General features: G+C 45.4%; 3 protein-coding genes across 5 annotated transcripts; 1 reads left to right on the forward strand and 2 right to left on the reverse strand.

Annotated features, from left to right (window-relative positions):
* Positions 1–6088: 6088 nt before the first annotated feature.
* Positions 6089–48676, reverse strand: LOC119455419 (uncharacterized). 3 transcript variants are annotated; one of them, XM_049668759.1, is made up of 9 exons: positions 48266–48676; positions 47084–47117; positions 39314–39405; positions 38203–38334; positions 28960–29076; positions 26977–27064; positions 24910–25120; positions 17874–20665; positions 6089–12028 (listed from the first exon to the last, which is right to left on the reverse strand). In XM_049668759.1, the coding sequence occupies exons 1-8, from the start codon at positions 48529–48531 to the stop codon at positions 17886–17888; spliced, it is 3720 nt and encodes a 1239-aa protein (XP_049524716.1). In that variant the 5' UTR covers positions 48532–48676; the 3' UTR covers positions 6089–12028; positions 17874–17885. The 3 variants fall into 3 exon arrangements, with proteins under 3 accessions (XP_049524716.1, XP_049524715.1, XP_037572754.1); XM_049668758.1 differs by having other exon boundaries at positions 6089–12031; XM_037716826.2 differs by having other exon boundaries at positions 6089–20665.
* Positions 48677–49023: 347 nt separating this feature from the next.
* On the forward strand, positions 49024–51353 carry LOC119455421 (testis-expressed protein 9). Its single transcript, XM_037716829.2, has 4 exons — positions 49024–49313; positions 49776–49854; positions 49999–50115; positions 50626–51353. The coding sequence occupies exons 2-4, from the start codon at positions 49777–49779 to the stop codon at positions 50713–50715; spliced, it is 285 nt and encodes a 94-aa protein (XP_037572757.1). The 5' UTR covers positions 49024–49313; position 49776; the 3' UTR covers positions 50716–51353.
* A 926-nt stretch (positions 51354–52279) lies between these two features.
* On the reverse strand, positions 52280–102486 carry LOC119455420 (dTDP-glucose 4,6-dehydratase). The gene is made up of 13 exons (XM_037716828.2): positions 102294–102486; positions 101395–101456; positions 99379–99435; positions 91330–91384; positions 82904–82995; positions 80815–80928; positions 75230–75383; positions 74812–74864; positions 71407–71533; positions 67065–67150; positions 56422–56535; positions 54368–54469; positions 52280–52723 (listed from the first exon to the last, which is right to left on the reverse strand). Exons 1-13 carry the CDS (start codon positions 102469–102471, stop codon positions 52670–52672), a joined length of 1248 nt encoding a protein of 415 aa, XP_037572756.2. The 5' UTR covers positions 102472–102486; the 3' UTR covers positions 52280–52669.
* Positions 102487–121990: the final 19504 nt, after the last annotated feature.

A 121990-nucleotide genomic window follows, 5' to 3' on the forward strand; every position in this document is an offset into this window, starting at 1 on the left:
AATTTCAACGCTCAATCCAAACAATATTTTGCCGTAAAATTGGGTTAAACTGAAGTTTTGGCGTAAAGGTAACAGAATAAAAATAACTAAGAATAAAAGCTTCACCTTATAACTACAACACTAATCAAACTATTACTGCGAAATCACCGAGAGCGACAAAGCGTTTTAAAAGAATACTTGGATCAGTCTAAAACTAACTTACTGTTTCCCTTCAGTGTCCCATTATGAGCAACTCCGTATTTCTATAGTTTGCGCACACACCTCACTCCCTACAGACTATCTCCCGAAATATGTTTGGAGTTCTATACCTCCCAATGGGCCTGACACGAACAATTAGTGACGATGGCAAGTCTGCGCATGACTCCAATTCTTATCGCGCGGCACATACCAACGTCAGTGATGGAACTGTAACAATCCTTGCACCAGTGGTGACGCCCTTTTCTGGCACAGAATATGCACCACAATTCTTCAGCGCAACTTTCGCCGCATCTATGCTTGAGAAAATAGCAGTATCTAAGACACAGTAGCGCACACAGGATCACGTGCCCAGGATCTCGGCCGGGGAGGGGGGGGGGGGGGGGTGAATTTTTTTGTGTGTGAGGGGGAGCAAGCATTTGCATAATATGCAATTTCCTTGCTTTAGCCAGAGGAATCCAACAGCAAATAAAATGCCTAATAATTATAATAATAATGACACTAAAGAGGATGACGACGCGCCTTATATATCTAACACTCCTCCGTGTACCCGCGCTCTCGCTCGGGGCGGTGCCGCCGCCTACGAGCAGAAAAGAGAAGTACTGCATTATGACACTAACGCGCACCGACAGTGAACGCTTCGGTGGTCTCAGCACTACGACGCCTCGATGCCAGCATTCGAAGGGACGCTGGCATCAAGAAGCACTACCAACGCCACCTAGGTGGCGTTGGTAGTGGCGTTCACCGTACTCAGCACAGCGTAGCGTGGCCTCCGCAATTAGCTCTGAAAATGTTTCTGAAGTTGATCGCGGAGGCTGCAATTACGACGCGCTGTACGCGCTGATTTGACTCGGTGACGATTCAGTTACGTGCTTTGTCTTGCGCGTTGTATTAGTGTGTCAGTTACGTGCTTCGTCTTTCGCGTTGTGCTAGCGTGTGCAGCGTAGTGCAGCTTCCATATGCACGACGGTTGCTCATGGTCATCGACGTTGGTAGTCGTGATGGAGGAGACGTGCCACTATTTCTTCGTCGTTTTACTCAAAAGTCCATTGAAAGAGCTAGATAGGGCCAAGAAGCCGGTCTGCAGAGCAGTGCATGTCGTCATCCGTTGAAGCTCTTGCCTAAACGGTCGTGGCAGCAGTGAGTGGCGACAGTGTCTGAGGAGGTCACTTATGATTGATGGAGTGGGAGAACTCGGGAATGTCAGTAATAGCGTGGATAGAGCACCAAAATAATATTGTGTATGTTACAAGCTGTCACTCGCGCGTTGTCAGCGCGAAGGCGGCGACGTGAAATGACAGCAGGGTTTGGTCGTTCCGTACGTAAGCAGACATAGTGAAGGGAGCACAGACTGTGGTCTCTCTTTTTTTCTGTCTCAGAACATCTCTATCTACCTTGTACAGCTAGCTACCTGTGCCTGTAACGGATCCGGTCGTATCGATCTATTCCCTGCCTTTTTTCCACCAATACTCAAACGTGTCTTGCTTATCTCGACTGCTGACCGGCTGATGCTTCCGCCCACTTTAAATCCAAGCGCTTCTGGAGGTGCACGTTATGTACGGGTCTCACTGGGTGATTCCCTTCGCATTCCACTATAGGAATTTTGCTGCAGCATACACGTCTCATCTTGTTGCGAATGTCTGCTCCGGTATGTTTTTACAGCGAAGCTGTTAACCTTTAGCCTCCGTATGCATCCACCGCATGCGTTCCCAGAAGGGCTACCCCACTGATCTCCACAGATCAGTGGGCTACCCTATCTGGGCGGCTTGCGTCCGTATCACGGCGCGTGGACATGAATGTGACGATACAATTGGACAGGATTGTGCACGTGGTCTGCGCATCTGTGGTTATAACGTCACTCGCATTCGTGGGGAGAGGGGGAAAGTGTGTGGCGACGACGCCTGTGCTTCTGTGGTTATAACGTCACGCGTCGCGCTTAGGTGGTACTAGAATTCTATTCTAGCGTACTAGAATTCTATTCTAGTACACTGTAGCGCGGCTGCAGCAGCGGTTGCGGCAGATGCATGGGAAGTGCGGTGACCGCGGTGGCGCTTGTGTCGGCGTAGTGTGGTGACGCATGAAAAAAAAAAAAATGTATGACTTCATAATGTATGCAGCCTAAACAGCTTCGCTGGTAATCCGTCCCCATATGAATGTTGCGGCTCCACGAATTTTTTGTCCTTAGGCAACCAGCTCGAGCCTCAATTTAATGCACTCCCCTTCGTGTTATCCATAAAGATTTTCCCTTCTAATTTCGTTATTCTCATTCTTGCAAATCTCCATGGTCTTTTTGTTGCCATTCTTTCCATCCAATTCACTTCTCTGTTTCTCTTTTTTATCATATTGTTACGTAGAAATATGCAGACGAGAAGCTATATACAAGTACATTTACAAACAAATACGCCGCACTTGGTCACGAGGCAACAGCCCGCGCTAGCCTCTAATCGTCGTGGTCGTCTTCACACTGCTCGCCTCTTCGTCATCGTAAATATTGATCCGTAGCACTATTAAAGGCGCCGTCCCGGAGCGACTAAAGGCCGGACTCGGAAGCAGTGTAGTAGGCCTTGAGCCGACTGACGTGCACGACATTACTGGATGCCAGAGTGGAGGGAGAGGTCGAACTGACAGGAGCAATTTCGTACGTCAATGGCGTCACCTGGCGCAGCACGTGGTAGGAGCTTCTCTGAAAGTCCGACGTGACGACAGGGCGACCCAGGAGCACGAGCGCACCAGGCGAAAACTGTACGTCACGGTGGTGGGCGTTGTATAGGCGCTGCTGAGTGGTTTGCGAGGCCGTCAGTCGAGTACGGACAAGCTGGCATGCATGGTCGGCGAGGGCGATAGCGTCGCGCGCATACTTGCTTGATGAAGTCGCAGCAGGAGGAAGTGCAGTATCAAGGTGCAAGGCAGGTTCGCGACCGTACAGTAGATAAAATGGAGAAAATCCGGCGGTGTCGTGCCGGGAAGAATTATCCGCAAATGTGACGTCCCAGTCGTGGTGGTCCTTGGAAACGTACATGGACAGCACATCTGTGAGGGTATACGGTTTAACCGCTCCGTCAATCCATTGGTTTGAGGATGGTATGAGGTGGTCAGCTTGTGTTGAGTGGAGCAGGAACGCACAATGTCGGCGATAACTTCGACCACGGTCAGTAAGCAGCTGTCTCTGGGCGCCATGAAGCAAGATATTGTCACGCAAGAGAAAGTCTGCGACGTCAGTGGCGGAACTGGTCGGGAGAGCCCGCGTGATAGCGTATCGGGTGGCGTGATCAGTCGCAACTACTACCCATTTGTTCCCAGAGGCTGAAGTGGGAAAGGGGCCGAGGAGGTACAGTATACAAGTATATTCACATACAAATACGCCGCACTTGGCCAAGAGGCAACAGCCCGCGATAGCCTCTAATCGTTGTCGTCGTCTTCACACTGCTTGCCTCTTTGTCATCGTAAATACTGGATGGATACTGGTCCGTAGCAATATATTTACACTTTCAATTACCCTGTTTGCTAACTTTCGTGACCTCTTCATTCATCACGTGTCTACGCTTTTCAGGTACAGATACTTGTGCACTTTAGCCGCCCATTTATTTTGATCCATGTTTATCAGTCTTTCTTCAAAACTAATTTTGATCTGCACTTCTCAGCCTTCAAATGAGGCCCTACCCATGCCACCCTGCACTGCCTCAATTGTGGTTTTTCCGTGGGCTCCCAAAGCCAACCGGCCTACCGATCTTTCGTTAACTTCCAACCCCGACAAGATATCCGTTTTATTGCGATAGCAATTATACAGACACTCCAGGCATATTTTTGCCGTCGTCGTGATGTTCCGTATAAAATCCAAAAACGATAACACGTCGCCGCGCGCCGTATGCTGTACGAGCATATGTGCGAGTGAAAGCGCGCGACGGGAGCCGACAATAACGGCTCAATCTGGCGCGCGCAAGGGATGTAAGCTGACAGGAAACGTGCCGTTCTCCGTCGCGCGAAAGGCCGCGGGTGAAGGGAGGGGGGCGGCGTTGTTTTCCGGCAGCAACTGCGCATTTCGCGACCGCGCGCAAGGGGAACCGATGATCGCGGCTCAATCTGGCGCTTGCAGGGACGAAAGCGGGGAGGAGAAGCGGCGTTGTACTCCCGCACCAACTGCGTACTTTGCGCAGTGCGCAGTCGCGTGCACGGTATCTTGATAGCGATCTGCAGACGGCTCATACCTTTGTGCCTGCTGTGCTCTCGCCGCTCAGTTTACGTTGAAGCGATAGACAGCACGAAGGTCACCTCGGTCGCTGCTACCGCACTTCCTCACGCCAGCATTTTGGCAGCGAGTGACCGCGGTCATCGAATGTGAAGTGTCCATGCTTGCCTGTGCGCGCTGACACCATGCTTGTTAATTTAGTTAGTAAGCGAATGTTTCCAAGTTTGTACGGCCGATAAAACTACTATCCTTACTTCGTACAGCTGTCTACTAATTTGCTATCACAATCGATGCTTCGCCATTCGGGCGAAACTTGCGACAAATTTTTTTAAGCACAGAATGCATATTCGAACGTTAGCGCTGGCATCATTACTCATTTCCAGATTCCACGCACCACCTCTTATTTATTGTAGCCCCAAAGTGCTCCATGTTTCATAATTGCTGCATTCCGCTTCCCCTTTATTTTCAGATTACCTTGGTGGGTGCTTGAGTAAGTCTTTCCTTCGTTTATGCATACGCCGAAGTATTTTGCTTGACAGCAGGTATGACTTGCTGTTGAACTGACACCACGTAATTACTCGTCTCTTAATTACAAATCATAATTCCCTATTTCCCTGTGCTAGTTAATGCCTAAATTCCTCGCTGGGTTGCCACACATATTCGCGAGTGTCTGTAAAACAACACACCGCAGATACTTTGGGCGATGCTATGGCCTCCGAAATAGGGCGGCACGCTGATACGATCTCGGAGGCCGTGTCGATACCGGATGATGACGGGCTAGATGGTTCGGATTCATGATTAAAGTGTGCAGCACGACTGGACGAAGCCAGAGAAAGACGATGACGCACACAAGCGCCGTGTGTGCCAATAACTTCGTTCATATGAATTGCATTATTTTTTCCATACAAAGACTCGTGAGGTGATGCGCGTCTTAAACCTTAATTAGTTGATTTAAAGTTGACCGTGATTATAATTACCTTCACGTGTTTCCTCTACTTCAACCCTTTCCTCCTGGTTCTCCTTCTCAAAATTTCCATTTTGAAGGCACCGTATGCACCCTCCTAGGCATGGGCATAATGCTCGCTCCATACTAGACTCTCGCTAATGCGACCACGGTTAATTCGCCTTTCTAACGAATTTGAACGCACTGGAAAGTCACTGCTAGAAACCATACATTTCTATGGAAGAAAAAATCATTTAGTTCGAACACAAAAGCATGTCGCTTCGGTTAATTCGACCCCAACTTGGGCCCCTCATGTCTGCAGCGGTTACTAAGCCCTTGAAAATACACACTAAAGTGATGATGATGACTTGCGGTGTGCCCTGGGCTATGTTTCTTTCAAGGATCTTGTCAACGCTGGCGATAGTGTTCAGAACTCTGTGGGCCACTGACAGACGACGACACATAGTTATTGTGATCTGTATTGAAGTAGCCTGTTGACAACATAACACTTCATGGTATAAAATAAATTTGAATCTGTTCAGTTTGCCACCATTATTTCAAGCTTTTGGATAATTCGACCGAAGAGTCGAATTAACAGGAGCTGACTGTGTTGTGAATACCCAAATGAGTCAACCGAAAGACGACCACTGGAGATTACATTCACTTCACACCTGGACACTGCACTGAACGTCAATGCAAGAGAATCCAAGTATTCTCATGATACCATGCTGAACTTTCAAGAACTCGCACACCGACCCACATAAGCTGAATTAAAAGTGGTTTATTCAGGAACATGAGCCAACTGATTTCAAATTTTATCTTAAAAGTATGTGGCATGTAATCAAGTAAAACTGTGTCTTCACTGTGGCAAATACAACTTTCCAAACAAAGTATGATTACATCCTATTTAGTGTGGACACGTTAAATGTTACCAATCGATCTTGCAAAATAAACAAGATGGGCACTGCCTCCACTTTAAGCATCAGTGCTGCTGGCACCTTTGAATCGGTGATAGTGAAACACACGAAGACGTGAATGCCTCCTTTGAAAACAACAACAGCAACAGAAAGCAGGCAACATTCTGCAAAAGGGCGTTGCTCGTCAAGAGTTGAACACTGGAACAGCACATACAGCTTCACAACATGGATTTCTCTACCAGTGTCACAAATATTTTTTTTTTCTCAACTGTACAGGTTTTCTCGCTGGGTGGCTCAATTTAGCCTAAACGAGACTTCCAGGGATTCACATATATAAACAGCTGAGGATGGTACAGCTGTCGATTTCGCCACCCCCTTCATTTTCTCTTTTTATTTCACAAGAAACTGCGTATCATCTTGCCAACGATAGTATACACAAATCACTCACTGTGCAAAAAGCGTGTAAGAATAAAAAAAAAAAGTGCGAACAATATCAACATTTTTATGTGCATTGCTGCTCGTTAACACTGCAATAGTGGCAATGTCGACGAGAAACAACACTTTGCGGTACTTGAAGAAAAAACAAAACAATGAAACATCGTTAATACCACACTATTAAAAGCTGTACTACAATTGCAAAAAAGAAAAACGAAAAGAAGTTTTTTCTTACATACATATCAGCCTAGCATTTACATATACAAAATTATTGCAGGCACTATATAAAAACGTTGTGCAAACGCCCCTTGTCCAGCACAATCCATTGACTGCTGACTTGAACCGGTTCGACGACTGCTAACTAAAATGCCATGCGACAATCATCTCCACAGAAAAAAGTAAAAAGAAAAATGTACAAGGGCTGGGAACACCAAACAGATGAAAGAAGAAAATAAAAAGCAGAGAGAGACTTCGTAAAGCAGGTGTAGCAAGGAGTAAAAGACGCCAAATTGACGACAAGAACCACACATGCCAGCTTAAATGCCGTAACTCTTTTCTTGCCTCGTCTCCTTAAAAATCATACAATGGTCATCATAGAACTCTCGCACCTCATCCCTTCAGCACCACGCGACACCAAATGTAGAGGAAATGTTTCCAACCATATGGCAGCCAGCCAAATCAATCAATGCACTTCAAGTTGTCAGACCACAGGAAAAGTTTCTTGGAGCCGGGATAGTGTAACGTTTCTATAAATGTTATTCCTTTTCATGTTTGGTCAGCGGTCGGGGCGGTCATGAAGGGAGGAAAGGATCAGAAGTGAGCATTGCGCAGCACAATTGAAATTAAGAGAGTCAACCCAACATGTGATCATGTCGTGGTAAGCTTTAGTGCCTTCCTATCGTCCCGTTATATCCACGCTCAGTGCACGCTCTGCCAATAGGTACGAAAGCTATGTGTGGCTGCCGCAATCGCATGTTACAACTAAGATGCTAAATGTATACATTGCAATAAACGACTGAAGTTCGACAAGCATATAGAGATAAAACGTGCACAGAACGGCAGGCGAAGGACCCGAATGTGTGCGCCGAGAACCAAGACACCTGTGCCAAGTTCGCTAAGCAGGGTCACGTGTTGGGCTGATTTTTTGAGAGAGAAAAGGCAAAGGGGATGATCTCTTCATGAAAAGTTGGCTAGCGAATGCTGGCTGCGTGATGAAATGTTCCTTTGTGGTTGATTTTCTTCGCACCGCAGGAGCAGTGCTTTGCCCACATTATGACCAGATAGGCCCGTTGTGAACGGTGGATAATAATAATAATAAAAAAAAAGATCTAGCAAAAGGAGCCTGTGACAATATAAGAATTCAGCACAAGCTCCACCTATAAAACTGCACTGCACCCGCTCTGTGTGTCACCGCGCTCCAAGAAATAGTTCCCAAGGAAAGCCGACATTGAAATGAAACAAGTTGCCATGGAAACTAACAAATGTAATTGGCCGGTGCAGCTATACCAATTCTCCAAGTTGGACAGTGGTGCATCTACCACTGCATCCTCAAGTTGTCACACTATTCTTCCAGCAAGATTTGCGAGTGCTGCCATATTTAGCAGATTTTGCGCTATACTATCTAGTGGATTTCAGGCTTGGTTGGGGGCAAAATTTACTTTCAGTGGATTCTTTTTTAGTAGACACTGACTGGAATTTTCCTTGTGGTTTCGCAACACATTTAACTAATTCTGTGTTTTCACAGGAATCCACTCGCAACACTGATCTATGCAGCGCCCATTCGTTGACAGCGTAGACGTTACAACATGTCTGTTCATATAACTTCCTGTGCACTTTGTGGTGACACAAAACTGACGTGGTACCTTAAGAATTCATCCTTCTCAGATGTACCTTTCGCCACATTACCATCAGTAACCGACAGGTGCGCTACCAAAATGTCTGCTTATTATTGTCCTTACTTCTTGGAAGTCTCCTTAGTGGATCTTAAGCAAATTTGCAAGACGTATAGCAGTTCTCGGAAAGTTGTTTTAGCAGAATCCCCCTCCCCCCCCAAAAATGGCAACACTGCATTTTACCCAAGAAACCTGTCAGCCTGAAGAAGACTGAATTGCCAACCGGACGCTCACACAAACACGACAAACTGACGGAACCTGCTACAACAGCAACTACAAAATCATGCGAGATTGCTCCTAGGCCACATTTTTTTAGAATCAAGAAAATGTGCATGCTCATGTGCAGGTATGGCTAGCTGTGGGCAAATGTTCTGGCCGCCATGTCCAAAGTGCTCTGAAAGCTAGTTTTTACAACCTCTTTAGGACAGTGCAAGTAGTGAAATTGCAATTTTCTGCAAGTGTGTGGGGTCCACAAGTTCACTTGAATTGTTCGATATGGTAAACACCCTTTCTCTGACGTTTTTTCACAGCTTGTAGTGTTAACAAAGCCAGATCCCCCCTGACCCACTTTTTTTTCTCTTCCCCACAGTTTGTACTATCCTAATACTTTTGAGAACTGCTAGCATAAACATTAAAATTCAGCCAAACGTGTAGCACAGCTGCAGGTTTGGGACTGTGCTCTTTTCAATGACAATATTCAACAAAACCAGAGAACTTTGCCACACGGACAGAGGCGCGGGTACATTTGAACTGATCATTAAGGTGCGTGAAAGAACGCGAGGACACAGGCAGAAACTTCTCCTGTTCGCTTGTTTTAACCCATGTTGGCTGCTGAAGTTTAACAACCCAAATTGACACAGGTCCTTGAGAGAAGCTTGGGTGCAGAATTCTCGACTAATATTAAACACACAAGGTTCTTAAAGACCAACTGCAACAAAGTTTTTTGCCTCATAAAAGGCCTAAATTCAGATAGTGTAGATAAAGAACAGCCTCAAAGTGACATTTTACATTTGAAAAATGATGAGTGGATGCACCCGCGAAATGCTCACAAAATCACACAAGTTGGTGTTCTTGATTTTGGGGGGGGGGGTGAAGGAAGGCTGCCATTACCAGCTTGTCTGAAGTCACGCACGACTCAGATCACACGACTCTTCGGCATGAACTCACAGATTAGGCGCTGCCTGCGGCTGCCCACTGAAAAATCTCCAAGGCAACACGCTGAAACTTGCATCATAGCCATTAACTACCAGGTGCATGCGTCGTCTGCTTAGGCACAATTAAAAGGCTGCTTATAAGGTAACTTGGAAATTACTAGCTCTATATCTTTGCCTAGATTGCTTTTAATAGCTTATGTATGTACTACTCGTTTATTACCAATTTAGCCAGTGAAATTACATTGCAGTTGGCCTTTGAACATGTACAACATGTACTCAAAGCATGGTGCATGAGCATTGTTGCCTTCCACCACAAGCAGAACGTGGCCGCCAAGGCTGGCAATCAAACCTGTGACTTCAGCGCATAATGCCATAGCGAATGAACCACCGCAGCCATTTTCTCTGCCTGTGTCATAATCTTCATTCACACGCTCATTAATCGATCATCAGTGCAATACAAATGAACTAGCCAAGCATCGTATGATCAGGTACACCTGTAAAATGCTACCGATTGAGACCAATAAACTTTAGCACATTTGCTAAACAGGCCACCCAACGCGTGTGCAAGGCGTGTGAAACAAAACAATGTCTTGTGCACATGCCTTGTAGGCTTAGTTGAAAGCACCAGTTTTGTTGTACGGTTAGGTACAGATGCAACACACTCGGGAAGCAGATGACCAAGGCACATCGATTCCTTGCGGTACAATAGCTGAATGGGACTTGATCAAGTGATCTTTATATTGCTCTTTTTTCCATGTTTCTTTTTTACCTGCACTATCATAATATTCTTGTTAAGAGTATTTATGTATGATGACTGTCACATAATTACGAGCTCATTCGTTCTCAAATTTTGGACAGAGGTGGCATTTAATGGACTACTTAATGCAATGTCTAAATGCCACCCACATTTGCCTGTTTCGTTTGGGATAAATTACAAGTATGAGCCATTCACAATGTGGAACTAAAAATTCTGGGGTTTTACGTGCCAAAACTACAATATGATCATAACGATGAGCAACACTAGAACAAGGTGAGAGCAGGAGCCAACGTTTCAACAAGTGGAACAAGTGGACTTGTCTTCTTCAAGGTTTCCATCTCCCACATTCCCCGTGTTTTCCCAATATGATCATAAGGCACACCGCAGCAGGGCACTCCAGAATTATTTTGACCACCAGGGGACCTTTAACGTGCATTCTAAACATCAGTACATGAGAATTTTTGCATTTTGCTCCCATCAAAATGCAGCCCCTGCGGCTAGGATAGAACCCGCGCCCACAATGTGGGATTGAAGATGTAATCATCTTAGTGAAGAGAAAAAAAAAAAAAGAAAAAAAAAATCGCTGGTGCCCTTTGTCACTGTTATGGCAAACAAAACACAGCATAAGTATCTCCGAACAGTGACATACGGCACTAAGCCATGAAAATCTGCCCCTTTTCTTCCAACATTGCTGCAGATGCGTAATTCTGGCTTCTTGAGCGCGAAACAGGCAATCACTGCACCTGAACATAACACTAGACAAAATTCACCATTAATGAGCAAAATTTGAGTACTAATAAAAAAAAAAAAACATCTATACCTGTTTCCCTAACTTATGAAACATATAATGCAAGCATATTTTCTTTGTTAATAAATGAAAAGTTGGAGAGTTTTGTGGTGTCTACTTATATTGTGACTTTGCATCTTTTCTTGTTCTGTCTATTGTTTTTCTTTTTCTCATTGCTGCTTTGAAATAATAGAGCGCTAGCAATTTGCCCAAATTAACATTTTCGTCCACTACTTTGCCTTGGTCCCGAGTGCTTCGCACCTGTACCTTATGAGCAACTAATTAGCCAGCCAGGTAGTGCTGCGTCACCCCATGACGAAGTGGCGTTCACTCCATATAACACAAAGCACTAATAAAGTTTGACACAAATTATACAGTCAGTATTTCAGCAAATGGATAAACTCGGGTCGGAAAACTCGACTTCCCTATTACCATGTTAAGTGTAGTGCATAATAAAATAACTTGTGCTTTCCATAGAGAGAAGCATGTGCATAAGTTTACCTCATTGTCTGATGCCTCCCAAAATACAGCCTCGTCTTATATTATGAAGCTCATCAACGGCACTGGCAGAGACACATTGCCCCCCGCTTCTGCACACTCGCACACTTTTCCAAACTACAAAAGTGGTTAACATTTCTAATGGCATGAAAATAACCTTTTTGTCTAGTTTTTTGGCCAAACACTGCATGCCAACTTTGTCATCTAGAAGGTATGAAAGTCTGCTCATAATAAAGCTTGCACTACGTTCCAAGGTAATTTCAACTACTGAAAAAAAAAAAAAAAGAACCCTTAAAAGATGCAGAAGATATCCTTTCTCCACCTCCCCAGAGAAATTTACAGAAGTGCCAACTGTATCACCACAACATTACACTTGTGCCAAGGGAACAAGATTTATATGGATAGAATTACTTTTGACACTGAATTCTAGGGGTGTGTGAATAGTGGTTTTTGAGACCGAATCGAATACGAATCAAATAGTACCAGAAGCTAATCAAATCAAATCGAATATCGAATAGATTTTGAATAATGAAGAGCCATCATCACAATTAATTTAAACGATGTTCTCATCCCAGTATTCTTAAGGTTAGCAAGTTTCTGTCATTACGCATTACATTATGAAGCGTTGCTAATGAAAAGCACAAATGGAACATTAGAAGCAAACAAGTAGTTCCTTCGCATGCACAGGGCTCTTCAAGTAGTGCGGACGATCGCTGTACATCCTGCATAGTATGGCTACCTAATTGTTGCAGCCCACTCTACTACGCAAGTTCTCATGTTTTATATCTATACTATGTCCACGGGGTGATAATTTACCATACTTTTGCTCCAATTTTGGTTTTATGTAGGCGCAGTTGCGTTCTGAAATATTCAAAAAAGTATTCGAAAAAAATATTTCCATTTACGAATAGTGACTATTCGATTTGAAGACTGAATCGAATCGGATACTATTTGATTCGTTATTCAAAAGTTTCAAATATTCGCACGCCTATACTAAATTCAGAGTTTAGCTGCAAGCTGTGCACCTGAAGTTGCTTTTCGCCCTCTAAAAACATCCATTTAAGGTGCCAAATTATTCTATCAAAAATTTAGTTTTGGCACATTTCTTGCATTCTTGGCATCGTCAAGAGCATACAGCACCGTAACAGATTAACCCAACTGAACTTTTTCGGTAAACTTCGGCGCATCCACAAATGTTGACTCCCATGCCATAATTCTAGCAAAATACTCGAGGTATGTTGTAGCGAGAAACGCTGTAGTGGGGGGGCTATGGATTAATTGCAATCACCTGGGACTCTTTAACATGCACCTAAATATAAGTACACAGGCAGACCTTCTGCATTTCGCCCCATCAGAATGCACTCGCTGCAGCCAAGAGATGAACGTGCCTGCAATCTTGTGCTTGGTGACTAAATGGGCCAAGTGAAAACAACATAAAGGCTAAAATCGTCCGATAAAATTGACTTGTTAGCATTTCCCAAAATCCTATGACTGAATGACTAACTCTAATGTATTCCAACATGTCCCTGGGACTATGAAAAACCTGGTTCACTTGCAGTGAACTACTGTGGTGATGATCATGCACAAAATGTAGCTGACAGATGCATCTAAAACTTTTATATACTACCATAACTTTTCTGTCAAATCTTTCACCCACTTTAGTGGGAATTGAACAAAAGGCTCGCACCTAATGAAACCTCACATATGACGGTTCTTCTGACTTGGACAAGGTTCTTGGATGCGAAAGCCAGCCAGTAAAACCTGACTATTATTCTCTAGGCAAAAGTCAGCACAATACCCCACAAATCTTGTTCCACTGGCACAAGTGATCCACAAACACTTTTCATGGCTACTAATATTTCTTCTTACGCTCGTTTTCAGTACCCCACTTACAGGTTATCACTAGGGAAGGTGTAAGTAAACCTCATCAATTCAAACTACCGATTGTTTTGGGTGACATGGAGCACATCCTAATGCCATAAGAACCATTTCCGCTAATGCGTAAAACATTCTGCTACGACATCCCATGCACGTGCTAAGCACGTAGCAGGGGATTTCACTTCTGCTCCTCGCATTGTCAAAACCAACGCACCACTCGTCCCATCGTGACCAACCTTCTACAGACTACTAGAGAGTTTTTTACACCTCTGAAACGACACGCCAAACATCAACTTGGTCACTCATGCTAGTGAACAAAGAGAACACTTTACAATAAGGTGAGGGAGCTCTGAACAGAAACAAACGTCAAAGGTGGGATTACTATAGTACCAGGGTCAAAAGTACAAACACTAACATATCAGATTCGTAAAAGAGAAGATATAAAAAGAAAGAGGTCAAAAGCTACGCTCTTTTAAAATCTGTGCGCCCTCAAAAAATGAAGATACACACGTACAATATATATATATTACAAACAGGTGACGTTTTCTGCCTACTCAACAGGAGCCTTCTGCAAACACTTCCGTCTGCTTTGCCTTCCGCCACAATATAACACAACTGCGATAAAACAACAGTGCTTCGCAAGTGCGAAAGAGAGAAAAAAAAATCAGAGTAATTAAAACAACAGGGAAACGATTGAGCTGAGAGACCCGCAGGTTAGAGCACCTGCCACTGGCAGCCACAAGTTTTGTTTTCGTCGTAAGTGACCGTAAAACCGAAAATTCGTTTCCTCGATCATTCTCACTGCGACTCAATTACCGAGGTGGCAGGCGCCGATGAAGCTTCGTTTCATTCATTGCTATTCCGTGTTGTAAAGGGACACTAAAGGCCAGTTTTAAGTGAAGCTCAAAATTAAAGCCAAAGTCGCGAAATCACTAATCTGTTGCTGATCTCTCACAGGTTGGCGACAGATGAGGCCCCAAGGTGCCAGAAGAGCGTTTTTTATACAGACAGTTGAACTTTCATAAGCAGGAAACTGGCATCGACATAGAACAGGAGTGGAAATGATCGCCTCAAAAATCAAATTGCTGCGTTTAACGTCTCAAAGTAACGCTAGGACTGTGAAGGACATCCTAGTACGAGATTCCAGATTAATTTTGACTAACTGGGTTCTTTAACGTGCACCTGAACTTAAGCACACCAGCATTTTTTTATTCCACCCACAACGGAGCGGGGCTTTGGCGGTGATGCCGTCGTCGGTGATGAGCTATGAACAGCCAGCAATGCGTGGCTAGATGCCGAGGTGGGTAGAGTCAGTGAAGCATGCAGGAACATACGTTTGATATAACCGGGAGTATAGAAGTACGTTTGTATATAATGAAGCATTTGAAAAAGCTTAGGTAGACTTTGGGCAGTGTCAAAACAGACCCTAATAGGACTACTGAAGGGTGTCAGAACTCCCTTATACAGTTGTATGAATTGCTCGGACTGGCATTTACAGTTAAACCTGCTTATAAGGAACCTCCTTATAATGAATTCCTGGATATAACGAAGTTTTTCTATTCTCCGCCGTTACTCCTAAAAGCACATGTATTTGAGACCTCTACGTAATGAAGTGGCAGCGGGAGACCCTCTCGAAATAAGGAATTTTCCCCACCGACAACCTAGAGATTTCGCCCCAAATTTTGTCATTTTTGCGCGAGCAGCAACCAGAAGCACCTTCTCCGCTGCGACGGAATGCGAAGCGGCGGCGTAGCGCTTGGCGCGCTCGAATTCACGGCGACTGTGAGGCGGGCCTGCATCCCTCGACCCGGCGATCTTGCCGCCGTGGGCGTGATCTTTCCCCCTCCCTTCATTTAAACCTGATCCCGCCGCTTGCTGCAGCTGGCCTAGCCTGCCAAGCCGGCACTCTCCTTTTCTGGTTGATGTTGCCGGAAAAAAAAAAGTTTTTTTTTTTCAGCGCGCTGGCAGCGCCACTCTCTGGTTACTACGCAAGTCTCTGCGCTACACTTTATTAACCTGACACTATACGACACTATGACGCCATCATGTCGCTTGCTCTTCGTTTCCGACGCCTCGCGCTTGTGCGAAATGACACGCGTCCACGCATCCAGTACCTGGTGTGAAATTCCAAGGACGAGTGCTTGGAAAACGAAAAACGAGTGCGCGTTACAATCGAGGGCGCGTTAGAATCGAATAAATACGGTAAGCGTTTCTTTTCCGAATTTTCATGCCGAACCTGCATATAACGAAATCCTCTTTATAACGAAGTTTTTCGGGAATTTGCAAATTCGTTATATCCAGGTTTAACTGTATATGCGAAAGTGTTTTAACGCGATAGCGTTAAGGGCCCCGTGTAGCAGAAAATCCGGCGTCAGCTTCAGCGTTAAGCATTGGCGTCTGGCGGAAATAATCCTGCCGAACCTCTTCATCCCGAACCACCCCGACCACACGGGCCCTCCACGTGGCGCAAGGCGTTAGTGAACAAAAATTAAATTTCTCAAAGTAAGATCCGTCACAAAAATCATAAAGTACGACTTAACCACAACCTGCAGGCGTGATAGCGTCGGATTGTAATTTGAATATACGAGAAAAAAGCCTGATAAGTAGCCAGGAATCATTGAATGCTATTGCGTTTCACTCTTAAAGGCGAAGCTTAAGCGCCCTCCAATTCTGATGGTGTTTCGCTGTACTTTGGTTCTAGGCAACATTGAGGGGAATGTTGAAAACCGAGCCTTTCTAAATTTTGGACACGCTGCGCACCTCGAGGCAACAGTAAAAATTAATAAAAGAATAAAGAAAGGTCATAGGGCCTTCACATTTTGATATAAGACGGCTTAAATTGCTCCCGTAAAAATGTCTTCCCAGCAATGCATTTGTGTTTAAGTGAAGCCAACTTTAAGGGGATCAGTGTAACTTGGTCTTTGTAAGTTGGCTTTCCCACGTTGTGTGTTGCAGTGAAGCCCACTCAAAGAAAAATGTGATGCGAATGGAGCCCGATAACGCTATCGCGTTCCAATCTTAAAGGCGAAGCTTAAGCGTCTTTTTACGGGACTGCGGAGCCTCCTTATCTGCGAGCTCCCAACTAGGAGTAGGCAGTAGTGGCATTACCTCCAAGACTGCTGGTGCAGCTACCTAATGGACTTTATATTAGTTGCAAATGATTTAAATAGCAGAAGAGGTCTGTGGCCCTTTCTTTCTTGATCTTTCCTGCAACTAAGTCACTTCTTGGCGTGAAACGAATGTTGTAAGGTTTCTAGAGAGCTAATCTAACCCTTTAGCTTGATTCTGCCTTCACTGTCCCTTTAACCATCAGGCCACAGTTAGGACCCCATGGACACCTGCCACAGCTCGGTCCACAAGCTACGAAGGTCGCAGCCATAGAGTTTCTTGGTTACCTCAGAGGGAAAAGTGGCACTGCAGTGATGCTGTGTCCATGAGAATGAATGGAAGCGCGGCCTTCGAATTAACGTCTTTTGCAGAAAGCCAAGACACCTTGAAGATGCGTCTGAGCAGCATATGTGGCCCCTGTTACAATAATTTGTTCAGTCTTTACTAAAGCCACATAAAGATGCTATTTTTGTGCTACCATTAATACAACTGTCACTAAAGCATGGGCACTCACACCTACATTTACAGTTATATTCAATGTGAGCACTACCACTGGCAAATTAATTAATTTTAAGGAAAGACGAGAAGGCAGCACTCAATGTGTGCCAGTTTCAATAACACATGCTTCTATCTTCCTTTTTTTAATTGTATCTGAGAAAACATTATTGCACCATGTAGAAGAGAGAAGCAAGAATTCAAGCAGGCTTTGTTAGAGCAGCCAAGTTCAAGACAAGCCATACCTTTCCTATGCCGGCATTCCCTTGGTTTCACAGTGCCCTTTCAGAAACTCGCATAGACAGCGATGCCAGATTTCCCTCTAGGTAGTGTTTAAATAAGCTCTGTGGAAATCCACCAGGTTGAGCCAAGTTTCGTAAACAATTGCCATCCACATGACAGTAGAAGGCTGCAAAGGGGCCTTCTTGAAAAGCATGATTAACATTTGAATAAAAGTTCATCCTGGCCTAGCTAGTATCGTATTGAGAAACTCTATGGTCACGGCCAACAAAAAGGTCACACCCCTGTCAACCTCTGGTGCACAAGAATACTTAGCAAAAAAGATGAGCAGTGGCTGCCAGCAGCATCAACCACCCTGTGGGAAGCTCAGTTCTTAAAAAGAAGGTACCTCACTGCCCACTCAGGTCATCTCATCATCCTCGTTCTCAGCAGTGAAGTCCAACTCCTTAGCAAACTTCGAGAACTCATCACAGTCCTTGAGGTCTTCTAGGGTAGACTGCAGCTCGGCATCAAAGTCATCATTGTCCTCAAACTTCATGGCTGGCTCGTTCTCCAGGGTGCTGTTCCAATCCGATGCTAAGAAGACGTCGTCCTGCTGGGCCAATGTCTCGGTGCCGGTGTAGGTCAACGGGTCGGCAGCTGCGGCTGACTGCTGGGGAAAGTTGAAGCACTGACTCATGCTGGGCGTAGCCGGATAGGACTTGGAGAAGCTGTCGACCGCGCCGCTCGAACCGTGAGGCTCCATCTCCTCCTGGAGTAGCAACATCTGGTGCACGGGCACCGAGCGGCTGCGATTGGCCGAAGGTGCACCACTGGCCAGCGTGGCGTTCTTGAAGTACTCCTGTATCTCGTGTGCCAGGGGGTCACTGCTGGTCATGCTCAGTCTCTGGGGCAGGACGGGTCCCGAGGCATGGCGCTGCCGTGCAGATGATGAGGTCGGCGGCCAAATTAGAGGGGCGGTGGTGATGCTTTCCTTGAGGCTGACCATCCAGCTGGGGCTCGATGGCGGTTGGCCCATGCCAGAGTCGGTGTCACTGGGCACCAGGCTGCTGCAGTCATTGAGCGAGGGAGCTGGAGGCGGGCACGACACCAGTGGCGACAGAGGGGCCGACTGAGGAGAAGGCGGTGGCACGCTTGATGCAGAGTTGTGGCGCGAACGCAGCAACGTGGGCGTCTCGCCGACAGCCGGAAATGAGAAGCCCGAGGTCTGCGTGGCACTCTCTCCCACCATGGGGGAGAGTGGAGCACTGCGTGGCGACACGAGCTGGGAGGATGGGCCGCCTGGGCCCGAGCTGTGGCGAGCACGCCCAGGGAGCACCGTGTTGTAGCCGTTGGTGAACGTGACTGCCTTGCCAGGGTTGTAGCTGGTGTTGTGACGCACGCGACCGGCCGTCACCGGGGTGCTCTGTGGCGAAACGAAAGGAGAGCCAGACACTGACGAAACACCAGAGTCCACTGCCTGGAAGGGCGTCTGTCGAGGTGTGCCACTGTAGCCGCTCTGGCCGGAACTGTGCCGCGACCTCGTCCATGGAACAGGCGTGCCTCTCGGTGAAACAAATGGGCTGCTTGTGGCGCTTGGTGGCTGTGAGGATGTACCCACCGCCACCGATACCATGTCTGTGCTAGTGGCCATCACGGGAGAAGAGAGGGAAGGCAGGAGGCTGTCGGGGTGGGGAGTCGTCTGAGGCGAGATGGGTGTGAAGAAGCGCCCCCGGCTGCTGGGGCTGCAAGGAACAGGCGCAATGGACACATGGCCGGCCCCGATCAGAACTTGGTCCAACGACGCCTGGATGCTCGGATCACACACATGGTGTCCCGCGTCTGCAACAGGGTCTTTCAATTTCACGAGTCCGTCAAGTGAAATGGCACTAAGGTCGTCCTGTTGCTGCAGTCCGGCGCTTTTGGAGAGTAAGTTTGTCCAGGCACTTGTTTTCCAGTGAACTGTCGACGAGGATGCACTGTTTTGAGGCACAGTGACCTGCTTGAGCGTTGTTCCATTCTTCAGGTTATCGAACTGTCCCAAGAGAAGCGTGGGGTCTATACTACACTCTAAGCCTGCGCTCTGCTTACCAGTGTTTAGCAGTTTAGTGACGTCTTTCCGCTGGTACGAGCTAGGGAGGTTCCTCTCCAGCAGCATTCGCAACTGAGAAAGCTGGGCAGTTTTGTGCTCTGCGCAATGAGCCTTGGTCACCTCGCTCATTGTCTGTGCCGTAACTTCGTTAGTCACTGTCCCTTGTGAGAGTTCATCCTTGGAGGCAAACCTCTCCAGAACCGAGGTGTCATACGAGGTGTTGCCATAATACTCGTTCAGTGCCTCTTTCTCCAGGTGGCCCACGCACATTTCCTCCTTGATGGATCCTTGGTTAGGCAACAGAAGGTCCAGGCTGGCTGATTCCAACTTGGGCGTCCTAGTGCCATCATCGGTGTGCCGTCTCTTGCAGAGCAGAGCCTCTCCGTCCTCCGAGTGCCTCTTCATGGTTCCTGCCGACACCTCGGTGCTGGCTTTGGCATCCCAGTCTGAGCTGCTGTTCACTCGATCCCTGGGCACCTGGAGCACTGTCTGCGAGGCTATGCTGCTGAGCTTGTTGCCGCATGACGTTCCGGCGGCCTCAGCGACCGGGTCCGCACAGACGACAACAGGCGACTGCGACGAGGGAACCACCTCAGCCGTGGGCGTAGTGAGGCCGCCTTCTCGGCTGAAATGCACGACCACCGCCGTACTCCGGCACGTGGTTGGCTTAGGCTGGATCTTCTTGTACTTGCAACCCGGGGCCGTGGCGACCATGGCGCTGGTGCCCGTAGTGTCCTGAGAGCCAAGCTGCAGGCTCTGCACGGTGGGGACAAATATGATGTTGTTCCCCGGCGTGGCAGAGGTTTGCAACTTGAGTTCTGCGGGCTCTTCCTTCAGCCTCCGTGCCACGTCTCCGTCGGAGGAGACCAGGGACGGTGAGGCCTGGTCCCGTTTGCCCTGTGGTGTGGCGGCCAGCACTCGTCTCTGCTGGGAGGAACGGCCTTCGGTCGGCGTGCTGCACTGTGAAGACTGGGCTGAGTGGGAGCGCTGCTCGGTGAGCTTACGCTTCTGGTCGCCCAGCCTCTTCTTCTCTTGGAGCTTGCGCTGCAACTGCTGCTGCGCCTCTCGCCGTTTGCCGGGGGCTCGAGGCGTGCTGCTGGCTTGGCTTCCTGCAAGTCGAAAAGCAGCTATAACACCGTCACACTGCTCGCTCCTCCACGACTTGGAAGACACAAACTGGCTTTACCAACTCTTATGCCCTCTAATGTCAAAGTACAAAGTATAAATCAAATGCTCGTAATGCAAATGCACATTTTGGTGGACAAGAGGAGTCTAGTAAGGGCAAACCACGATGAAAAAAAAAAAGAAAAAGAGGGGTAGGGGTACAGCAGCACATTTAAATATAAAATTTTATTTTTCAGTATCTAGACATGCTCAAGTATTAGTTTTCTGGTGTTTGGCTTTACCTTAGTGAGTAACAGGGTGTCACAGCTATAATGTGTCAGGTTTAAAAAACGAATTTTAAAAAGAGAAAGAAAGAAAAAAAATAAGACAGCAATGCCTTCTATGCGAATGAAGGCAACTGTAGGTTGCTAGGCTAGCAGAAACCTGAATAAACATCCAATATTCTTTGTATTGTTCATAATTATTTTTTAAATAATGATTTACAAACTTTTTATTTAATCCCTTTATAACAGGTAAGCCAACACTATGTTTTAGAACCCATTTCAAAACAAATTTCTGTGCTATCTCTTGCGTGACTCTTTTTCCCCATATACAAAAAAAATCGGGGTAGCTTGCACTAGTGGTGCAAGGCTAAAGACACAGCGTAGCTGAAAGGTTTCTAGCTGGTCCTGGCTATACGAAGTGATGCTAAGTTATGCAAAGTGTATAAGCATTTCCTCGTGGTCCATCGCATCGGGGAACGCCTCGCGAAGCACTTGCAGTCCGAGCACTCGTAGGGGAAGTGGGGCGAAAGCTATGCACAGTGTACGGATGGCACACAGCAGACGACATGCTGGGATGACGTCACGGCGCATGCGCAGTAGAGCGCAGCTGGTGCGAGCTCGGCTGTCACGGACACCACGAGCATACGGCTCTAATGTGAGGAAACGGAGAAGTGCGGAATTTGCCACGTAAGGCCAACGAGAACACAATCATGCATGTGGCAGCTATCTCGAAGAAATTTGACTGGTCATATTTATGAACGAAATGGTCCATTACATGGCAGAGTTAATTCGTCCACCGCATGGCTGAGAGCAGTGCTACTGTGCCGTAGAAGCGGGATGTCAGGTTTATATTTTGCAGGCTTTCCTTTGTTCGTGGAAAAAAGAGCCACGCAGAGAGCGCATACCATAAACTAGTGAAATTGATGTTTTTGAATGCGTTCTATGAGGCATAGTACAGTGTAGACAGCATATAACGTAAGTCACCGGACTCGCGAATATAAGCGGTACCACACTATAATCAGTACCACACTATATAATCGGTACCACACTATAAGCGGTACCACACTATAAGCGGTACCGCACTATAACCAAAAAAAGTATTTTATTGCGATAATGGACACTACAGGTGCATTTCTGCTGTCGCTGTCACCGTGCTCTAGGTTCCGTATTTGCTTACTAAATAAGTTAACCAGCACGGTGTCACGCGCGCACAAGCAAACATGAGCACATCTCGCTTGTTGACCGCGGAGACGAACTATCAAAACGCTCGAGTAACGAAGCGTGGCGAGTGAATTGACCTTTGTGCTATCATGCCTCTCGCTTCAACGCGACCTACAAGCAGCAATAACACGGCACGAGGCGGACTTTCCCCGTCGCAGATTGCTTTCAAGATAGGACCAAGGCGATTGTATCGCCGAAGTGGATCGTCGCCTATTACGTCCTGCTTCGGTCCACTGAAACCGTGCCGCATTGATTTGCTGGCGAAAATCCTCTCCTTCTGTTTGCGCCAGTCCCGAACACCTGACACATGATCACTTTCCTTTTAAATGCGACATCATGATGAACTCGGTACTTCATGCCGATAGAGCAGACGCAGAGAACGTGAAGACAGACGGTACACTATTGCCTAAGCACGTGTACTGCAGCACATGGAGGGAGCTACGGTAGCTAGGCTCAAGAGTAGCTATAGCTTGACGCGCATGCGAGGCGGCCATATTGAAATGCCGACGGCTATATGGTAACGCAGATTTAAGGTCGTACTCGATTTTAACGCGTACACAAGTTTTGGACCTGTTTTATCGGAAAAAAGTGCGCGTTAGATTCGAGTAAATATGGTATTTGTGGCTTGAGGGGAGCGTTTGCCATCTAGGTTGACTGCCAAATTTCCAGGCAGCTTCACTGTAACCGATATTTCGTGTCCCGCAACTGCACTATAAGCGATACGCGTATACATAGAGTACTATGGGAAAATTAACGGGAGTCTGAAAAGACTGGGAGTCTGAAAAGACCGTATTGTATATCCGGTCCTGCACTATAAGTGGTTACATTATAAGTGGTCTATATTGTACTGACATATCTAAAATTAGAAACAGGTATTGACACATAGTAATATCAGCCCTGTGGAAAATGGAGTGCTGATAAGTGTTATCTAGAATATTAGTGCATTTCACCACAGATATTAAGGACGAATTTCTCGAAACTCGTGCTAAGCATGTGATTTCTGCTAAATGAATGTCTTGTCTTCAATTCTGCAATTAGGACATGTGCTCAAAAGTGATTGCTTACAAATCTCAACAGCAAATGTTTTAAAATTAGCTGACATCCCTCGGCAATTTGTCTTGCAAGTAATATCCGCCCTTTTAAGTAATCCAGCTGATTTGACAGAATTACACTATCTAGCATAGGAGCCTTTAACAAGTCTGTTTCCGTTAAAATACATAACCTGGCATATGTGGCCTGCCTATCACCAATAAACCTAGATGCATGCCAGTGCAATTTTGTTTCCTTCCATTGTTGTTTTCTTATACGCTGTCTGCATTTTACCGCAATAACTGTCAAGTGCCGCCACCTCCACTGTTTTTCAGTACTCTTAACTAGGAGCGATGGAGAAGACTGGTCACCATGATTTCATGTCCACTCCAAGAAAAAGGCCTCCCCTTACAATCTCTAGTGACCTCTCTGTCAGGTGATTCCACAGTGTGTCCACAAACTTCCTAACCTCATCAGATCACCCAATCCCCAACTGCGTCATGTCTGCATTTACCTTCCTTTGACACCCAGTCTGCTAATCTTATGGATCACTGCTTATCGTTTGTTTCAATAAAATGTCTACACAGTAGGAAAAAAAAAACTAGAGAAAAGTATGTTCCAAAGTCACTAAAAAATGTCGCAGTTTTGCCCAAAAGGCACTGATAGAGATAGCAAAGTATTTGACTATTAAACAAAGTAAGGTTTGTAGTTTTGGGGGCACTGTAAATTGCAGTAAACATCCATGTACTAACTGACGTGTGGTGTAACGCGCTTAAAGACACATAAACATAGCTAACTGGATGACTGAGAGCACTTGCAGTCATAAGGCTGCCATAATAAGGAGCGCTGGGAGTGGTAAGCGTGCACGCTCGTCCCAAAGCGAATGTTCCGCGCTGTCCGTCGCTTCAACAATTGAACCATGCTGCATATTCAAAACTCGGCAAATCACGCCACGCAATGAAGCCGCCAGCTTTCTCAGCTCGCACCACCCGCGCACACAATCTCCAATACAAGGTCCCGCGAGCAGCGTATGTGCGCTCAGCCATGCACGCTCATTCATGTGTGTGGAAAGATGGTGCGCATCAAAACAGACTAGTTCGCCGTTGGCCTGGCATCCGCGGAAGATCACGTGACCACAGCTTGTTGTGCGGCCTGAGCCAAGGTCGCTGGCCGAGGGGGCCGTACAATGTCGCCAATGAAAGTCATTGCCGCCAGTCTAAACTTGAAGGCAACGTCTATGCACTTTCTCTTTGGGCTGTGGTTGACAACCGCGAGTACGTTCAGCTTTTCCTCAGGGATTCCTGAAGGCACAAGTGCTTCGTTTTAAAGGTGTTTGGCTGTACTACTTGGTACAGGCATTCCAAATTTGGCTAGAATGACGAAAAAATTGTGAAAGTGTCGACACTACACCCCCACTACTGTTGTGGGGTTGTTGCAATGCTTGTTTTAAACAGCATCATCTGATCCACATAGCAGCTTTTGAAGAGGAGGAGGAGGAAGATGAGAGGAGTATGCATGAAACAGAGAATTAAACTGAAGATGAGCTGATGCGCTATCTTTTCTGAAGGCTCTGTCGGCCTCCCACGACAGAGCTTGCCCCTTCTAAAGAAGCCTCTTGTCTTTTTGAGAGGGGTTTGGCACAAATAGAAGATGAGACAGGGCTGAGGTGACACACGCACGCCTGCCCGCGCACACACACACACGCACAGGCATACCTTTGTCAGTGGAGAGGGCCTTGGCCGAGAGCACGGTGACGGCGGCCACCGAGCGGGCGTCCACAAACGTGCTGTCCACCAGGTGCCGTGCGAGGTGGCGCACGGTGGGGAACTTGTGCGAGAGCACCTTCTCGGCCCACTCCCGTACCAGCAGCCATGAGGCCTGGCTCAGCTCTTCCCGCTCCTCCTCCGATCCGTCCTGTGGAAACTCCTGTGCAGAGGATGCAAGGGCCCACTCATCAGTGTGACGGTAGCTCACGTCAAAAGCACACCATGGGATTGAACTAAAGCATTGCCTACTAATACTAATAGAGGATACTATTTTTTTATTTATGCATTTATTTATTTATTTATACATGCTGTTGCAGCCGTTGGGGAAATATTACATATCAGTTGCAGACAAAGATCAGTTAACGTCAGTAAATGAACATCTCCAGGCCAAGCATTGTACAACATTCCTTAGCACTAAAACACACACACACACACACACACACACACACGCACGCACGCACGCACGCACGCACGCGCGCACACACACACACACACACACACACACACACACACACACACACACACACACACACGCGCGGGGTGATCATTTTTAAGTTCTGTGAATTTTTACGAATCGCCTGTGGCAGATAGCATAATTTGTGTCCTTGAGCTGGATTATTCGAAGAGGCGGACAATTACTAGCACAAGAAATTGAAACAAACGTTCAACTGATTAGCAAAAATTCCCTAATCAACTTCTCAATTAAATACTCTACGGCATACATTGCCAAAGATGTGTGCAATACACTTCGAATGGAACTACGCCATGCGCGCTGTGAAACGAGAAGGTGAAAATGCTTATTGCAATAGGGTTGGCAGCGAGAGCTGTGAATGCGGTATGTGATGACCCACGAGGAAGTTTGACAATACCGAAATAGGAAACTAAATGCACACTGGCATTTACACGTGACATAGGCGGGCGAGTGCTGCAGGGAAGCTGCTACGGTGGCTACAGGGAAGCTGCTGCGGTGAGTGGCTACTGTTCCCGACCGCACCTGCCTTGTGCCTTTTCTTGTTTACATGGGATCTGGTGGCCGGAAAACATATCGTACAATCGTAGTTTGGCAACGTACTGAACGCTAGAAAAAAAAAAATTAAATTATGGGGTTTTAGGTGCCAAAACCATGATCCGATTATGAGGCACGCCGTAGTGGGGGACTGCGGAAATTTGGACCACCTGAGGTTCTTTAACGTGCACCTAAATCTAAGTACACGGGTATTTTTTCATTTCGCTCCCATAGAAATGCGGCCGCCGTGGCCAGGATTCGATCCCGCAACCTCGTGTTCAGCAGCCCAACACCATAGCCACTGAGCGACCACGGCGGGTACTGAACGCTAGTGCCAAAAGATTGTCTTTTCAGGGAATGTATCAAACGGTAAAAAAGGAGCGTAACTGTATTGGGTGATATCCTTCTGTTCACGACTGCGAACGTTGGAGTCGGGAAACCGTTATTAACAGAATCGCATCAACAAGGTTGTTCTACTGTAAATGGTTCGAAGTCAACGCTTCTGCACGTTGTACACGTGCCTTTATTGTCCTGTGCATTCAAAGTGGATCACTGACCTCTTTTAGAGCAATGCACCAAATAGCAATTTGATTATGAACATGATTGTGTTCTTTCAAATAACAATGTTTGATATCAATTAAAATTTTAATTAAATGCAAGCAAATAACATAAAGGTGATCCAACAGAAGTGGCAAAATTCAAGTATTATTAATGCACAGACAGTAGCATAATTTTATTGCCAGAAGAGCTGAACTTTCCACCGACAGGTGGCACATAAGTTGTTTTAGTAGTCCATAAAATGGCACATAGCGCTGCCTGCTGGCGACAAATATTGTTACTCCGGCAATACATTGTGCTTAAAAAATATAGAAAATATTATCTCATGTCTTTCTGAGCATTTCTGTGAAAACTACATTGTGCTACTGTCTATACATTCTAGATGATCGAAGCTTTACTTCTGTTATTCTTATATCACCCTGTACTTTAAATAAGATGTTAACATTACTTGCCTTGGTCAGCGAGTCTTCACTTGCTGACAGGTCTGGCAGTGTAGGCGATTTCATTTCACACTTTTTACGAAGCCCACTGTAACAGTACCTGCAAAGACAGAAAATGTTGAGATATTGAATACAAATTGTTCATATAAGCCTATTCGTGTTCTTCTTCTTCTTTCTGGGGTTTTACGTGCCAAAACCAGTTCTAATTATGAGGTACGCCATAGTGGAGGGCTCCGGATTAATTTTGACCACCTGATGCCTATCAGTGTTTCAATTGAAGCAGATTTTCCACCAGATTTAGTTACCTTTGGTATTGTTTTTATTTATTGAGCATTTTGAGACGTACAGTACAGATAATATACAGCAGTCTCAGGGAATGCGACTAATGGCAAAAGTTTGCCTGACTAGACCGCAATACCCTTAAACAGATGCGGAACTCCCTTAGGGGGGATGCAACGCACAACAACGAGGTATAATATAGTTAAAAGAAGAAACAAGTATACAAGTGCTAATAAAGCTTCACATACAAGTGATTTCAAGTGTTACACCAATTACAAGCATAATTTTTTTTTGAAATGTACCATAAACAATCGTAACACACACTCATATGTAGGGCATACGTAAAACATCCAACCAAACACACCATTAGTACTCTTTTAAAGGCACAAGCGGACCAATCAGAGGCTAATTCAAGAAGTATTAAATAATTTGTTTAATAAAGAAGAAATTTGGAAGGCTAACGTCTGAGTACTGTAGTTTGTACGTGCACGTGGGGTTACAATTAATTTTGGCTAAGACAATAATTAGTCTCTATGAGATAGTAAGTGCTGTCGAAGTGTTGGCAGTTCATCAGTCTAAGTTGAAAAGCTTCAACAGCAAACCTGTACTTGAATAGAACTTTTATGGGAAGTATGTTAAGTTTGACTAAGTATGGTGTAGTGTGTTCAAGGAATGGCAAATTACAAGTGGACCATATGGCTCTTTACTGGAGCCTTACCAGTAGTTCCAGATTAGTTTTTAAGAGGTCCCCCCTACAGGAAAACAACATAAGCGAGAGTGAATTAGAGTATAAGGTAGCTGCTTTTTTATGCATGTTGCAGTAAAATTACGGATCATGTCCATTACCTCATTTAATTTTCGAAAACCTTTGCGAATGGCTTTTATATGAACGAACCAGGTTAAGCTTTCATGAAACCAAATTCCTCAAAATTTTGTTGACGTTGTAATGTTAGAGGATCTTTCGAGGACTAGAAGAGCTTAATAACTCCACACAGCCGAGCGAACCCAGTAAGCTTTCCTGAGGAGACCCTTGTACAGAGCTTGCTAAAGCAGCATCACTTAGACAGCAAAGTCCCTTTAAGCTCGAAGTCATGATGTAAGGTTGCAGGCCTATTTTCATAATGCAACATGTGTAGTGACGGAGCATGATAGCCATCAGTGCCGCCACTCACTTACGAGCCAAGTGGCTAAGAAGCGAGCAAACAAGTTCGAGTTTCAATGCCATCAAAAATCACAGCAAAGAGCTCAAATAAGTTTTGCAGGAACCTGCAAGGTGAGATACTACGTTTCAGATAAGAAGCTGCAACTTGCCTAACTGCAGTGGATTACTATGGAAAGAAAACGATGACGGCAGGCGACAATTACAAGTGAAGACACAGACCCACACAGTTGTGTTTGTTTGCGTGTCTTCACGTGCAGCTGTGTCACAGTTCGTGCCGAATACCTGCAGTCATGGATTACAGATACTAACTAGCCCAAACCAGTACCACATATAGTTGAAAAGAGAACGGTGCAGTTAAAGCTAAATTTGTCTTCATTTGTGGACTAAACTTGGGACTGTCGCCTGATGTGCGACTTTCTGAGCGTGTCTGGCACCGACACGGGAAACGCTAACAACATAGAGGAAAAAAGCGAAGAAGCGTCACAGTGACACACTAGTGGCAATGCTATGAGAATTTCCACATGGTTAATAAAATATGCAGTTAAAATACTTGCCGAGAGTTGCCCCTTGTGCCGAGCCTGCGTGGTCTCACCGACGGAAACACGTGTTTCATCACCTTGCCAAAGTCAGCAGCGCAGAGTGGCTCAATCTTGTTCTTCTCAAAGAAACTCCTGCACGACAAAATCAGATATGGTAAAAGCAGGTGAATTGGAATTCCACAGAGATGTCCTGACAGTTAAAATTAAAACTCCAAATGCACAAAAGTCAAAAGAGAAACAGCTGTCCACCGTTGATGAATGACAGCACATGTTCACGAAACAGCCATAGTGAAGCAGCAGCACGAAGGTGAAACAGCAGCTTTATCTTTACATGGTTTCTTTGGCACGATAAGTTGTCAAATAACTCACTGGTGCCCCATACACCAGATGTCATCCGTTACTTCTCAGAAAGCGTAGTCAGCTTATTCTCGCACATGATGGCAGGCGGAATAACCTTAAACCATCTTCAAATCTGACAGGGTGCATGTAGATGTGCCAGACAAACCATTCTTTGACAACATAAGATCACGCAGAAAGGAAAAAAATTCCAGCAGACACCATCTCACAATGAATGTCAACGTTACTGCGATTAGCACTGAAACAATGTACTAGTGTCACACTGTATTGCTACTGCCGAAATGGGTCACGTATGATGCGTGTACGCTGCCGGACAGAGTCTTCTTCCTCTTCGAGCTCCCGCTGCTGCTTGTGGCAGTGGTCAGTTTGGCCTATGTACACTTAGTACAGCGGAGCAGAATCTCGTAGATTACTTCTGGGGCAATAACAATTAACTGCATTAGCATCGGCAGTCCCCTTCTTCCTCTTCGAGTTCCTTGCCGACGCAAACAACAGTGACCCAAGTTGGCGTGAAAGAGGTTAATTGAAGAGCGGCACATACCCAGAGTTACATGTCCATTGACCCAAGTTGGTCCGACGGCTGGTTTTGAACACGGCTCCCTCCGCACGGCAGTCTGATGCTCTAGCCATTAGATCATGGAGTACCCAGTGACCCAAGTTAGCGGGAAAATGGTTAGGAGCGGACAGACAGCCAGACATACTTCAAACTGGGTGAAGTTCCCCAAGAATGCTAATTGCATTAAAGAACTGAGAAGAGGCCCTAAAATCCTAGGTGCATCGAAAAATGTGTGGCAGAAGTCACATATCATATTAGGCTTTGTTGACCACTTTGACATGCAAATATGAATGGTTGCTAAGGGGGCCGGCTGCTCTCCTCGGCTGACAGGAAATGAAGGAGAATGCAGGCACTTCAACAACTGATGTCGAACTTTATGAAAAGCAATGTCAGACCGTGGCAGAAGCCTGAAGTGCTTATTTTTGCTTTACAAAACTGAAGACAAGTTTCCAAACAAGATCAGGCGATGATCGCATGTGCCCATAAACAAAAAGAAATGGATCACCACATCGTTACAAAAGATCAGAGGGCGGAACGAATTAAAATACATCAATTAGAAGATAATGCATAAAGAAATGCGAAACAGGGGGATAGACTTACACTAAACTGGGGATAATAACATATGAGCACTTTCAGGCAGTGCATTCCAGTTAATTGTTCTGAGAAAAAAAAAAAAAAAAAAACGAATAACTTAAAAATTTTGGTGCAAATACTAATTTTATGCAATGGCGATGTTTATGGCGGGGAGCTCTAGACATGTTTAACCATGCTGTAATGGGGGTAGATTTTAAGCATTCCAAAGAAAATCTCGAAAAAAAAAAAGGATAATGTTGAATCAAGCGAGTTTTGTTCTGTGTTCCCACTTAGCATATTGCAGCAGTACTAATGAATTACAGTATAGACCACTTATAACGTGCAGGACCAGATATAATACGGCCTTTTTCAGAATCCCGTTATTTTTCCCATAGCACTCCATGTATACGCGTATCGCTTATAGTGCAGTTGCGGGACACGAAATACCGGTTACAGTGTGGCTGCCTGGAAGTTCGGCAGTCAACCTAAACGGCAAACGCACCCCTCAAGCCACAAATACCGTATTTACTTGAATAAAACGCGCACTTTTTTTCCGATAAAACAGGTCCAAAAATTGCGTGCGCGTTAGAATCGAGTACGACCCTAAATCTGCGTTACCATATAGCCGTCGGCATTTCAAAATGGCCGCCTCGCACGCGCGTCGAGCCTAGCTACTTTCGAGCCTAGCTACCGTAGCTTCCTCCATGTGCTGCAGTACACGTGCTTATGCAATAGTCTACCCTCTGTCCTCACATTCTCTGCGACTGCTTTATCAGCATGAAGTACCGAGTTCATCATGATGCTGCATTTAAAAGGAAAGTGATCATGTGTGCGGAGACGGACAGAAATCGGGCTGCATCACAGGCGTTCGGAGAATCCGAAACTTGCGTTCGGGGGACTGGCGCAAATAGAAGGAGAGGAATTTTGCCAGCAAAGCAATGTGGAACGGTTTCAGTGGACCGAAGCAGGACATAATCTGCAACGATCCACTTCGGCGATACGATCTTGAAAGCAATCTGCGATGGGGAAAGTCTGCCGTGCGCCGTGTTTTTGCCGCTTATAGGTCACGTTGAAGCGAGAGGCATGATAGCACGAAGGTCAATTCGCTCTTGCTGCGCTTCGTCACTCGAGCATTTTGACCGTTTGTTTCCTCGGTTAACGAGCAAGATGTGTTCATGTTTGCTTGTGTGCACGTGACACTGTGCTTTTTAATTTATTTAGTAAGCGAATACGCTGAATATGGAACCTAGAGCACGGTGACAGCAACGGCAGAAATACGTCTGTAGTGTCCATTATCGCAATAAAATAGTTGTTTTGGTTATAGTGCGGTACCGCTTATAGTGCGGATATTCGCGACTCCTGCGACTTACGTTATAAGCGGTCTACACTGTACACGGTTTAAAGCAATTTTATTAGTAAGCAGCAGCTAATCATTTAATTTTTGTTTTCTTTCTATACATGTTACTCTGTGGGAGCCTCAAATGATTATAGTATCAAGGAAACGTTTAATGTAAGCTGCAGTGAAGATGTGGCGTTGCCTAAATTTTGTTTTAGGAAGAGCAGAACGTCAATATAAGATGTTAACATTATTTCCTAATATACTTACAACTCACTATACATATGTAATCTGATGTTCCAGATTACACTATTTCAGTACTAAGTATTTATATATTTTTTTGTAATACCGCATATGGGTGTACTATTTTATCAAGGTTTATAACTATGCTCCCACGTAACGGGCCACTCCACCAGCCCATTCAACATGGTTAAAAAAAGAAAACACATGATCATAGACGATTTTAACAAAACTATAAATTATGCAATAATCTATGAACGATCTGATGCGTACAGATCATTGTACAACTTTTACAAGGTCACTGATAAATAAATACCAATTCCAGAGTCACCTCAGAATGTCTAAAAATCAAGATCATGACTCGGCTACTTATAGATAGCATTTGTGACCAGTAAGATGGAGAATGAGCCCAATTTATAATCTGTGATGGTGTTCCTATTATTTACATTTTGGATGTGACATTTCATTGAACGCTTCTGAATAACCCAGAAAAACTGTGTCTGCCTCACCCCCCTTATCAAGTAGTGAAGCAGACTGATTATTAGCTGCATGGTTGTGGTGTGCACTAAAAATATTGATGTCACTATCATGTGCTCCACATGTGCAACAGCTGAGCAATATACAGTGGTGCCACTGACGAACTGAGATTTGGAGCAGTTTGGAGCAGTTTGGAACATCCAGATACAGATTTCGGAGCACTTTGGAGCTAATAAATCGCAGCTGCTGGACACGTCCTAAGCTATTTCAAAGACTTAAAATTGACAAGCGTTATTCCGGAAAGTATTTGCTTGCTGTAAAACAATGTTGCTTTGCCTCTAAATACATGAGTTTCCCTTTAAATGAAGACCACAAACCTGTTCACACAGTGTGCTGTAATTAGTTTATTGCAAGTTGAGTGAAGTTGCTCAGATGCTTTTACATAGTATGATTTTTTTAATGACAGCTGACACTTTGTTATGTTTTCAGCAAGGCTCTAGCATCAGTCAGAAACACCTGGCCAGACTCAATGTCATCAATGCTTTTCTGAGCCAGGCCAGCCTTGATAAGCCTCTCGTAACGCTCCATCATTGCTTCAGAAGACAGCAGGTACTCTTCAACGGTCTGTTTTTCCTCGTGAAGCTGAAGCCACTGCTCATGAACTGGCCAATTCCCAACTGACGTCGACCAATTATTTCGACACCAGCAATTCAAATAAGCTCGATTATTCGGACTACTTTGAGGCACCATCACTGGCCCATAAATTTAAAGTATAAGTACGACCAAAATTTCGCACACCTTAAGGTACGAAATTCTATATAACTCAAGAGTCCGCCTGTACGACTGCCTGCTAATTTGACCGCCGAGTTGAGCGGAAATACAAATATTTTGGCGTTGATACGTCGCTGGCATCGCCGCAGCATGGTGGTTGGCCATTTTGCCGACACCTCCTGGAAACTGAAACTAGCGAAGCCTAGTTAATCCAGCACCGACCGCGCCCAAACCGTCAAGCGAACTCCGGCAGGCCGCTCGGGAGTGCAATCGGGTTGGCTCCGTGCGTCCAGCGTTTATTCATTGACGTGTTAACTAGCGACATGGTTGCGGCAACTTAAGTTGATTAAGCGGCGCCGACTACACCCTTGATGTCTCCGCCAACGAGGACAATGACTGTTTCAAAAATAAAAAAATAAAAAAAAAGCACCCGCCGTCATTCGGCTATGATAGCGCGGTCGACTCCTGTGCGGTGATTTTGTGGTGATGCATTCCGCTCGATTCTATATGCCGCCCTTATCGTCCACCGTTCTCTGCCGGCTGATACCATATAACGCAGGCGGAGCGCTGCTCTTATACCACTGATGAAGCGCAAGGAGTGGCAGCGGAAAGGCATCGCTACAAAATCGTGGTCCTGTTGCCAAAGGTTGAAGATTCGATGCATGCGTTAATTATACTTTCGTCTTTTTGTGGCGACAGCATAACAATGGTAGAGATACGGACCGACCAGGTCGTAGGCAAGCGTACGTGCGCGCAGAACCGCGTTGACAAACTTCGGCTTTATTTTTGGACAATCCCGTCCCGGGATACTTTCACGTTCATGACATTTCGCGCGACTAGCACAGGACACGCCAACGGATGTTAGCGTTCCTGGCACACTACCAAGTATGCCGACGCTAGTGATGCAAAAGTGAACGTATCCCCGAAAGTGGTCAACCGAGAATAATGTCTTTTTTAGACACTGGCGGAATAAATGCAGTTATTTTTCTGGCGAATTTGGTTATTTCCGACTCCCAGGCGGTCCCCATCGAGCCCGAATTATTGGTTGCCGTTCGATTTATGAAGCCGCTTTAATCATGCGTGCTACGCACGTCTGCGGGCCACTACGGCCACACACGTAACGCGCAGGCGCGAATTTGGTGCACTTCGGCGCAAAATCGTGTATTTCTATCAGGATGGCGCAGGAGTGGGAGCACTGAATATACATTGTTGCATAGATGCTTTCTTTTTAAATTTCATGCATCAATGTTGACAATGCAGGAGGAGCACTAAGGAGTGATGTTCAATTTCCTTCACCTTTGCCAGATTTCTTCCTTCACACATGCTAGCTCGGCAAGTATGCACGCGCTTTATAGATTGGTTTATTGTACATGGGTGATTACTGCCCCTTCCTTAGCTTTTGCAAGTATTTGTGTAAAGCTGGGGCCGAACTCGGTGGGAACGTGTGAGCGCGACGGCTGAGCCGTGCAATATGTGGGCACAAGTGGAAGCACTGAACATGCATTGTGCAGGTGCAAAGAGCACAATGGGTTGGTTCCAGACTTGTATGTAATGAATTAGATGTAATCAATTACATCTTCAGCAGTGTTGTTCAATTAGTTTATTTACTCAGGAACACTCAACATAATGTAATTACTTTTTTTTTTCAGCGACGAATTACACATAATTGGTTACTTTATTGGCAAGGCAAGCTGTAAGAGGTGATGCAGTTTGAGCACTTGAATTTGGCTGCAACTCCAGTAGAATGCCTATGGTCATGCTACGCAGCAGCCTCGCGGTTGCACATGCTGAGACAAACTTGGGCGCTCAGCACTTGTTTCCTCATCAAGCATCAAGGTAATGCGGCCTGTATTGTCAGCACTGCATTCTGCATCTTACAATGGTTTCACATTTCTGTCAAGGTACCTTAGTATTATGTGAGCGCCACTACGAGCAACACCACAAAGTTTAAACTACACTTTTTCCATTGTATTTGGATAGTTTCCACGTTTTGACTGCTAATTTTCCAGTCGCTGTTCGTACATTACAAGGTGTTCGTGTGTTACACTACCGCCTGCACATCATTCCAGCATGCACATTGCGTGAATTTTGTGTGTCTGCTGATGTCGTCAGAAGAAAATGAGGGAAGAAGACGTAAAAAAATTTTGAAAGGCAATTGTTATTGAAAATAAACGTGCGAATGGCTGCGGAGGATGAATTGAAAGAGTCAGGCCAGCCTGTTCTACTTACTGTGTGCATTTTAATAAACGTTTCGAGGAACGTAACATAAAAGAAATCAATTACTTTTAGTAACTGCTCAGTTACTTTTTGTGGAGCAGTAATTGGTCACTGCAATCAATTACATTCTTGAATAAAGTAATTTCAATTGGTTACTTTTTTTCCTTTACATGTACAAGTTTGGTTGTGTACTGGCACATCGTCTGCTACTGCAGCACACATTTTGCGCTGTGATGAGAAATTTGGCCATACACACCAAGAGCTGCGTGGCTGATGCCCCTTGTTCTCAGTCAGCGATCATAAATCTTGGACAGCATGTGAATATCCAAATTCAAAAAGATAAGCTGCTCAGCTGCGCGATAAGTGCGAGGAAGCTTATTTATCTCTGCTGCAATCCAGATAGCCACTCAGTACTACAGCAGACAATGCAGTGGGGACAGCTTTTGCTGTGCGTTTCACGTCTGCGGTGCACATCTCCACTGTTTCTGTCAGCACCACAGCTAGCATGACATGGACTTCGAGCCGTGCGCTTTTGCGTTTTCACTAAGCTTGGCCCTTGTAACGTGCGATGCACTGTTAAAGGGAACATTCTAGGGTGCAGCTCTCACTTTGCTGGCAGTCTAGCTGCAACGGCCGACTAAAGCTATGTCAATGCACTGCACAAGTGTGTACAAAGGTGCCAGCGCCACCAACCATAAGTCATCTGCTGCAAAACCAGGTAACTGCACCCATGCCAGAGGGGAAAATTCGCACGTCCTCTACACTAATGCATTCCCTTACAGTGGAACCCGCTGTACATTGAGGTGACCTAGCCTTTGGTTGGGTTAGCACCATCCTCAACTACACTGGCCGATGCAGAACATCCTACGAAAGTACAGGTGCTTCACGGGTAATTCTCACTGCACCGGCCATGCTCTTCAAGTTGCCAGACCACATACTTATACTGTCGCATTTTCTTCTTCTATCTTTCCCCTGCGCAGCTCCAGAATGGAACGGCCTTTCCGACGACATCGCCACGATCACCTGCCCGACTGATCTTTTGAGAGCCATAACTGCTCACCTGTCATCCTAAGCCACATGGCAAATGTTCTTACATCATTATTCTATAATCCCACCCCTTATGTAATACCCCCTGGGGGGGGGGGGTCTTTACTGTAATAAATTGAATTGAACTGAATTGCAGGCACTGAAACTACAGGCCATTAAAAGAGCCTTGGCCCAAGTTTAGATCCTATCAGGATGAAATGGTTGTTTTTATGAAAATGATTTTCAGTTACTCCTTATGCAGGGTTTTTCCCACGATGGGCGGCAGTGGAAACGTAGCTTACCACTCCAGTTTATCGCCCACCGCTCCGGGCTTAGCACCCACCGTGCCAATCAACTGGAACAAGTTAGATTTTTTTTTTATTCTGATCACATGGGGAATATGAAAAAGGAAAATAATGTAGAATTGAGAAAATCACACTTTTCTAGTGCGCCATTGACAAGAATCGGGTAGAAAATCGGGCATCTCATCGCACCGCAGAGGGCGCAACCTGTGACACTTTCTGTTGACGCAACGCCGCCATTTTGGAGCTATCTTAAAGAAGAGGGATCTGAGCTTCATATAGCGGCAGTGCCACATTTCGATGTGTGAAGGTAAAAGCAAGAGAAGCGAACAAGAAGTGGAAAAACTAGTGTCACGATTCGTTACTACTGCCACGTGGAGACAAAAGTGCTCCTACTGGCTGGCACAGATTTGAATCGTCAGCACGTGTTTCGTGCACATTTTGACAGTGGCGAGCTGTGCATTTCTCTGTCCTAGCGAAGTTTGGATATTGTGTTAGGATGCGTCGCTGGCTCGAGTTAGTTGCGTTAATTTATCCAAAATGATGATAGATTGGTAACTGCAATTCAAAACGGCAGAAAGTCATATTGGAAACAAAAGAGAGAGAGAGAGAGAAAGCCTTGGCTGCTGTAACAACCCCTACAATATTTCTGGGGAGAACCCTGTCCTTACGCTATCTTGACAAAGCATTTCACTAGAAATCACTGGTAATATTTACTGGTCAACCAATCAACCAATAAATAAATAAATCAAATTTATTCTGCCAAACAGCATATATACAGGCATAAAAAGGTGGAACCCCAGAACGATAAGGTGGTAGAGCGGGTTTTGATAGTAAACACATGTATCTCTTGAGCATGAGTCTAAAGACGCATCCTTATTAAGAAAAAATACAAGGTTACGGATAGAACACATTAAAAAAAAAACATTGAGCACGTTAACGGAAAATTCAGAACACGAACATCAAGCATGTTGTTTTGTTCTTGTGAGCCGGACTCATTTATTCATGGTTAATTAGGTTTAATATCCGAAACTAATGCAGTCCAAACAAGACAGCAGTTCACAGGAAGATGGAGGTCTAAAGTGAATAACAGTGGCCAGACAAGGAATGTTGCTGGAGCAAACGTTTTGACAAGGGGACTTGTCTACATTCCTGCCCTGAAGAAGACAGGTCCCCATGTTCAAATGTTGGCTCCAGTGACATTCCTTGTTTGACTACCGTTAAACAAAAGCAATGCTACAAGAGAAACTGCAGCAAAACGAGGAAGGGGCCTGAGATTCATTTTGGCCATCTGGAGTTCTCCAACGTGCACCCAATGCTCTTAAGCAAGCGCTTTTGTATTGTCCACCTGTCAGAATGGCGACCAACGGGGTCAAGAATCCACCCAGTGACCTTGTGCTCACCTGTACTCCTCGTAGACCTCCTGCTTTGGCAGCGATGTCTCGGGGTCTTCCTCGAGATGGCTCTGAATCCAGGTGTAAGTCTGTGCCACCTCCGCATCTGCCTTCTTGCCCAGCGGATTGCCCGAACTTTTCCTGCACAGCGTGCAATGTTGCCGCGTGACATCACTCTCACTTAGGGTTGTTAACCATCCCGAATCTTCAACGGGACAGTTCCAATTTTTGAGTAAGTGTCCCCAGTCCTGACATGACCCTGTCAGGATGGCCAAATGTCTCTACTTTAGCTTTTTTTTTTCTACTGAATAACAATCAATAAACCAGACTTACTTTTTATAATTCCTGACATTTTTTTTGCACTTCTCTTTTGTCTTCTGCTGCATTGTCATAAACATAAAGGCAGTTTCGATTTTGGTTCTGGTGTTGTTGTAGGCCCCAAAGCCGTTCACAGCCCCACTGCACATTTCTTGTTGAAAGATTGTGACATGGTAGGTCATGGTAGACTTTGAGTTCAAAGCTTGGCCATCCCAGAAAACTTTATTCCCACTCAAAAATAATGTAAAACCTGTATTAAGAATAGATACTTACATGATGAACAAGTATATAAGTTATTAATTAAGCTCATTTAGTAACTAAGTTTAAGCAACTGTTACAGTTTAAAGTTGGACTAGTTAGTGAAGGAACATATCTCAAAAACAGCACAAAATGGGGGCTGGATACAAATACAAGCAGTTAGAGGAGCTTGAGACAAAAAAAAAAAAAAAAACACAGAAAGAACGACAGGGCCATGGATCTTTTTTTCAAGCAACACCACAAGCCCTTCAGAAGATGGGTTCCATAGTAAATAAAGACAATTAGGCTATTTGGTGCATTTTTGAAGGCTGAAGCACAACAGAAATAAAGAACAATGGGTGAGAAGAGCCAGACAGGACAGAGCACTAAGTTCAACTGGTGATGTGTTCAGCTTGCACAGGGTGATCAAAAAACGGAATTTGAAGTTTTGTCCAGTCTATTTCTTCTCGTCCACTGCCCTTTAATGGGTTAAATTTTGTCTTAAGCTAGGTACATCTGTCACTCGTAAACTATGGCAACTCTAATTGGCCAACCAAGAACTTACTGCTTAAGAGGGTCTGCATCGATGGGAGTCCCAGTAGGAAGCTGGAGGTAAAGAAATAGCTTCTCAATGTCCGTAAGCTGACCGACATCCTCCTGTGGACACAGAAAAAGGAGAGAGGTAATCATTTCATCATGCTAGGGATTATCTGAGCACAAGACACATGATTACATTGCACCATGTATATTACATGACCACATATGGCTACAGTGTCCAATGCCCTCAAACCACACAGAATAATGTCTAAATGAGAATACTAGGTATACATAAATCTTCTACAGACCTGCCAACCTTAAAATTTGAAATACATTACAGTTGAAGCAAAAGAATATTAAAATTAAGGAGAAAACACTAAAAATCGCTTTATTGTTTGAGCTGATGACTAATTATTCAAGAAAATGCCGGCAGAAACCATCTCTGGATGACTGCTGAAATCAATGCAATTAGCATTGAATTAATGTAACGATACACCATATTGCCACCGCCAAGACACGTCATTAATGAAGCGTGTACTTCAGCCTGGCTCTTCTAAATACAAATAAAAATATTTATACGGCTCATTTATGCGGTATTTATGTGGAGGTGGTCGAAAATATGGTTGCTGTTACACAATGTTTCTGTGGAGCAGGTGTTGGTGGTGTGAGTAAACAAAACAAAAAAAAAAAAAAAATAGAGCGAGTCTGAAAAACCGGTAGGTGAGTGTACTTGTCTTCTTTTGAACCAGTTTTGTCCTGAACTCTGTATTTGCAAGTCAAAAGTCGTGAAACTATTGGTGCCCTTAGAAAAGCATAAACATGCCCCAAAAATTTATTGTTTTACGATAAATTCATAAGTGTTAGCAGGTATGCTCCCAACTAAACTTACTGGCTTGTTCACGCTTAAATTTCACATACAGGTGTGGTGCATTAATGCTGAGTACAGCAACTTAAACAAACTGTCAATTTCATAGAAAAAAAAAATGCGCTTGATGTGATGCGTAAGGTAGACCTGGGGCATACGGTATCTTGGGTGATCCCTTTTGTAGATAGTTTCAAATTTTCGTGAGATTTTGCAAGAACATGCATTGGACGTGTGTGTGACCGCCAGTACTCTTGGCCCTATGGGAAGATAGCAAGCTTGGCACTGCACCAGAAATGCTGTCAGCTGTATACGCAGACATGTCTGGTGCCAAGTCTCTTAAGTGAAACTATCTCCAAAAGTGATCGCTGGAGAATACCGCCCCTGCATTGAAAAAAAAAAAAAAAATTATAGCCGAGGCTTTTGTGTTAAAACTGAGCTTCAATCAGGCCCAAATTAATAACTTGGCATTCCCTTTAATGGTGGTTCACACTGTACATGTCATCTGTGGCGATTACAGACAAAATTATGTTGATTTCGCTGCAGTGGGACTGTGTTGCTGTTCATCATTGTTGCGGCGGGGGGGGGGGGGGGGGGAAGGAAAGTGTCAACCAAGTGTCGATGCTAAAGGAAGACAAGGTCGATGTACATGGTTGTTCAAGTGATTCGATGATGCTTAAATGTTGATATATGTCTCTATTTTGCCTTTTTTCATGGTTATTATTAACTTAATTTGCATCTTAATTGTATCATACAGCAGGACATGCCTGCTGTATTCTTCAGAAGTCTCGGCAGCCATGCATCTCTGTTGGGCGATTCCCTTCTGCTAGGGCCCCCAAACACTGTCCGACGTCCGTAATGTTGGCGTGACTGGTGTGAGCTTAACATACCGTCAGTACTCTTATTGGCTCATCGAATGTGTGCACCCTTGTCGCACTTGCATTTCCTCTCTTCAGCGTCGACAGCTGTCTTTTGATGCAGCAGCAAGTTGCTGTTACTGAATCCCTCAGGGGGAATTTATAGTCTTGCATTTTCAACGTGCCAGACAGTGGCTGGTGAAGTCCGATATGTCACGCCGGCAATGCTGGCCATTTGCCCCTGTATAGTTTGGCACGTTAAACGTGGCCCGCAGCAGCACGGTGATAAGCTGTTGCTGCAGTGCATGCGCACAAGTGCACATCGAGCGGGCACTCTTTCCGCTAGGCGAAGGCACAAATTCAGCACAATCAATTCAGTGCCCCAAAACTGTAGGTCAGCATGCTGCCAGCCAGCCAAGCTAGCGTGCAATGCACTCTGGCAATGCGTGCAATGCACATACATCCAAGTACACAAGTGTTCATGCATTTCTTCTCCCTTGGAATGCGATCCTCCGCCACGGCTGGGAATCAAACCGATGACTTTGTACTCAGCTGCAGAACACCATAGAATCTGTTTGCATGGGCGTTTAACAAAGGGGAATATCAAGTTTGTAAAGAGCAGCAAAAGGACGATTTTTCTGTTCCTGATTCTCTTCAGAATGCAAACGTAACACAAGATGATGACGACCTTTCTATGTAAGTTCATCACAAGACCTGACAGTCACACAACTAATGTGGGGCTCTGAGAGCGCCCTACTTTGACAGCAGCTGCTTAAAACAAGCCTACTCGACTGATAGTGCAGCAAGAGAAGCCAGACATGAAGAATAAAATTATTATAAGACAAAGATAATGTTACTCGAGCCTGTACTCTGTAGGCAGGTTCCAGAGTTGCTTTCTCATTTGCTAATTATCAACGATTAATTACATTTTAATTATTCAGGATTAGTGCTGCCTATTTATTCTTGTGATGATTTCAGCAAGACAACATTCAAAATCTGCCAATACTGAGCAAACATTTCTGCTAATCCATTAAAAAACCAATAAGGAAAGTTTCAACAAGAGATCGAAATAGATATGGTAAACACGCATTTTCTCATTTTCAAATGTCAGCAATTAGAACAGATATGCTGCAAACACCAGAAAAGCACATATGATATGAGGAATTCTGGTAGCGTACAATTCAATTACATTGGGGGAAGCGTAGAATTCAATTACATTGACTGCAATGTAATTATTTTGTGACTTTCGAAGAACAGCTTGTGTTTTATGACACAAAGTGTGCCGGAAGGGTTGCTTAAACAGCCTTTCTTAACGTCTGTGTTATAAGAGAAAGGCATTATTTGCTATTTTTTGTAAAAATTTCACATAATTGCACATAATATAGACATACAGCAGCCTCAGTACCAAATTTTACATTTGAAATGTGAGTGCGTGCATCATAAATGACTCACAAAAATATATATTTTTGACATTGGGGGAAGGGGGAACAGTGCCATTACCACTTAATGGAAATGACACCTGAACTTGGAAAGTTGATAACTAGTCTGGACATGACCTCCCATATAAAGCAACGCCTGCGGCACGTTTGAAATCTCAGAGGCTGTGTTCTGGAATCTACGCAGTATGTTCGTTAACCACCAGGTGCCCACATTGTCTGCTAAGGTGTCATTAAAGGCTGTTAATAAAAGAAATTAAACTATTACAAGCGTGCTGCACCTTTGCCAAGGTTGCTTCGGCAGTATGCACTTACGAACAATTTAGCAAAAGTAAAATTTGGTCTGGTATATAAGGTAAGGAATCCTTTCGCCTGGTTCTGTTCCTTTCTCATCCCCCGCCATGCACAACTGGCTGATCCCGGTGACAATGTGGGCGGAGCTCCACTGAGACCACCGAGGAAGCGCAAAAAGAAATAGCACTGGAATTAAATTGTTACACTGTTGCGGCCTTGCTTGCAGAGGGCCTTTACCTGCTGCCAACCTGCCAGTTGCACCAAAGTACTGTTTCGATGGCTTCAATTCCTTTTCCACTGTGAGTTTCCCCAACTAAGTACTTTGATTTCTTTAAAAGCTGGGGGAAGGAAGACGGTGAATTTGGGTGCAGGTGTCTCCCCTAAAGCTTGCCTCGACTGTAATCTTATCCTCTCAATCACTTATGCTTGCTCTCCTACTACCACCTTATCACAAGAGTTTTAAAGATAAACTAAGGAGAAATGCTCAATTAATTTAGACTGATAAAGTAGTCCGTCAAAACTCTATTTTGGTAAGTTTGGATTAAGAGGCTGATTACGAGAAAAGAAAATGAAGGCCACATTTTCATTTCCTGAATTTCGTACTGACATTTCAACCCTGGTACGCCAGTGAGACGCAATGGATTTCAAAGTACTTTCTCGTACTGTATTTGGGCTGTTTTGGTGCAGTCAAATTTAGGAGAAGTGGCTGAGTTTGGTCTATGACTATACGCACAGCGCAAAAAAAAAAAAAAAGACAGGACGCACAGAAGACACACACACACTGCGCTGTCATTGCCTGGTTTAGAATACACTGAAGTCCATTTTGACAGATAAACTAGGAGATAAACAAGCAGATGCTGTCATGACATCACGGTGAGCTGGCCGGGAACTTCAAGGCAACGTCGCCACATGTCTTTTATTTTTGCGTCCTTTCAGGCTCACCATGCTTCCTCTCATGGCGAGAGTGGCTTTTTCTGGTATTGTAGACGTGTAATTTTATCAATACAGCTCAACTTAGCTTTTTTCTCTTTAGAGTTCCCGTAAGGTGGTTTTCCAGAGGAAGAAAACACATGCACACATGAACATTAATGTACGCACTTAAACCAGTGCTGCCACTCAGTTCATTAAAAGTGGCCCCTACAAGCGTCCTTAGTAGCAGTGGAGGTGTGATCTCAATGCACAGCAAGAACTTGCCACCAGTTTTGAGTACATTTTCTTAACTACCTGCAGCCTGTATGTTTCCCATCAGGAAATGCCAGGTACATCAAGTATCTCACAGCCCACCATGCAAACAGTCGATTGGCAATAGAGAGTGTTTTAGCTTGTCTCTAAATGCATTATCTTTTACGGAATACTGAGTTACCAGGGCTGTGACTGGCAGTAGTAACAGTGGAAGTGACATCTTGTGACGCTTTGTATAACTACAACACATTTGAAACGTTTTTGGGTTGCATGAGCACGTTGAAGGAAGCTAACTAAAGGACCGCACGTTAACTGCATCAGTGCTTTACGCAAGCAGCCAAGTATGATATGGTTGGTCCCGGCAGTAACAGTTGTGTGTCTTCTATGGTTAAACTCGGTACCACAAGATGGTGCTACGAATGCAGTTGCTCATACAAGAATTTGCAGTAACCCTGTATCCTGTAAACTACAATATGTTTATGGACTGACAGAACGCTCTAATAGCTGGTTTTGCCATGAGCAGCACATTCAAGCAGCAGCTACAAAAACACGAAGACACTTGTTCTTTTTGTGGCTTAGACTCTTTGTAATTTTGACACATGAAAATAATCGCCATTCATCTTGTGTGCAGTCCCTTTCTTTGACACTGTGTGCCTGCTATGAGACACCTGTTGTGCCTGGCGTTTCCCGACAGAAAATGTACAGTGCACACGTACAGTACAGAAAATACGCTCTAAGATTGATGGCAATTACTCTTGTACAATAAAATTACACCCTGAAGGTTGTAACTTCTTATGAGAATGAAAAAAAAGAAAGAAAAGAAAGCCTTAATAAATGCTTAAAAATTATACCATCTGATGCTTTCTGTAAGTTACACAACCATAACTTTTCCTTGCACCCCCATTTCCCAATATAAAAACTACTTTATTAACACAAATCTGCTAATTACACAACAGAACACAATCTTGAAAAGATATGATAGTGCATGTGTTAAAAGGTTTTGTACGACTACAATAGTATTTATGCAAGAAACTGCTTGTTGGGTACAAAAAAAAAAAAAAAACCTTTTTTTTTTCTTTTCACATTTTCTTTTGTTTCCTGTTATATCTATAGTATTTGATCAGTAACATATTTTTATTGTGTTTCTTGCTGAGTTTTGGTTGCGTTGCTTTCATTACAATTTATTTAAATGCGTCATATTTTTAAGCACATGGGTTATATATGATGATGATGATCTATGCGGCCTTCCCATTTGAATCGGGTGATCGAGAGTTCGGATCTGGCCCTGTCCTTCCTTGTTCAATGTTACCAACGTATTGGTGTACATTAGTTTCTGCTAGAAAAGTTAAGACAGTTGTTGTGCAAGTTAACTTGAATCACTCTACTGAGCAACAATAACACAAGGAAAGGATGCAGACGACAAGAGTCCACATGTCGTCTGTGTCCCTTTCCTAGCATTTTTGTCGCTTCGCGCGTACCAGTTAAACACAGTTTCTGCTAATGTAATAAAACGTTCAATTTTCTGACACTACAACTCTCGGATCCTCACCTGCATTCTCAGTCTTCCGTAAATCCTACCATGTAAATAAAATTATTACATGCGCACTAGACGGTCACCTGCCTCCTAACAACACCGCACTAGTTTCACTTTTGTAAATTGTGTTCTTTAACAGTTGGTGCCAAACATTTGGTGGCACAGACAAAGACACACAACAAACACAGTACACACACTAATTGTGACAATTTCTCCTCAGTCAGTCATCATTCAAAGCTTGCGTCATGGTCAGTTCCAGCAACACCTCTTTTTATTGAAAATGGCAATTTTCTCTGGTTAAGATTTACTGGAGGAAGTGAGTTAATTAATGATATTATTGGTGATAAGTGCACATTTCCTGATTTATCCACCGCAGCTAAAAATGTTAGCCACCAAAGAAAATTTAATTTTGTCTCTAATCCCTTATTCATATTGCAATGTGCCAGAGTACAACTGGGTATAATTAATAACCATGAGACGACACACCAGACAAAGGATGACAGAGCACACTAGCTATTTCTGATCTCCCTTTCGCCTATTTTGAATAAGCAGAGCCATTAACTGCAGACAGGGACAGAGGGTATCCAGTGTCAAAGCACAGTTCTCCAAAATATGTGACCGTTATTTGAGCACAACCTTGCTGAAAGACAGTTTTTCATTACTTACATCATTAATTTTATACTACCTCAATATGCCTACACAAGAAAAAGCTGCTTTGTCTGCACTCAAAAAAGACAATAAAATCTTGATTTAGAGTGCAACGTGTCGTTTCTGACAGCTTTTAATGCTTGTCCCCAGTGTCCCGAATGCAGTATGTGATGCCATAAACATTAATGTAACTCAAGCAAACGTTTATCTATGTGTTAAAAACAGTTACGAATCGGGTGTGCATTCATTTTTCTTGCGCTAAGTACTGTAGGACGCAATAGGGATGAAACGAACACTGCGCTTCCCTGTGTCACTTTGTGTCCGCTTCAAATCCAGTGTTCGTTTCGTCCCTGTTCCGTCCTACAGTACTTAGGGCAAGAAAAATGAATATATGTGTTCAGTTGACAGCCCTGAGACTCTTCGTTAAACTGTCACAGATAAGAAAGTAGAAGGAGCATGTATGCCATGGAAGCACTACTACAGGGGCAGTCTATTTATTGCCTTAGTATGTGTACATCAGAAAGTAGTAGGTTTACTTTAAAGTGGCCTCATATAGTAATTAGCTTTTGAACTCATTGACATATTTATGTTTCTTTACAATACCATGCACTTAGAACAATGTCTCTGCAACATATTCAATTCACAGCTGTTACAACCCCGATGTAACAGCAAAATGTACTTTGTGGAAATGCAAAATGCACAATGAGTCTATAGTTAATAACTCTGTTGCCTCTCGCTATATTAATTAGGGCGCAAGACAAGACTTCTGTTGATTCAACGCTGGTTAACTTGACTGTGTTGGCAAACCCCAAAAAAGTGTCAATGGCTCCCCCCAGAATATGTTCTTTTTTTTTTTTTCAGTTGAACATAGCTCATCGCAATCGAATTAATGAAAGTCAACCACGATGTTTAAACATCCCTCAGAGCATAAAGGACATCAGTTTGCGAGCACTGATAAAATGCAAAAAGATCTGCTTCAACTTACGATGAGAGTCGCTATCTTTTTCCTTGCTTCCTCACTGCAAAAGAGCAAGTAAATAAATAAATAAACAGATAAAGCTGGACACCGTAACATGCATATGAACTACCAAGAAAGGAAAGAAACGCCCTCTTCTCAATATTAGTTGCTACAGCAAGCATTTCTTTGGAAGTCCCAGGTGTAGTCCATTACAATTAATGGTTCATTCAACACAAAGTTAAGCACTTATAGGTCAAACTTGAGTCATTGTACTTACAGACGACTGATCTGAAAAGAGGAGAAAGAGCATGTGATCTTTTCTCATGAAGAATTGAGATCCTTACTCTTTTTTTTTTTTCATGACATATATGGGACTCAACGTAAAGCCGCGCGCGCGATGACAGCAGTCGACAAAGCTTCGGTAGGGAAGAAAAAAAAAATGTCAATAAAAGAATGCTACATTTCGATCGCCGTGGCCTCTACACAAGCACTTTCCCAACAAACGTGCCGCGGCGGACGGCCTGCCGACAGCGGGCGGTACTTACACAGCCGCGCGAACAGGAGAGCTGGGGCTGCCGTAATTAACCACATATACCTCGCGGCGCGCTTCAAGCGCAGGACGCCGCGCGATGTCGGGCAGTTGGAAGCTGGCAACTTCGCATAAGTTGCGTGAAAGTGTCGACAAATGCACGTCTGGTACGCTGTGATGCAGCGAAAGATCGAAAGAAATGAAACGGCTTTCGTGCAGGTTAACACCGCCGTCTTCGAAACAAATATACAATGAAGCTTCGTTTCCTTTTTTTTTTTCTTTTTTTTTCTCCCTTTCCGTGCTGTTCACAAACAAAGCATCAACAAAGGCTGAGAAAGCTGATGTGTCAGCGGCAACAGCTGTCACAAATTAACGGTCGGAGACGCCAATTGCGAGCCGCTAAATTATCAGCGTAGCAGGTAGTGAGTACTTTGCGACAACCGCGCTTGCATCGCGGCGCGGGCGAAGCCATCCAAGCACGCTCGCGCTGAGCGCACAATAGCGCCGAGATCGCTCACGACGCCAGGTGAAAGGCACGCGCGAACGACTCCTACGATATCGGCAAATGCAAACGCACCGTTATTCACCTATGACTTACGATGCCACGCTGCAAGAAATAAGATGTCATTGTTTACGGTTTCGATCTAAGCATCGGGATGCTCGCGAGAAGCTGCCATCACCTGATTGATTGCTCGATGTGGGTCTTCATCCAGTTGTTCCTAACCGGCTTCGTTGCTTCGGTTTCCAGCGATCCAGAAAACATGCCCATGTTCTCAGTTCCTGGCACATTTTCTTTAAAATCAATCCCGTTAGTCAAATGACTACTAACGTCAATAGCACAGTCCGCAGCTTCCACTTCAGGGGGCTCGTCTTTCACACAACAGCCGACTTCCGATTTGACCGACGCTTTTTCTTTCTTCAACGTCTTCGTTTTCGTAGGATCCATAATTTAAGTTAAGATTCACAAGTTTAAAGCAGAGGACACACTTATTTAAAACGATTACCATTTTGGCACGGGAATCAGCTGGACGAGTTGTTAGAGGACGCCGTAAAAGATGTCACCAAACCTACTCGTCTAGGTTTCCGCCTTCGTGTACAGGGCAGAAATTTTTCGGCCAAATGCCTAAACAATTATAATGGCGAAAAACATTATTACAGTACGATGACGATGCCTCATTAAGTTGACGAATTTTTCGTCGCATCATATTCAGACCAGGTTTTCTTGCAAGCCGGTCGATAACGCGCATGCGCACTAGACCACTTTCGCTTTTTGCATTCGTCTTTGTATTTCGCTACAGGCATTTGTGTGTGTGCTTGCATTAAACAATCGATTGTACTGCGGCTGCGCAGCAAGCGCGGACTGTCGTCGCAAAATACAATAATTAAAGCTTCTCCTTTCACCTTGGTACTGCGCCTTCAATAAAATTATGCATTGCTTTTCTATTCATATGCCAAATGAAGGGGCGACACAGACTGCGGAAGTTACGTGTCGTGTTTAGAAAGGATTTGTTACCTTTAATACAAAGAGTCGATTCTCACGCGCGCGCACACATACAAAATAGTTTTATTAGTGTTGCATAGATTCCAGAGGGCGCAGCCGCACCGCGTCCGCAGCTGGTCCGCAGCATTCGTACGGTAGCATTCGCTAGCTTGTGGGTGGTGAGAAGCGTGGTGGTCAATCGGCGTGCTCGTATTGTTCTGCAAGCGTATCTTTTCACTCATTGGAATGTCAGTATTAGCTGCAAATCGCTTAGGAATTTTGTGGTGTTGTGGGGAATGAGCAATCGCGGAGACATTGCGTTCGCCCTTTATTAGCATGGCTTTTCGGTCGGTTAGCCGATCTGCTGTGGCTCTAGCCACTTTGCTAGCGTGTGCAATCGGCTCACCATTCTGCCCAGCTGCTGTTAAAAAAACTGCACAGCTCCTATACATGTACGCATGCACACGGCCGATTTGTTTTTCTGTTCGCTAAATAAAGCTCGCCGAGCATTTTTCTTTCGCTTGCTGTTGCATCAATCGTTTTATTTGACGCCGCCTGGCACCTGTGCTTTCTGCAGAACGGGTCGGCATATTTTCCCGGCAATGTCGCGCGCATCCATGCATCTCTCTTGCGTTATCCTTAGGAAATGAAGCGCTGCGCCGTTTCTTACGTTTCAATGGCCTTTTATCTTCCGGGGCTCGCTGCCGCAGTATGGGAGACACCAGCGACAGGCTTCCGGAGATTGAGAAGTCGTCGAAGGACTACTCGTCGCAGAAACACAGTGGCGAGGTAAATGACACGCCGCAGTATTTCGGGCTTTTTGTCACGGTCGACGTGCTCGAGTACGGCTGACCGACAGGATGTACCGTGTACAACTCGTACAGTCTATGCCACGGACTATGTCGAGGTACTGAAGCTGTAAATTACACGCAGGACAGGACCATGGCTGAGCTTTTGGAGAAGAACCAGCAACTCGAAAAGCAGAAGGCCGATCTGCTGGCGCTCGTCAAGAAACAAATGAAGTTGATCGACATATTGAAGAAGCAGAAGGTACAAGAACTTTGCATATTGTGCTGCAAATGGGTAAATTCGCTCTAAAGATTAACATTTAATAGACGATACAATACATGTAGTGCTTACTTTCAAATGGTTCATTTGAAACCCTGTAATCAAGTATGTAAGCACAAGCACGCGCACCATACTCATGCGGCATCCGAAAAGAGTGATGAAAAAGAAACTGCTTTTTGGATGCCACACGTGTAGTGCACAATATATGATTGAGTGCCACATGTATGTGCATACAAATAAACCAGCTGAAAGTATATACTATCAGGAATCTGCCTCGTCCTTTCTAATGTCCACGTCTGCTAAGCGCACTTACACATTCTTAATGCTGAACCAAGTCGCCCAACTACAGCAGTGTTGACCAACTGTGTTGTGTCGTCGTGTGGACAACCTGCTTCTGCAGTTAGGTGCCATGTTTGAAGGAATCGACACTACAGTGTCGAACTCTGTTGCAGCATGTGGCTAATTTTCGATGCCCTCGCTTTCTTTTTCCAGATACACTTGGAGTCTACGAGGATCATCCAATTCACAGAAGACGAACTGATACACCTTTTCGGGATGGACAAGAAGGACCAAAATCTCTAGAACATATAGGACTACACTGCACACAGGCAAATTCGTGTGTACCTGTGCGACAGGCATGCAGACCAGGGACCAAGTACATGTATTTGCAGTAGATTACAAGTATTGCAGATAGGTAGCAAAAACACTGTGTTGCTTTCATGCCAATATTTTTATGTATGCTGCTCTTAGCCTCTTCTACTACCTGCTTGTGAATTAGGCCAGAACATGCTAGTGCGAAAAAGCTGTATGTCCTTGGCTCATGACAACTTATCAGTGCACGGGCTACTGATTTGAAAACAAAGCTCATTGGAAGGAAGTTTGATAGCACAAGTCAGAAGACTGATCATGTGATGATACAAAGGCACTTTCGTGCACTTGAAAGCTGTTAAACTTTTTGTGACAAGCACATAAATTCTGAATTGTTTCTGAATATGTTTACAGACATTACCATGGTCAGAATGGATTACATTTAAGTTTACTGATGACGCACACCTTAAAGTTATGCCCAATGTTCTTACTTCTAACTTTAGCATTGAGAATTTTATCCACCAGGATAAAGAAAACATGCACACTACTGGAAACTTTCGAACTCCTATAATCCACGGTTTTATCTATTTCACAAAGCTGAAATTCTAAGCAGGGACGCATATGTTTCATCTGCAACAATTATGCAATACAATTGCAAAAAACTTGTCCAGCATCTGCATGTGTTTTCAGTGTTGCTTGGCAGACCCAATTAATATACGCAGGTCGATGCATGCTAATAAAAAAAAAGGTAACTTATGTGCAGTCACAAGAACATCAAATAAAAATCAAGCATTGAGAGAAAGCAAGGAGAGGAAAGGTAGAGAGGTCAATCAGACAAGTGTCCAATTTGATACCCTACACTGGGGGGTAAGGAAAAAGGGGAACAGAAGGTTTAAAGGGACACTAAAGAAAAATACTAACTCATAGCGAGAACAGAGCTTTTGTCAGTGAGAAAATGATGAAAACAGAAAAATATGGCGCCATCTGCTGTCGACTATGTGATCCTTCAAATGACATGTCAGCACCGACTTATTCAATGAATGGCATACAGGGAGGTCACGTGGAGATTATGTCAACTTGTCTGTTTTGACGCGGGCAGTTCAAATTGAGGAGCAACAGCGGGACCGTCAGTGGCAATTTTCTAGGCAACAAAGTGGTACATTGGCACACAGAAAACGATGATAGACTTTTAGACGAGTAATGCATCCATCTAGCTGCACTATGTTTTCCTTTAGTGTCCCTTTAATGTCTCAAAGCAACAAACAGGCCATGAGGGATACCATAGTGGTTTGGCTCTGAATTAATTTCAACAGCCAGGGGTTCTTTAACATGCAGCTAATTATAAGCACACCAGCATTTTTGCATTTTGCCCTCATTCAAGCATTCTGTCATTGCTGGGAATCGAACTTCAACCTGGAACGAACCCAAACTTGGCAACAGAACATCAGAGTCACTAAGCCACCACGTGGGTGGGAAAAACATGTCTGAAAAACCAAAAATGAGAAGAGCTCTCTGGCAAGAACAGCTGTCTGAGCAAAAAAAGTGAATCGCTGCAAAATACTTGGCACAACGGCTTAAAATCTTTTATTGAAATATTGTATCACAAAACAATACAATCAACTAGACTGCAGGCAAAAAAGCTTCAGAGAGCATCAAAGGCGTTGGCAGGTTTCAACAATGCAAGCAAAAACTCGCTCATGGAATGTAAAATACTAGATATACTGTATAGAGAGTGAAAAAGACGAAGAGACTCCTCGGGGCCTACAAGCTGTAAATAACCTACAAAAAACGAGAGCCAGGCAAAAAAAACTGGCTTGCACGTTGCACTCGGGTGATGGCCGCTGTCGTCGATCTGGAGAAATACTCGCAAGGCACGTTAAAGTTATCTGTAGATGACCAGAAGTTGACTAGCACTTCTGTCCACTTCGCTCTGCTCATCGCCCTTGCATCACCGAAGCAGTGACCTTGGAAACAGGCCCATCTCAACGTAGTCTTCGACTATCTGTGGGGCAAAAAAGGAAACACAGCGAATTTTGCGACTTCGGTACAATTCCGCAGTTTTTCTGTGCTGTTTGCGACTCAAGAACTCGAGAGACAAAATGATGTCTTCTGTGATTTGCACAGACTTTTGAAAACTAGGGAAATGGGGATCATCGAAATTTCAGACAAAAGCGAAAAGCTTACTGCTGCAGAACGGACTAAGAATTTTCTATTCTTTTGCGAGTTTTGTCAAATTGGAGTGTGGACTTCCTGTGAGAACTCTCCCCGCAGCAATGTCAGATGCGAGAACATCAACTACATTTCATGTCTAGCATACTTGGTAAAGCACACATTCAGCCACTTGAAATATATGCTGGATTCAAAACATTGTGAAAAAAAAGTAAAAGAAATGAACCGGCTACACGACAACATACCAATACTAAGAGCAAACATTCAGACATCTTACTGAAACAGCTTACACAAATTATTTAATTTTGCAGCACAGGTCCAATCAGAAGTGTTTCAAAATGTTTGTGACACATTTTAAATATAATTTTCATCAATACTTTTGCTGTGATGCTTCATCAATGCTTCTGCTAGTGTGAAAATTGTGCGCACAGTGCCTGAAAGGGCTATACAGTATAGATACGCTTACGCAAGTCCATCTGCCATGTAAAAAAGGCCCTTGCATCGGGAACAGTCAAATGCTTAAGTGCCCATTTGTAAGCCAACCAGGATCCATAGCGAACTTTTGCTGCGACAACAGTTAAGAGCTGTGCTTGTCCAAGAAGAAAAAGTTCTTGGGAAGTTGTTGGTGCCCAAAACCATAGAAATTGCTGAAGTCTGCAGTATCTTTGCTTACCGTTCAATTTTTTTTTTTTAAATTTAAGCGATTTGGTCAGATGGACTTCCAAGTGTCATTGAATGTACTGAAGGCAAAAGATAGGACTTATTTGTACCACCCTTCCTCTAAATATATCTTATTTAACTGCTAGTAGACAAGGGAAATATAGCATAACCTCGTTGCTACGATCCCGTTACGTACGTTTTCCCGGCACCAACGTTCAAGATCGAGAACACAAAAAATGACTCAATAGAGTTACGCTTTTGTTCCCGGAAAATGCAATCTTTCGGCACCAACTTTCAGTAAATCGCCAAATTGCGGCTGCTAGATCCCATGTAAACAAGAAAAGGCGCTAGGCACGCACCACTGAGAACAGTAGCCACCTGCCGCAGCAGCTTGCCCAGAATACTTCGAGGAGCACAAACAAACTTGCTGAAGCAGCAAAAAGGACAACGCGCGTCTCTGGCTGCTCAGGCCCCGCCAGTTCAGTATGCATCGGCGTTATAAGCTGCATTGCTTCACATTACGTTGATGTCAACTGCAGTTGAGTCTGCATAATTTTTCAGTGACTTTAGATCGTACGTTTTTCCGGTTAGTAAGCTTTTTCTCGCATCTTTTTACGAAACTCATGAACAGGGTTCTACTGTATTATTGAAGTCCACATTTTTTGCATAGCATTCGAATTCAATTTGAAATTTTTTCTCAAACACAGCTACTTGCTACACAATGTCGTGCAATGTACAGAATCATGTATAAATGAAATGATGGCACTTATTAATGCAAGAAATGTTAACTGTCGGAATAAGCGTCAAGTGTGCTTACTTCGTTAATGCGTTCCTTTGTCATCTCGGGAACGAGATACGTGAAACCGGTGCCGACAAGCTTGCTTCCATCCAAGCACAAATTCCTATCTGTGAGAAGCTCCTGTAACAAAGAGGCATGCGAGGGCATGAAGCAACTAGAAAGCTGTACTCTTCATTCAGTGCAAATGAAAGTGGCAGAAAACGATTTGTTCTTGCTGGGAGCTGAACCCACAACCGTTGTAAAGGTCGTGGCTTCCACATAAATATCACCTTTGCTTTGATATGAATATGAAGCGTATCATAAATTTAGCCCACACTCATAATTCTACAGCAATAGATGTAATGGTGCAAAAGCGCGAAGAAAAAACCCATAAAGACACACAGAAATTACACGACAAGCGCCTTATGAGGAAGGCAAAGAGCTTCACTTGACCCTTTCAGGCGCGAATGAATTCCGCCGATTGAAAACTGAATTTCAACACATTTCTTGCATATTCAAAATCAAAATGCATACAGTAGCAGCATAGATTAAGAATGTTCAATTCTTTGGCGAGTTCTGTCAGGTTTACAGAATATGGACTCCATGCGAAAACTCACCACAGGAACGTTACATATGAGAACAACTATTTCATGTATCGCAGGCATGAAAAGCATCCAGGCACCTGAAAATAATGCCTGGTGCAACACAGGGTGAAAAACCATGAAAGGTGTGAACCCGCTACATACAATGCCACATTTGCACCAAGTACACACAACCTTCCTACCTTCCCACTCGTTTTACTAAAACATTCTGAGCCCATTATTATTCGAACTTGCAACATGATTCCAGTCAGAACAGTTTCAAGATGCATGCGACACATTTTAAATATCATTACATTTATCAATGATTTTGCTGCGGACGCACTTTCTTGGCGTACACAATTGTGTACACAGTGCCTCAAAGGGTTAATAAATGGCACCAGCGAAAAAAATTGAACTTCGTAATGAATTAACCACACCTTAAATGAAAAAGAGGAAGTATCTATTTAATCACTGCTTTATAGAACTGTGAGTGCAGTAGTTGTTTTGTCTGCTTTGTTGTCTCTTTTCCATTGTGTTCTGCATCACTGTCTTGTTTCGAGGAACTTACTGCTACGTGGTCAAAAATTAACACACACATGCAGGAGCAGTTTTGCCCGTGGGCTCTTTATGCTTACAATAAATAATGCCAACTGCACACGCACATCTCTTTCATGTGTCTTTACTCAAGCTCTTTTTTGAATTTTTACAGCTTTTTAAATATGCTTCTTTCCCTGGAGCATTTATTTCCCCTTTTCTTGACACTTTATTTCTCCCACTATATTTCACAATTGTGTTACTTGCTGTATCCTTTGTTATTTCAACCAATTTTTGAAGAAGTACTCGCATGGCATTTTTTTACTGTTCCCAAAGCGACCCATTGAATATTATATGTCACGACTTAAGAGAGCAGAAATTCACATTTGCATACCTGCCACCTGTGCAAATTAACATTCGTAAGACCCCTGCTGATACACTAAAAGAGGGAAATAGCACGCATTCTTACTGGTATTTTTAAACGCTGGCTTTGAATGCGCATGTTTTATGAGATACCAACTTTATTAATTAACAATGATTTACATTAGAGGCAGTACACAAGGAGCAGCAAAGTCTGAGCAGCAGAGACTGACACATTATTTTTAGATTGCAGCAACATTTTTAGCAACTCTGCTGTGGACCATTTCGCCTGCTTCAGGAACTTACCTGAACAAACCTGCTCGAAGCAAGTAGCCCTCTGGCATATGGCATCTTGTGCTAGCACAGGAGGGTGACACAGGTGTAATCCCCATTTCTTTTAAGAAGGCATTTTTTTGCAATCTTGCCTTGCCCCATCTTTCTTCAACACATCTGAAACCTTTTCGTTAGAACATTTCATAAAACTTGATGCACCATTGCTAAAATCGTAGAACCAGCCCAAATTCATAAACTTGGACGTCCTCATCTCTATGCCTGGCTACTGACGGTTCCTTGCCTCACCGAGGTGTCAATCCCGACAGTAGCAAACATTGTGCTTACCTGACAGAGGTATGGAGACAGTGGCGTGTTGGTGATGTTGTCCTTCAGGCATGCCTCTGCCCAGGGAGACAGATGCTTCTCATTAACCTGCTCCACAGTCGATTCCATGTCAGTCTGCACACCGTGAGAGATGGATGGGGGAGCGAAAGAAAGGACATGTCATACATTTACCAAAATAATTGGTAGTTCTGCCTAAAGGAGAGGCATTGAAAGCGATGAAAAGGTTTAGCGTTGCGCTGAAGCCATCTCGGCAAGCTGGCACGATGAGGAGCGCCACCAGCGACGTTACAGGCTTCGCGCCATCTTGTTGCACAAGATGAGATCGAAGGAAAACCGTTGGTGTTTGAGAGCACCTAACGAAATAATGGCATAGATTCAGCTTGACGTTTACTGTCTGCTCTGTTCAGACCAGCGTATGGTGTGGTATGCTCACAGCTGCTCAGCAGGAACCCTAATATGTCTGCACGAAACGCTCGCACCAGCAGTGAAAGCCAGAACGCTGCCTTGGCTTTGGCAGACTTGGTTGAGCAGAGCGTGATGGTGTGCCCACTTGGCTCTGTTTTTGCTTACCAAATGCACTCTGCGACTCGACAACATGATGCCACCAACGTGCCTTGAGCATCCGCATGATTGCTATCGCAATAAAACGGGCTGTTGAAAACGGGCATCAGATAACTGGTTCCGTTAATTTGAGATACCCGATTTATAGTAGCAGCGTATTTTATCACATTTTGTTGCGTGCTGGTTACATTTCATTCTGACCACATTTTCTTTTCCCAAGTTTTCACCCATTTCATTATTTTTCAAACACAGTCTATGATGGAATGGAATCCACACTCGTCTAATCTGATCCTATCTGCACAATGGAACAAGTTCATAACCAATTCGTTTCACATCATTATTCCTTTAACAGCATTGTGCTGTCCATTCAACTGTGTTTAGGAGTGGAAGGGTGTCTATTCTATAAATAAGCTGCATTGTAGATATGGTTAGATGATGGACTTGAAAAAGAAAAGTAATGTCTACTGCCTCACTATACTGGGTTATCTATATTAATGGGAACAGACTTGTTACAGATCTCCAAGTGGTAGAGGTCACAATTCTGTCATATCAGTTGGATTAAACACTTACAAGAGGAGGTGGACACTACTTGCAAGACAAATTACAGAGTTATGTTAGCTAATTAAGGAAATTTCACTAATTAACATTGTAATTAAACATCTTGGAGCACATGTCCCAATTTTGAAATTGAAGCCAAGCCGTAATGAAGTAATATCCGATCAACAGATATCCTGTGCTTCGCTCCAGTTTTGATACACACATGTTCAAAATCTGTGCCGAAATGCATTGATATTAACATTTATCATCACTGTGGAAAATGGGCGCTGAAAAGTGTTACAGAAGTTATTGACATGAAAGTTTTGTGTCTTGCATTTTTTACCTCTTTAGGTAGCTCTAGACTCCACAATTACGATACAAAAGCATTATTCCTTGAGAGTGGCACAAGTAATTGCAGCACTTATGCGACATGCTGAAAGCTTGTGCCAAGCGCAGCTTGGCTTCAGACATGACGTAGGAGACTATTCACATCACCGAAACCAGAGGGGGCAGTCATGTGGTGTGAGGGCTGGGCGTGATGGCTGAGGCGTGAAGGCTGAGGCGAGAATAACAGGGTAACACTTATTTATTAGAAAACATAGTGGCACGCGCCAAAAACCGTGACCGTCCGTGGCGGCAGTCGTAGCGAACTGAGAGAGAGCCCTGCCTCCTTTGGGCTTGGCGTTGAGTCGGCGTAACAGCGCTGTAGGTGGCGCTAGCGATGAGATAGGCGGCACATGCGGGCGCTCACATCCCACCCCAGTCTGACTGACCACGTCTCGTGGTCAATTGCTTCTGCACACTGTCACACGCGCGATACCACACCCACACACATGCGCGGGAACGCTGCAACTTCACTCGAGCACAAAGTCGTCGAGGTGGCTCGGTAGACATCGAGTGCGTTGGGGCCATTGAGGCTGTTGCTGCTCTGTAGAGGCGATAAACACAATTGAAGTGAGGTGCTATTTTCTCATTGGCAACCGGAGCCTGTCGTCTCACCCAGACCATATCACCGACGGTATAGGTGTGAGAACGGTGGCTGCGGTCGTAGCGCTCTTTGCGTGCACCTTGGGCTGCTTCAGAATTGGCGGCTGCTTCGGAGTGCTGCACTGTTGTCGAGGATGCGCTCGGCAAGGGCGGAGTGCTGGAACGGAGGATGGTGTTGGAGTGGAATCTTCGGTACGTAGCCATAGAGAAGCTGAAATGGCGTAAAGTTCGTGCTGGCATTCATGGACGTGTTTACTGCAAATGCTGCCTCTTGAAGTTTGGTAGGCCATGACAGTGGTTCCATTGCACAGATCTTGCGGAGAGCTGCCAGGAGAGTTCCATTGTTTCTCTCGACTAAGCCATTGCCCTCAGGTCGATAGGCAGTTGTGAAATGGAGCTCCACAGAATGAAGACTCATGAAGCGCTTGAACTCATTGGATTCGAAGGCTGAGCCATGGTTAGCACCTGCCAAACGGGACAAGTGGTCGGCTACAACGTTTTGGCGTCCTGGCTGATGTCGCACGGTGAAATCGAACTCTACTGTAAAGTCCATGAGCACAGAAGTGAACCGACGAGATGGCCGCACGTTGGACGTTAAGCAGGCAACAGTCCAGTTGTCTGTGACCAGAGAGAATTTTCTGCCTAGGAAGTATTGGCGGAACTTCACAGTTATTGCCCCGTGCACGGCGATACACTCCCATACATTGCTGTGCAGTTTTCAGTTCCTCCAATGTAAGTCCACGGCTGGCGTAGGCAATGACACATTCTCTGGTGTCTTGGATTTGCGATAACACTGCTCCAATGGCTTCCTGCGAAGCGTCTGTGGTTAGCGTTGTGGTTGCCATGGGGTCGAAGTGCGCCAAAAGGGGAGGCTGGGTGAGGGCGAGCTGGCTGTCAACGCGAGCCGGTGGAATGTCAGGATGAATGTGCACGAGCGCCGTGTCGGAAGCGCGGAAGTTTGACACTAGAGGAGCGCTACTTGAGGGCAACGTTTGGGCTGCTAACGCTTGCCATGGTGGCTGTTCTGGCAACGGCAACGGATCACGTTGTAGGCAGTCTTTGGAACTGGGCTGGTTTCAGGAAAAAGGACGGACCTTGTTGGGATCACAGCATTTGCCATTCTTGAGACTAGCTTTTGGTTTGCGGTAATGGTGATATTCATGGCTGTATGCTGCAACTGCGCTGGCTTCGGAGGCTCAAAGATGAGACGTGCCTGCGCTGCCGAGAACCAATCCTCACCAAGAATGAGGGGGAGTACATTATCTTCCAAAACAGCAGCTTCAACAACTCCTGTGGCTGGGCCGATGGATATCTTCAAAAATGCAGCACCAACAGGTAGCACTGTGCTTCCTCCTACTACCACGAGTGGAGGCTCGGTCCATGGGATGATCATGCTTGCAGGCACACAAGCTTTAGAGATTAATGTCACCTTGGACCCAGAGTCAGGAAACGCTTCACACTCACCGACTCCACTGAGAGTTGCGTTGAAGAAGGGGCATTGCTGTTGTGAGTCGTCAAGTGGAACGGGTGCACTGTGCAGTGCTGGGGGCTGCTGTGTCTTGGGCATGGTTGGAGGCGCTGGTGATGATAAGCGGCTGGTGCGTGTAGGGCACTTGGATGCCAGATGACCCAAGGCATGACATTGGTAGCAGACAGCTTGAGACAGGTCTTGACCGCTACGAAAAGCTGGAGCGCCATACTGTGCCGAAATAGCTGCATAAGTAGCTTCTTGTTGCTCGGCAGGCAGCTCTGAAATGCGCGTTTTTGGTGTGGCCCCTCGGGAGGACTGTGGTGTCGATTGTTCTGAGCGAGGCTGCTGGCGCTCTGCGGGCTTAGCGGCACGAAAGGGTTGCGACGGCGGCAAAACAGACCCGGCAAATGGTGACGGGCTTGCTATGGCGTGCAGATGTTGCGCACTCTTGTCGAGGCTGGTGCAAGTAGAAATAAACTCAGCTACCGTGGGCGGCCGGTTGGCTGCTATGGCGGCGAGGATGTGTTGTTCCCGTAAACCATGCAGCAGGTAGTCAATCTTTTGGGCCTCAGAGAGGTTAACGGGCAACGCTCAATGATCTTCAACTTGGCAAAGGCATATTGGTGCAAGCTTTCGGATGGGGCCTGGGTTACCCTCATGACCTGCTCTTGCCACTCAATGAGGGACAATTCTGTACAAAATGTGCCCTTCAGGGCGGCACTCCACGTGGCCCAGGTGCTGTACTGGTTGCCGAACGCGAGATGCCTGTCTCGCGCCGTGCCTTTCAGCTTGCTAGCTGCGATCAGGCGTGTGGTGGCGTCGTCCCACGAGGCGAGCTGCTGTACTCGTTGTACGTCGTCAAGCCATGTATTGACACTGTGGCTGTGCAAACCAGCGAATTGCAGGATGGACGATGACAGGTCTGGCAGTGTCGTCACCGTTGTTGCAGGGCGAGGTAGCTGCTGGAACAGCATGGCGAGGCTCTGTAGAGTGGCTGGGTCCAGCATCAAAGGCGCCGCAGCGGTCGAGGCGGATTCATTCGTTTCAACCGGGGGGGGGGGGAGGGGTAGCTTCATGCTGCTGCTGAATGTCGGCTTGCAAACGCTGAACGAGCTCCTCTTTCGAACCTGTGAGGTCCAGCTGTCGACGGGCCAATTCTTCGCGTATAAGGTCGACGCCGAGGCGCGACATGGTCACACCGCGTCGAGATTCTGCCACACAATTCCCGGCATGGCGTTGCGAAACGAGGCTGGGCGCACGGGAGACTAGGCGAGTGATCGCTAAGCCTAGTTGTCGACTAGGGCTAGTCAACATTCACGACACTCTTCATATGACGGCTGTGCTTTACACAGACGAGCGGTAAAATGGCAGGAGTATCTTCAGGCGTGAGTCTTCGGCGGTGTGAGTGCGTAAGTACAATGACGAATGCAGTTGAGAAGGCGTACTGACCGGCGTTCGACGCTGGCATTCGAAAGGCGTTCTTGCGCTGCCGTGGCTGAATGGCTTGGCTGAGGTTCGGGGTCGACTGCGCCAGATGTGAGGGCTGGGCGTGATGGCTGAGGCGTGAAGGCTGAGGCGAGAATAACAGGGTAACACTTATTTATTAGAAAACATAGTGGCACGCGCCAAAAACCGTGACCGTCCGTGGCGGCAGTCGTAGCGAACTGAGAGAGAGCCCTGCCTCCTTTGGGCTTGGCGTTGAGTCGGCGTAACAGCGCTGTAGGTGGCGCTAGCGATGAGATAGGCGGCACATGCGGGCGCTCACAGTGGTGTTGCTAACACCTCAACAACATGCCATTTAGCTCGGTACAATGGTTGAACGCCATACAATCAGCTGTGGGGGCCCTTTGGACCCTCTTGCTAGCCACACTGCTCTCTGCACGCCAGTGGCCACAGAGAATGTATGCTATTCACAATAAGGCTGGTATGCCAGTGTCCCCAGTGGTCACACGGACGAATGACCCAAGTCGCGCGTGAACTGGAGAAGGGGTCCAAAGGGGTCCCCACATCACCCCCTCCTAAAGACTAGGGCCGGCCCATAAGTGAGCCGACCAGAATCAATGGAAAAGCTGACATCTGACCTGTCTTATTTCCCCAACCGAAAATATCGAAGTTGAGGCTTTCTCCAGGCTGGTTGGTGTCTCCGGCTAACGGCAAAAGGGCAGAGCTGTGGAGGGGCACCAGCGCTGTTACTTGCTGGACAGTTGCTGCAATGGTGGCCGTGAACGCAGGGCCTGAGGCCAGAGCGCCGACAACGGAATGCAACAGGGATTGGTTGAAATCTGGGTCCGTCTTCTTCGGCACCTGTGCGGCTAGACCCGTCCCCCACTCTCTGGCGGCTGGCTCCGTCTTCTTCACGTGAAGCTTGTGCACCTTAATGGCATCATGGGACCGGCACAGCCGCAGTACACCGCACACCTTGCAGTACACTGAAGAAGGGTCAAGGGCCATGACTTTCTGCCTGAGGCCTCGACCATGGCTGACACCGTGCGGCCACGGAAGACGCGTGGGATCTCTCGCTCATTCATGCCGTTCTCCACCTTCCTTTGTTCTTTCCAGTGTTTCACCGACACGAAGAAAACTGACGCTTCGGAGCCAGATTGGAAGGCCCATGTAACAATGTGGCGCCGTGATGGCGAACGGGAACCGGACTGTGGGATGAAGGTATTGACAGCACCAGGGCGGATGTGGAGGCAGCAGAGGGGCTGGATTGGAACACGGGTCTTGCTATGGCCTCAGAAGGCACTGCAAACGTAGTGGTTTCCTGGACAGCTTGCGACTGGAGGTGCTTTCGGCTGTGGTGCCGGCGCCCGCGAGACCTGGACAAGTTGGTCGACGTCCTCGAGGCGTGTTGGGATGGCTTCATCGTAGGCATCTATGTAGCATCAGTCCGATAATATTAACACTTCAACAGCTAAGTTTGCACTCCGATGATAACAACACACCAACAGCCGATTGCACAGTTTAATGACAATGTTAACACAGAACACCAAGCTCACACTGCATCCGTCAGCTTGCCAAATAACACACCGCTCTGGCGCATTCATCTTTGCAGGTGGCTGCCAGAGGGAAGGAGGAGGCTCACGGAGAGGAGGCCTATTGTCCTTACGGAAGCCTCATGCGCCCCTCTGGCCAGCGCTGAAACACTAACCGTGCCTTCCATGTCATTCGAGCGCCACCGGAGCACGAGCAGTAAGGGAACGGCTAGGCGAGCTTTCGCAGCTTACACCGGCGAGAGCGCGGATTGGTTTGATTCTCTGCGGCCCTCGGAAGAAGCTGTGCACTATGAAAAAGCATCTTATTTGGCTAATGAGTGCCTTTTTTCCACTTTAATGCGTGCGTTCATGCTATAGTCACACCTCTCCGCCTGTCAGCATGGCGGGGAATAAGGTCCCACAGCCTACCAGCGAGAAGTGGCAACTAAGAGCTTTTTCGCAGATTGTACAGGCGAGTATGCGGATTGAGATCCGCCGTCTTGCTCGGTTGCGCCTGCTGTGTCTCTTCCTCTTCCCAGTCGCTGTTTCTGGCAACGAAAGGTTTGCGGTCGGAGACATTCACTGGACAGCCGGGTGGTCTACCGTTTGAGTCCACCAGCTTATACACAAGACGAGATATTTTGGTCTCCACTCAGTATGGGCCCGACCACTTGGCCGAAAGAGGTTGAGATGCCCTTTGTTGCCCGACTCGGTACATGATTTCGTCTGAGGACGAGGTTACCTACCTGATTATGTACCTCTCTGTGCGACAGGTCGTAATGCGCCTTCTGTCCAGCGCTTGCTTTCACCGGGTTGTGCGGGCATGAGAAAGGGTCTCGCTCATCCTAGCACGCACTTGCGCTGCGTAATTGGAGAGACCCGATGAAACGGCGTCCACCCCGCTGCCGGTTTGCAGAACGCAATCCATTGGGTTTGGCAGCTCTCTCCCGAAGTTGAGGAAAGTGGGCGTGTACCGAGTCGAATGGTTCACCGATGTGCGCAAGGAGAAACCTATCTCGCGGAGACAGGCATCCCAGTTACTGTGTTGCAGGGCAAAGACCACTAGCAAGGGCTTCACATTTGGGTTCATCCGCTTGGTAGGGTTGGCCTGAGGGTGATAAGTCGTTTTGCGGTGCTTTATGCCAAAGGCTGTGCAGACACTGACAAACACCTTGGCCGTGAAATAGGACGCGTTGCCAATGATCAACTCCGCTGGAAAGCCAAAGCGGGTGAATACCTTAATCAACTTGTCCCATATGACGCGTGCCGTTAGCTTCCGAAGGGGAAAAAGTTCAACCCACTTCGTGAAATGATCTGCGACGGCCAGTAGGAATTTGTGACCTTGCTGGCTTCTTGGGAAAGGTCCCATAGTGTCACAGGCCGCGATTTGCCAGGGTGTTTGCCACCACGGAGCTTCACGCTTTGACACACGCGGCACGAGCGAGAATAATGAAGTACATCCTGCTTCATGCCTGGCCAGGTCGCAGAGCGGCGCAACTTAAGATAAGTCTTACGGCCACTTACTTGTCTGGCCAATTGCGAGTCATGGAAGTCGATCAAAGTGGCCCTCCATAGACTGTTGGGAATCACCACCTTAAAGGACTCATGAGGAGCCTCTTCAGATGGGATATAACGTACGAGCACTAAGTCAGCATCCAGCAGATACGAATCCAACGTGCCTGATACCAGCTGTCAATTCGCGCCCATCGGCGTTGCTGCCTCACTCCCTTTTGGAACTGCGCTCTTTTTCGAGCTCGTCAGCGATTTGCTGACAAAATGGATCTGTAGCGCCCACGGTCGCAGCATCAGTGGGGGCCGGATTCGATGTTGCTGTCGGCGCCGACGCACCCCACCACCGTCTTCACCGCTTGACCAGCCCAAACTTGGACGATGTCATCATGGCTGCCGCGTTCCCCGCACCGTTCTGCGATCGACCGTCTATGCTCACCGACCATACAACATCTGCCTCTGCAGCTTAGAGCGCGAATGGCATCGCCTCTGCACCCTCCGAGATGCAAGGATCATTGGGGCCATGTTCCTGAAGCTGCCGCCACCAAAACCTCGTCCACTGCTGCACTCACAGGCCCAGACCACCTCAGTGAATCGCGCACATTTCGCCGTTCCGTCTGGGCGGGGGGCCCTGTAGCGCCCACCGATGCTGCTATGCGGGGACGCTAAGGTCGGCGCTCTCGGCCGGCGCTTTGGGGCTGGCCGCGGATGGCAAGGAGAATAAAGTTGGGTGGCTCGTGCTAGTGCACAGCACGGCACGCGCTAGTCCGTTCTAAAAGGCTGCTGAGCTGGTCCTCTTGGTCGTGCGCTCCGCGGCGACCCCTCAGCTTCTTACAGATCATTACGCTGAGCTTCCAGAAGCTCTTGTGTGCTGAATGCAATACCCATGGACATTAGGGGGTCCAGCAGGTACACGCTTTCGTCAGGTGACGGCGGCCGCATAGCAGCCTGAACTTGCTCCATTCATGCCATTGGAGACAAGGACTCCTGCTTAGTTTGGAAGCATTTTGTCGGAGGGGTGCCGGTCAGAAGTGTACGGGTCTGAAACGGGGGCGCAAGACAGGGCGCCGGCCACCACGTTTGTGCTCCCCTTCCGATAGCGAACAAAGTTGTAGCGCTGTAACGTCAATGCCTAGCGCGCGAGGCGACCTGAGGGCTTGCGCAAGTGCTCTAGCCAGGTGAGCGCCACGTGATTCGTTTCAACAACAAAAGGCACTCCGTCGACGTAGTGATCGAACTTACACAGAGCGAACACTTATCGCTAGACACTCATGTTCGGTCACGGAATAGTTACGCTCTGCGGGCGCCAACGATCGCCTGGCAAAGGCAACTGGCTGAAGAATGCCATCATGTTCTTGGAGCAGCACCACACCTATAACCAGGTCGCTCGCGTCAGCTTGGACTAAAAACTCCCTGTTCAGGTTGGGCAGCTTCAGCTCGGCTGTGTCCGCAAGAGCTTTAGCGAGAGCCTGTAGAGAGGTGCAGTTGGGCACAAATTGACGGTAGTAATTCACCATGCTCAAAAAAGCGTCTGATTGGACTTGGGTTTTGAGAAGCTCGGTCATGGTGCTTACACATAAGTGGTGGCTGGCACGACGAGACCACTGCATCAGGTTTAATTCCCAAGAATAGTATACTGCTTCATGTCTGAAGCCATGCTGCACTTGGCATGCATGCATATTGAACTGGTAGCATTAAAAGGAAACAATTACTTGTTGCACTCTCAAGAAGCAGACTCCCTGTCATAATGTAACGGGTCAAGAGCTATCCAATAAAGAAATAAAGAACATGAGAAAGCTTTTGTACCAGTACTCCTTTAACTAGAACATCAAAGCACTTCACCACAGATGTTGAGAATGTATTTTGTGAAATGAGTGGAAAGCATAGGATGTTTGCTAAATGACTACATTATTATTACTTCAAATGACTATTACTTCAAAGGTCGATGACATGATCAAGGTTTCATATTTCAGACATGGTGCTTACGACTCTAAACATCCACTGGTGTTCTATGCCGCATGTTGCATGATGCTAGGAACAGCAGCACTGAAATCCATGGAGTGCACATACAATTTTTCTTTTATCTTGTGGGAGGTGGCGCGAAGAGGTAGCCGCCATGGCCACGGTTTATTTAGAGATGCCAGCCATGGTGCCGCAGGATCTCGGGAGCGGCAGATACTGTGGCGTGTGCTGGCGTGTTCTTTTCTCGTGCTACATGCATGTAAGCCGTCTTCACCGGCTCTGGAGGCGAGAGTCGCGCCACTACACTCTCTTCCTGGACAAAGCAAGCTACTTACGATGCCACGTGTTTTGCTGAATGATGTGGACCAAAAGATGCGAAACTTGAGTACAAACAATACAAAACAAGAAACAGATTGTTCTGGAAAAGTTGTTAGAATAAATAGGCAGGCGCATTTGTACGTTGCACAAGTTTCTGCAATGCATTCGTATAAAAAATATGGCTTGATACTTAGTGATTGTTCACAAAAATGCACAGATTGCATCAACTTTACACTGATGGCAGTAAGACGTAGCTGCACTTCACTTGTGAGCAACATTGAATTAGGATTAACAAAAAAAAAAAAAAAAAAAAAAACCCTCACCTTTGCAATAAGTGAAGCAGCAGTTCCCCAGTAGCTGTGGCTTATTGAGAATCTTTCAGAAATGATCTCAGTCACTTTTCCTTGTGCTGAAAAAATAAGACGATTTGAGTCACAGGAGGTGTAATCTATAGCTCGCACATTGACACATCCACACGAAATTAAAGATAAGCAGTGGCAAACTGGAATGCACCACTGTAAGTGACTTACAGTGACTTAAGTGAACCAAAGTGAAATGTGGGTTATATTTGGCAACGTGCACTCAGATATGTTAACAGGGATACGTGAGCATGTGGCTGAAGCATAACTGAAGGTAGTGTGCGCCATCGGCCAGTTATCAGCAGACACAGGCATGCACATCCGCACTGCCCGCAAGGAGCGAGGACGCTTGCCCTACAACAAGAGTATTGCTTGTTTTTTTATTTTCTCATTTTCAAATGAAGGAGTCTTTCAGTTGATTCTCTTGCTTTTATTTTTGCGCTGAGAAATATGGCACTGCGGCTATCTGAAGCACATACCTCTCGTCTTTACGACAATACTGAAGTTGGCGATGCGACATCAACAAAAAGGCTGTGCGATTTGTGGTGCAACGGCACCTTCCGAAGCCCGAATAACTCCCCGATTTCTGTTGACAGCACCTAAGAAAAGCTGCAATTGCTTTCAAGTACTTCCCAATGTGACAAAGAAACACCTGACGATCGGGGAAAAAATAAAGGAAGAAACAATGACAAATTTTGACCAACTCGACCAGTGCCGTGTCCCCCTACAACAGGGTGACTGGTCAAACAGAGTGGTGCGCGGGATTTCTCCCTCTGCCTAATACAAGTTCAAAAAATTTTTTAGAAATGTACCAATACACCTTTAGAAGGGCCCTTGCAATAGTACTTAAATATGGTAAAAAAAAACTTGCCTCGTCGCTTGACAGCGCTCTCACGTTGTTCATGAGAGCACTGCCAAGTGACAAGACAGGCTTTCTGAATTTTATTACATAGAGGTGACACAGCGAACCTGTACACAAAGACAAAGTTTGCATAGAACTCGCACCAACAAGCCAAATATTGCTTCCTCTGCAGCGAGGCTATGATCTTGCTAAAGAAGGCTGCCTACCTTTCGCTTTAGCCTAATAAATTCCAGGCCCACTTCAATTTCTTCAGGCTGCCATGAACGGGAATCAAACCTGTGACCTTGTGCTTAGTAGCAAAATTTAATATAATAATGGGGTTTAACATCTCAAACCTAAGTTTGCAAGCTATGAGAGATGCCGAAGTGGAAAGCTCCAGACTATTTTTGCCCAGCTGGGGTTCTTGAATGCATATCTTAATCTAAGTAACATTGTGTTGTTTATGGTCAAAATAAATTTCGTGCTTGATTTATTAAAGCATACGATCAATTCTTCATTACATTCTCATCAGACTGCAACTGGCCTAGCAGTGAATAGAAGCCACAACCTCATGTTCAGGTGTTGAATGCCTGAGCCATTGAAATGCCAGGGGGGTCATGATAACAAAAGTTGCTGGAACCTGGAAAGTACTGCAACTGTCGAAGCATGTACAAGCAACACTGTGCTGTCGTCACCCCATTTCATCCAATGAGTCAGTCAGGGCATGGCAGCTCAGCTGTGTAATACAGAAAACTGCTGTAGCTTCACTTGCCACAGTTTATAGTACTATCATAAATCGACGCCTTTCAGTATAGTTAGATTAAACGATAAGATGTTGCATCTGCGATGCATGCAAGTTATACAGATAAGTAGAACGTTAAACTGGGAGCCAAATTACGTGAAGCGAGACAGACGACAGGATGGCCGCTCATACTTGCCACCCTACCCAAACTCCCCAATAAGTTGTGTTCAATGCGAAACCAGTATAATAAGACTATATTAACTGCTCTACGTGTGTAATTAAGCAGCACTGCTCACGTTTCAGGCATTTATATGTCACCGACCGACATGCAGAATAAAAAGGGTTGAAGTGCATACGGCAGGCATTACCGAATCCAGACTGGGAGCTTACCACTGTCGTTGAAAAGAAAAGCGCATAATCATTGTATTCTCTACCGATGCTGGGGCAGAAACTTAAGAGGCTAACAAAACAGCTCGAGAACATGTTAAAGGGGTCTTGAACTACCCCTCCGGCGTGGTGACAAAAACATAGTCCACGGATAGCATACACTGCTGTGAACACCTCATCCAAGTTTTTCAGTCCTGCACAGCACGTCGAGCTCGCAAGCGGAGCGCAAATGCACGCTTTTCTCAAATGCCTTCTTTTCAACAGAAGCCTGCTCCTAACTCTTTTCTGGACTCTTCATTTCGTAATATAGCAGATTCCTATACACGGCTGCTAGTAGCCAATAGCTGACATCAATCAAGAAGGGCGTTTGGATCAGTGCGCTTCTCCCTACTGTTACTGTGTATATTGACGCAGTTTAATAAACAGGCTGAAGTAACCGAAAATCCGCTTTTCAATTTCGCTAAGAATTACGTACTTCTGGAAGAAGCCAACTATCGTCTTCTCCCGCTCGGTGATGGCCGCCCTGCTTATTGGTGTCGTAGCCCGTAGGGTCTCGCTAATTTAGACTAGTTTCAAACACTCAACTAGCCTCAAACCATGCACGCTCACTCCTGGCCGCTTCTGGATAGATGCCTTGGCAGACTTCACCTCATATCGAGCTATTGATAGCGCTTCAAGATGCGCAAGTTGGATGTGGCTATACTATCTGTCGGTCAAGCTGGTGAAGAACAAAGCGGTCTGCACCACGGTCGGACAGCAGCATACGAGTGCGAGCATGCACTCAAGCTCTGTCGTGCTCAAAGCAAGCGCTGCGCATACATACTACAGTTAGTTATATGTAGCTGCGGTATGCTACATAGTGTGGATACCGTGGCCGCCGCGGGGTGCCGCGATGAGTCCGCTGGATGAGCGCACTGCGGCTTGCTGAGGACAACTGTGTTTGACGCATTGTGGGCTCCAAAATCAGAAGTGGCATCTACATGAACATCCAAAATCACATTTGAACTGTGTGCCATGGTGACGTTATTAGGCAGAGCGTTAAGGACCTACCCCTGCTCCGCCGTAGCCAATGCCTGCCAAAGAGCTCTGCCGTAGCCAATGCCTAAGCCCTAAGGTATTGAAGAAGGAGCAGAAGCACTGCGAACAGGATGTTCGATTTCCAATAACTCTGCTTCTGCTAAACTTCAAATGCATTTTGTGACTTCTATAAAAAGTGGTTCAGGGTACTTTAAGGACCGTGCAAGTTGGAATGGAAAATGTTAGGCGTAACATTAAGAGAGACGAAGAGAGCGGTGTGGATCAGGTAGCAAACGGGGATAGCCAATATTCCAGTTGAAGTCAGGAGAAATAAATGGAGCTGGGCAGGCAATGCAATGCGTAGGGCAGATAACCGGGGGACCATTAGAATAACAGAATGGGTACCAAGGGAAGGGAAGCACAGTTGAGGACGGCAGAAAATTAGGTGGGATGATGAAATTAGGAAATTTGCAGGCGCAAGTTGGAATCAGCTAGAACCACCACAAAAGGGAGCGCTGTCCTTTTCATAATGAATTCATTCATTCATGCACGTTGCGCACTTGGCTATCTGTCTTTGCCACTGCTGCTTATGCTCAGTTCGCCAGTACATTCGTGGATTAAGGCATCTTCCATGCCATCCATGGCATTGGAGATCCCTGTTATTTTAAAGCTTTTAACAATTACTTCCAACGACACCGCATGTCACTGATGACAAAGTTGTGGCCGGCTGCTTGCTTTCTGTGCTCCTCATCATACATGCCAACCTTGAGCTTAAATGCAGCGTCATACACCATAACACTACCTCTCCATTGTGGACTACCAGCAGCCGACAGATGAGCTGAAGGAGCTGGCTGAGAAAACTAACCGGTACTTTTTTTTTGAGCACTCCCACGGTGCCAATGCGCCAAATGGGCGGTGGGTGAGCTTTCTCGTTCAACATACACTATGTCCCCACGGTTCACTGCGCGCCCGCGGGATACTGCAGGATTGCCTGAAAAAGGTCTATTGCTTCTAGGTTGGAATCTTTTTTTCCAAGTAGGCTGCCCAGTTGGAGGTGGAACTTACATGGGTTCGGCCCTTACACAGGCTTAAATGGTATATTTAAATAAATAAACCACAAAATCTATCCATGTCGATCGCTGGCATACGTGGCAATTGCTTCATCTGTATGTCCTCTCCATTGTGGTGTGGACTATTTATAGTGGGAATCGATCACATGATGGTGGCTGGCCAATCGGAGCGGCAGCAAAGAAAAAAAGAGTCACGGTACTTTCCAAGTTTCAGTGAGTTTAATGATAGTTAGTGAGAAGTCCACTTACTTGTGTGCCCCTGGTCAACAACGTTGTAGACATCTCCAGACTTCCCGTGGAGACATACGTGCCAGATGGCACGGCACAGGTCCAACACATGCACCGTGTCCATCTTGAGATCCTTAGTCCACAAAAGCTGCAAAGAAGATGGAATACCTGTCAGGGACACCAAGGGTGAAACAAAAGTGTGACAGCAGTGCAAATAAGCGAAGATATGTCTCAAGCAGAAGAAGAAGCACTTGCTGCTCATAGAACAAGATGGCATGAAAACCTAAGCATAAATGAAAAAAAAAAAAAAAAAATGATCAACTGATGCCCAGAGAACTGAGATGATTAACAATGGCTGAACGGAGGAAGCCTTAGTACAGAGCCAATGTTTTGACAAGAAGACTTGTCTTTGCCAGGGCGGTATTTAGAAAAGTCCCCTTGTTGAAGCATTGAAACCGAGAAAGAAAAAAAAAAAAAAAAAAAAGAAAAGAGGGTTTTATGTTCCAAAACCACGATCTGATTGTAAGGCACACCTCAGTGAGGGAGTCTGGATTAATTTTGGCCATATGGGGTGCTTTAACGTGCCTGCACCTAAATACAAGTACACGACTGCCTTTGCATTCTGCCCCATCGGAATGGCAGGTATTGAAGCCTTGTGCAACAACCTTGAGCTCAGCCATCAATGCTATAGCCACTGAGTTACCACGGCGAGTTTGGCTCCAGGCTGAGGATTCCCTTGTTTGCCCAGAGTTAGTTATTTCAATTCTTCCTTCATCTTCCTGTGCTAAATCCTATCCTAGCCATTATGGCTATCGTTCCAAACAAGTTCTGTGTAATTGCTGTGACCTTTAACTGAGTGCCAATAGAATCAATCAATTTATCGATCAATCAATCCCTTTGTCGTGTTCAGAGAACCCAGAAACACACAAAGTGCAATGCTCCATGCAGCTCTATATTACACCTGGTGACAGGTAATTATGCAGCGTATATGAGTGCGTAGATGATGCCTCGCAAATTTTTAATGGTTTACAAAGTAGAGGTGCGGGTTACATAGAAACTTTTAAAGGCCAACAGCAACAATATCTCACGCTAAATTTGTGATAAACGAATTGAATATACTACTGACACAATCTTGGCAAAGCTGTAAGGCTGGCAATTGTCTAACTTTTGTATTCGAAGCCTTTAAACAGCACAGAAGAAAAAAGGAAGAATAAGAAAGGCAAATAAGTTCTGTAGAAAGGAAAGTTCATGAAAAGGAAAGCACTGTCACCCATCCGACTGCAGTATGAAGCTACAAAGGAAGCCCATATGTGTTTATTAGAAAGAAAGCTCTGCAGTTGAAAAAACATTTACCCTGGTCCTTTCCGAGAAATCTGTATGGGTTTCCCTTGTAGCTTCATACTAGAGTCAGGTGGATGACAGTTTTTCCCATTTCAGAACCTAAGCACACGACGAATGCACCTGGTGCCTGACGGATATGACACGAGTCCTAACATGTCATCTCCAAGACGTTTCAGAACGCCGTGTAATCTTAAGGGTCGTGCCAAGAAGCCGCACGTTCGGAGTCGCGCATCACTTCTGGCGAATGGCAGTATTGGCGCTTTTCTCAGTTCTAATATGAAACATATCAACTTTTACGAGCCTTTCATGATGCACCCACATGCATTTCAAACGTAAAATTTTGCACGGAGGCTGCTCCATACCTACACTATCTGAAACTAGAGACCCAAACTTTTGTTAACGTTGGCCTTTAAGTGTGGCTTCATGACGATGCCCTCTGCGTTGCAGTGAATCTGTACTCGAAGACAAACTTTCTACAAAACTTGCACGGCCACCAATGTGCTTCTAAACAGAGAAGCAGTGAAAGTGGTGATGAATGAAGATGAAAAATAAAGTTGACTGTTTTGGCTTTGCTTATGCCTGCTGTCCCTACATAGGCATAAATCCAGGTTTACAGGCATAGAGTTACATTATGTAGGTCCAGAGGTGCATGTGTGAATGGTGGTACTGATGATAAATACAACTTTTTACTAACTACCTCATTCTGACACTGTCATTTAGTTCACTCGGTGAAACAAACAGAGTGAGCACTTTTACCAAACATACTAAAGCTCTAGCGGAGACAGGTGTTGAACAAGCAATAATTAGGAAGAAGTGAGACAGTGCCTATTGGAGAAAAATTCCTGTGTTAAATCTGAACGAAAATCGCAACTGATGAATCATTACAGAAAAGCCTATGCCGCAAGCTTTAATTTGAGCATGGAGCAACTTCTCTTGCACCACACATGTAACAATCCCACTTAGAATCAACCTTTGGCTAACAGTTTCTCAACAACCAAAATGTTTCACAATGAGGTCTGAGAGAACCGCTTCACTTATTAATGGCCTGGTGTCCAGCTACATGTTCAGTTACACTGAGAATGAACTGTAGTGTGGCAGCATCTCGACGAGCCAGTAAGGGGCCGAAGAGGCGCACGATTGGATCTGTTGTCTTGACATCCGCCTGCCTTTAGCTTCATAACTTGCTCAAGCATTTTGTACATGCCAGGGGCATTACCTACAACAACATCCACACCTTGACAAGCTTGTAGAGCAACGGTCTGCGGCGGAACCTACTTAAACAGAGCTCAATCCCCAATTTCCAACAGTAAATGTAATGCACATCATTTCTTAAAATAAAGTAACTCTTCTGCACCTTGTCGACTTGGTAGTTTTAAGGGCAAGTTCAACTATAACAAACTTCTGATACAGCAAATACATATTGTGAAATGAATTTTATCCTGGTTCGACTGTAAGAAGATCTGCAATGCTGTCACCGGGAGTACATAGTCTCAGAAACGTGCAACTGACAAAGTTTAGCAAGACTGCGACCAGGAGTTAAAGGAGTGACGATGCACACACGCCGCCCAGAAAACATTTCTGAAACAGCAGAATGTGTGTGACTGAGTAAATTTCCACCAAAACTAGGTACACACACATCGCTAGCTCCTAGCAAAGCTCTCCTAAAGTAAATGGCAAGTGATCATAACATACTTTGAGATTAAGGGGGAAATGAGATTGTGCTTTTTATTGATAGAATTGAGCACAATTTTACCCGTTTGAAGAAAACACTAATTTGAAGTTGTGCACAGAACTAACCAGAAATTGCAAGAAGCAATTTGACAGTCAAGTTAACACTAGAGAATTTGCTGAGTACATTCAATTAAATACACTGTAGCGCCATTAGGATGGATTTTTATTGGATGATAGTCAGCCAGTTTCATCTCAAATGTTTTAGATTTGTGCAGTCGCTGTTGCATGCCCATTAGGCAGAATGTCAACATTGCAACAAAGCCAGTGAGTCTGTCTTCAAGAGCAGTGCAGGTTAATTAAATGCACTCATGAAATAAAGGCATCCTAAAAGAAAATGCAGGAAAAAAACTTTACCTTCATCGTTTCCTTTAGGTGCTTGTAGACAGCACCTACTAGAATGCGCGGAACTAAAAGAAAACAAAAGACGACGAGGAAAAACATGCTCAGTGTTCGAGAAGGGCTGCGACAACAAAAGCATGCAGCAGGAAATTTTTTTTTTTTGTCTCAGACAACTGCATTCCCACAGAAAGAAGAAAAACCCATGAAACGTACCAAGTAATGTTACCCTATGGCAATAGTACACACAAGAAAAAGAATGGCACTGAGGACCAATATTCAAAGATGAAAAGCCGATTATAGGTAAGGCGAAAAACAAAAGAGGAAAAGGTCTGGCAAGTAAGAGGACCATCAACACCAATTAAAGTGTTTGACCACAACGAAAAATATATACATTTTTTTTGGCGACAAAGTCGTAAGCAGTAACCATCCTCACCAATGCCATGCTTGTCAGCAACACCGTAGACGATGGCGGGACGCAAAATCACGTAATCAAGATCTTTCATTTCTTGCAGATCTTCCTCCACGGCTAGCTTTAGCTGAGCCGTAACTGTCCATGGTTCCAATGGAAAATGCTCTTGTGCTGGTTTCTAAATACGAAAATTGAAAAAGAAAGCCATGCAAAAGAGCGTTTAGGGGTGCTGACACAGAAATATTGTATCCCGCTTTTTTTTATGCTTAATCAGACAGACGTTGACCCTGAAACAACAGAGTCATGCCAGAATTCCTTGACTGCACAAAAAGATTGCCAATAGACCGATCCCACCAGCCAGTTTCAAGACGCCACCGCTGCTGCGGTGCATGCTGGTACTTGTAGTCATCCGGCCGCTCCAGCCGCCCGGAGTGCCTGTGCGTTCTGTTTCCGAACGATTTTTGGCAATTTTTATGGTTCGTGTAGAGCCGGTCCCTACGTGGGACTAGCCGGGTGGCGCGGGGTGTCCCCTGCGTCTTCTCTGGACCTCAATAAAGTTATTTCACTAACTCGTGTAGAGCCATCGTGAGATGGGAGGATTGACCTGCTGCGTTCCTGGCTGCTACAACAACCACACAAGGGACAAAGGCTTCGGATTCTATGTGTTTTCTAAAGAGCGAAAGCTTCGAGAGACGAGGATCCCACGGATTAATAGGTGGTACTGGTAATACACAGCGTGAGAATACAGGGACGAATAGCGGTCGCATTTCGATCGGGGCAAAATGCCAAAACACCCGTGTACTCAAATTTCCCGGAATTTATAGATTATTTGTCGATTATAGATTAGCTATTGATTGGCTATCGCAAGGTATTGGCCAGGTATTTGGACTAGGCTAAGAACTACCAAGTCACCCCCAGCATTTTCCGGAATTTATTGATTATTGATCGATTATCAATTAGCTATTGATTGGCTATCGCAAGGTATTGGCCACATATTTGGGCTAAGCTAAGCACTACCAAGTCATGCCCAGCATTTTCCGGAATTTATTGATTATTGATCGATTAGCTATTGATTGGCTATCGCAAGGTATTTGCAACGTATTTGGGCTAAGCTAAGCACTACCAAGTCATGCCCAGCATTTTCCGGAATTTATTGATTATTGATCGATTATCGATTAGCTATTTATTGGCTATCGCAAGGTATTGCTACGTGTTTGGGCTAGGCTAAGCACTACCAAGTCATCCCCAGAATTTTCTGGAATTTATTGATTAATGATCAATTATCGATTAGCTATTGATTGGCTATCGATGACTTGGCGATGATTGGCTAACTTACTAAAATAACTTCTAAACTTCTGGATATTGCTGTTACCGAAGTCTGCAAGTCGTGCGCGAAACCCATGTAGGTAAGTAGGGAACGAAAGTCGCCGCATTTCAAGCCTGTCTCCAACAGGTATACAAAACCTATTATGTCCGTCGCTAAGCAAACATAACGTTGCAGTCACCGAGATGCACGTGCGCAAAAATATTAACGCAAAACGACCGCGTACATCAGCATATACGACATACAAAGCTCGAACAAATACGATACTCAACGCGTAATCAGCGGGTAACAACCGAAATGAAAGAGCAGCAGGCACTTCTCAACGTTCGCCTCGCATGGTGCAATGAACAGCCGATGTAATTTCTTAAAATACATGACGAATGTTTCTCGGTGGTAGAGTCGCAGAGATGTTTGGGAAGCTCGTGCGCAGTACTCAATCAGCGCGGACTGCGGTGGTGTGGTTGACCAGTTGACTACAACCAAGATGGTGATAGTGCTACTTCCGGAAAACCGGCGCATGCGCAGATTGGTCGGTGGGATCGGTCTATTATATCTTGTTTTAAGGTGACCACTACGATATGCGCGCCAAATGGAGAGTGGCACCTTGGAGTAGGATTTGTTTACAAGGTATCTCTGCATGCCATGAAAATAAGAGGCAGTGGTCACAAACCACTGATGCATGCATCGGCCAGCCTGCTGGCCCGGTGGTCACAAGCCACACAATGACAGTGTCTCGAGAAAAGCTGGATGCACACTGCATAAACCTTCCCTCCTTCAGTCTATGCTTCTCCGTATTTCACATGGGATAATAAGCTTGTTTCCCTGCTGTGACTTTTGTTAGAACTAGACAGCCTACATGACCACCATCAAATGCAGTGTTCTTAGTTGATGTGCAGCGCCCTTCTCTCCCCTATTATCATGTTGCCTAAAGCTTTCAACAAGGTGTTCACGATGTGGCTTCGACTGCTGCACCAACCCACGCATCAGTGATCTGTGATACCAATGACTAACATAGCAAAAAAGGCGAGACAAAAAGTTTGTGCCAGTTCTCCATTAAGACGTGATGTACACAAGTGTAGTGCTGTGGGCAACAACAAAATGGCATAAGAAAGCCAGTACATGGGTGATATTGCCACATTATTTCATATTTTGTCTGTGACTGCCTTTATTGAGTAGACCGATCAGGTCATGCCCAGAGCGCATGTGCGGCAGCCCCTGCTACTGCCATAATGACAGTAATCCTCGCCGCTTTGCTGCTGTATTTGCACTCAAGGTAACGTTGAGGGGAATGCCAAGGACAACACCATCGTGGATTTTTCCAATAAATTTCAGATGAAACTTGGGGGGGGTGAGACTCCTGAACTTAACCCCTATTATAAAATCTTTTTGCTCTCACCTCCCAGACTTTTAATCTCGAAGGCTAAGCAGGTTTGTCACAGTATAGTGCAGTCCACTTATAACGATACCACATATAACGATATATTGGTTATAACAATGAGTCGCCTTGTAACTTATGCATTAGGGCTATGAGAAAAAAAAATAAAACATTAACGGTATGTTATTCACCGCATATCGGATATAACGATCAAAAGTTTGCTTCTGGGCGGCGTTTTTCATGCAGTTGGCCTTAATCGGGACAGGGCGAAAAGTTTGCCTATGCGATTTCGTATCTACCGCCATCACCGCGCAGCGCATCCTGCCCGTACGCCGATTGCGAAAGCTGCTTTGCATCCGCATTGCCGGCGGTCGTGTGAGCGTCCATAGAAGAGGAGGAAAAAAAAAAAAAAAGAAAAATCGATAAGCGAACGAGAGAAATTGTGGTTGTGAAGAGGAAGAGGCGCTATATTCTGCAGCCCTTTAGGGAGCATAGGGATGGTTGAATAATTTTTTTTATGCAATTGACGATTATTCATTGATCATTTTAGCCTTTAATTGATTAATTGCTTTTGATGCATGGTTTTTAATCAATGAATTGATTAATCAAAGGTTTTGGCGGGCACTTTTAAAAAGGTTGAAATGCAGTTATCTACATTTGTAGGACTCTATTTTAATCTGAGAGGTGGAACCAAGTTTGCAACACAAGTGCATAAACGTTTGATAAAGGATAATCTTTAACTTGTTAAAGGCTAAATATAGTTGGCACTAGTGGCCTTTGGAAAGACAAACGCTATATGTTAAGAAATGGCAATTAGTGCGGAATTAAATAAGATACATGGCACTAGTGTTCCCCGTAGAGTGCAGTTCAGCAAGAAATAAGAAAAATGGCAAAAGTGAAAGGCGAAGTTCAACTGAAATATGCAAAAAATTGCAATATACACAGAGCAAAAGAAAATTACTGGTTGGAAGATTTAAACCACATGCTCTTTTCTACAGAGCGAAGGAATATAAACTGGCTGGGATGTTTGGGTGAAACCGACACCTTCTTTGAATGGCCACACAACCAGGATGCGCAAATAGATGCTCGGACACTATAGATTTGCCGGAATCGATATGAATTCCATTGCTATGTCAAATACATGCTCCAAACCAGCGCTTATGCTGTGCCACATCTTTAGTGCACTGGGAGTGGTACGACGATCAACGACTGGGTTGCTATAGTATGCCTTGAATTGCGAGGGCATTTCAAGCCTCCAGCCTCGGGTGATGTGGTGGCATGTGCGGTGTGGGGGAAGAGAGGGGAAGCACTCAACTCGGCATCACTTGGGAGTCTGAAAAACAGTCGACAGTCGCTTTACCACAGCCGCACAGTCACTGCTCGTGCGCCGCCATTCCCATACGGTTTCAAAATTTTCGCGCCACTACTGTAAAGCTCTCGATCTCGAAACCTATTAATCAAACAGGCCTAATCAATTAAGTCGATCGGGCGGTGGACATCGATGAAGATCAATCATTTTGTGGGATATATTTAATCGATCAATCAATCAATTCATTAATCATTCATCGATATTACCAACCCTAAGAGAGCATGACTCAGCGCCTTGGGGAAGGGGCAGGTGGCGCCTGCGCTCCCTTTACCATCTCGCTCTCTCAGCGAGGGCGGAAATACGCCGCGGAAGCAGCGGGAGGTGCGCTGACAAAGCACAAATTGAGACGAAGCTGCAAATTTTGTGACTCTAAGAAGTACGAGCTTGCGCAGTCGATGATATCGACGATTATGAAAACTGGGAGCGCCACAATCGTGAAGGCTAGAAGCAGTGGCCATGCCGATCAACGGAAAAGGCGGGCTTTGTGCGCCAGGACGAAACCACCATGGGTGAAACTAACAAGGTGGAAACTGCTGACATTACCCAACTCTGGGAGCACATTGCTACTGACGATGTGCTCCCATGCTGCTTCGATGGAGGAGTTTCTGAGTGCAGATAGCGCTGCCTCGTTCTGCGTGCGAAAAGTTCTCCAGTCGAGCAATCGTTGTCGCGACAGACAGAGGCGACAAGATTGACAATGGCTCATCCTTGACATTGACCCCGATGTTCAACCAAAGTGCAATGTCGTCGATCGAGTCGCTCATGGATTTCATGCACAGTAAATTATAGCCGCCAGTGTTCACGCCGCAGTTGGACGCGATGCACACCACCCAGAAATTTCTGCAAAAGCAAATGCAGATTTCTATTTTAGCGCGTCTAATGACTGAAACATTGTTTAGAGGTGTAAATAACCATTTTATTTTTCACAGCCTACTTTCTGCGTTTTTTTATCGCAAATGGCAAATTTGATTTTGAAAGAAGAAAAAATTCAGGAAGAAACCATCTAAGATGATTAAATAAACGAATAGTCCAGCCTCCTGTTGATGGATGTTTGTAACACTCATGCTGTGGGCGATGTTCTCTTTCATCATTATGTGGAGCACAGTGCAAGACGAAATTGCACATGTCCACAAAAGACGTGCAGCGGACTGACTATATGGTGACAAATGCGCCCTGCAACAGTCAACCCATGCAGTGGATAAATGCAATACAAAGGCACCACTGACCACGGCATCTAAGCTCTTATGCAAGAGTATGTGCACCTCATAAAGCTAGTTGGTGTTTGGCAACGAATATGCCACGCAACCTTCCTCTCCTATCACTGCCCTCTATAGTCTCAGACCCCAGCACCCACTTTTCTGAGAGTGACGTCAGTCGTGACAAAGGTGCTACCATGGGCCAATCGGCGAGCGCTCTCTTCTCCTCAACCTCCGGTCCTCATGAGCTGCCCTTTCCTTCCGGCAAGATATCCAACCACCTGTGCCCAGCCATGCAAAACAGTAGCCAAGGAAAGCTATTCGAATGAAAAAAAGAGCACTCACTTTTCCCTCAGCATACATGTGACCAGATGAGACTTCGATGTACCGTTTTGGACGGTGGCCGAGTGCTTCCCTAGCACAATTCCTACTTAGTTTTAAGATTCCTTCTTCATATACCTGCAAGACATTTAACGAAGGTGTGAGTATGCAAGTCAGCCAGAACCTGTGAGGAACACGGACAAGAGGCCAGGATGATACTGGAAAGTGAGTACAACAAAAGTACAGATGACAAATAACACAGGACAGGTGCTTCACTAAATTTTTTTTATAGGAATCGCAAGATATATAAATGTGGGCATGTTCAGCACAGCAAGAACCGAGAGAAGTTCCACGCATCCAAAATTGTGAACTCTAAGTCCTGCAACATGACTGATGTTCGACTTGCACGCACATTAGCTCCCTTTTCCTTAAGTTATTTTCTTAAAAACTGTAGCAAAATTTTATTCTGGGGTATCACATACCAAAACCACGATATGATTATGAGGCATGCCATAGTGGGGGTCGGAATAATTTTGACTACCTAGAGTTCTTTAACGTGCTTGCAATGCAGAATACATGGATGTTTTTGCATTTGTCTCTATCGAAATGCAGCCGCTGTGGCTGGTATTTGATCCGACGCCCTCGGGCTTAGCAGCGCAACACCAAAGCCATTATGCCACCACGGCGGGTAAAGTCAGCTTGTCCTCCGAGTTGCTCTTTGTTCTTGGGTTTCAAAGTCTGTCAAAGAGTTCATTCTTGCCATGCTACAGATGCTCATGTTTCTGTTCATGTAGAGGGCGAATCAGAAAGTCTTTGCCCTTATGTTTTTTTCAAATCAAATTACGGCTGTAAATGCGAAGCCGACATATCCATTCCCATCGATGGACCTTTCTTGGACCGGCCTGGCCTTATATGCCGGTAACTCCGCAGCATGCTGTCAGTTGTTGAAGATGGTGGTTGTGCTTCACACATCCACGGCGTACGAGCAACTAAGTGTGATTCGTTTTCCATGGAGCAAGGGATGAACACCCATCAAAATCCACAGGGAAATGCAGTCCACGTATGGGGAAAGGTGTCTTGCTTTGAGAAGTGTGAGGTGGTGGTGCTGTGAGTTCGCAAAAGGCCCTGAAGCCAAGACAGCAGTCCAATGGTTGTTCCACAGTCAGCCGGACGAATTCTACCGCAGGGGCATCTCAAATTTAGTGCTGCGATGGGACAAATGTCTGAACTAGTGTGGGGACTATGTGGAAAAATAGTGTAAGGTACATACGTATATTTGTAATTACCTGTATGTACCTTACTTTGGCTAATAAAAAATAGGGGCAAAGACTTTCCGATCTGCCCTTGTATCTTGCAATTCCAATTTAAAAAATTGTGGTGAGTGAAGCACCTGTACTGTGTTATTCTTTGTCTGCCACCCTTTGCTATGCTTTTCCCCCATCAAAGACGAACAACGGATTAACTAGCCTGCTATGCACTGTTGGCAGAAAGATTGAATTGGCCAACTCAAACATCAAAGAAATTTGTGCAAAGGCAAGGCAACTATACAGTGTTTTTTTTTTTAAAATCATTGATTTTTTATTAAAAAAAAAAAAAAAAACTTTATGAGCGCAGCGAGCATGGTGTTTTTGCAGACAAGTTCCTAGGTGAGATCGACAGACTTTGCTGCTAATAATGTAAGCTTCAGAAGACTAATTGACGAACATTTATTAATTAGGTAAAATTAATTGGCAAATTTGTAGGCAGCCACATTTAATGCACACCCACTTTTTTTTAAATTTTGAAAATCACACCTAGTTTGAGATATTCATTATCGAATTCCAGAGTTCAATTGAGGCAATATCAAGACCGAGCACGCCCCGCTGCGCACCAGATGGCAACGTCCCGCAAGGAAGTGTGGGGCAAAGTTTGCATGCTAGCATGTTACGGCAAATCCTGACCCAGCCCACAGCCGCACATGCTTGCCAAGCAAAGCTGCAGGCTTGCTTGAATTCCTGTTCAGCAGATGGCGCTGCAGTCCTCGGAATTAGTGATACAGAACACTCATTAAATTCCTCTCTAAAGAGATCGTAGTAATTAGCAGGCCAAACTGAAAGATGCCATATCAACTTACACAGTCTGGTAAGTTTATCTTCGTCTCTGCTGCTAGGTTGATCACAAAATCGTATGGCCCTTCTGGGTCTTCAAAGGCTGCTTTACACGAGGCTGAAATGAGAGAAAGAGAAAATTTGGTGATAACTCACTTCTGTGGTCCTTATAAAGACTTGCTCAGGTGTGTTGGAAAGAGGGAGTGGGATCAGCTCACCTACAAAAATGGCTCTTTGCTCAAGCTGTCAGCACTGGTTATAGTTATAGCGTACCATAAAGAAATCACAGGGCACAACATTCCTCTGCTGCAAATTCACTTACAGAAGTACAGAAGTGAAGATAAAAAAATAATAAAAGAAAGCAAGCTTGCTGCCAATAAGATCATCTGCTAAATTCACATGTAGCAACAGTATGTAATGCCAATATATACTGCCACATGTACTTTTGTTTATTGTAGAAGTGATAGTGCTCTTTCACCCCATCCTTGCTGTATCAAGATTCATCTCACACCCCAATTGCCTCAGACCCTTCTAGACTAACAGGCTTGCTGTTATCAGACGTTTTATGCATGCAGCACATTCAAGAGCTATTGAATGGTCGTTGCACAATATGAAATGCACTGCTGCCCTATAAGAAGAAGCTGCGTTGGTACCATAATGTACTAAGCTAATTGTATCAAGACTATTACTACACCTCCATGGTTGCTGTTCCTTCTAGGATGTTCCTTCAAAGCGGGGTACCAGACTAAAAATGACCCAAAAGCAAATTGGTTCAGGTTCTTTATCTTTTCGAGAGCTTTTCCTCTGTGCATTGCCTACATTTTTTGGCTCGACAATGCATGCTAATTTGTGAATGCACACAAGCATGCTGTCATTTCAGAAGTGGCCACACTACTTAGGTTGTTTTTCTTTGGGAGGCAGGCATGTTAGTAAAGCTCTCGTGAGTGCTTGAAATTGGCGACTCCAGTAGTTTTCTGGGGGTCGGAGATCTATATACCGAGTGTTTCCCATAACTTGAATCAAGCTTTTTAAAAAAGTGGTACATCTTAGGCCATTGAGATCATGGGACATTGTTTGTTTTTGAAGTGCAATTAGTTCAGGCTTGTACTTAACTTAAATACTCTTCAAAATGCTTGAATACTTTTCAGAGTATCTTGTGCTCAGTACTTAAGATACGCCCTTCACAACTGTCAGGGGTGGTATCAGCGTGCAACGACCTAGTCGCATCGGACGTGCTGTGCTCAGAAGGCTGGTCCCGCCCATTTTGTCTGTTTCACAACCATTTGGGGCGGCAGGCTTACAGAGTAAACAAAAAAGAAAGAATGCACGGCTCTCAAGCTTGACAAGCAAAAAGTAAACAAACCGACCGCGTCTTTCTTGCAGCAGGCTTACAGCATGTGAGGTTCACTTTAGAATAAGAAGGGCGACATGCTGAAAAAGTTTATCAGTCTACATTGGCGACACTGAAGTAACGTCACTGCAATGATAAGACACCAAGGCCTGTGAAACAATGTTGGTGCTGCCTTGGCCTTAAGAGTTTTTTGAATGCGTGGAAATTACTGAGAAAAGCGTAAAAGCACAATGCAAGCTCTGCCTACCAAAGACCAAGATCTTATCGACAGGAAGAATGTCCTGTTCTAATCTGAGAAAGCACATTATGGTAAGAATTACTTCTCTGAGAATTTAGTACTCTATCTCAAACATCTCTGAATTCGATATTTAATACTCTACTGAAATACTTTTTCGCGTGGCAATTAGTAACTTTATTTTCTGAGTATCTTGTTTTATAATGCCTGCATTAGCATATACTGTTGTATAAGTGCAACATAAATTATGTATTGCTTCTGAAATGTGATTCCGCAATGCCATTTTCTTGTAACTACTTGTGAGCTAAGCTCAATTTAAAAAAATTTTACACATTTGCTTTGGGGCATAAGAGTGATTGCAAAAGTTCAACGGCATGCTCAATGACACCTAATGAAGCTGTTTCCTCAATGTTAACATTTACGTGGCTTTCCTTTTTCAGGGCCTGAAGAAATCCCGCAAAATACATATGAAAGCATGTCGTCACTGCACGCTTGGCGCATCTGGTATGCAAGCACTCTCAAATGCATATACAGTCGACTCCCCTTTATTCGACCCTTGCGGGACCGCAAGATTTGGTCGAATTATCCGAAAGATCAAAGTAACAAGTGGTGGCAAAATAAACCAATTGAGATTTTTTTTCAAGATCAAGAAAGAGATCCCGAAGAATTTCTTGACCTCAATTGACCTTGTTGCGTAACTGCCACCACGCTGAACAAACGAAGCAGACTGCTGAATATGAGGGTGTGACATGACATGAAACGAGCGGGAACAAATGGCTTTACTGGCAATAGGAACGTCAGCCACTCACATCAAAACAAAACAGCTTCATGCCTGGGAAAGCTCAGCTGCACCGTTTGCTGAATTTCTTACATTTGCAAGCTTTTTAGTAACCGCTGTATGCATGAGGGGCACCGGTGGGGTTCATACAAAGCAAAATGGCATACTTCTGTTGTACTTAAAGTCTCAGCAAAATTATCTCATCTCTAGGGTTATCCCTCTTATTTTTTTCACATCATTGAATATTGTTTTGCACTATGTTTTTTGTATCTTGTTGATGCCCGGCAGCTGCATGGTCCGCGGACTTCAGTATATCTTAAATGAAAATAAAATAAAACTTTCACATTCTAACTAAAAAGGTTTTCCTCTCATAGTCATAGCCATACATCGCGTGGCAATGTATGGCTTCTTGCCGGGACTTTCCAGTGCGTTCAACTTAAGTGAAAAGTAAAATTAACCGGAGTCGAATAATTGGGAGTTGACTATACAAGGAACAAACCCCACATGCTTGTTGTAAAAGAAGCCGTAAGTGTACTTTGATTCCCTTTCAGCACTGGTCTATTGCTTATCGATTTGAACGGTGCTGACGTGGATACCTGGATGCTGTGGCCTATCGCTTCCTCTTAAAAGTGAATAGTATGGACTTCCTTTTCGGTAAATATGATTAGAGCGCTGCAAACCAGATGCGCAAGTGCGTGGTGATGCATTTTCATTTTATTTTGCAGGCTTTTTACAGTGCCTGGAAAAGAGAACCACATTAACCCCTTAACTGCCGATGACGAGTTGACTCGTGAATTTTTGCAATTTTTTGCACATGTGTGTGTTCAGTTTTTGTAATTTTGACAAGAAAATAATACACATTGACTTTCGCAAATTTTTCTTTTAGCGCCTCAAAATTTTTTTCAAAAATTTTCCCGGCAGTTAGGGGGCGAAAAATAAGGTCATGGAAACAACTTCACTTGGTTTCATTGAGTACATTCTACTGCATTTACAATCATATTCATCCCACAAGACAAATAGTGTTGCATGGTAGTGATGGTCAAGAACCGGACAGTGCCAAAACTGTCACGAATCAAACTCTTTATTGGGCAAGCTTGTGCCAAGATAAAAAGTAACACTCAAAGTAACGATAGCAGCAAACACAGTCATTGGTCATTAAAATTTCATCATGCGTGTTGAGTCCATCTACTATTTATACACGTACCGCCGTTCATTTGCGAATTTACAACGCCACTGCGTTGTGTGCGCAATCCGATTAGACAAGACTATTTTAGTATAGAATCATTGACAACATTCAAGAAATTTCAACTTGCAAGGTACGTGTCTTGCGCCAAGCAACAAATCAAGAGCAGTGACAATTTGGCGTAAAACATCACCACTAAAAAGCAAAACAATGTAAGCGTGATAATAACTGAAGAGTTGCATAATTGATATTAGCAAATTAGCAAACAAATTACACTTCAAAATTCTTTGAATTACTCAGGACTACAAACAATATGCCATTATTCTCAATCGCCTCAGACATAAGACTTTTTGTTTAATGCTTGGTTCACGTAAGGTGATGACATGCAGTATAATAACTGAAATGAAGCGCTTCCTAGCTGAGCAGTCACTTTTGATCACACTGGCATGTGAACTGAAGTAGGTAACTGCTTCTGAGGTGAGCTTTCACAACACAATTTTTCTTTAACTACTTGTGAGGTGAAGAACAGCATGCATACCCCTTTTTTGAGTCTTATCCCGCAGCGCCTGGAGCACTCAAGAGTTCTTTTACAAAATAAATTTATGCTGTTTTTCTGTAATAATTCTTTAGGTAATGCAAACAAACAAATCAATTCAAACTGGTTTGAACTTATGTTTTTGTTTTGGAGCTGAACTGTAACAACCATTTTGGTGAACCAGAACGGAAAAAGTTTTGGTTTGACGCTCTGCTGCTAATCTTATTTTATTGCCATGTATTAGCATACTGCTGAACTGTCATGACTGCCGATTCAAGGATACATGACAACACCTCGTAAATGGGAGCCAATAGTAGGCCACATCTCTCGTGCTTATGAATGCCAACTGGGCCATCATAATCGGCATCACTGAGTTGCGGTTCTGCTCAGTGCCCAAATGTCTGTCCAATAAAAGGCTCAATTCCTAACTCTCCTCAGCTCTGTCTGCCTGCCTGTGACCTTCCACTGACACATGAGAAATGTACTAGAGCACGAGTTATGAGTTAGGCGTGAGGCTGAAAAATAGCAAGCACATTAAAAAAAAAAAAATTGTTTGCCATCAATGTACCAGTTGTAATTGTGCAGACTAGTGCAATTAGAGCAGTTGTGTAAGCAAAGAAGCTTTATTTTGTAGATTAAGAAGTTTATATAGCTAACCAAATGCTGAACACGTCTATACCGTATATCTGTGAGATGTCTTTACACATGACAAACAAACTTAATGAAGGTTAAAATTTTATTTTACCGCTCTTAGAAAAACCTTGAAGCCAAGGATGTCCTCCAATACACTGCAACATTGTGTTTGTTTGTCAGCAATATTAGTTGCGCTGCGAGTTTCTTGCAAGACATTTTCTGGAACAGAAGTCTGCAACATTAAGTTAATTGTAAGTACATACTACAGCAAAGAACGGCTATGTTGAACATAGGTGAAAAATAATTACGTTCAGACAAAGTCCCAACATGTAAGTGATTGAAGAGAATAGTCTGTATTTAAAAAGGCACTACAAATAATTTAGAAAAATGTTGCTGATTGCATGTTACAGATTAGCCTTTGTGTCATGTGGACTGGATGGGTGGGGGGGCCATACCAGGATTTGTAAGAGCTGTTGCAGAAAATATTCAGGAGTTTTCAAGGACTTTCAAGGCCCTGACAAAACATTTTCAAGGGTTAAAGACAATAAATAAAAAAGAAGCTTTGCAAAAAAAAAAAAAAAGACTTTTTCTAACGTACAAACATTACTGTAGATCATATAAGGCAAGACCAAGTGAAAATTGTGTCACATAGAGAAAGATTATTAAACAAAAGCTTTTTAACACTCTAGTGAAGGTGGGCTAAAAACTACACACAGGTAAGTTTCACTGTATGTAGTGGATTTTCTCATTTACATGTTTCAACACAACACATTGTATTGCAAAATCGTTCTCGCTCACAGACACTGAACTCTCCGAATCACCATGCTTTCTTTTAAACATGACTCACTTGTGCCACAGAGGATGGCATTTTGAAACAGATGGCTGGCTAAACCAGATAACAGAAAAAAAAAAGTATGTTCACAACTTCACTTTTCAATAGATTCCATCTCGTGTTTACAATAAGCACAGAGTAACAAAGGAGCTCAAATTATCTTGAGGGACGCAAAAAAAAAAAAAAAAAAAAAAAAAAAAAAAAAACGACAGGACTAAAAGAGCTCGGCTCGTCGTTCAGCCTTTTTTGCAACTAAGCACTTAACAAGCTCAGCTCGTCTTCCATACAGAAATGATTAAAGCACCACCACGCCTGACACTCTTTTCATGAAAATGAAACGCTATCTTAAACAATTAGCAAACATTGTGTTCACTGCACACAGAAGGAAAAAGTGCTGATAAGCTTTTTTCACAAGCTATCACCAGCCACCACAAACAAGATGGCTCCTCACCACGAAGAGGTTAATTGGATCCGATTGGCTCGACTCGTGGCTTGCATAAGCCTTGCAGTCGGATACAGAAATTAAATCCCCTCCTAAGCTTAGTTAAAGCAAAATTCTAGAACTTCTAAGCATTCCGTGAAAGCAGTTTAGTAATCTGGTTTGCTGGGTCAGTTGGTGCATGATAGTGTAGGGAGTTCCAGCAATTACAGACACGAGTGCAAGAAAAAGAAACACACAGGACAACGCTGGTTGGGAGCCAAAGACCAACAAAGACCCAGCGTTGTCCTGTGCATTTCTTTTTCTCGTGCTCGTGTCTGTAATTGCTGGAACCCCCTACACTGTCATTCCGTGAAACTTAAGGGCTTTTAAGGCCTTGAAAATTAGAGTTTCACATTTAAGGGTTTTCAATGGTTTCGAGCATCACTTCAAAACCACGTTGTACACACCATGCCCCTTTTAACTGCGCCTGACCCTTTAGGACGAACTCTCTTACACTGATTGTCTGGTGAGCTGGAAGTACAAGAACATCTATTTAGTTCTGCGGATTCACTGTACTGGCTGAGCTACATATGAAGAATATTTGAATTAGACGTGGTTTAATGTCACCGAGCCACCGTGGTGGTCGCGATAAGATAAATTTCCGAGGTTAAAGAAGTTGCAGTTTCGCCCAAAAGGTGAAGCCTGAATTGCGATAGCAAATTAGTAGAGAGCTACGCAGAGTAAGGATAGTAGTTTTATCGGCTGTATAGACTTGGACATGCTGGCCTTTGCCACCGACTCTTTCTGGGCTCTCGCCTGCCTCGCCCCAAACAGTGTCGACTACGTGTTTAGCCGTTCTGTCACGTAGCCAGCGTTTTGACGGCAGTTATGTGCGGTCACAATGCACAGAGCTGTTCTCGATGGCGGCGGCGTTCTGCCCGCGTTCGCACCGAACGTGTGCGGCATTGGTGACATGTTTATGAAGAACGTGCCAACCTTTGCCGTACACCCTATGGTGGTGTACTGTAGCGACCATAGGGCCGTGATCCCTGTGGTCACTAAATAAATGAAAGCTAGCGGATCATATATATTTTTCTTTCTTTAATAGTCATATAGTCGAATCTTGATAATTCGAACTTGAAGGGGCCTGAAAACTTGTTCGAATTAAAAGAAGGACATGTTCTTGAAGTATTCAAGCACCATAGCATGATGCACGAACGGTGCGAGTCGTGAAATATTGCGCGCGCAAGTGCATGGCGAGCGCAACTGCCCATGCCGGCCAACGCTCGCTTCCCGATAATGGCAGAAAACGAAACTTCAGGGAGCGGGCGGCACCGGCATGGCGACAGGCGGGCGCGCGCGTGGAGACCGTCGAAGGTGAGTGAGGAGGACAGCAGGGAGGCGGATTTGGGCTCGGCAACTCCGCCGCTTCGGTGGCAGTGGCTTCGGCGGCTCCCCCCACCCTCTCAACTCCCTCACCTTCGACTGTCTCCGTGTACACCTGCCAGCTGTGCCGGTGCTGCCGCTCCAGTCGGCCCGACGCCGGCTTAGCCCGCTCCCTGTAGCTTTCATTTTCTGCCTTCATCGGCAAGCAAGCGTTTGCCGGCGTGGGCAGTTTCGTTGGCCGGACTAGGCCTCTTCCGCTGCATTGAGGGGTCTCTCCTAAGCTTTTGCTCTATGGCGGTGTCGGAGCAATGCCGGCCGGAGAAGCCGCCCTGTTAAGTGGCGCGCTGCTGAGAGCATTGTCGGTGCACGGTATGTTCGAATTACCGAGCATTTTCGCCTATTGGAGTACACAAAACTTTGACGGGACCACAGCATCAGTTCGGATAAACCGGCAGTTCGAATTAAACGTGTTCGAATTAACGAGATTCGACTGTAATTGTAAATACATGATTCCCACCATAGCACAGTTTCGCTGGTCTTCGATCTCTACCCCAGTAGAAGGGCTGACAGTTTTTTTTCTTTTCCTCTTGCTGCATGGCGCACTTCCAATGGTGGTATTGTGCATTCTAAATTGGATGATTTACCAAAGTCGCACGCTATGATCGGTGACGTTGCAGGAAGTGCGTCTTACGTAGAGACATTCGTGCGTGTGACATTGGCTCTTTGGCTGGAAGCAGGACTCCCTCTAGAGGAAGGGTGTGCAGGCTTTCTTCTGAAATGTCAGCTGTTTTTGCACTATGCAGCCGTTTGATACTCTGCAGACACGATTGCCCCCGTGCAATTTATGTGCATCATTTGTCTGTTTGCAATGCCCAAACCTAGTGAGGGACCCTTTAACCAGTCTGTAGTTAGCATGGCAGTCGCAGCTAACATAGCCCATATAAGCTTGACAAAGAGTGTACACAGTATCTCGCAACAAAGTGGGAAAATGGTGACGTGTATTTCTCCTGAGTGTTGCATGCATGAAACATAAATGGCTCTGATTTAAAGATGTACTGTGAAACAGAGGATAATTAGGCCACATTAAAGAATGCTCACCTGGGTTGATGAGATTCGCGCTCTTGAACTCCACAGTTGGATTTTCATATAATTCCTGCATGCAATATACATTTGACATTAGCAAAGACTTCAGCGCTACAGCACTGAGACCTCTTACACAATACACTTCGCAAACATGCGGCATGACTATGAATGAACATTGCCTCAGAGCAGGCGTAGACTCCACGAAAAGCTGCAAGGCTTGTGTACTCATGGTGATTACAGGTGCATGCCTTTTTCAAAAGCACCAACATGCAGCGTGCATGAAAAGGTGTAATCAAGTGGTGTCGTTTTACACCCCGTGGCTACACCCAGGCTATAAGAAACATCACAGTGGAGCGGCCAACACAATTTTTGACCACCTAGTGCTTTTAGATCGAGAGCTATCACAGGCTCTTTGTAGCACTGAAAAATGAGCTGGCATTGACAGCATGCATCATACTCAAGCTTAAACAGTACCAGTTCTCAATGCAGTGCCTAAGTGTAGCCGTTTCAGTTACTGCAGTCTGAAAGTAGTTAGGTGGTGCCACACTATGGTCACCATGTTATTCTTTCACTCTCTGTTGTGAGCCGTAGTGTAGTCATTTCTTGCCGCTACACTGATTCTACTATGGCCTTAGAGACAGGTGGTAAGAAGCGCTGTGCTGTGTGATTGAGATCATGGCGATACAGAAGCTCAGTGCAATGATGGGCAGAGCAGGGCAGGCATCATTCCCAAGAGTGTGTGCTTTGAGCACAGTTTGAATGACAAAAAAGGAGGGAAAGGTTGCTAGAAAATGGCAGCGGCAGCATTTGATTGCCAATGTGTTGTGGGTGAGGGCTGCCCGAGAACACTCTGAGGTGCTGGGATGCAGGGGCAGTCGCCTGAAGACTATGTGCACTTACTCAAGGACAATCATTTCCACAAAATAGTTCTGCAAGTCCGAATGAAGCAGACTTGTACACATTTATTTACCTATATTACGTGGCAAGCCATTGTAATAACCAACTCAAGGGAGCAATGGGGTGAAAACAGCACCTTTCTAACACTGGAAAACGTCTATTTTTACAGACACTCCTTTTTATAACATCGATATGATGTGCACATGCTGGACGTGCCATCTATTAGTGACACATAGTATCAATGTGCCGGCACGTGCTCTAGTGGGCATCTATTACGCTCCTCCCAAACCGAAAAGGCAAACAAAAGTGTGAAAGTTCAGCAAGCTTTCGTGGTCAGAACTGCACAACTAGTTTTCTTATTCTCGTGCTTCTCACTGCTCGTGTACTAGGGTCGGAAGTGGGAATAGTTTGAATATCTTGTGTGCCTGTTGAAGCTTCACTCTGTCCATCTTCACACTGCACAGCTTCACTTTGACTGTGTGTACAAAGAACCGGCTCGTCACTGGGTGCCTCTTGCTTTGGCTCAGACTCGGTAGGTACAGAAGCCTGTTGCACAGGTGGCAATCTTGAAGATGCATCAGCTGCGGCGAAGTCCGTTCGCAGGTGTTCTCGATGGCGCCGCCAACAACAACCATCTGACAACACATAAGCGACGACATCGGTGGCACTGTCGGTAACTCTTGCTGGCATTTAGGGTGGTCTGGAACGGAAGTTCCGTGCGTAGACCGAATCTTCGGGTCGTGCAGGGAGTGTAGTTCGAGCGCTCCTATCACGGATTGCCTTCCGCTTGCGCTGCTTCAACGAGACATCAGACCTCATGTCAGAAAGTAGCAATGTTAAACTTATGGCCCATGATTAGCTTCGCTGGTGTGCACCTCGCGGTTTTGTGAGGAGTGGTCGTGCAGCTAGGAAGGATGCGAGCTAGTTGAAATGTGAAACTGCCTTCAGAGGCTTCCTTTAGCTTTGACTTGATGCTTTGAACTGCACACTGGGGCACTGCATGGGCCGTTTTTTTTCAGGCTTGGGCTTGGCCCGGTTCGACCCATTAGTCATTGAGCCTATATGAAGCTACAGTTCTTGGTTACTGTGAAGATACTGTCATGTGATCAACGGGCACCTGGCGGTTTCTGAAGCTGTAACAAGCAGCTTTTTGCCCTACGTGTGCTCCTCATGGCTACTCTAACTGTGAGAGAAATCAACATTTAATTTCATTACTTGCTAAACACGCACCGATTATTATTTGATTAGTTGATATGAAAACACATGTATACAATGGACAGTGAAGAAAATAAGAAGGGATCAGGTTGGCAACTGCCACCAAGAGTGGCACAACGCCTGCTTACTCTCTAGGAAGGAGAATATACAAAAATAAGTTGGATTATTTGCAAGAGGCATATTTCACTGCGTTAGGTCTTCTGCTAAAGTTGCTGCTGAACAAAGTACATCTTTTGATCATGATGCTCGTGCTTTAAAGTGTGATATGATTGACCATACTGCACTTTCTAAACAGTTGTGCTGCAATATACAGGGTGTTCATTTTTAAGCTCTACAGAATTTCTAGAAATCGCCTGTGGCAGGTAGCATAATTCGTATCATTGAGCTGGGTTATTCGATGAGGCGGACATTAGTAGCACGAGAAATCGAAACACATATTCAACTAATTAACAGAAATTCCCTAATTAACTTCTTAGTTTATTACTTTACGACACATATTGCAATTTACGAATTGTAGCCGGCGAGTTTGTCAGGCATATCCGATTGGAATGAATTTCGAGAACGACACCAGTTTGGAGATATGCGCCATCAAACTTGCCATAAAAATGCACTGTTGTTCCACTTGCCTTTTTACCAAAATGTTGTTTTATACATTGAAGCACAAAAGTAACTGGAACACCCATGTATTTCGTCCCGCACTTTGGAAAACACTATCTTGAAACAGGTGTCATCCTGGAAATTCATTTCAAGTGGATGCATCTTGCAAACACCCCAGCAACAATTCGTAAATTGCAATATGTGTTCCAATTTCTTGTGCTACTAATGTCCGCTCCGCCTCTTTGAATAACCCAGCTCAATGATAAGAATTATGCTACCTGCCACAGGCGATTTAAAAAAATTCCGTAAAACTTAAAAAATGAACACCCTGTATAGTAATGGCATAGATGAACTCCTATAAACACAAACTAGCCATTTAATCTTGCTTTTGGATCTCGTATAACTATAGCGATGTACAGTGATGAAACTCGAGCGAATAAACTTGGCGCGAATAAAAATTATGGAGTTTTACATGCCAAAACCACGATTTGATTATGAGGCACGCCGTAGTGGGGGACTCCAGAATATTTTGGACCACCTGGGGTTCTCTAACGTGCAGCTAAACCTAAGTACACGGGTGTTTTCCCATTTCGCTCCCATCGAAATGCGGCCGCCATGACCAGGATTCAATCCTGCAACCTCGTGCTTAGCAGCCCAACACCATAGCTACTAAGCAACCACGGCGGGTAAACTTGGTGCGAATGTAAATTTAAACACCCTGGTCTATTGGCTTGCACGAATACCATATCACACAGCCACTAAACAAATTGTTTAGTGGTCATGCAATATTTTACATTATTCATTTTCATTAAACAAACTCGTGGCCTGCAAAAAAAAAAATTAAATGAGGTTTTACATGCCAAAACCATAATCTGATTATGAGGCATGCCGTAGTGGGGGACTCCGGAAATCTTGGACCACCTGGGGTTCATTAACGTGCACCTAAATCTCAGTAACCGGGTGTTTTCGCATTTCACCCCCATCGAAGCATGCCATTTTCATTGCTTTATTTGGCTTCACAATAATGGTGCCAATTTTTCAGTCGACGATTTAGGCAGCTTTGTTTCGTAAAATGAGCAAATGTGGACTCAGTCTACTTTTATTTCATCACGCATGGTGCTAAGTACAGTGCATGTACAGCGTAGGCAACAGTAATTTTTCCCGTCAGATTGGGATACGATATGCTTATTTGTTCACGTAAATTTACAGGGAACCCACCCATCACTGCTAGAAAAACATACACAAGGCTGTGAAAGGCTGAGCCACTAAACGTGTCAAAATGGCATTCAAAATCAAAATGCACTAAGAATAAAATTTTCTGTTTTCTTATTCACATCCCTCTCACCAATGTGCAGAAATTTGCAGCATCCATGTAGGCGTAAAGTATTCATCTAAAAACAATGAACACATTGTAATAAACTACGGCAGGATATCCAACTTGCTTGAACAAACGGTGAATAGAAATGAAAACCAGTAGCGAGTAGCACCATGCCTTAACACACAAATTACTTTGTGGATGAATATTCCACAATTTATTTGCCACCACTTTATTTCAATACTCTAAGAACTTGCTTAAAATTTATTTCATTATTGATTTTCCATTCAACTGATCACAAGGCAGTGCAAAGCAGCACATTAATGACCCCTGCCGAAAATCTACATATTTTTGTGCAGTGACAAAATATTGTAAATGACTCTGGCTTTAGGCAAGTCTTTTGCTCTTGAAAAGCTTGACCAGCTGTACTGAAATTGCTTTCATTTATTCTTCTTGTGGATTCTATACGAAGGGTACTCTGCACAACTGAAGAGAACTAGTCGAGGGAATTCTTTTTGAAGCGAGCCCTCGCACCATTGAAATAATTTCCAATCTCTTCAACACCACTGTAATGCAAATATTTTTCTAACTCTGTCATTTCAATCTTACTCTGCATTGTCTTGTCGCCTTGTCCTTTGCCACCACTCTCAACCACGTTAATGCGCTTCCCCTTGTTGACAGGCGGGCCGCAGTCAAACTCGCAGCGCTACCTCCATTTGAACGTCGGGTCGTCCGTCTCTTGCCTGAGCACGATCACTTCTAGGAATCCGAGCTCCTAATGACCTAGGATCAATGCTGGCCGGAGTTTTTTAGTGTAGCTAAGATGAAAGAATTCTGGCAGAATCCATCTTAAGATTACTATGGAAGCTAATGCGCTTAGCATTCGTGCAATGTAGCGACCACGTAGTGACACCGTATTGCCCAAGGCACCATTATTTAGAATCTGTAGTGGTTCTTCTGAGCATTCGAGCACTTCGGCTATATGCGACATACACTGCTTTCATAATCGGCCCCTTTTGCTATGACCCTCAATCGCCAAGGTCATTCATGAGCATGACAGCAGGATGACAACTGGATTCTGACGACGCATGCAGTGTCGATGATGGAATTACGAAAGAATGGCGTCGATGGAACTACGAAGGTGGTATGACGACGATGAGTGTATGATGACAATAGCGTGACGATGACGGTATGACAAGAATCGGATGACAAAGCTGGAATGCCGACAATGGGCCCGAGCCGAGCCCTACGCCCCTAGGCCTGAGCCTGGCCGAGGTCAACAATTCCTTACCTGGCCCGGCCCTGGCCCGTGGGTTGGAGCCGGGCTTTTGGTCCAGGCCAGGCCCTGCACACTCTGCAGCTAAGTTTGACGCTGGATGGTACGGGGGTGTCAGCAATTACTTGATGCTATTCCAATGCAGGAAGTTCTTGAAACATTCACTCACAAACACTGGTCCGCTGTCAGATACAATGACATCTGGCAATTCCTGAGTAGCAAACATAACCCGCAGGCAAGGAATGGTTCTGCCGATGGTGTAGAAACAGGAACAACCTCTATCCAATCTGAAAACGTGTCGTCAACAATGAGCATGTAGCAGTTCTTGAAAGGTCCAGCAAAATCAATGCGAAGGCAAGACCAGGGCCTGTCTGGGAATGGCCATGGCATCACCGCCACTGGCCGCACATCTTTCTGGTGTGCTCGACACACTTGGCATTGGTGAACTGCAGCAAAGATGACTTCGTCCAAGGATGACAACCAAGAACAAGTCCTGTTGACAGCCTTCCTCTTGGTCATTCTAGGGTGCCCCTTAAGGCAGAGTCACCGTACGCCTTGCTCTGGCTGCAAAGCACTTGGAATCACCACTTGTGACCCAAGCAATATACAGTTTTCTTGCATGCTCATCTTATAGGGGCCCTCAGCCAGTTTTTATCGAAGTGGAGAAAGACATTTCAAGTGAGAATAGGCTATTTCAAAAATACTTCGCCGCAAAAAGTACTTCAATGCGTTCAGCAGAAGCGGAGTTATTGGCAATCAAACACGGCTTCCAATGTGCTTCCTTTCCTTCTTCAATGCCTTGCACTGCGAAGGCTACGGTGTGATGGGGTGTGGCCACAACGACCCGCGTTCGAAATGTCACCGTGGCGCGCAGTTAAAATTTCATTTTGGATGTTAACGTAGACGCCACGACTTCCAATTTTGGTGCCTACGACGCGCTAAACGCAAGACAAACATGGTTGTCCTCAGCGAGCCACAGTGCACTTAGCCAGTGGACTCATGGCGGCAGCCCACGGCAGCGGCTGCAGTGTAGCCGACCGCAGCGACCAATAGCAGCCTCGTATTGGAAAGTACTTTATTATGAAATAAAGCACACAGAAAAGAATGAGGATCATGGCTTCTGTTAAACAAGAGCTTTTGTGAGAAGGTGACTTCGTGCTCCGCTTGCGAGCTCCACGCACAGCGTACGATAGCAAAACTTCGTTGATGTTCACATCAGCATATGCTACCTGCGGACTATGTTATTTCACCAAGCCCGAGGGGTGGTTCCCCCCCAGGGCACCTTTAATTTTTTCGGTCTGCGTAGGGCTTCAACTAGGGTTTGTGCAGCTCAGCTCCAGACCATAAGGCATCTTGAAGCTTTGCTAAGGTTGAGTCATTGGAAGCAGTCTTCGCGACAACAGCCGACAGTAGTACCGGGCATAAGCAGCCTCTAGCATGAACACTTCCACTGGCTGCTTGACAGGCTGAGCGGACACAGGCAGCGGTAGCCGACTCAAGCCATCCAGGTTGGCAATGCTCGTTCATGGACGGTACTTCAGCTTGCAGTTGTACGCTCCAAGCATCAACACCTAATGCAGGACAGATGGTGAAAACACCTCGGGCACCAGCTTGTCTGTAGCGAGCAGCCCCAATTATGGCTTGTGGTTGGCAAGTGCTTCAAACTCGACCGAAGCAATCACTGATACACTGGATACATAAAGGTGAGTGGGCCATTTTAGGAACTCTTTCATGTTGAAATTTCATTGCAAAAATTCGACTATAAAAAGGCAACCACATGCCATGAGTGCTCTTCTTCCTTTCTCGTAGAGCACTCATTGTTTAAGAGCCAAAGAAAGCTCAGTGATACAATGCTTAATTGATCTAATCATAAGGTTTAACATGATAAAGCAAGACACGGGCTGTGACAGAAACTGTATTGGAGAGCTTCAAATTAATTTTGACCACAAGGGGCTTCTTTAATGCACGCCCAAAGCTCGGTACGCAAGCCTTTATGCATTTTATTCCCATCAGAACATGGCCGCAATGGCTGGGAATTGCGCCCACGACCTTCTGCCACTGAACCACTACAGTGCGTATTGGTGGTTTGGCTTTGAAGCTTTTGCGACAGCTAGCACCACCCATCAAAAGAAAGAAAATGTTATGTTTATGCAATGTTCGTCAACTCTGCATTCCCCAGCTGTCATCAGCAAAGAAATTGGACTAACCATACCCCTTCACCAGGCACACCTCCAATGTGTTCCCGAAACCTAAACACACTCCAACTCTGGGAGCAGTGGCTTTTTATTTTTTCTGTCCCAAATAAATTACAGGCACTATATTTTTACTGGAAAGACAGTTGATGGTCAGTCAGATGCGGACAGCTGCAAAGCGCGAGAAAATGTAAGGCACAACAGCAGCTACCGAGTGCAAGTAGAGGCATTTATGACAAGGAAAGTGGCACAAACAAGAAGCATACAACGTAAATAGAAAGGAGTATTTTAGTATAGTGTAGTCCCACCCTTACCGCTTCCCCTACACCGCGGATCAGCTGTAGACACTGTACATGTACAGTCAGTGGCATGTGCTATGAAGAACAGTAGGACGGTTGTGCTATACTAAGATGTTAGGGAAAAAAGCTTGGTCCATCGGTTTCAGGTGCTCGTGGTAGTTTTACTCAGTATAAATCACACTGAAAGCAGGGCACCAAGGAGCCGTTTTATCTAAAGTAGCAGAGGCTGGATTGCAACACCAAGGTAAGAACAAATCAGAAAAGCAAGCTTACCTTGTGAGCACTGTTTAGCCATGCCATTTGTGGAGGAACCTTGTCCACAACTCTGATCTGAGAAAATATGACACAAAAGGGAAATTGAAAGACAGCTCAACTGATTGGCTAATTCATTGAACTGAACATCCCAAAGCTACACATTGGCGATAAAAGACATTGTAGCAGGAGGTTGCCAATTTACTTCGGCTACATCAGTTTCTTTGGCATGCATCCAAAGCACAGTACACGAGTGTTCTTGCATTCCGCCCCCCTAAGGACAGGAATGTAGCAGCTGAGAATGGAACCTGCAACCTGAAACTTAGCAGTGGAACACTGGAGTAACTGGGCTGCCGGGGTAGTGGTAGTCGTGGTTTCCACAGAAGTATGAGGATTCCTTAGTTAGTGTTACACAAGAGTTGTTCAATCTACTACAGATGGTAAATAACATTGGATTTGTGCATTAAGTAATGCATTTGAATGTACATTTCAGCTGCCTGTGGATGCAAGTCAACTTCCTGGTGTGAAAATCTTTGATGGGGGGTGTAAGGAGAATGGGCACAGTTTTCTTTCAAGGCACCTTTATTAAAAACAAACGAAGAATAAATCTGCAATGGAATCCTTTGCCTGCATTCAAATGCAATTTATTTCTTGTTGTGACGCCAGTGCAGCCGGTGCTGAATGTTGACATGTTGCTACCAATTTTTCAAACATTAAAATTAATTATGGGGTTCTCGAATTAATTCTCGAACTGCACAGTGGTTTTATGAGGGACACCATAGCAAAAGGCTCCAAATTCATCTTGACCCTCTGAGGTTCGTTAACCCCTCAACTGCCAATGATGAGTTAACTCATCGTGAACTTTTGGCAATTTTTGCACAAGTGTATGTGTTCAGTTTCTCGTAATTTTGACAAGTAATACACCATGATTTTTGCCATTTTTTTTTTTGCACTTCTAAAATTTTTTGGTATTTGTCACGGCAGTTAAGGGATTAATGTGCACTCAAAGCATGGTACATGAGGAGCATTTTTACAATTTGCCCTTCAGAATGTGGTCATTGCGGCAAGGAATCAAAGCCGCAACTTTGCGCCGAGCAGCAGCACGCTGTAACCACGGAGCCACCAGGGCATGCTTCAGACATGCATTAAAATGCGCATTTCCACAAGGGTTCTGAGCTGTGCTAGCTGGTTTCTGCTCAACATGGTGAAACAGCACAGATGATGATGAGGCAGGTGAAACAAACAGAGCATTTTTTGCCTGTTCCATACAGGCTGTCGTCTTCTGCACTTCCACATTTAAAACTTCATTTCAATGTACTTTCATGTTACCCAATGATAATAAACAATTAAAAGTGAGTGCTTGTACTTATCCTCTCATGCGCATTTTCCCTTTTGATTTTACACTAACTCAGTCGCTAAGGCGTGCTGCTTAGCACGAGGTCACGGGATTGAATCCCGGCCGCGTCAGCCGCATCCCGATGGAAGAGAAATGCAAGAACGCCCGTGTGCTTGCGTTGTAGTGCACGTTAAAGAACCCCAGGTGGTCAAAATTAATCCAAAGCGCTCCAGTATGGCGTGCCTCATAATCAGGCCCGTTTTTGGCACGTAAAACCCCAGAAAAAAGAAAAGATTCTACACTAACTTGACATTCATCACTATATAGTTTAAAAAATACTAAAAAATTTTTTTTTTATAATAAGCTTATGTTACCATCACGGTACTTCTTTTATTCATAGAAAATGATGAATGACTGCAGCATCATATGCCTTGATAGTGCTGTTTCAAATTTAAGGTACAATTATAACATGTATTTGCTAGCTAAAAATAGTTGCCAGTTATGTCGCATTTACTATGCTGGTGCTGCCCTGATGAAGAAAAGACTTGTCGAAACGTTGGCATCAATGACATTCCTTGTTCTACAACTTTATCAATTCAAGCCTCCATCTTCCAGTGGTTCTCTCTCTTGGTGTACATTTAGTATGCTTAGAATGTGTGTTTTGTACATTGAAGTTAGGGTATGTGAAGGCTTTTCCATACCTTTGAAGCAACATCACTCTTGAGCAAATGGTCGACAAGGTGTCGTCCTACAAAGCCAGTCCCTGCATGGGAGGGACACGAGTAGCACTTCTGTAGTCAATTTATTTATGCACTGTTGATAAAAGAACTCTTAATGTGCAAACGTCTCAGAAACATAGGATAAATAGCAGCGGTTCAGCACGTCATCATACACTGACAAGAAATGACAGCACGAGATAATGCAAAACTACAATCAATCCTTTAATTTTATTTCAGCAATTTATATTGCAGGGGGAAGCCTCCCTTACAATGACAAGGGCAGAGCAGCACCTGCCTGTCAAGACCTCAACCACACCGTGAAAGGTACGGGGGACAAAAATACAAAGGAAAGGCGACCTTCAAAGCTGTTTCTGCTGTCTTCAACCGTGCTTTTGACAAGACAACCACGTTATTCTTGAAACTACGAAATGCCACAGTGCGGTCGAACGTAGAGTGCAGTTATATTGGCTGGTTCATCTTCCTGGAACCATACTTTTAATACAGAGCAATCACGCACCAGTGGGACAGTTTGTTTTTAAATTTATAATACTGTCTTCGCCCAGCTATACAGCACGAAATCGATAGTGACAGTGCGCTTCCGTTCAAGTAGCGCGGAACACCCTTGCAAATAAACTTTTCTCGTATGGAAGAAATAGTTAAAGACAGATATTCAGATTGGGCGTTGCCGGCTTCGATAAGTGGGAAGACGAGCGTGCACGAACGGAGCTATTGCGACAAGGAGACATGCCCAAGGTGCTGTCACCGGTGTGTCATCGCTTGACGGCGGAAATGACACACCACTCAAAGAACGCGCTCTTTGCAGGTGAACGAACAATGTCTATTTATGGGCGTCTTCTTTTCGCGATCAAGTTAGTACCCACCTCCCAGAATGAGGAATCGGTGCTTTTGGTCGCCCATGTTCGCGACGTGTGGCCTTGACACCGGCAAGAGTTGATACCGGTCGTCGTTCACGCAGCTTCCGAGCGATGTGCCGTGATGCAGCCGCCGCAGGACCGGGAACACGTGGGCGACGACGACCGGAACAGGAGGCGGAGGCATAGAATAAAGAACCAACTTTAGAGAAGGGAAACTGTAGCTTCCACAGTGGTACGAAAATAAGAAGCGGCAGCGCATGGAACTTACTTAGGCGTAAGACAGATGGCGCTGCTCAAACAGGAAGCGGAAATGTAGTTTTTTTTTTGAGCAAAATTCAATATGGCCGCTTTTTGCCGGTCGCGTACGCTGGTACGCGCCGCGCTCGCCCGGTTGGCGTTGCGGCACGCCTCATTGCCTTGGCTGTCGCGTAGTTTTCGCGTTCTAATTGCCAGGAGACCAAAGAGCCTCTACTGACGCCCATAAAAACAAGCCACAAGTGAGTGAAAGGAACGTGCGACTTTATTGGCAGAAGACAAGCAGTGCACCTTCTCGTACAAGAGCAGAAATAAAAATTGCATGTCGAGATGCGCTGTAATCATTAACGCGAGCTCGTAAACGGCTCACTTTCGTCGTCGCACATGGCGGTCTGGTAACGAGCGACGACCAGCAGTGCAAGCAGATTGGACAGTGTCCCACCTGTTTGCACCGACAGTCGCCGTAGAACATGAGCAACTTTCATTGCGAAGCAATCGGGTGACGCAGGCATCTGCTGCCGCAGCCAACACAGCGACATGGACTACCCGGAAATTTAAAGTTACCTCCGTTCGAACCTGCACGTTTCTTTTTTTTTTTGTTATTTCGGGGGCCGCGAATGTGTAGGTCACACTTGGTGCCCCTCTATCTTTCAATATGGACATGGTCGGTTTCGCGGGCATCACCTTCGGCAGCCTTTTTGCGGGCCTTTCAACTTCACACACATCGGACCATGTAAGCATGTATGCTGGTCTAGGATTGCCGCAAAAAACACACGAGACGAAGAAAGAGATAACACGAAGCTGTACTGACAACTATTTATTTAATGAAACGAACGCCGAACTTATATAGATCAGACACACGTGTGCACCCGAAAAGCAACGAGAAATCCAATAAAAACACAGAGCGACATTCAACAGGGTTGCGATACAAATGCTATAATAAACATTTGTCGACTACCGAGGCACCTAACACGTGTGTATCACGTAGAAAAATAAAAAAAGCTCCTTCTGGGTAACAGCAACTGACTGAAAACTAACGCAACCACCATCCTTAAAGTGTCGCATGGCTATTGCCTCTACAACCTCTCTTTTCAGCTGGCCATTTTTTCTGCCGATAATCTGCTGTTACTCAGAAAGAACTTTTGCTTCTTTCCACGTGATACACACGTGTTAAATGCCTCACTAGTCTATCAGCGCGTATCTTAGCATTTGTATCGCACCCCTCTTGAAGGCCGCTCTGTGTTATTATTGGTTTTCTCGTTGCTTTTTGGGTGCACACGTGTGTCTGATCTATATAAGCTTGGCGTTCGCTTCATTAAATAAACAGTTGTGAGTACCGCTTCGTGTTGTCTCTTTCTTTGTCTCGTGTGTTATTTGTGGTAACTTTCCAAATCATGAATCACCAACTGGCCTACATCTATACTCTTCTAAATGATGGTCACGCCAAATCGAGGCCGAGAAAGGCCACATGCATAATTTGCCCATGGCTGCAGCAGGAAAGGACAGAACGGGGAGCACCAATCACAAAGCATGTAAATTGGAAGTCTGTCATTGTGCTGACTGCAGGAGCGAATGCTTACCACGAGAGACTGCTTCCCAATGCAGCTGACTAGGCCGCCACGTCCGAGAAACGTAACACAGCAACCATAAGCAAGTCAGATAACAGTGAAACGAGACTGCAATCAATGACCGCATAAGGTCCACACAATACATTATACATTGGTGAAGATCCATATGGCAACAGTGAGCATTAACGTACATGGGTCACTTACGGCACATTCAGCTGTCCGACTACAGGTATAGCGCTTGCCTCCAACACACATGGTGGTCTGGTAATGAGCGACAACAAGCAGCGCGAACAGATTGGGCGGCGTGTCCCACCTATTTACACCGACAGTCACCATTGAATATTAGCAACTTGCATTGCGAAGCAATCAGGTGATGCAGGCATCTACTGCCCCAGTCAACACAGCAACATGGACTACCCAGCATTTTAGCATTAACTCCTTTCCAGCCTGCACGTTTCTTTTCTTTGGAGGGCCGCTAATGTGTGGCTCACACTTGGTGCCCCAATTTGTCTCACTATGGACAAGTCGGTTTCGTGGGCATCACCTTCGGCAGCCACTTTTGCGGGCCATTCCACCTAGGTGGCTATCAACTTCATACACCTCAGATCATGTAAGCACGTATGCTGGTCTATGTTCATGCCAAATTGCAGCTGACGAAGGCCACAAGCAAAATTTGCACATGGCTACAGCAGGAAAGGACAGAACGGGGAGCACCAATCACGGTGCGTGTAAATTGGGAGTCTATGTTGCTGCGCGGACTGCAGGAGCAGGTGCTTACCTCGAGAGACTGCTTCCCAATGCAACTTACCAGGTCCCCACATCTGAGAAACGTAACACGGCGACCACGACCAAGTGGGACAGCAGCGAAACCAGACTCTGTAATCAATCACTTCAGTGTAGCACAAGGTACACTGAAGGTTATCGAACAAGGCAAGGCTACACCCAGGCAAGGCTAGACAAGCAGGGCTACACCCAGGCTATTGAGCAAGAAGAGCAATGCTGAATGAGACTAGGAATTAAATATGGCAATCAGAAAGCTTGTGTTCATGAAAGAAGCCACTTGGCTCTACAAGCACTGAAGGTCAAAAACATTAAGAAAAGTCAAATGCTACATAGCACACGGTGCAACGGTTAATGCAAGACGCTTGCCGATGCTGCATCGGCTATTTCTGGTGAGGAATTGTACATGGCAGCATACACTAAGAAATATTGCTACAGATATGGTATGTTACTAGACAGTGAATGGTATTAAGTATGAGCACAGAATCGGTTGACCTTCATGTTTGGATGAGGAAGAAGAATTATCCCTAGCAAGAGTGGGGAATGAAAAAGCTTGCATTTATAAAAAAAAATGCATACTCGGCATAAATGGAATTTGACATGACCAGGAAGCTGATTAAGCAAGGACAAACTGATGGAACTCTTTTGGCCAGCGTCGTCCGTGCTTGTTGAATGGTTGCAGGTGCACCTCAATATGAAGAATTTCTAGAAAGTCTTTGTTGAGGTACCTGGATGACTCGGCCAATATCCGTGCTGGTGGAATGATGGCTGAGGCTCTTTCAGTCTTGACACAGTCCTCCGTAGACTTGATATCTCATCCAAATACTTCTGCATCCGCTTTGTTTGTGGTGTAAAATCCTTGTAAATTCCGCTCCAGCCCCTTCCTGTCAGGGTAGATGGGGGCTCCTGTGATGAGGACCATGGTGTGCTTGGTGCAGATTCTGTTGGGGTAGAACAGTAACACATGAGATACAGCACAGATTAGCCAAACTCATGTAGGGCTTTCTTGTATGTTTGAACCAATATGCTGAACCGTAAATGTGGAAAGATATTCATATCATCTGCTACAAACAAATGACATGTATCTCAAGACTAGTGAGCCAATACAGTATATATCAAGCATATTTATTTCTGAACTTGGTGTTGTTTACCTTGTAGTAACAGCCAAAGTCCACACAATGGCCTTGATGTAGCAGGAAGTAGCTTGTCTTTGGTGTATGGAGTGCTGCTTTACACTGGTGCCATCCTCTTTACTGCATGTCTGGAACAGAAATTGAAAAAGCACAATTTTGCAATATGAAATGCAAGAAGGTGTGACATATATATTGTAATGGTTTTAGACTGCAGAACACATGGAACTGTACATTTTGTCTAGGGTGCTTAAACAACATGTTAATTAAGTGAATATTGCTACCTGGGTAACTACAATGCGTGTCAACAGCTTAAGTATTATTAGGATCACAAATGAGAGAATTTGTGCGCTCATTTATACACCAGAAGTTATCACGCTGCTGGTTCCACAAGCAAATGCAAGACAAACATGAAGCTATTAGAACTGCTGCATTCCTTTTCTGCACGAACGTGATGCACCCCTTTATTACTGCAAAAATAAATGCCCCAAGGTAAACCAAACAGAACAGCAAGAACACTTGGAACCAACAAGTACGAAATATGGGTAAATTATCATGAGTGTAACTCGTTAATACATTAAATTCAGTACATTCACTTCAATTTACCAAAGGGTTATCCGGCTTTGTGGACGAAAGCAGTTGCCGGCGGAATCGTATATATATATATATATATATATATATATATATATATATATATAGGGCTACTCAGTCGCCTACGGCCACGGATACAACGAGATGCAAATGTGATGGGCGTCCGGGTATCGCTGTATTTTTTTCGTCATTGTGTTTGCATAAAGATGACCGCGCAAGTAAACATCATTTCGGAAACAGCAACGGAGGGTCGTGGCTGCCCATATATAATGCAGGATCTAGTTCATTAACTTGTCTCTGCCTGTAAGTTAACGAGACGAATATTACATAACGATTCAAGTAGCAACGATCTTAAACGACTTACCGGTATTGCCGTCCTCAGTCGCAGCAGAATCCGGCTCCCGTTTCGATGCAGACTTGTTCCGCATGGCTCACGACCGAAACCTAGCTTTCGGGCTTACATTTCTCGCAAACCCGTCACTTCACCCCAAGTTAAATAACGCGAGGTGTCGAAGCGCGATAAACTAGTTTTAGCATAAAATAAGCAACCAGCATAAGTGTACGAACCAATGAATCCGTGCTTGCCGTGTTCGCGAAAAATACCGGTAAAAATTTTAAATCCAGGCCAGAGGTCACGTGGGAGATCGGTGATGATGAACGTTATTTTGCGTTTATAATGGCAAAAAAGAAACAGTTGGTACTCAACAGTACAATCTCTAATTAAAAATAATAATTTTGTACTCTATGTCAAGTAATAAAACGCTTCGATGAGCGCGGGAGAAAGTTTGTAGGTTAAAATTGCGCTTATTACGGCGACTCTAGCGGGAGCTACTGAACTCACTTAGGCATATTTTCGAGGGGATGTACTATGCTTGTTTTGTTAGCAGCGATTTTTTCGCCCTCTGTGGCCATTTGGTGAACTCGCGAGTTCACCAAATGGTCCGCGAATGAAGCGGCGAGATCGCAAAAATAGCTGGATGAATCAGCGCCAGATGACGCTGGCTTCATTAAAAATTCACTATCATCAACACCGAGCAGGTTGCTGTATTTAATGTTGACTTAGATCATTTAGATAAGCACTGTACATTGCCAGTTATATAATGTATTTTTTTCTTTGCTGGGCTGGTGCAGTGTGCCAACCTTACAGAGAGGAGTGACGTGGCCATGGTGAACAGAAATTCCGTTTACGCCGCCAGGTAGCGCTTCAAGCGAGAGTGCACTGTGCGCGAAATTTGAGTGTGTTCTTGCTACGCTGCGTTGAAGACTTGAATACTATTAGTGAAGCGACACGCATGTTTCGGCTAGTGTTGAGAAAATATACGGCTACATTTAATAGCGCCGGGAGCCAACTTTTTGCGCTGTTGTTTGGCACAGCCAGGGCCGTGCCCATAAAAATTTGTCGGAGGTAGTCAGGAGCAGGGGGTCCAGAACCGACGGGGGGGTCTTGTGTTGTAACCCTCCCCCCTAAAGCGAAGTTACCCCCCCAACGCGTCCGGCCCCACCCGTCCAACGTGTACCTTCAGTGCTCTGTTTACATTGTCCTTACAATTCAGGAGGTGGCTTGAGGTCGAAGTTTCCTGATTAAGAAAAACACTCCATCACTGTCTTGTATTTATACATTCACTCCAAAATTCCTTTGAGTAAAACGCTGAAGAAATGAACACCGTCAGCATCCTTGGTGTCATAATTATTATTATTATTATTATTATTATTATTATTATTATTATTATTATTATTATTATTAGGCATTTTATGTGCTTTAGGATTCCTCTGGCTAAAGAAAAGAAATTTCATATTATGCAAAGTGCTTGCTTCCCTACCCCCCTCCCCCCACAAAAATGCCCCCCCCCCCCCCCCGGCAGAGATCCTGGGTGCGCTACTGGGGGCAGTCGCCCCCACAGGTATAAGTCTTAAAATTCCTGAAGAGCGATTATGTTCCATATATATATATATATATATATATATATATATATATATATATATATATATATATATATATATATATACATGAGTGTGTGTGTGTGTGTGAACGTGAAGAAAGGGGACCGAGAGGCCCGGTTTGTATTAACCATATAAGAAGCCAACAAAGACACCAAGGACGACATAGGGGAAATTACTTGTACTTACTAATTGAATTAAAGAAATGATAAATTAATGGAAATGAAAATTGATGAAAAAACAACTAGCCGAAGGTGAAGGAACGAAGCCACGTCTTCGCATTACGCGTGCGATGCTCTCACCATTGAACTACCGCGGCGCCGTTTTCTCATCCACTTTCTGGGGTATTTGTCTTACCATGCACTAGAACTAACCATGGGAGTGAGCTCGGTCACTTGGCGGAGCACGCGATATTTGCCTGTGTAAAAGGAGAGCAGTTTTTCACAAAGGCCAACTTTACGTGATGGTGACCAAAGCAACACGAGGGTGCTGGGCGCAAAGTGGACATCACGGTTACGGAGGTCGTAGCGTTGCTTCTGTTTGTCTTGAGACACTTGCAGACGAGCGCACGCAAGTTGGGGAGCATGGTCAGCACGGGCGATTGCAGCACGGGCGTAATTGCTAGTTGAAGTTGTGGTGGACGGAAGCACAGTGTCTGGTGGTAGCGTCCGTTCTCGGCCATTCAAGAGTAAAACGGGGGAAAGCCTGCAGTTTCGAGACGGGAAGAGTTGTACGCAAAGGTAATGTAAGGTAGAGCCAGGTCCCAGTCACGGTGGTCGGCTGAAACGTATTTCGATAGCATATGTCTGTAAGGGTGCGGTTCAAACGCTCAGTGAGGCCGTTCGTTTGTGGGTGGTAGGAGGTGGTAAATTTATGCTGTATTGAGCAGGCACGCATGATGTCGTCAATGACTTTGGACAAAAACATACGGCCACGGTCTGTGAGCAATTGACGCGGAGCACCATGCATCAAAATGATATCGTGTAGGAGGAAGTCCGCAACATCAGCTGCGCAACTGGTCGGAGGAGCGCGTGTTACGGCGTAGCGGGTCGCGTAGTCCGCAGCAACGGCAACCCACTTGTTTCCTGGTGTAAATTCCGGAAATGGGCCGAGAAGGTCTAAGCCGACACGATGGAAGGGCTCGGCAGGTAACCAGCGGGGAGCTGGGAAGGCTTCTTGCGTCGTTGGCAAAGTTCACAAGCGGCGACGTAACGTCGTACGGAACGGGCAAGGCCCGCTCAGAATAAACGGCGACGTACACGGTCATAGGTTCGAGATACGCCGAGGTGTCCTGCCGTTGGTGCGTCGTGAATCTCTTCAAGAACGGTTGAGCGGAGGTGTTTAGGTACTGCAAGTAGGAACTCGGAGCCGTCCGGATGAAGGTTACGACGGTATAGAGTACCGTCGCGGAGGACGAAGAGGCGTAGGGTAGCATCGGCCGGAGAGTGTTTGTCACAGACCCCGTGAACGAAGCGCAGACGCCGGACCAAATTCCAAAGCCGACTTATCAGCTTCCGAAAATAATCCCACGAAAGCAAGGACAATTAAGAATGGTCCCTCTGGTACGCCAGCGAACGCCGGTTGCTGTCCAAAGACCGAGTCAGAGCCCATAGTTGTCAAAACACAACAAAATATATTGTTCACACAAGGCAGTTACTCACACAGGTGCACACTTAGGCTAGACACAACACAATACAATTCAGATGGGTATTAACAAACACAAGAAAATAATTCACGACAAGCACTAAGAGTCCAACACGTAAATTACAAAATGAATAGGAACAATAAGGTGTCCAATCGTATTCACCCGTGTTGGTTTTGTCAGACGATCTCGGCTAACTCGGGGCAAATCTCGAAGAAGGAACTTTTTCCGGAAATGCAGACGCTCGATGAACTCGTCGACTAGCTTGCCGGGGAATCCCCTTCTTCCGCAGACGCTCGGTCTTCACGTTACATCACTTCACCGGTGCGGACTGAACTCCACGGCTGATTCTCGCACGGCAGTTATATAGCTTCCACAGGCGTTCCCGAACTTTCCTATGGGAGTCGCGATCTCGTACCATGGCCAAAGCCTGGGAATCTTCTTGTCTTTTCTCGTACCTTCGACCGCCGCCGTCGAAGCGTTGTCGAGGGGGGTGATGACTCATCCCCACGGTGGAAGAAATCCCGTTGGCGCACGCTCCCGCTGTAGCAATCTTCCTCGACTCGCCGGGTAAGAAGGTGTCTCGGCGCGCGCGTGTGCTCTCTCTCGTGCTCCCTCAAGGGCTGCAGAAGATAGCGCCAACCTTTCCCTTTCCCAACGAACCACTTAGTAGTAACGTCGCTTCGTCGATGCTCTTCTAGATGTCTAGGCGCCGTTGTTCGCGTTGCTGTTTGAGGCGTATGCGCTCTCCCCCTCTGTTGAAGTTGCCGCGGGGCCGGCGTGTTCTTTCGCTGGCTTGTGTGACACGCGGCGCGCGCTTGGATTACGCGCCCTTTTGTGACAGTGTTCAAAACGGTCGATGATTGCTCTGATGTAGGCGTCACGACGTTGCTCATTGGCGAAATGAAGGAGCTGTGATACCGAGAACACGCAAACAGCACTGTCAATATTGGAGGAGTCAGAGTCGTCAACAGGGTAACGCGACAAGCTGTCAGCGTCTTGGTGCAGGCGGTCAGACTTGTGTACCACGGAATAGAAAAATTCTTGTAGCCTCGAAGCCCATCGACCAAGCCGGCCTGCAGGATATTTTAGCGATGAGAGCCAGCAGAGAGCATCATGGTCAGTGACTACGGAGAAAGGGCGACCGTAAAGGTAAGGACATAACTTCGGTACTGCCCAGACACAAGCAAGGCATTCTCTTTCCGTAATGGAATAGTTGCGCTCCGATGGGGATAGGAGGTGGCTTGCATAAGCAATAACGCGATCCTGGCCACGCTGACGCTGGGCTAAGAGAGCACCTACGCCATGACCGCTGGCATCTGCACGTAATTCTGCAGGGGCATCAGGGTCGAAGTGGGCGAGAATGGGTGGTGAGGTGAGAAGAGTGACGAGATGAGAGAAGGCGGCGGCTTCTGAAGTACCCAACGAGAATTGTACGCCTTTCTTAAAAAGATTAGTGAGGGGTCTATCAATTGCAGCAATATCTTGGACAAAACGACGAAAGTACGAGCATAGCGCTACAAAACTTCGAACGTCTGCGGGTGTCTTCGGAACCGGAAAGTCTCGGACAGCGCGAGTTTTGTCGGGATCAGGCTGTACGCCGGAAGCGTCAACGAGATGGCCCAGAACAGTAATTTGGCAGCGGCCAAAACGACATTTGGACAAGTTGAGTTGCAGCTTCGCCTCTTGAAATACATCAAGTATAGTTGTTAGACGCTCAATGTGAGTGTCGAACGTTGGCGAGAAGACAATGACGTCGTCGAGGTAGCAGAGACATGTGGACCATTTGAAACCTTGGAGCAAGGAGTCCATCATACGCTGAAAGGTGGCAGGGGCGTTGCATAATCCAAATGGCATTACTTTAAATTGGTATAAGCCATCAGGTGGGATGAACGCGGTTTTTTTTTTTCTCTGTTCATATCGTCAACACAATCTGCCAGTATCCAGAACGAAGATCAATAGAAGAGAAATAGCTGGAACCGTGGAGGCAGTAAAGGGTGTCGTCTATACGTGGGAGCGGGTAGACGTCCTTTTTAGTAATCTTGTTCAGATGACGCTAGTCGACTCAAAAGCGCCACGTGCCATCCTTCTTGACCGATACCACAGGTGACCCCCAGGGACTCGAAGAAGGCTCAAATATTGTTTTTATCTAGCATTTTGTTCACTTCACTTTGAGTTACTCAGCGTTCCGACGCAGACATTCGATATGGTCGTTGGTGAAGAGGAGTAGCATCGTCAGTAGGAATCCGATGCTTGACCGCGAGCGCCTGGCCTAAAGGGCGATCGTCGAAGTCGAAAATATCTCTGTAGGACGATAACACTTGGCAAAGGTCTTCACTGCAGCATGCGCAGAGGACAGGTCCGCCGCATTAATTTTCGCTATGTTGGGATCAGCGCCCGAGGCTGGCTCGAGGGGCCTGCTAAGCTCGGAAGAACCATCGATTGATAAAGCTGCCACTTGATGGTCGCCGAGACAATCGAAGTTGGAAAGCCAAATACCTTGTGGTAGAATTTGCTTTGCCAGTCTAAAGTTAAAGATAGGCATGTGAGTGCGGTTAGCAGTAATGGTAAGAATGCTGTGATGCACGGTGACGTCATACTGTAGTTGAATGTCGGGCAAAGGAGTGACGAGGTACTCGCCATCAGGAACAGGTATGGAAGAGAACAGTTCAATATAGGCTATTGACTTTGGTGGCAGGCGAATAAAGCCGGTGGGGCGTAAGCGACACTGGGGTGCGTCAGAAGGTTCTGCGAGAATCGGCAACTCAAGGCGAAGGGTACTGGCAGAGAAGTCAATAAGAGCAGAGTGCGCGGACAGAAAATGGAGTCCGAGAATTAGGTCGTGGGGGCAATGAGCAATCACGGTGAAGAGGACAGGAGTAGAGATGGGTCGCTCAGGAGCGAGCCGGATCTTGTGAGCGGCTCTTTTTAAAGTGAACCGTGGTTCAGTAAAAGTGAGCGGCGGTTCTTTTGGAGAAAGGGAGCCGGTTCTCTTGCGTTCAGTGAGCCGTGCCGATGGGTTCCGTCAGAGCCTGGTCTTCTGCTGGGCGCGACTTCCGCGCCATCTATCAGCGGTACGAGAAAGCAACTGCCCTCCCGCCCTTCCTCGCAAGAGTCGCCTTCACCCCCTCGCCTTCGGCTGAAGAACGAATGGGTCGCGGTTCACGAGAGCGGCAGTTCTTTCGGAGATAGGAAGCCGGTTCTCTGTCGTTCAGTGAGCCGTGAGGAACCGTTTCTGGAGAGCGCTCAGGAGCGAGCCGAATCTGTTGAGCTGCTCTTTTGAAGAGCGAGGGAGCCGTGGTTCAGTAAGTGAGCGGCGGTTCTTTCGGAGAGAGGAAGCCGGCTCTCTGTCGTGTGAGCCGTGCCGAACCGTTCCGTAAGAGCCGGGTCTTCTGCTGGGTTTCGAGGTTTCGATTTCTGACCGACGAATGGTGGCCGGTGTGGGCAGACTCGCGCTACTGGTACTCGCCCGCAGTGTGTGGATGTGCGCAGCAGTCCCTTTGGTTTTTTGTGCGTCCTACGGTGTGGCACCCGATGCCACCGAGGGGAGAAGTAAAGAAGCCTTATTTGGCAAAGGATGGTACCGTTCGTTGCCTGCTGCTGTTCGAACGATGTCTCACGACTCTCACCGATCGCACATCGTGCGCTGGTCCAATAACACTTCGAAGATGGTCTTCCGTGTCTTTAAAGACAACAGGTGGACATGCAATTTACGTCCTGGTCTTCAGTTGTGATAATTAGTGTAGTCATGAAAATGTCGCCCATGCATGGCATCCACTTCTGTGCATTTCCGAGCGTGTATCATTAGCACGTCATTAAAACGAGGCCAATGATCTGTTGTGTTGTAATAGAACTTTTCTTTTTCTTCTTTTTTTTTGTCCTGGTGCATGATGACATGATCACCAGTATCGCGCGTGCGCTCAAGAAAAAAAAAAAAAAAAAAAAAAAAAACACGAAAGGTACGTGCGGCAGTTTTGTGGATCTTTTGTCTGATTTTTGTATTGTACTTCAAGAAATGATTTCCACATTCATTTTCCATGGCGTTACAGCTCACTCATATTATAGTGCACGTACGTATGTGAATAAATGTGTAAAGTTCAAAGATAATCATTCTGTGTTCTTATTTTGACGAAAGTTGATTTTAAAGTACCACAAAAACAGACAAGCTTCTGTAATGACGATGAAGTTACATATCTTTTTTTCTGAAAAAAGTACGTCGTATTCTGCCTTTTACAGTATCATAAGCATTTTATCCCCAATATCAGAAAAGGAAGTTTAATTACAACTGAAAATTCACGCTTTTAATATATGTAAAAATATTCTCTAAACATAGCGAAAATACCAATAACACGGTTATTAAATTATGCATATATAGTTTTTTTTTTCAAAGCCAGATAACTACAGAATATGCATAACACAGGTTGCAAGTTTAGGGGAAACGGTGATCCGTTCAAGATGAACCAGTTCATTTCAGTGAGCTGAGCCGCTCCGAGCCGCTCACTGAAGTGAGCCGTTTTGCCCATCTCTACTTCGGAGTTCCGTGGCGAGGACGGGGATCGCTAACCTCCACCAGAATGTTACGTGTGGAAAGACACAGACGAAAGAGGCTATTTAAAGGCTATTTGCACGCGAGCCAGACAGCCAGGCCGACACTCGCTCGCGCCAAGAGCCCAGACACACTTCATCGTCTTTCTCGCGACGGCTCGTCTCTTGAGCATCTCTAGATGATATCGTAATATATATATATATATATATATATATATATATATATATATATATATATAGAGAGAGAGAGAGAGAGAGAGAGAGATGAACTGCACGATGCCACATGAGCCCCCAGATGTCGCACCCAAATCTAAGTACACGGGTGTTTTCGCATTTCGCCCCCAAACGAAATACGGCCGCCGTGGCCGGGATTCGATCCCGCGAATGCGTGGTAAGCGACATCTCACAAATTTCCTCTTGTCATGAACGGAATTAACGACAATGAAATTTTGTCGAAACCCTCAGTCGCGCCGCCCAATCACGGAGGATTTCACAGCCAATTGGCAGCACACCGCATATATACGTATAATTAGTTGTAAGCATATTACATTGAGCTTTAGTGAAGACCGGCTCCCATTCAAGTAATTCAAATTTTACACGTTCAAATTTTGAAGTCAAAACGTAGAACGACAATAAAGTAGCATTGAAGACTTGAATAGTGCACTTAATTATTTGTAGTTGCACGTGCCAGCACCCGTTTCAGAAGGGTAGCCTCACACAATAATCATGATGACATATCTCTGCTTTCCTGATTCTGCCTCCGTCAGAAGCAGGAAAGCAGAAGCAAAAAGTCGTGAAGTGTGCTGAAATTTGGGCTATGACCATCTCGTCCATAAGCGTAGGAATGCTGACAAAAAGTGGCGGGGATATCAGGAAGTTGAAGGAAACCGTCACTTGAAAGAAAGTTTTCACGAGGGCGCTTCCGACGGTCTGGCATGGAGAGTATGTTCGGTCTGGACTGTGAGCTTGCCTTGCGCTTGCATTGCGGAGTGGTAGCTTTCCTTCGATGTTTCCGTTTATTTTTGTCACGAATGACTTACGCTCGTAAATAATGACATATATACTCATCAAAAGGCTACAGGCCAGCACTGTGCAGTTTATGGGTGCACAAACAACCAGCGGAAAATAACGATTTTGGGGACTAAGTGTGTCCACAACACAGCACTCCGCGAGACCACTGCCGATGTGATATGTTCACGTTTCGCCGGTTTCCTGCATCACCTGAGGACTTGGCATTCCAGTCTAATGTGAACCAATGCACACATCAGTAAAATAACGCATTTTGGTAAACCTTTTTCGGCACATTTCCCAATAGGTTGCGAGAATTGTCAGCTCTTCGATGCAATATTTTCTCGTATGTAGTGGCAGAGGCTACATTTGTTATTCTTTCAAACACGACTTCATTCCAGTGCCTCATACGGGGGCCACGCGGCGCACTTTTGATCGTGATCGAGGCCGATCTGGGTCAAATTTCTTGGTCGCGACTGGCTTCTTTGCTCAATCTGCGGAAGGGAGCCAATCGCGGTCGAACATTCCGATCCAGATCGTTCTCGATCGCTATCAAAAGTGGTCGTGTGACACCGGTATAAGACAAATTGAAGCACTCTGCGAGAGAACTAGTCGGTAAATACACTTCGCAACTATCTGGAAAAATCGTGTCCTATGAAAGATGTATGCAGACCCTGTGTCTACCAAAACATTGCATCTGCGTTCACACGCACCCTGCGCGGCCCTGCCCATAAAGTTAATAACTTCAACAGTGTGGTGCTGCATCGAGCTCACCCATCTTTGAGCGTTGTCTATGTGCTTGGGCAGCAAGAGAACGCAAAAACGAACGTGTCAACCTCATCAGCGCGGCCTAGCACCAGTGCTAGAGTTCGGGAACCGTAATGCGCTAACTGTGCATGGCGTATAAATGCGCTAAATGAGCCCGCGCAAGTTAGAACGTAAAAAATGGTAATCGCATGGGTACGCGCGGACAATAGCATCATGCATGCAAGACTAACAGTAACGAAAAAAAAAAATTATTCGCACAATCGATCAAGTGAAATACTTACGTGCGCGCAGTGACCGCTTCGCTGACCACTAAGCGCTTTTCATTCACGGTCAGTAGTGGTTTACACTCATATGCATATGTATTTATTCGACAATTGTTGAAACTCGACATTACTTTATTATGAACATTGCACAGAAACTAGAGAAAAAGCAGAGATGGCCCTAACGCTGCAATATTATTGGCTTATTTCGCTTCAGAGATAGCGCACATGAACAATTCCTTCCGTACGCCGTATCTTCAATACAAACTTCGCGCACGATCTACGTTAAGGTTCACCGTGAGCGAAGCTTGTTCCAAATTAGACGTTCGAAAGAAAGCCATTCCAGGTAAACAAACGTAAAAAATAGGTAAACAAATATCTCTTTATAACAAGTCCTGTATAATCCCTATTGGGATTGACAGTGTGTATAAATAAATAACTACTAAATACTAAAAATAAAAATCTAGCACCTGGCTGTATCAGTTGCGCTGGCATCTGTGATCACTGTCGCGCGTCGGTTCGCTGCAGGTACCGGCGCTGCTCGATCGCCACGCTTATGTTTTGACATTTGGTTATAAGCACACTGCACCGCACCAGATCCAATAAATTTTGCATGATTGAGCTGTTCAGTTGCGTCGGAAGCGTATGGAGTAACCACCGCATGTCTACCAACCACTGACACGCGTCGTCGGGCCGCCGGCGCCTGGTTCTAAGTATTGCCCGACAGCTACGTACGCGCCTGCTTTCGCTAAATGAGGCAACCCTCAACCGCGAAACCTAATGGTGATCAGATTCAATCGACGATACGGTCACATGTGCCCAGCAATAACAATGAAATATACCGATGATTATCACACCAGGTCTCGACGAAGCAGACGCGGCTGCCGCCGCTACCGACGACGAAACACCACATCCACTGGCACTGCCTGGGCTTGCTGTTGCCATGGCACACCACACTGAGCGCTCACGCGAGCACGTGAAACACTTAACAAGTCAAGCCGCACAAGACAAGCGAAACGGAAGAAAACAATCGAAATAATGCGCGGCGAAGATCACACAACCGAAGTGCGGCCGGCCTGCTCTCTCGTAAGGCGCACAGTCCAAAGCGGCGGCATAACATGTTCTGACGCTAGACGTCGCCCGCGTCGGCAAATGGCGCTGCTCAAACGTCGGTTTGTGAAAAGGTCTATACAAGCAAACCCCACGAGAGCGATTTTGTACGCGACAGCGACGAGCGCGCGACGCCCGGGAGGAGCAAGCAACCGAATTTTGATATGCGAAAAGATAAAGAAACCGACTGCAACACCTTCAGAAATACTTTACACTGCTCTGTAGCGCAAAAAGAAATCAACTTAAATTATTAGATCATGCGTCACGCAAGTTTCGGTGCGTATTTGTTACCCCCATAGAGCCGTCGCTAAAGACTGTTTCTTGCTTGGGTTTCGACTTGTAGGCTGTGGTGGCTATTGTAGGCGAGGGGTGGACGCGACAGCCATCTCCATCGCGTCACTTGTAACCGTCGCGCGCAAAATCGCTTACATGGGGCTTGTACTTGGTCTCGTTCCCAGACGCGACTTGAGGAGGTCGCGCGTTACCGATTGCGACTTGCGACCCCAGAGCGACTCAAGGCGACTAATGTTCACACCCGCATGTGCGACCGGCCCGTCGCCGCACCAAAATGTCTCGCGATTGATGCCGTTCACGTGTGATCGCGATGCTATCACCTCGTAAAATAAGCGTCAGCGCGTATACAGACGTCCTGCTCCCGCGCACCTGATTGGTTCAGACGCTTTGCGACTGCGGTCACGCGACTGAAAAATCGAGCAGCGGAGCGACTGACCTAAAACAGTCGCTTTTCGAGAAACGAGATCATTTGCGACCGGTCGTTTTGTGACCATTTTCGTCGCGCGACCTGCTCAATTCGCCGGTGTGAATGAGCCCTTATCAGTTGTTTATGATCAGTATTGGCTAGCGACGAAGTAAGTTTCTTAACTATATTGAAAGACTGTTGGCCGTGGCCCTTTGAAAGGGGCACTAAATAGGAAAAAAAGAAGCTGCGGCAATGGTAAATTGCGCTTCTGCAATACCAAAGGAGCCCCTCCTATATTGAAAGGAGGCTTGACAAGCCAGAAAAGACGGGTGGGGAGACCGCCTTACTCTTTCTTACCTTGCCCATCAGGCATGGTTAGCTCTCTATCGATGGTTTGAAACGCCGCTTTGGAGACCTTCCGCGCCTACACGGACATACTGCACCATCGGACGTAAAAGAGGAGAAACTATATTTTTGTTTTCTAAGCAGTTCGCTTTTTCTCCCCAAAGGGGAGATTTTTAACGCGCTACGAAGTATCGCGATCGTCAAAGCAGAAAGCAAAAATGTCCGGCTCCGGAGACGGCGCGCATCGCGATTCCGCTGCCTCTGCGGCTGATGTTAATCGATACATCTAATAGCAGCGAGTCAGAGGACGCTGACTTTTCATCGGACTTTGAGTCTGAAAGCGACGACGACGCAAACCAGCCCGAAACATCAGCGGCCGCAGTCCGCATGCTCAACTGTAGTGCTTGCAGTTAAATTTTTGTATCGAAATACCTGCTGAAAGAAAATTTTTGATTTTTTCGGAGATAGTGCCTAATAGACGGCAATACATTTTTTATATCTCACAATATTCGTAACAATCCTTTTCTAGCAGATACAAGCGTTTCTTTACAAACTTTGTTCAATTTTGTCGCACAATCTTGATTTTAACAATTTATATCTCTTTTATGACATACATCTCGTTAATAAAATTTTTATTCGTGAAAAAGTGCATTCATTTGAATTTCTGCTTATGTATTACATTAAATATTAAGTGCAGTAGTTCCTTCAAAAAAAATATATCTGCCGTAACATACAAAAAACACCTATTTTCCCCATGGTAGGGAAAGAGTTTTTTGCCCACTTTACTGTGCGGTCGTAGATAATGACAGTGTCTGTTGAGGCCCAGTTAATTTTTTGTTGGTATGTAGAGGTGGACTGCATTGTATTCTAGAGGAGCCCAAGATAGAACTTAGGGAGTTTTGAGAACATTTACTGCTCGAAAACGACCCAAATACACGAAAATCGGCTCTGTAGCTTCATCTCTGAAGTTTCGAAAGAATGCTACCTTTCTTTCGTGATAGATCAGCGAGCGTTCTGAAAGTAAATCTAATTGCGGTGTCATCTAGACTGCGTTCTTCGTCTGAACGACGCTGTGTGAAGCTCATCCTAAATGCTTTCACACTAATACAAGTTACGTGGCGGCAATGGCGGATACAGTGACCATCCGGAAGATTTCATCATCCACAAACTGTGTGAAGTAACGCGTGATATTACTTCCTTCGTAGTGATCCCAATTAGCGGTTGACAGAAAAATAAATGCAGCAGGTCACTTATGGAGGACGCAAAACTTAATATTATCCTTCCTTCTGAATTCTGCCCACGATATTACCTCTGCCTTGTGTTGGGCGTGGCTGTGAACGTTACATAAAGTGCGGTTACGAAATGCGTTTCCGACACAGAGAACGTGCTAGCGATTGTTTCGTATGTGTTGTGTTCTATTGTTATCCCCAATTTTATTGTTTTAGGACTGCGTTTCATATCACCAATGTAAAGAAAAAAAAAAAGAAAGAAAGAAGAAAGAAAGAAAGAAAGTGTGCTGGATGGTCATGGACTCTGTATCGATCGCCAGCGTTTATATTTGTTTCCGTTTTTGAAAGCTCTCTTCCGTGTTCTTGGCCTGCGTTGATGCTTTTGGCTGATTGGCACGTGACCTACTGCTCGTGAAGACGCAGCATATACAGTACGCACTCGTTAACCTCTGAGTGGGCGGTAGGGCGGGAATGTTTAATGAGGGACGAAGCGGAGAGGTCGTCTAGAGGAGCTTTGCCGGCCACTTGTATCTTAGGGAAGAGGGAAATGAAAAAAAAAAAATGTGGTTGATCCCTCTTATATAGGAATCGGTATAGAACACGAAAGTGAAACGTGTCTTCACAGAAGTAGTGTAATGTTTATTGCACATTGATATTAAATGTCTATTGGTGTTTTGTGGCTAAAGCGCCCTTAGGCGTTGATGCACCCACGCTGACGCCTGGTGGCACGTCTCCTCCATCACGACTACCAACGTCGATGACCATGAGCAACCGTCGTGCATATGGAAGCTGCACTACGATGCACACGCTAGCACAACGCGAAAGACGAAGCACGTAACTGACACACTAATACAACGCGCAAGAGAAAAGCACGTAACTGAATCGTCACCGAGTCAAATCAGCGCGTACAGCGCGTCGTAATTGCAGCCTCCGCGATCAACTTCAGAAACATTTTCAGAGCTAATTGCGGAGGCCACGCTCCGCTGTGCTGAGTACGGTGAACGCCACCTAGTAGTGCTTCTGCGAGAACGCGTTGGTAGTGCTTCTTGATGCCAGCGTCCCTTCGAATGCTGGCATCGAGGCGTCGTAGTGCTGAGACCACCGAAGCGTTCACTGTCGGTGCGCGTTAGTGTCATAATGCAGTACTTCTCTTTTCTGCTCGTAGGCGGCGGCACCGCCCCGAGCAAGAGTGCGGGTACACGGAGGAGTGTTAGATATATAAGGCGCGTCTGTGTAGCTCTCTGCAAATGCGTTTGTGGCGCAATGGGTTAAACGCTCGGCGATCTATCGTCGCGGACCGAGAGGTCGTGGGTTCGATTTCCAAATTTTGCATGTTTGTGGAACTTTTTCTTCTGGTTTCTTCTTTGTATTATGTTCGTGTATGTTCGTGTGACGTATTTCCGTGACGGAAATACGTCAGTGAAGTCTTGGTGGACCCCGGCATAAAACACTTTCGTGTTAAAAAAGAGTGAAAGAGAGAAGGAAGTTAATGATGATAGAGTACAGTGAGCATAAGGTAACACGTCTCACATTTTAAAGTGAACCTTTCATTGCCACTTCCTTCGACTTTCCTCCTCTTCCTCCTCCTGCTGCTGCTGCTGTCTGGCAAGCCGCGTCGGGGGTGGTTCAGAGCGTGTACATGATAGGGGAGCGGCAGAGAGGAAAGGCGACGCGAGAAACGCGTTTGTACCTTTGCACCGCGTCGAAATTGCACAATGCCCTCTGTTGCTCCCTGGGCGTCGCAACATATAGCCTCTTGACGGCTGTAATTATACGTGACCCCCCCCAAACCATTTGCTCACCTTTCTACTAACGTCAAGTTCAGAGGGAAGCT

The sequence above is a fragment of the Dermacentor silvarum genome, chromosome 6 (assembly GCF_013339745.2).
Source record: "Dermacentor silvarum isolate Dsil-2018 chromosome 6, BIME_Dsil_1.4, whole genome shotgun sequence".
In the NCBI taxonomy this organism is placed as follows: domain Eukaryota; kingdom Metazoa; phylum Arthropoda; class Arachnida; order Ixodida; family Ixodidae; genus Dermacentor; species Dermacentor silvarum.

Bases quoted from the DNA above. Each gene is read 5' to 3' on its own strand.
- LOC119455419 (XM_049668759.1), bottom strand. From the start codon at position 48,531: ATGGATCCTACGAAAACGAAGACGTTGAAGAAAGAAAAAGCGTCGGTC. The intron at 47,118-48,265 runs GTGATGGCAGCT...GCTCTTTTGCAG, and splicing joins CACATCGAGCAATCAATCAG to TGAGGAAGCAAGGAAAAAGA. The intron at 20,666-24,909 runs GTATGCCTGTGC...TTCGACTTGCAG, and splicing joins GGCCCTCTCCACTGACAAAG to GAAGCCAAGCCAGCAGCACG.
- LOC119455421 (XM_037716829.2), top strand. From the start codon at position 49,777: ATGGGAGACACCAGCGACAGGCTTCCGGAGATTGAGAAGTCGTCGAAG. The intron at 49,855-49,998 runs GTAAATGACACG...AATTACACGCAG, and splicing joins CGCAGAAACACAGTGGCGAG to GACAGGACCATGGCTGAGCT. The intron at 50,116-50,625 runs GTACAAGAACTT...TTCTTTTTCCAG, and splicing joins ACATATTGAAGAAGCAGAAG to ATACACTTGGAGTCTACGAG.
- LOC119455420 (XM_037716828.2), bottom strand. From the start codon at position 102,471: ATGCCTCCGCCTCCTGTTCCGGTCGTCGTCGCCCACGTGTTCCCGGTC. The intron at 99,436-101,394 runs GTATGGAAAAGC...ATATTTTCTCAG, and splicing joins AGAGTGATGTTGCTTCAAAG to ATCAGAGTTGTGGACAAGGT. The intron at 82,996-91,329 runs GTGAGCATTCTT...CTCTCATTTCAG, and splicing joins CGCGAATCTCATCAACCCAG to CCTCGTGTAAAGCAGCCTTT.